Here is a 126,219-nt window from a genome sequence, read left to right on the forward strand (position 1 = left end):
GAGAAGTTTCGCGAGGAGCATTTCGCTTCTTCATGTGCAAAAAGTGACAAACAACCTGATTTTAAATAAATCATAGGATAATTTCAACAACCATATGCAAAAACACCAGTGGCGGTCTTCTTCTAACTTCCTTGTTCCGTTTCATCTCTTCCCATTTCCCAGAAAGAAATACAAGGAAGAAGCCTCACGAGTAAAAACGCACACCCTCTGTGTTTAGTTTAGTTTTGTGCAAACTACAACGCTTGGTTTACATATTTGATCTACATTTATTATTTATTAAAAGGGCAAACACAAATTATTAGTAGACAGACAGACAGACAGACAGACAGACAGACAGACAGACAGATACTTAGTGAGTCAGATAGACAGACAGACAGACAGACAGACAGACAGACAGACAGGCAGGCAGGCAGGCAGGCAGGCAGGCAGGCAGGCAGACAGACAGACAGATACTTAGTGAGACAGACAGACAGACAGATACTTAGTGAGACAGACAGACAGACAGACAGACAGACAGACAGACAGACAGACAGACAGACAGACAGACAGACAGACAGACAGATACTTAGTGAGACAGACAGATACTTAGTGAGACAGACAGACAGACAGACAGACAGACAGACAGACAGACAGACAGACAGACAGACAGACAGACAGACAGACAGACAGACAGACAGACAAGCTGATAGGTCAGAACTCCAAAGTTAAAGCAACAAAGGTCGGACTCACATCGATGCGTCACAGCAGCCGACGTGGACGTGGACAGAGGAAGCTCCCGTCCAGGACGCCGGGTGATTCCCTGACGGGGACCCGGTGGACAACGGGAGGCAGCAGGAAGCCAGCGCTGTCAGCTGGACGCCTGGGAGAGCGGCGCCGAGGCTTCCTGGGTCACTGGGACGCGTGTGCAAGCGCTGCAGGACCAACGCGCGGTGATGCAAGCGAAGCCGCGATGACACCATCACGGTCGCACATTGTCACACACGTTAGGAGGTGCTTTGTGTCGTTTCACACACTGAGACTGGGCACAGTAGCTGCTTTCAGTGAAGCTGGAGCAGGTGAGTTATCTGTATATAGAGGAAGGTCACGGCAGGTCAGGCCATTAGCTTCTGATGCTGTGCACTGGGAAGTAAAGGTTTTATTGGGAAGAAGTTTGGTCAAAAAGTGGGAACTTGTTAATTGAAGACATAATTACCTCATAAAGAACTTCGCATTAGGGGAAGTTGGACAGAGGAGGAAGAACTGAACCCGAAATCCAGCCATTTCGTGTGTGCGCCGCGTTGGCAGCGAGGCATCTCGCTGCACCCGCGCCGCGGCGCTGCGGCACGAGCACCGGGGAAAAAGAGGAAACTCTCCTTCAATGAGGCGAACATGTTTTCACTACACACTTCCCCTCTGTGTGACAACTTCCCCACTCTTCACTACTTACTACGAGAGGCTGCATGAATGAAAAAAGATGCACACACACACACACGCACGCACGCACGCACGCACGCACGCACGCGCACACACACACACACACACACACACACACACACACACACACACACACACACACACACACAGAGGGAGAGAACAAGAACAGAATTGTTTTGCAACTAGAAAGAGGAAGGTGCATGTGTCACTCGCTCTTTTGTGATGCAACACACACTCGGTGAGCACACACACACTCGGGCCTCCTTATCACCGTATCCCTCCTTATCCAGCCTCGTATGCAAAGTGTTATGTATCGCCTGGGCACTGTTTTATTACCAAAACAAAAAAACCTCTTGTTAGCGCCGCAACAACAACACGGGACACAGGCAAGATGGAGCATGTGAGCAGGGATGTTCTACACACACACACACACACACACACACACACACATGCACTCTCCTGACCTTGCCCACCGGGTGCACCTCGTCCTCCTCCTTCTGCAGCCACTTGGCACATTTGCATATCCATTTGCCAGTCAAATGAGACGCATGGGAAAGCAGGGTGACTTTGGAGAGCGACTGACAGAATTCCCCACATTCGGGACAAGTCCTTCCAAACAAACAACTGATCTGCAGGAATCTCGTGTCCTGTTGTTGTTGTTGTTTTTGTTGTTATATTTGTTGTTATGCAAACATACTGTATTTGTTTACATAAAAGTGACAATCACAGCATTCAAACCATTTCGAGTTTTCCTGCGTTGATTATAATATTTAGGAGAAAAAGCCCTGAATTGATCCTTAAGCACCTCGCCCACATTAGCTCCGGGAAGATCCACCGTCCGCTCACAGTTGTGTTTTTTTGTTTGTCTACACCAGGATAAGAGGCGGAGTAAGCCATGGAGAGTCCACTTCATCCCAGAGTTCATCCAAGGCCATGTTAATGGTTATGAATGGAACCATTAACGTTGCTAATTTACACTTATCTTTGTTAGACATTTACATTTACTCTATCATTTGCGCACTCGTTATTTTATTTCATTTTTCCTTTAATTCATCAACAATATTTACCTAACACTTCATTTATTTACCTCGTAGCCAATTCATCGATTACAGATGTATTTGTTGTAGCTGATTTTTGTTTGTCCGTTACTTGAAAGTAACTCATTTACCACTGACGTGCAGCCAATGCTTGTTGCTCAAAAACCAAGCTTCAACCCCACCTTCAAAGCAAAAACAATGCGGCTGCTTCAAATCTAGACTAAATAAACAACGGCAAGCCCGGATTAATCCCGAACCCAGTGCCATGTTTGCAGCAGCAACAATATTGCTGCACCCATATGGGGCTTTAATAACAATATGATTTGACTAATGATGCAGAGCCAGAGGAACCGGCCAAGCCTGTTGGTCTGTGCTTCCAATAACAAGAGGAGGCACGACTTACAGGAAGCTGGCTGCAGCAGGTGTTCCCTCCGTGGGCCTCAGGTGGAATTACACACAGCGGAGAACCGGCTGGTGAGGAAAGGCCGCAGAACCCGGAGAGACTGCTGCTGCACTAATAACACCCGAATACAACTGTTTACCACCTGGAAAAGCAGACGGGAAACACTTTATTAATAGAGAGAAGTCACTCATTCAAACGGTAGAGTTACACATGAAGCTGTGTTTACTCATCAAAGGGAGTCATTAACATCATCAAACCTTAAACTGCTTTTTATTTTAAACAAACTCAACCTTTTTACGTTTGTGACTAACGAAATCTACTCTTCAGTTGCATAATAGGAAATGTTATAATAACCATTATTGACACTTGACCCACATTACTACACAGAGGAGACTGTGACAGTGGTTGCTCTTTAGTTTCATCTCTTTTGTGGATTTTATGGAAATGTGGTAATAAATGACTAAAGTGCTGCTAACTAACAAAAAACACGCGGGTTCTCACGCATGCAGGGATCGTGTCGTTGCTGCTTTGAGCCCCAAAGGGCACAACCACACATTTGTTCATTGCTACCGTTAAGGTCAAAGGTCAATTAAGGGCCATAAGCTCTGACAAAGCAAACAATAATGAAATAAAGGCAGGAAACCAAACTACCCACCTCTGTGTATATCACAGTGAGAAGCACTTTCACCGTATGTGATAATGAGTTAGTCATTACAGGCAGCAGAGATTGTTGTCACACGGTCAAAAGATATTAAAAAAAATCCCGAAATATATCACGTATGTGGTTCCGTGGCGGTAAAAACTCCTGCATCAGCCCACGCGTGCTTGCAGTATGCAAATGGGCGAAAGCAGCCGACAAAATCTGTGAGAGGACGCCGGCTTACACAGAATCACCATCAAAAAAGCTGTGAACACAGATGAGTGCGATCGGACGGACGGATCACGCACGCACGCACACACACACGCACGCACGCACACACACACACACACACACACACACACACACACACACACACACACAGGTGTGCTCCTGCAGAACCTGTGGGTTGTGTACCGCTGGTTCAGGGTTACAGCAGAACGATGGGGGCTCTGGGTCCTGATAAGAGATGGGGGAGGGGGGGGGGGGGGGGGGGGGGGGGGGGGGGGTTAAGGTCGGGCTCCTGGATATCAGCCGCGCACACGCTCGTTCATAGCGCCGGCGGGGGTGTGCGCGCTGCATGACAAATTAACCCTTTATTTCCCCTAAGCGGCATCCAGTCATTCCACGACGCCGCGAGCGGCCTGGAAACCACCTGATGCTCAGAGACGCACGGCGGCAGGGATGGACTGCGTAAACCAACCAGGACGTAGCGCTTCAGCCAGTTTCAACCTATAGTTGTGCACAGTACATGCGCTCACCCAGAGGCGCCGATGCCATCAAACAAATGTTAAGCGCTGGTGGTGGTGCATGCGAGGCTATAGCATGTAGGTCAAGCGTGAAGGATGAGTGGTTTTAGGCTTCAGTACAGTAGTTACAGAAGATTTAGGTGAGAGATATGCTGTGAGGAGGATGCTTTCACTTTGGAGATGAACATCAAGGGATGCAGTTGGTTCTGCTGATAAAGAAGTGATGATGATGCAGACGGACGGCTCCTCCACGTCATAAATAAAGTTCTGGATGTCTCCTCTGCAGGCAAACGTACAGTACGGTACAGTACTGAGTAACAACAGGAGATTAACCCTTTCGGCGCCGAGCACGACGGCCTGTGAGACGAGAGTTTCGTGTTTCGCTTTCAGAACGCGCAGCCAGAGCGCTGCTCGCCTTACAGTAGTGAGGCAGGAGGTTTCAGACGCCGGGTAGTGCTTTCACCAGTGCAACGGAGAGGCGGCGGCGGGACGCGGCCCGTGACGTCCATCGGCCGCGTGTCGCGACACGGGCCTCGTCCGCGCGGACGTCCGAGGGGCGGGACGGCGGCATTTTTACGAAGGGAGTGTCTGCGCGGCTGTCATTTAATGGGCGAGAGGAGGGGGCTCTGTTTGCAGTGTCAATATTTACAGTGACACACGCGGGATGAATAATGAGCGACTGAGGTGGATCCTGTGTGTGTGTTCACATGAGAGGCGGAATGACAGACTATAAAAGGATGGACGGTGGCTGCGGTGCTGTGATGCTGATGAGGCCCCTCTGTGGTCCAGACGAGCCCGGACCGGCCTGAAAAAGCCCCGCGCGGCTAAAAGGCTGCAGATGTAATGAGATTTAATAGGTGACCAATCACAAGGTGTGTGTCGCAATCAGCGCGCCTCATTTGCAATGCAAATCAGAGATATGCAAATGAAGGATTTTTAGGCCGCGTCTGGGCCCCGGCTCCGTTTACGACACTTTATCTGGCTTTATGTTTCCTATCATGTTCCAAAGAGCAGTCTCACTTTCTAAAAACCCCTTCCCCTTCATCTGACCTTCACTTTATAACGCTGTCTTCCTCTAACTCTGCTTTTAAACTATTTATTTTTTTTTAATAAAGCACCAACAGCCTCCCTGTGTAGTTTCTTGAGTCAACAGTGTGACTCACTCCGCTTCTCGAATTCCCTTGTTTGTCCTGTAAACTACAAGCAAACGCAACTTTACGCTGTTTGATTTCAGCCCGTCTTTGCCTCTGTCTCCGCGGCTCTTTGTTCGCATGGGAGCTCGCGGCCCGCAGCTACGCTGACATCACGCGAGTCATGTCAATTCGCAGGCTGACGGGCAGCTTTATTTACTCTGTAAACAAAGCAGCAGGGAGAGGCGCCCACGGTGCCCCCCTCCCCCACCCCTCACCTCCGGCAGGTTCTCCCTGTACACGGAGCCACTGTAATGATGTTGTTGCCACCTAATGGTCAGTCACGCTAACTGAAAAACATTTACTTTATTGTTCACAGTGCTCAGATGTTGGCTGTCACAACATAGAGAAATATACAGTCAAGATGTCAGATGCCACGTCCAAACACTCAGATACAAAGATTCAGATTCAGCTTCACATTGTTTGGATCACATAATAATGTGCAAACATCTTTATTAACTGATCCACTGCTGCATTACTGTTTGAAAGGTGTAATTAAATCTTGTTATTAATGACTGACAAATACTTTCATTAAACACGAGTCAAACTCAGTCCAACTTTAGGACTAAGGGACAACAGGTAGAAGTCTCTCTGGACTGGATGGTGTGATTTCATAGTAAATAGTGATTTGCCCCCCCCCAAGAAAAAACAAAAGATCTACAGAGAAAGTGAATCAAGAGTTCCCCGTAGACGAGAAGGAGATGAGAAAATGGTCATCAGAGAATCCACCGTGGGAGAGACCATGTGAGCCCAAAGCCCAGAGCCGCTGTTAAACGGATCTTGTCCTATTGTTTTGTCAACAGCACGTTAAGCTCCTCAAATAGCGCATCAATCTCAGTTTGTCAGTTCATTTTCACAGCAGACTGATCACAGTAAAACAAGTACATAGGTTTGACAAACAGTGAAACTGATGTTTCACCTAATGTGGATGGATGGTCCCTTAAGGGATTCAAACACGTCTTTTACCAGCGTCCATTCTTTGTTTCATGATGGAAATGACATTGTTGAACACGATGGGCCTTTGAAGGAATTTCAGTTTCACAAGATTGTGTTGATCTTAATAAACAGTGAATCCCTCCAGCTTAAAAACAGAGGTTTGATTAAACCACTATGGCTCAGAGACCCTGCGATAGAGAGGTATTCAGACACTAAGCATCTCAAGGCCCAATGTCTCATTGGGGGTTTACACTATGGCAGCAACATGGGTAACAGACAGGAAAACACTTACAGTAGTTAGCATCAATTCAACTTTTATAAGGTTTTTAGTTTATAGAGTGTTTGACTGTAACTACTGTGTCAGTTGTGAATGTGATTCATCTGTTGCAAGGCTAGACTCCATAGAGATAACAGGGATGGATCAACCAATCAGAGCAGCGTGTACTATACATAGCGTGAGACGTAATCACGCTACAGCAATGATGTATAAATAATTTAGATACTTATTAACAACCTGTATGTACTATACACGATAACAACACTGGCCTTTTGTTAGAACTTGGCCGGTGGCGTGACTTTATTGCCCTGCAACCTGTAGAAAAGGTTTGTGTGACATAAAGCGGCATAGAAACGTGTCATAAAACGAGGGAAGACGGATCTGGGCCTCTGCTAGCACCACGTGAAGTAACCGGCCTCCACCAGCCAGACCTTTATATATACACCATTAGACATGTTTTACTTGGACCAACCAGTAATTACAACGGGCTCATCTGCCTTAATGTAGTAATGTTGGTATTATTGACATGACTCATGCATGACAATGGACTGGACACACCCTTCAACAACAAACACCTTTATAGTCTTGATCCTGTTGGGTATATTTAATTTGACGTATCTGTAATAATTAATTTAATTGGCCAAAGTCTGGTTATAATATAAAGTGTCCACAAAAAGCTGAAAAAAAACAGGAAAATGAGCAGTGATGAAACAAGGTGCTACACTGGCGTGTGTGTGTGTGTGTGTGTGTGTGTGTGTGTGTGTGTGTGTGTGTGTTTTAATATGCTGGTAAGGCTATAGAAAAACAGGGAAACAATCCAATGGCGTAAAGTAGCTTGTACACAAATAAGAATTGTAAAAGATGACTATGAATGGTGCTGTTAAGGCGTTTTTCCGAGCTGTGATTGTGAAGTGAGGTCATCAAATATATAAATGCACCCAGACAGGTATTACAAAGGAACAATACTTCCCAATATCCATACCCAGTAAAAAGATCAACACGTCGCTGAAGGTTTGGCTTTTGGTGACACGCTGAGGTGCGACATCACAATATGCACAGGCTGAACTGAACACTTATTTTAAATGGCTTTCATGTGAGTTCACTACGTTAAGTCAGAAAAAAAAGAACCTGCAGCCGAGTGTGCGTTGTGTGTGTTAGCAACCCAGTTATGCAGTTTACGCCAAGTGACAGTGTAGAGGAGCTTGAAGTACCAACTTAGTGCCCGAGTGAAAAACGCACTTTAGTGAAAAGTACACAAGTGAGATACTTGTGAGAAAGAGCATTCAACAGAGGTGGAAACTGTACAAAAAGAGTTTAACATCATGTAAAGTTTAAAAAGCTTAATATGGTAATAAGATATTTATATACTCCTTTGTCATTGATATATTTTACTCACAGTCCGGCTGATGCTTATAGAATTCTATATGAATTTAGCTTTTCTTTAATGTTCTAGCAGCATTTTACAAACATTAATATTCACAGGTCCCTCTTCCATCATCAGCCACAACCCTTTAAAAACACTCCTGTGACTCAGTCAAGGGTTGAACATCGAGGCATGGCTTTGTCAAGCTGCTATTTATATACTGAGATTATCCATCTGCTTTGCCGTCAGTCTCTCATTTGGGTGCTGCTACACCCCTGTGCTCCGGCAGAGGGAGCCGTTTCTCAGCAATCTTGGCTGAACTTCTATTCTCTGCAACCACTTTCCCAGCCTGTGGTCAACCAGCAGAGAGAGAAGATGCTGGAGGACAAACAAGAAGGATCAATACTCCCCTTCTTCATTCAGACAAGAAGACAAAACAGCCCAGGAAGCATGAGGCGAAGATTAAGGGATGTCCTCCTCGCCTCCCCCTCCTCCCTCGGGCCCAGGCTTCTCAGCAGGGGGGCGCGTCTGCGTTTCTGACGAGTGCGCGTATCGCAGGAGGCTCCAGCGGGCCTTGTTCTTGTGCAGGTGTCCCATCAAGGTCTGACTGAGCACGCTGGGCTCCGTGAAGCGGAGCCACTCCTTGAACAGAGGCTCCACGATGTAGGAAATAAAACCTGAAACGGAGACATGCTCTTCTTGTTTATAATTGGAGCCTTCCTGTACTGTAGTAGTGTACTGTGACTGTGTGTGTGCTCACCTATCTGGATGGCTGGGACAGAGTCGGCCTGCTGGTTACACAGAGGACTGATCTCCAGATCAAACTTTTTCTCTAGATCACCTGTTTGGTGAAAGTCAAGTCAAAGCTAATTTATTGTTTCCAGGTTTATCTAACACACAACCAAATACTCACCCTGCCTGTAGAACTCCTCACACACCCTCTCACTCCACTGTCTGCTCAGCTCCCAAACCCGACATGGGTTACAGATGTCTGCACACTTCAGAGCGATCTGAAGGAGAAGGAGAACGACACACCGGCTGAGGATGTGCAATAGCAAGTCAATTAGAGAATTTGAATGGTGCTGTAAGCACCTATTGTACCTGCAGCATAAAGTGCCTGTGTGAAGCCAGTTGAAGGTCCAGGTCCTGGTTGTCTAGATGTTCTCTGAAGGTCAACAGAAACTCATTCTGCCTGCTGATGTCTGTAGCCAGGATGAGAGAGCCCAGCTGCTGTTCCATGTCCAACCTGAGATGAGGGGGGCGCCACTGAGTTAAAACAACAAAACCACTAATGCCTAACAGTAAATGTTTCTTCTTCATGTTGAACACCCTTAAAAAGTGAGGGCGGTTTAGACTGTGTGTGCTTACGACATGTCAGGAGGCAGGTGGGACAGCAGCCCCGACTCGCGCAACATTCCTACAGTGGATCTCCAGTGGTGACTCTCCAGCACGGACGTGTTCTGCACAGGAGGAGTGACAGGTTTAGCACCAACGGCACCCTGAAACCCTGACACTGAGCTGCGGTGCTGCTAAGAACCTGGTAGAGGGACGCCAGGTGGTGCCTGGTCTTGATGAGGAAGGGCTGGTTGACCCCAGGGTGGTCCACGTCGTGCGCGGCTGCTGCCATCAGACCCAGGAACACGTCTGGAGGACTCAGCTGCTCCGCCAGCTACCACACAGACACAATCACTTCAATGTTTAGGGACAGCTGCATGTAGGGAATTTACTGTTTAGCCTGACACGAGTCCAGAAACCCATTATTTTGTCAGTGTTGCTTTAAGACCCAAAGGGAGTATGAACCTAGTGATGTTTTCCATGTTGTCTACTAAATAAAACACACTGGCCACTGCGCTCTATTAGTTCTCAAGTCCTTTAGGTATTTAGCGGTTTTAATAAAACATGACATAGTGTAAAAGCAACTACAGTGAAGGGAAAGATGTACAGACACTTCAGGGACTTCTTCAGGCGGAGGACTGATGTGGTGCTGACTCTAAGTGAGTGAGATTATCCCCCAGGGAGACATGCTAATAGAATATGTCAAGGAGAAGTTCAGGCCACGTGACCACTGTAGAGTGTGTGTGAGATGAGATGTGAGAAACAGAACGGGCCTGTGAATATAGGGCTGTTCTGTACCTTGGGCTCCTTTAAGTAGCAGTACATGGCTTGAGTGACATCTGCGGCGTGCACAGCATTGTGGTAGGGATTCTGGGAGTGGTAGTCTTCTTGCACCATGCCTGACAAGACAGGGGACCGAGGCAATTGTTTTAAATAAATTATATTTATTCATTTTACAATGAGTGGAAATCACTGCTACTTTAAAGGAGCTTACCCAGAAACCTGTGCAGTTTGACCATGTCCAGCTGGAAATGATGAATGAGACCATAGACATTGAAAAGGTGGCACATCAGAGTCACCAGGCTGTTACCTGAAGTATTCACACAAAATCATAGACAATAAATTGTGTATTTAAAACAGATGACACGCAATGGCACACACACAAAAACAAGGTGGAACACAAATAAAGAGCTGTACCATTTGTAAGACGATCAAAGAGAAATATGTCAAAGTTCCATGTGCCTACTTTTGACAACATATGCTGCAAAAGACAAAAAAAGCTGTTGTCAGAGCTGAATGGGTTTCACACATGATGTATGTGCTTGCTGCGCCGTGTGCACTCACTGCAGCCTGTCCCAGGTAGTCGTCGTCCAGCAGGTGCAGTGAGCCGGGTGTGTGGGGGACCAAGCCCCTCAGCAGCCTGGAGTTGTGACAGTATCTCTGGAAGCTCAGGAGACGCTTGACTTTCCTTTTGGTGCCAGACTCTACCTCCCCCTGCTGGGCGCTGGCTGAAGAGACAAAACACTGAAACTAGTCTCCCAAAAGTCTTATTCACCTCCTTAAGATTGTAAAATTGAAAAACACATGAAGCAGCTGGATGTCTTTTTTGTTAATATTTCATAAAAATAAAAAAGAAACGATGAAAGGTTTTATTCGAATCACTGAGGACTCTTACTTTTCAGGATGTGCAGGTCAATCAGCGGGAATGAGCCTCGTCTCTCAGCCAGCAACACACCAGCATGACCAGTGCTCAGTCTACCATCAGCTACAGAGGCAAAAAAGAAAAGGCATGTGGGACGGCAGTAAAGCAAGCAGGAGGCAGACTGATGAAGAGGTACCAGCCTACAGTGTTTCCTGTGCAGTGAATGCAGCAGCGTCGTCAAAGCACACAGAGATAAACTACAGGCTTCATCAGGTGATCACATCAAGTCAGACACTTCATCCTAAACAAACACTAAGCGTTTCTGCCTACTGCACAGACTCTTTCCACAGGAAATGACTGCACAAACGTCCCACACTTCGCTAGCACTCATCGCAAAAGAGGACGGCACAGTGCCTCCTTAAAAACCAACCGGTGCCTCCGTTTGAAAAGCACAAGGACCGGGTCCCAACACACAAAATTCACACTCGCGTGAACAAAAAACGATGGGAATACTGAATAATTCACACAACACGTGTGAGGAACTGGAGCGTGTTATGTCCCGGAGGTTGCAATCTCCCCATCACCTCTGAGTCCGTCCTACAAGAGCAGCATCTACCTGTTAATGGGGCGGGAGCCACTGTGGCAACAGCCATAAGACTATGGACACAGACTATACAGTGGCTTCATGTTAAACCAGCAAAGGGGCTCAGTGTGTTGAAGGGGCCGCTGGCCTAGTTTGAGCATGAAAAAAAAGGGGGGAAGCCTCTTTGCTGCTGCATCCTGCGTTCTGGCAGGAGAGGCTTCAATCATCTGAAAAAGCATCACAGTGAGACACAGACCACACACAGTCACACGCCTCTCCTGCTTTACTCTGGTGCCCCTTAAACCTTCCCATCATCCCGCTTTCCTCAGCTGAACCATCCCTCGGACTCCCCCGCCGCCGCTCTCCCCGCTCCCCGTCTCTTCCTTTAACTCTCTGTGCGGTAAATAGGTCATTGTCTCCGCGCCGAGCAGAACTGGGTCATTCAGGATGAAAACGTGAATCAGTTGGAGAGCGCGGTTGAAGACGCGGCGGCGTCACGCTGCCGCCGCAGACCGGCGAATGAGGTTAAATCCCGGATTCCAAATGTGAAAACAAGATCGCGCACTTGGCACATCATCATCATCATCACCACCACCACCATCCACGCACAGACACAGAGAGCAATATGTTCACTGAGTCAGTGGGTGTTTACGGCACAGATTGTGCTTTGGGGCATTTTTCTTCCTTCTCAGAAAGACACGCTGGTGCCAAACACAGAGCTGACGCTTGAATACCAACAGCGGCAGAAGATGTTCCCTGCTTCACGGCTACAAAGTGGGACTTGCACTGTGGATGCAGTGTATCCAGCTGTGTCGGCACATCAAGGACAGTTTTCCCCCACAACCATAAGCTATGATTTCATCAATCGCTACATAAATTGTCAGACAAATCAAAATGTTCCCCCCCTCTGACATGATAGTTTTAAATACCAAAATTACTATTTTTAAAAGGGGAATTTACAGATGTTTTGATGCCTGCTATGCTAAATGACACATTATCACCAAGACGAGACATCTCGTGTTGTCTTATATGAAATACTGTGCAGACAGGTTTTTAGTCTCAAATGAATAAACCCGTAAACTGTTAAATGGAAAGTCACAGCGTGCATCTGTCCACTTTTCACCTAATGAGTCAGAATTCACGCAAACGGGCATTTCCCCGCATGATGAATCACCATTATTTTTAAATCAACTTCTATTTAGTTAATGCAAGTCATTTCAGATCTTTGCAGTCAGTCAGGTTTTTAGTCTTAGTATTCATTAATGCTGTCTTTGAGTTAAGTATTGACAAAACCAGTGGGAGCTGGAAATTCAAGTTTTTTTTTTTTTAAAGCAGAAGGCGTAAGACCAGAACAAACACCCTCCCAGCAAACGGAATCAGCATTAAATAAGATCATCATTATAAGAACACGGTTTAAATGTGCCATTAACTTTATTTTAAGTCTGACAATCCATCCCTAAAGTATAAATTAGCACAATATCAACAATGTGTCTGACAAACGGTGACACTCAAGAAGGACAGACTCAATAGATGCCGTCAAATCAGTGTCACACGTCCAGCTGCAGCTCAGCAGATGGTTTCACAGCTTCATTTAATAGACACTGGCTTTAAAGCCCAAATCCCCCCGTCTCCGTCCACCCTGTCCGGCTGCCTGGACTAAACCCTCAACCCACGTCACTTAGAGAACCCACCAACATTAGCATATGGCCAGAGGCAATCTGACACACACACACACACACACACACACACACACACACACACACACACACACACACACACACACACACACACACACACACACACACACACACACACACACACAGTGTGCCAGAGTCAAATTAGAAACAACCCCAAACAACAATTATGTACAAAACCTCAGAAGACAAATGAATCACAATTCATTATAATGTGAAGGAATGTGACCCTGTTGTTGTGATTAACTTTCCTCTATTAAGAAACGTACATCACATGACAGACATTTATCAAAAATATGACCCGTATAAGCCTTTTATTACTCGTAACGCATGTTACGAGCATGTCACCTTCAAGATGTGTGCATCTGTCCTCTAAGTCCCGTTTCAACTCCTTCTTCTCTGTGTCCACCCAAGTGTGTGCCTGATTGCCTTCAGGTCCCTGAGGGCCTCCCCTGGGCGCCCTCCAGGCCGCCCTGAGCTGCCTTATGAGAGCTGGAAGTTCCAGGGCCAGCGACAAGCCCCCGCAGGTGACCGGAGGAGTCCTGAGTGGACCCCACACCGGCGAGCAGGGAGACTCCACACCAAGACCAGAGTCCCGCATCCTGACATCTGGGCCCCAGAGACCCTCCAACACAGGCATGGCCACAGGTGACGGACACGTGTGAGAGAAGACAGATGATGGAGGAACGATGAAGAATTAAAAAAAAAAAGCTGGAGGAGCTGATGCTCACTGTCAAGTACCCATGAGGGAAAAAAAAAGAGGACAGATTAAGACTGTAGCAAGTCCGGATGTAGGACAGCAGAACAAAGACCGCAGAGAAACAGACAGCAGGAATGACAGACGGACAGAAAGATTGACAACAAAGGATGGAACCGTAAGAAAGAAAAGAGAGCGAAAAAATGTACAGCTGGGGATAAAAAACAAGAAAAGAGCCAAGAATCTGTCCGTATCCCGTTTTCCCAGAGTCGGTCAGCCTGCTCCCTCCTTCTGCCGCATTCTCTCTCCTCTCCGGTTCTCCCGCGCCGGCGTTGTTGTGGAGTCTGAAAGCCCCTCCTCCCCCCCACTGAGCCGCTTCACACACTCCCTTACTCTGACTAGACAGAACGCTGCTCCTCCCGCTGCTGTAGCCCAAGCAAACCGGCCAAGTCCTCAGAACAGACGCAAGCTTAGAACGGAGACGCAACCAACTAATAATACACATAATTAGCAAATCAGCGGCCATGTTTGGTTGCACATTTCCACTCATTCCCAATAAACTGAGTTCACATGCTCATTCTCAGAAAATAATAATAATCTGCTTGACAGCATGAGCCGACACACACACACACATTTGTTATGAAATCCACTGTACAGGCAGTAGGATGATTCAATTTACTAACATCCACCAGCGTAAGGACAACTGCACCCAGAACTCGTCATCAGTTCAAGTCTTTATAATGGCTTCTGACAACCTAAACTCAGTGTCACATCTGTATTTTACATAACGGCATGTTTGTAACCCTGGAAACATAAAATCAGTTTGAATCAAGTCAAAGTGATCTGTTCTGGTCTTTATCCAATAGCTTTGAAATCAGTAAAATATTGATTGTTGCAGCTTTAACATCTTCAGATCTTTAGAACAGCACCTATGTGCTGCTATACTATAGCTACTACTATAGCCCCAACTGACTGTGTGGAAACTATCTCCAGGGGAAAAAAAATCCCCTCGAGAAACGGTGACGATCAGCAAAAATTTGTGACAGGCCGAGACAAACGCACAGCCTTGAACATGTCAAAGTCAGCTGCCGGCAGCCAGGAGACTATAGGAGACGATAAAAGATACAGGCTGTGTCGCATTGTGTGAAGATGCATCGTAGAAGGAGAGGTGGAGCCTTTAGCTACCAAGCTCCTCTCCTGTCGAACCAGCTTTGAACCTTCAAATATCTTGATTAATAAACAGTTTGTTATTATTTATTATACACATTCAAATTACAATTTATTGAATAGCTATAAATAAAAGCGTCCTTTATGATTGTTAGGTCTTAGTTGTGTAAGGTAAACACTGTGAAGTGCCTTAAGACGACTTGCCGCTATATAAATAAACTGGAATTGAATTTGTGTGAATAGCATTCAGTTGTAGTGGTGATCAGCAGCTGAGTTTAGTGTGTGTAAATAGGTTTAGTGATTCCACGAAAGTCTTAGCTACAAACAACAGCAGGAACATTTGATTAAACATGTGAGCAGAAACAGTTTGACCATTTCCTGCTTTTAGGCTCCAAACAAACTTCAAGCTTACGGAGAAGCGTTACACAATTTTTTTAAGTAGTAACAACATAGGCGTCCATCAAAAGCTTGTTATATAACCATACAATAAAAATGTCTACACGTAATGCTCGATGTAAAGTCGGTACAGCTTGAGGTGAGTAAACTGTAAAAATGATACTTGTACAATATTTGTAATCAAGCCTATGCTTGTGATTGTATAACTGCCATTACGAATCAGTGTGATAATGGCGTTGGTGAAGCCAAGAATAAAAAAAAAAGTAATAATAAAAGCCCTGGAACTAATTGAACGCATTTTCAGACGTGTGAAAAGAAGTTTTGTGTCTTACTGTGTGTCAAACAAAGATACCGTGTAACTGTGATTGTGGAGCAGAACGAGACACACAGAGATATCAGAGAGTGGACGAGATTGGTAGGAGTCTTGATGATAAACTTGGGAGGCTGCCAGTAGACATCTGACTCCAAATGATTCCTCTCTCCCTTTAAGGTCCAGTCAACATCTCACACACACACACACACACACACACACACACACACACACACACACACACACACACACACACACACACACACACACACACACACACACACACACACACACACACACACACACACACACACACACACACACACACACACACAGCAGTTAATGATGCCATTGGTTACGTTGTGTGGCATCCCGCTGTGCAGACGTGGGTCAGGCAGCAAATGAAACGGTTCGTTTGTGCTGCATCTACATTTCCACTCGCATCGCTCGTACCCTGTATGTGAACATATCTGCCTTGCGGAGGTTCTGTGCGAGCTTCCTTCTTACCTTCTTTAGTCATAAGCTTGAGGTCGCCTCTCGCTTACTCCCCATTAAGAAAGAGCTCTTACACAAGTTTGACATTTGTATGGAAAAAAAACAGCTTTGGCTACGTTTCAAGGTTTGAATCATCAAGGTCTGAAGCAATGATAAACAGCTAGATTTCAATGTCTCCAGTCTAGACACAACTTCAAAAAAAGCCACTGAGGTAAAACTTAACATTTAAACTAGAACGCAGACATGAAAGCTTATTGCAGTGATGAAACCTGCTGTACTGAGCGGCACAAAACACTATTTAAGTGTGAGGTCACACCAGGCCGACGGAAGCAGGGCTACCAAATATCGACGCTGGCTGCATACAGTTTATTATCAGGAATCTGCATTGAGGTATTGGGGTCAGTCGGGGTTCTTACCCAGCATGCGAACCTGTAGGGCATCCTGCTCCAACCTTTTACATGCGACAGCTCCACAAGTCTGTGGCAGAGACAAAGACAGAAGAACAGATTGATGTTACAAGACCACAAGAAACACCCTGCAATAAAACATCAATAATAAACAGGACTTCAGCCTCTTTCTGGCATTGAACCCCCCTTTTCCCCACAAGGCCTCCCAGTCTACCCACTTTAAGCTGTCTGTTATGTTACCAGAAAAAAAAAGGTTACTCATAGTGAGCATCCACTCAGCTGTTACTATGGTGATGTTTAACAATTTATGTTAAGGCATCTCTCTTTGATGTTGTTGGTGCTGTATCCCTAACGGAATCCCACTCTTGGAGCTGGATGAAAAGCAGCAGACGGTTCGTCGGCCTAGCGCGCGAGAGGGAGTAGGTGCATTTAGTGACAGTGACATCTGCTGTTACGCTGGCGACATGTCTCTCCCGGCTGTGAAAAGTGGGTCAGGCAACGAAGTGGCATCAACAATTTGCACATTAATCACACGCCTCCACAAGATCCTGCTCATGGTCAGGGGCGCATCACAGCACAACTCGCTATTGATTCCTGTCATTTTATTGAATGTCCTGTTAAAAAGGATCTCAACAGCCATTATTAAAATTATAAGCTCAGAACTTTATACAGCTTCAGGCGTCAAATTTCCCAAATGGTAAAGTCTAAATAACAAAAGCAAACTACATTTGAGAAAGATGCTTGGACACTTAAAGACTGTTAAATAAACCAATCATTTCACATCACATCACGCATTATTCTTAAGCCACTAATATTTGTAACTTGACTTTCTCATCTCATTCCCATCTGATAATACAATACCTTGGCCATCTTTGGGCAAAACTGATAAATGGCTCTGTTGTAATCTGATCAGAGATGGAATCTTGTGTGAAACTAGCACCCATATTCCTGTACAGTACTGGGGTTGAGGCAGGGCCGGCCTGGTACAGTTCCCATTAGAGGTCATCTATTTATAATAGCTAGTAATGGCTATAATCGTTAGAATGGCTTGACATCTGTGTACAAAGAGGACAAGAGTGAAGGTGCACAGAGTTCACAGTGGTGTTGGTCAATAGAAACATGAAGACACATTAACGCCCCCCCCCAGGGGACGAGTCCCCTGCTCTCACACAGTGTTCGGCGTTACCTCTCTGGAGGAAGACGCTCATAAATGCGTGCGCTCTCCGAGTGGGAGGGTTTACAATTAGCCCGCTGTTGTTTACTGGAGGGCAGGAAATAGGTGGACGGGGACACGCCGGAGGCAACGGCTGCGCACTCATCCAGCCCACGTGGCTGGCGCATACTCTCAGCACAGGACGCCCTCCTGACAGCTTTTTTCCATGATCACGTAGACTCAAAGTTTTCCCATCGTTCGCTCTTGGCCACGACAGTAACTCAACCGAACCACAACAGCTGAAGACACATTGTGTATATGATGGAGGATCAATACGCCTGAGACACTATCACTACACAAGTGTCATCTTCGTGACAACCCAGCAATTTTAAATGAGTTGCCTTAAAAAAAAGCTCCATGGACACAGTTTTAGTTTTCTACATTCAGTTACCAACTGACAAAGACATTTAAGACAACAGGCCCGACTGTTGTCAACGCTGCAGCTTATAGACTACACCTGAAGAAGCCTGCACCAAAACATGACCACTAAACCCCAAGGTCACCAAAAACTCACTAAGTACATTCAAACCACGTCATCTCCAGGACAATAACAACATCCGTTCCTGCATATGTGGATATTTACATGCTTTTATACTAAATATAGGTTATAAATATGTAACTCAGGCCTCATTCACAGGCTACATACCTCGACCGTTAAACAGGACATTTAACCATCGTGGCCGCTCGTGGACGGCGAGTGAACGCGACGGTATCACGCGCGCGCGGAGTGTTTTCATGTCACGGAGGGGAGGCGCAGCGCCGAGCCGCGCGCGGCGGGACGAAGAGGTGACTCCGGCCGGGCCGACACGTCTTCAAACGCCCCAACAGCTCATCCAGCTCCCGCGGCGGGAGTCTGACCTCCCTCGTCCTTTGGGAGTAGTTTGAAGGGGCTTGAGTTTTCGCTCCCCCGCCGCCGCCGCGTGCAGTGTGTTTGACTTGGTTGTGAGCCGCAGAGAGGGGAGAGGGGAGGGGCTGGTTGTAGCATCCAAGGGGCGGGACATGTGGGGAGTGGACCAATCAGCGCCGGCGACTCATACTGACTGAAGTACAATTGGTGGTCCTCAATTAAGTAGTGTTTTAATTCGTAATATTTTACTACAGGGCTGTGTGTGATTTTCTACTGTGGCCCTTAGAGCTCATACAAAAAAAATATACATTTAGGCAGAAAATACACTAAACACAACTAATTACCTGGAACAGGATATTAACGTTCTAAACTTACATTGACTTAATTTCAGGGCACTAATGAGTCACCAACATAACAAGAAGCATCCACTTCATCACTTCAGGTCCCTGGAAACAGTTATGCCACCGTCAGCACTATTTGCAGTCTTTCTGTATTTGTTGTCTGCTTCTCTCTTTCCTCTATTTCAGTTTCTGTCTGCAGTGCCAGTTCAACCCCTACTTAAACAATCTCAGTTGGTTTAAGACCAGGTGATGTTCGAAGCCATGTCACCTGACCTTCTTGGACAAATAGCTTTTCCAACATCTGGAGGTGTGTGTGCCTGGGGGTCTTTGAATCGTTGGAAAACACATGACAATCCCACTAAGTGTAAACCATGAGGAAAATCAAGGGCATCAAGGTTAGAACCAGAACACTTACAATCGGACTCCTTACACCACTCGTTTTTCAATGGGCTTATATAATTTCCTTGACTTTATTGCTACCCTACAGTTCAGTATAATAATTTTAGGTAAATGTTGTATGATTTACTTTAATACTGTCGCCTCAACAGGATGTTTGCAACAAGTATAACCACATTAGGCTCTTTCATATCCTGTAGAGGATGTAGGAGCTTTTCTACATACAACCCGCAGAATTTGCTCAGACATGTGTTCCACATGCTCTATTTAGTTTGTTTTATTACTGAAAACGTCATAATTACTCATGTTCCATATACTATAGGCACTTTAATATTCACATACTCATCTACATCTTCGATGCTATTCAAACATGAGGTCTACAGTGGGTTCTGACTCAACATTCTAACAAAGCAAATCTTTAATCTACATCTATTTACATCTATAAAATAAATATGTGACAGTTTTCCAGTTATAATTTATGTAAAGCTCAGATTAAACAGATACAAACTGTTAAAAACATGGATATCAAGTCATTCTCATCTAGTAAAATGTGTTATGTGGGTTGTTGCACCTCCCATTATTGCAGTGTAAGACAGTTTCAGGTGTCTCGGGTGCAAAACACCAGATCAACTGTGGTACATAGCAGTCTGACTACATCTCTTTTCGTGGTAATGACTGGGGAAGAGTTAGCTTCTACTTGGTGTGTGAAACGGGTTTACAATTCTAAGGCCTCTCCAACTTGAATACGAGAAATATCATGGACCAAAATGACTGGAGAGGAAAACATGAATAATCCACAATCTACAAAAAGGTACGTTTTCAGAGAATGTGAGTTTTATGAATTTTAATAGAAAGCACACACAAGATAGTGTCATCAATGTCCAGTGAAGACCAACTTTCAAACGTGTTTTAGTTAAAAATGAAAACTCTGAAACCGAACTCTGTAAAATGAAACAAACTTACAATTAACAGTTCACCTGAAACAATCCATAGACCATCTTCTTTAAGAAAACATTCAAATAGACTTTTGACATGATCAAGATTACATGAACATGAATTGTTGAGTATAGCACATACGTCATTCTCTAACACGGATGCGCTACATAATATTCCGGGTGTCATCAGTTGCAAAGCTACATGGGTGCCAACGAATCATCAGACCGAGTAAGTTTAATTAAGGCTGAACTGAACATACCTCTTTTAGTGAAAGTATGTAGACATACTGTAGTTTTGGGGTGATGCTATATATTTTTGGATGTAGACTTTACAAACGAGTGAATCATCAAGTGTTTTTGTTGCAACCTTAGCATTGTTAGCATGCAAAATGCTATGTGCATTGCGTTGAGTTTGGTTTTGTATTTAGACCATAATAACTTTTTTTCCTTAATAAAGTTCATTATTGGTTTTCTCCCAGTCAAAAAATATACAATTATGATGACTGCGGAGCCTAAATTGTCCATAGGGAAGTGGTTGTCTTTGTGTATATGTGGCCCTGCGATGAATTGGCGACATGTCCAGGCCAAACCCTCCCTCACGCTCCAGTGTCGGCTAACACAGGTTCCTGCATCCCGCTAAGAGCTTTAGTGAGTCCATTGTTGGTAACATTTCAGGTCTCGGTCCAGTGTGTGGATAACGCTGATGGATTTCCTGGTGTGGTCGTCTGGGAAAAGAGTACCTTCCCGCGTTCTTCAACACAAGTACAATTCAAACGCTTTAGTTTCAACCACGATTTGTATCAGATTTTTTAACCAGAGACTTTCTTGAAATAGTATGTTTACTGTAGTGCATGATGTGTTTCATTTTCTCATAGGATGCTATTGAAGAGACGTCTTCTGGAGAAGTATGGGGCTCCAGGTAAATGTAATCTACAGTCTCAGTAGCCTGAAAACAGCAGTTTTGAATCACTCCATTGGCAACTAGCACGTCTACTGTATGTGTGGATTTTTTTATTTATTTCATTTTCTATAGTTCTGTTAGACCTTTCCAGAGGCCACATTATGATACTGAGGCAAATTCTATGGATCAACAGAGGCTTTAAGCAAATCACTACCAGGTAAAAAAGAAGATTATAATTTATAATGCTGCTCTTTATATCATTTAAATATTCTGAATGTACTGGTTGTTTTGTTGCCTTTATTATTGTATATTCACTATTAAGTAGTGATTTTTCACAGGATTCACAGGTTTAGCAGAGGTTACTTAATTATGCAAATATTTAGCAAACATATTGGTAAATCTCTAAAGTGGGAACCTACTGTAGAAATTTGGGAAAACATAATTTTCACTATTATATTTAATTTGTGACACCTTTTACTGAATATATAATATATATAATAATGTAATAGCAGTGATTACAGATTAGTAATAGACACTCACCCTTAACTTTTGTCTTCCAGTTTGAGAAGGATGAACAGAAGCGCAGAGTATAGACTGGAAACCCCAAAGTCAAAGTGGGAAACACCTCCCAAGGTGGTAGAGAACGAGCGAGCCAAGATCCTGTGGGACTTCCAGATACAGACAGACAGAATGGTAATGGCGAACCAACCAGACATTGTGGTGGTGGACAAAGAGCAGAGTAAAGTCGTAGTGGTGGATGTGGCAATACCAAGCGATGGCAACATCAGGAAAAAGGAACATGAGAAACTAGAGAAATACCAAGGGCTCAGAGAAGAACTGGAGAAGGCTTGGAAGGTGAAGGCCACAGTGGTGGTGATTGGAGCACTGGGGGTTGTGACCCCCAATCTGGAGGAGTGGCTACGACATCCCTGGAAAAACATTCGACATCTCAGTCCAGAAAAGTGCAGTCCTAGGAACAGCAAGGATACTGCGCAGAACCCTCAAGCTCCCTGGCCTCTGGTAGAGGACCCGAGCTTGGAAAGTGGATGAGACCACCCGCGGAGGGTGAGAATAGAGTGTGTGTGTGTGTATATATATATATATATATATATTTTTTTTTAAATTTTATTAGCTTTGACTTTTGAGTTCTATATATTTAGAAATTTCTAGTATTATTATACTTAAACTCAAATTAATTTATTTTATCAAAATGTTACCAACTTTTACTTCTATATATTTCGGAATCTCTAGCGTTTCCTTTATGTTTGAAGACTGTCCGTTGACAGATGACTTTTTAAAGCTTTAATGTATCTTCTCAGTAATTTTTTTTTTAGCCTTTGGTAGGGGGGGGGGTATCTGTAAAGCATCGATTGATTGATTAAAGGCCATATGCCTGTCTGGTGCAATCACTAAGTGAAAACTAACTGTTCAACAGTTGAACACATTTATTTCACAGAATGCATAAGTTGAAGCTATTTTATTTTATTTAAATAAAAAAAAATTCTGCATTTCAGTTTAAAACTTGTTGACAGGGTAAAGAGAATGTTGGGTAGGAAATCATCAGGTCATAAACATAATGACCTCAAAACTGAAATAAAGTCTAAAAAGATGAAAAGCACTTCAGCCCACAACAGTGTCACATTCCATCTGTTCACACTCTGGTGCAGGGTAAACATTGTTTATCTAATGCTACACACGGTGACAAAGTGAACGGTTAGTAAAAATTAAAAAGACAATTGATCAGTGAACTTTAACAGTTTAATAACAAAACATCACTTGCATAGAAAAAAAGTTGTGTAAATCTCCAAATTCCTACTCTTTGACTCGTTAGAGAATTTAGTGCACAGTGATTTTTAGAAACATAGCAAACAGATTTGTAGATCTTTAGCAGAAAGCTGCAGTGCACACCTGCTTGAATAGAAAATACAGATAAAGTATAAAGAAGCTCTGCAAACAGAGGTCTCACGATGGCTAACACTTGAAACAAAAACACTGCAATGTAAAAATAAAAAAAATCAAAGACTGTACTAAAACCAACGTTTCCAGCAATTAATCCACACAAAAATACATTCATACCTCCCTGAATGATGACAACCATTTATGACATTGTGAGACGAACCCTTCTAAAAAAGCAACAGGCCAAGACAAACAAACATGAATCAGTAGCTGAAGAAGAAATCTGTGCTGTGGTTTGTTGATGGGATGTCTGACTTTCAGCCTTCTGGCCTCAAACGTTAGGCTTTAATGAGCCAACAGGTGGCGGCGTCCCTGACTGCGTCTGGTGTGCTGAGGAACCTGGAACACAAGCACAAGGATCAGGAGACCTGCAGGCAGTTCGGTGTCTGCATGTGAGGCTGTTTTGGATTATTAGATGAACGGGTCAAAAAAGGTGCAACATAGTGTGTATGTTACACAGTGATTATCATAAAAGTCAAACACAAGTCAAAACAAGGACATTGTGGAATATAAGTGTGGACAATTTTTTTTCCCCTTTCGTAATTTTTTCAACCAACTGACCAATAAATGCACTTAAAATAAACAGAGGTTGGTAAAGCAGTGTTGTTTCAGTAGAAAACATACCTTAGGAGTTTCGGGACTGCCGAATGGGGAGCGTTCTATTGAATTCTCCTTGTCTGAAGAAATGTTGTGGCGATGATGGGCAAACTTTTTCTTCAGAGCTTCAGCAATTAGAGCAGCAGGGTCATTGAGCAACGCTGCAGGTCCCTTACTGCGCCTCCTTGTGACTGGCGTGCCCCCCGGTGATCTGGAGGGAAATGAATAAAAGATAATGAAACAGAGAGAGGAGAGACTGCTACATTAAAACAGAAAACATGTATTATATCTAAATGTTATACATCTATACTACTACTGCATACCTCTTCACTGAGCGTAATTTAACTTGGTTTAAGTCCTTGAGAACATCCAGCATGGATGGGATTCCTTTATCTCCTGAGTCCTGGCGATTGAGCGGACCCTTATCACCATTTTTGGTGTTCTTCCTACGCTGGTGGATCAGCTCTACTACATTTAAAACCTCAGTTGAAGAGTTATGACAGGGAGGTGGTGGAGGGGGTGGAGGGGGTGGCGGTGGTGGAAGAGCGTTGTGAGGTGTGGAGGTGTGCACTGGTGGACGAAGAGAAGATGTCACAGGTGAGCCTGGGGTGCCTTGAGAGTCTGGCAGACCTAAACAAGGTTGACAGAGAAAAATGACTTCACGTAACAAAAGGGTTTGCGTATGTGTTGAGGCAAGGCAGCGTCTGTACCTGAGTCTGGAGCAGCAGTGACAATCAGGGCTATCTGAGCTCGTAGTTTGAGCAGCTCGTTCTCCAGCGCTGTGATCTTCTTCAGAGCGTCTGGATTAGCTGCATGTCTTATAGAGCGAGCTCCTCTCTCATTTTGAGCGGGGCCTGGTCTCACCACATCCCTATTTGTAATACTTTGCTTCTTGGGAGCCAAATGGTTCCTATAGACAACAGTTTCAAGTGTATGTCAGAGCTATGTTCATTCACTTTTGTATGTGGTTATAGTCACTTTATGCAGATGAATATGCAGCTTTGCATTCTCTTTCTGGCATGTGACCCATTTACATAAATCACACAAGTATTACCTAACAGAAACTTGAATTTAAAAGTTGTCTAATGCAAAGTTGTTCCTCTTGTTACAAGCGGTTTAAGACCAACTATATCTGTGCTTTTTTTCCACCTAAAGAAGCCAAAAACCTGACACTGTCTCAAGGGTTTGTAGTACAGTAGAGTGTGCTCTTGCCTTGTTTTGGCAAAGCTGTCCCCTTCATCCTCAAACACCCACAGGATGTCAGCAAATGATGGGATGGCACGGGTGTCCACAGTGACATCAACACAAGCACTGGGCCTGTAGGTGAGCAGCGGGACCTAGGAAACATAGAGGAGGAGGAGATAACACATTATATTAAAACATTGTAATGGTAAACCTTCAGTTGTGTCAAACATTAGTCTGGTTTATGATAACAAATATTACATAAAACAACATAGATCATGTTGTTCATTCTATACATAAGCAAATATACAATTACAGTGGGTATAAACACACAGATCTACTGTACATACAACAACATACAAACAATATAAAACAATCAATATTAAGAAATGTCAGAGTTTTGATCTGATTGAGGAAACTGTCAGAAGGTCGCACAGTACCTGAAAGTGGACACGAGGTGTCGGAGTCAGTGGGAGATTGGACCCAATCATCCGCACAATGCTGCGATACTGACCACACAGCTCACTGTCCCACACTGGAATTAACTGTGGTGCAGGAAAGACAGTCAAACAGTGCATCCTCTGGTCCCAGTTTGACAAATCACAACAGGAGAATGTGCGTGCACTCACCATCTCTGGAGGAACTCCAAAGTACTCCAGCACAAAGCGCATCGCGCACAGAAAATCCTCTACTAAAGACATTGGAAGGAGTTTTTCCCCCCTGCAACCAGACGATAACTGCAAAGTTTCTATTTCTGCTGGCTGACTGGGCGAAAGGCCGACACGGAAATGCTGCCACCAAGTCACATACTTCACGTCTGAAACAAAACAAACCATGGAAATCATTGAGCTACTGCACGGGAGAGGGAACATTGGAAGTCACTCACTCCGTTAAATGACCGTGAATAAGTTGAGACGTGTTAAAATGATCGTTGGTCTCTCAATGTCACGTGGCAGCATCACACAATGATCCTCAGAATAACAGCTAGCTCCTAATGGCAGTAGGTTCCTACTGGACACAGTCGTGGATGATGCGCTTCCCTTCCGGTCAGTGCAGGTAACGTTAGTCCCGCACAGGAACCGCAGTGTAGAAGCTGCGTGGCTCATCAAAAGCAAGGCATGCGGAGTAAGGAGAAGCGTGTGCGCACTTACCGTACAGTCGTCTTCTTTTAAAGCGAACATCAGTCGCTACGTTTATCCGCAATCTTCGCCACAGCAAACAACTTTAAAACGCAGATAAATATTAGAAATTCACACCTTCCGTGCCAGCTCACGCGTTCAGACTCAAAGTAAGAGAAGTCAAATAAAGCCGCAGCAGCAAGCCCCACTCCGATTGGCTGTGGAATCAAAGCTAGTGCCAACAGCCAATAGGAGTCGGTGGTAGTGTTACGTCTAAAGCGGCTGGTTGTCCAATTGCGTGTCGCGAAATAGTATGCACCAATTTTGTATTTTTGTCCTCGAGCGTCTTGTTTTCTCGGTAAGTAAACGTCGCTAAAATGCAAACTTTCTCAATGCAATAAGCTTTTATAGTTAAATTTCCAGGCGTTGTAACATATGAATTACATACTGAAGTTGTTTTATTTCAAATAGTTCAATACTTTAAACCGAATAGTTAGTCAGCTTATACTCGTGTCGTAGCATGTTTAGCTAGCCACAACCATTAGCACTGGTGTTCGAGAGGCTTCACATAACGTCACGATCTTTCTAGTTTTGAAATGTCCATATTAAGCTAATGTATCTACATATAAAACACCAACTTTGCTAGTAATTAGATGTGAGTGGGTGTAGATGTGTTAGCATTCTTATTTTTAATCTCCCTACCTTCTTGTGTGTACCTGTGACAGTGGTCAAAGTGTGCAAAATAATTTCCCTCCTAGATTAATAAAGTTTTTTTCTAATCTTGAATCACTAATTTCTCCTTTTTGTTTCAGGCCTGGTAACTCTTAACAAAGATGACGGACGCCCTGTCAGTGGTGAGTCAGCTGCGGGACTTGGCCTCGGAACCACAGAATCGAGAGGCGATAGTCCAGGACCAGGGCTGTCTCCCAGGCCTGGTCCTTTTCCTGGACCACAAGAACCCGGAAGTTCTCTTCGCAACTCTGCAGGTGGGTGAAAAAAAAGTTCTTACATGACGTGTCTGAAAATGTATATTTATATTATTTTAATGCATATGGTTTAACAGGATTTTTTTTAAAGCTAACATGAAACCCTGTATATTATATTCCCTCCTGTCATTCTTAGACATTGCGTTATTTGGCTGAGTTCTCTCCCAACATTCCCAACATGAAGAATGAACTGGGTATGATGGTGAGCCTAGAGAATCTAATGGAGAGGTGAGAACATAATAGTAACTATATATGCGATATTGCAATGCAATATTTTCAACTTCAAACGTTTTGCTGCCATTATATTATGTGAACAATTATATTATTTTTCTCAGTAAGGGCATGTCTGTTGACATCACAAACTTGGCCCAGGAAGTGTATGAAATTCTGAGCGCAAGAGCAAATCCAATCCCCCGTACAGCTCAGCAGGAGCGCAGAAAGAAATCCCAGTTTTTCATCAACTCCTCCAACAACAAGGCAAAGTCCGTCACACTGCACATCCAAGGACTGGACAGCACTGTGAGTGGACTGGTCAGTGTTTTAAAAGAATTATGACATTGTTGAAATATAAAGAAGATAACTTATACAGTCTTTCTGCTGTCAAGACCCAGCGAGGTTTGTGTGAGGAAGCTCTTCTGAAAGTCAAGGGGGTGATCAGCTTCACATTTCAAATGGCCTCCAGGAGATGCACAGTTCGCATCCGATCAGACCTGCCCACAGAGGTAACCACAAACTGGCCAATTTCAAATTATGTGTTTAAAGTCCCACTGACCTGTTTTTTGCATTGAGAAAGCTACTGAGAAATGTTTGCTGCAGTGTGCTATCTGTTTATCCATTAACTCTGCCATTCTTCCTAATCTATCTTTATTTGTAGAGTCTTGCATCAGCCATCGCTGCCACTAAGGTGTTATCAGCCCAACAGGTTGTGAAGAATGAGTCGGGAGAAGAGGTGAGGGAATTTCAAGTCCACTGATGACAAAACGTCAGAATGGTGGTAGTTAATGTTGAAATTTTAAACATTTTCTTTTCTTGCCTTGCTCAGGTTTTAATTCCCCTGAATCCATGTGGAGTGAAGGTGCAGGAAAACTCTGCTCTGCCAGACTACCTTCCAGAGGAGGAGAGCCCAGAGAGGGGGGTAGACAGAGCAATATCCCGCACCACAGCTAAGGAAGATTCCAGCGGGAGCTGGCTCAATTCTGCAGCTAGTTTCCTCTCAAAAACCTTCTACTGGTAAAGTAGAAGTTTCACTCCCAGTGTCACAGAGCTGTACTTAAAGGCTCCTCATGGTGTATGCAATAGAATGAACTACAGTATTGTGAACACATTCACAGGACTGCATTGTTGTTTTATTAACTTCACCAAATTAGCGATTTGACAGCCGAAGTATTTTGAGCATTTAAGCATCTAACTCGTTTCTACGAGTTGAGACAAGTGTAAATATTTTTATTGTTTCTTTTTACTTTATTTCCAACCTGTCAGTTTCACTGTGTGAAAACAAAACACTTCTAGTTTTTCTGTATGTCCTGCTGTTTATTTTGATGGTTGTGCTTGTTTATGCTCAAATAAACATACACGCGTCTGCACTTTTCTTTAATATTTTTGCCATTTGGTGTCAAGAGCAGTATGACATTTTTTCAAGAGGAACTAGAATGTCAGTCAAAATGTATTACTCACTTCCCCCTTTCTTGTTTTATTAGATAAAAGCTGTTTAAGTGACCAATTGACATTCAACCATCTGTAACTGACAAACAGATCCAGCATATAATCATCCTTTTTTCATAATTTGACATATGAAAAGAAACGCAGTTGAGTCTGAATGCACGGCCAGAATGTGAAACCTCAACCTGGGAATGCATGTTTTCATCTCAGTGAGAATGAGTACAGTCAATTTATCTCATTCTACAATGCAATAAGGCAAAGAAACATTAGAATTAGCAGCACTTCTCCTTCAATCCAAACAAATCATATTTCAAAATTAACATCACCAGTAAATTATTTTAATCAATATGATACTTGGGCAAAACAAAGGTCAATCTGCTACATGAGACTGCTGAGCCACAGTGAGCTCCTCCAGTGTGACAGGACGTAGGATGTAGCTTTGATAGGTAAACGAGCGAAAGCAATCCATTTGAGCAAAGAACAAAAAAATCATTTTATCTGTACAGCAATTAAATAAAACTAAGCAAAAGATCAGTAGTTTACAGTATCAGATGAGAGTATTTGTTATTACTTAACTTAGACTCCATAATACATCACCCATTAATAACCTCTAGTCTTAAGCACAGTAGACACTTCAAAATATGTTACATTAAACTTTGCTGTAGTTTTAATACAACTTCATGTACTTACATCATTCCTACAGCCCACCTCTTCAACAGAAACGATGAATATGAGAATTATAAAGTTAAACACATTTTAAAGAAACTTCGTAATTCTGAGCCTGGTGTGACGTTGCATTGCTGATATTGCAGCCAATACGACAACATGATCTACAGAGAAGACTTCAAGTATCACAACTGATTTCAGTTTACATAATTATTAGTCTCGCATTCACACTCACCACACAAGCAAGCGATGACGGGCCAATCAAAGCCTCTCCTGTGACGTCAGGGCATTTACCTTCAGTATTTTTTGGGTGAGGCTGTGCACAGAACATAATGACCAAGTGTAAACATGGACAGGAACTGAGAGACCACCTGCAGAGAGTCTGTTGAGGGGAAAGTAACTTCGCTCTGGAGATGCTTTTAGGAAAATCTTTGGAGACACCATCTTTGGGAAAGCTGATGCGCTGCTTGTGTTTCCTTTGATTCAGTCATATAGCTCGTTTCTCCACCTTTCTCTGACCACTTCTTTTCCTGCGTCTCTGTGTGTGGACTCATTTTGGCCTGACAGCACTTCAAGCAACATCTAAAAAGCAAAAGCAACAGAGATTAATATTAGAGATTAATATTAGCGTCCATGGCACATGATCACAAGTTTTCAAAGGCCCATTTTTTGTGGATACTACCAAGTTTGCAGGCTTCTGTGTACATACAATCCTCTGGTAAATCTAGCTCTAAATACTATATGTGCCACACCTATGCTTCTATGATACTGTAGCCTGACATTGTCTTTCATTCAAAGTAGGTCAATGGTTTTCCAATAATACTGAGTAGCAGCACAAACATTATTAAAATACATATGTACACAATACAATACATATAGAATATGGACCTGCTCCCTGCTGTGCTGATATGTCTTCTATTCCACTCAGAGGCTTCAGGAGACCGTTCTCCCTAAAGGCTATGACAGGGAGCCTCTCCTCCTGCTGCTGCCGCTCCTCCTCTCCCTCTGGAGGAGACAGCCTGGAATGTGAAGGCAGTTCAATAACCTCTTCAAACTCCCCGTTCTCTCTATAAAATCAGAGACACAGATACAAAGAAGAATATTTAAATACAACAGTTCTTTTCTCGCTTGACAACAACGCTTTTTCTGGTCATCCTCTTCACCTCTGGTCAGGGTGGCTCAGTGCTGCAGTGCTGGGGATCGTGATGGGGTCAGGCTGGCGACCGCTACCATTACTGTTGTGTGTTGGTGACGCATTCACTGCAGAAGGAGCAGGAGATGCAGAGGTCCCTGAATATGATGAAATACAGAAGCAATTAAGGTTAAAACTGGAAAATATGAATTCTAAAACCAAATATTTAGATATGCAAGGGAAGTATACATCCCCTTACCTGCACCATCACCATTTTTGCTAGGAATAACTTTCTAAAGATGGAGAAAAATACAACATGTTTAGGTCACAGTTGCATGTGTTTGACATTGTATGAGCTGCATTTCATAGGGTTTTACCTTCTCTGCTGTGTCTGAACGTCTCGTTCTCTTCATGATCTCCTCCAGCCGCTGATTATGAGAAAATAAATGCTGTAGTAGTTTTCTGTACATTTAAAACAGGAAATATTATTTGTTTTTACCTTTTTTCTCTCCAGGCGTTCAGCCTCCTCTTTCTGGAAATGTTTCTCTCTCTCCTTTCTGAGTCTCTCGTTCTCTTGTCTTTGTTTGGTCTCCTCTTCTTCTTTCTAAGCCACACATATACACACCAACAGAGTTCTATTGTGTTTTTCTTGGATGGGCCTGCTGAATTTAATATTTAGCTCAAACATCTCGTGTTCCATTGAATGTTTTCTCTGACCTGCTTTTGGAGTCTCTCTGTCTCCTCTCTTTCCTTCTGCAGTCTCTCTTCCTCTGCTTTCCTCTCCTCCTCCTCCTCCTTCCTTCTCCTTTCCTCTGCCTGCCGCTGAGCCTCCTCCTCTCTCTTTGCCCGCTCCTCTGCCTTTCGTCGAGCCATCTCTTCCTTTGCTAACCTGTGGAACAGAAATCATTCACAGTTACTTACACCGTTTTAGCCGTCATCCACACTCTCGCTCGATACCACACATACCTTGCCTGCTCCTCCTGTTGTCTGCGTTCCTCCTCCTCTCTCTCCCTCTGCTCGCGGGCCAGGCGACGGTTCTCAGCCAGTATACGACTTGCTTCCTCTGGATCTGTAGTGCCAGTGGAGGGCTTGTGGGCTGGAGGACTGCTTACACTTTCTAAAATATATTAGAAATAGGATTTTGACTAATAACAAATGCAAACTTAATGGAAGAGTTAAGTTTAAGAGGAAGTGGTTTACTAACCAGTGGCTGCTGTAGGTGCTGCTGGTGTCTGGTCTGTTGAGGCCTTGTTCTGACCTAGCGGCTGGGGTCGAGGCTGAGGTGGACTGAGGACCTGCTCTTCCTCCTCTTGGGCTTTGAAGGGTGTCAGGCTCACAGGGCTCTCAGGTGTAATCCTGACTGGACGAAGGTTTCCAGGGTCTTCAGCTCCTGGAGATTTCAGCAGCTTGGGCGTTGGAGGGCGCCCTGCTGGCTTCTGGGGAGGCCTGTGAGCAGTAGGAAATGTAAATAAATGCAAATGTGCGAACATATGATTTATAACTCAAGTCTATTTCAAATTTAACATTTAATTTGCCAGAGTGACAAACATTTTCCTACCTGCCAGGAGAGGGTGCTGTGTGCTTGGTGCTCTTCTTGGCTGGAGAAGAGGAATGTCTGCTGGGTGGCAAAGTCAGAATGGGAACCAATGGGAGTGACAGGTTGCTCCATGACTTCCTGACACCGTCTCGCTCTTTCTTCTGTTGTAGGAGTCAAATAATCAAACTCATCATTTAAAATCTGTATTTTTGTTATTTTCTCCAACTTAATCTGGACCCGAGTGAGACAGCACCGTCACCAAAGCTCTTAAATAATTTACTTAACAACAGGCTAATCAGCTGGTTCAGACAGTGCCCAGACCTAGGTGTCCTACAGGCAGCAGTAGAAGATGATCAGTAACAGGATTAGACTCAGACAGACATCCTGTGATCCTGCATAACCCCCTGGCACCAAGCTGCAGAAGCCACAACCAATAGGTATTTATTCATTTGTCATGTAGTTGTAAATCAGTAAAAGAAGCTTTATAGCAAAACAATTACCCATACAAGGGATGTGCAGATACATTGACCGGTTTTATGTAATATATCACTAGTTTGCTGGATTGATAGTTGATTATTATGATTGTTTGGGCACATTTCTGGTATCTGCATGTCTCTAGGTTAGTGTGTAGTGTATACAGTGGAGGAGTTGCCCTTCTAAGACTTTAATGGCATAAGCTGTGACACTGCAGCAGACAGATGGACGGTGCATCCAGTAAAGAGTGTGTGTGTGTGTGTGTGTGTGTGAGAGAGAGAGAGAGAGAGAGAGCCGGCAGCAGATATTCCGTAATATGTGTCTGCCTGATTTGGGGCACAAAAAAGAAAAAAAATGGACAAGGAAATATGTAGCTAAATCTAACTAATAAAAATCAAACCAGAATTGGAGAGGAGATAAACATTTGAGCCCAATGTTACGCATTATTCTTTGACCTGTGTGGTTCCAGTGGTCCTCCTGCGTGGGACTGTGGAGGAGGAAGAGGCCGTCTCCCTGCTGAGGCTCCTCTCCTGGCTGCGGCAGTGAGGGAGCGGCTGAGCCTGCAGGGTCTTGAAGGACATGGAGCCCATGGGGTGGCAAGACACTGAGCGAGGACACACAGGCATGGCTACAGTGATGCACGAGGTGGGAGTTTGGAGCGTCATGAGGAGTATTTGGGTAAACGGAAGCATTAAGCAAAGGTTTAGGGAGAGGAACAAATGATAAGGATGTCAGATGGGTGATAAGGAGAAGCCATGGGTGGGGAAGACCAGACGAGAAGTGAGAGAGATGAATGTTTGGTGAAGAAAAAGAAGACAGAAGAAGCTGTTAGTGCTACTCATTGGCAGAATGGCTGCTGTTATAATGCAACCATCACTTGGGAACTATGGGCTGAAAACATTAGTTCATGATCTGCTTTTCACTTGGCTGATTAACTGTGTTAGAAAGGAAAGAAAATGCAAATTCATTTTGTTTCATCTGGCACTTTTCTATTTTTAAGTATTTACTGAATCCAGGATTGATTAAAACCATTTCCTACTGTTGTGTTGCCACTAAGTCAGAAGTAAACAGTCATGTTAGACCCAACACCACATACAGAAACCAAGCAATGAGCAACCAGCGCGAAGGGCATGCAATAGGTGCACATTTACTAGAGACAATGTACAACAGTACAGATGTGCAGAGTGTGTGTGTGTGTGTGTGTGTGTGTGTGTTTTGCTAAAGTTTTGCTAAACAAAGTTACTGTTGGTTACCATGGTAACATCAAAGACAGGGAATTATGTCAGTGGGCCAACACTTCCTGAACAGCTTAGTCCTTAGACCTGTGTGTGTTTGTGTGCGAGAGCTTTGAGAGCCCGATACAGACTGATGGAGGACACTTTAGACGTGTACATGTAATGCTCTAAGTCTGGATAAATCTGATTAACTGTTTTGGACAAAGGACCAAAACATAAATGGCAAAAACACATGTAGGGCTGTTTCTGCTTACGTACGGCACAGTCTGACTGCACTGACGATGGAACGAGTGTTGCTACCTGTTTGCTCTCCAGACAGACTCATGGCACTGCGGCTACGGGCCAGGTAGGAGTGTGTTGGCTGCTGCAGACGGTTCACAATATTGCTTTCCCACGGTGTCAATGGAAGACGGCGCAGACCTATACACACACACAAAGACAGTTTAATAACAACTAAAACTATTAACCGCCCACTGACCATTTAAAGCAGGATAGAATTGATGCACAATCCCCGTGTATTCCACATTCCCTTCCCCACACTCCAGTGATGCAGGAGAGAGGTAAGTGAAGTTGCAACCATGCACAGGCTGTTACACCTACACCTGCATACACCCGACTTAATTATGTGGTGGAGCAAACAGCTCGAAGTCAAGCACAAACCCAAAGCACACACAGGGAGGAGTGTGTTCCCATAAACAGCACAGAGCAAAGCACATATTATATTATGCATTACAAGACAAATGTCTTGCGTGCTTTGAGACAGAGTATCTAATAAGTTCAGCATATCATGCAGTATATAAGTATATAAGATAGTAACTTACCCAAACACCACAATTTCAGTGTTTTTATCACTTTTAACAAAAATCTAATTAAACACCTAAAAGAGAGCAAATCATGCAGAGTGGAGTGTTGCAGGTCTTAGAATGTGAAGCCAAGATACAACCAGGCTAGAAAATGTACAGAATGTTCACCCTTTAATTTGAGTGGCTATGTCATGGAGTAATGTACTGCATGTTGAGTTACACTCAAACAGCGTGTGAACTCTCTCGCAGCATCTGTCAGTGTTTGACTTGGCACATGACTGCATTTTGCCTATTGTTAAACACATGTGTGACTGCTGAAATGTGGGTGTCGCTGCATGTGGCCGGAGCACAGTATTCCCACAAAAACAAAAGGATTATCCTACAGAGGATTAGAGAAAGGGGTCACGCTAGAAGGAGGAAATATCTTGATCCCTCTGATGAAACAAACACATGCATATATGCAGTACATTCTGAGTGTGGACATTTTATTATATAACCACACTGGAGTCTTCAAAATCACAATAAATGTTCGATATTAAATCGCTACCTTTGTGCATTGTTTTATTGAAGCGATACTGAGCAGTCACAGTTTCTGCCTGTCTGAAATTCTGCAGCATTTTCCAGCCCAGGATCTTCTGCTTTGCAACAGTGCGTAAAAAGCAGGAGAAATCACACTCCATACAAAAACCCAGAAGAGACCTGTTTTGTGTTGGCTGGTCTTTCCCTGGGGTAGCTGGGATTTGGACTGAGCTTTGTTAATGACAGGGGAAGATGCGGTTCTTATCTGTAAACCTGTCGGCAACATACGAACAATACACTTACATTAGTTTGAAATTTTGGGGAATGCTTATTGGCTTTTCTGCTGATGCTCACACAAGAACATCATGTGAGCTTGTTAAATATAAAGCTGAACCAGGACAAAACTGCTTCATCCAACAGCATCCATCATGTCTAAAAGTTTACTTATTAAAACATGAGTCTTTACTCATTATTCTTCACATGATGAGCCTAGCAGAAAATAGACATTAAAATAAGATGAAAGATTGACAACAAACTGAATAGTAATAGTAAAAGTAATTCATAATTAATAATGGCGATTTCATTACCTCGGTCTGGTGAGTGTAGCAGTGTGGCGGAGGAAGCAGAGAGGCGCTTGGTAATGACAGGGTCTGTATGTTTGGATAGATTCATCGTGGACACTGACCTCCTGTCAGCATCTATTAAGAAGCAGCAGAATAAACCAAATCAGTGGCGCATTATAGAGAAAGACGCTCACTGAAGGGTTAAACTAGACTAGGAGTTATTTCAGATTAGACATGGAAGATCTACCTATTTATTACTGAAGGGGAAATACTACAACATGAATTAGTGTGGCATGGGGTCTAGATTGGTTTAACTAAATGACCCTGTGTATTAAAATCCAAAAGCCATACATGACTGCTACGCCTGAACGAAACAAGAACCACTAACCCAGCTATTCCCACTGGCCTACAGTCACTAATACAGACTAATGCAAGGCCGCTAACTGACACAGTGCTATAATATTCACATTGGGAGGTCATTCCGTATCTGTGGTAGAGACTGAAAGCACCCTGCATGTGCTCCAGTCCAGCAAGGTCGAGTGGATAGAGGAAAGCCGACTCAACAAAACCTGGACCAGGAAGGCAAGAGGACAATTGCAGAGAAACAAAAAGCAGAGAGGGGGCAGAGGGACGTCCCAGAGGCGAGGTAAGAGAGAGAGTGTGAGCGACAGAAAGGTTGAGTGTAAGAATAAAGGGGGGAGAGAGAGAGAGAGAGAGAGAGAGAGAGAGAGAGAGAGAGGGGGAGGGGCAGAGCAGGGTGTGAGTCAGCAGTAACATTAGAGGGCAGCGAATCTCAAAAGTTCATATATAAACATTGGAGAATAACAATGAAATGCGGAGACGGGCCGTCATATTTACACAGGACATGTGAGACATCCCATAGTATTTAGTGAGCCTCAAGCGAGTGTGTGACCTTGTAGAGGGAGTGTGTGAGGTGCTGAAGTACCAGCGGGCGTGCTGGGCGTGTTGGTGTGCAGCGCTCCACCCCATGACCAGCGGTTGGGCTTCGGTCGAGTTCTCTGGCTCCTTTCCGTCGTCCGACGAATCACCGCCTCGTGACGAACCTTCAATCCCAGAAAACCAACACGGTCACGTATTAGGAAACTTGGCTGTCCAGCGGATTCAACAGACGCGCGGCACCTTGTCCTCCTCCTGCTTCTGACGCCGCTTCTCCTCCACGGCAGCTCGCCGCCGGTCCTCCTTCAACCTCTGCTCCTCCAGCTTCTTCTTCCTCTCCTCCAGGTGCTTCTCATAGTGCTGCTTCGCCCGCTCCTCGCGTGCCTGCCACTGGGCCTCTCTGACGGCTGAGGACAGACACACACACACACACACACACACACACACACACACACACACACACACACACACACACACACACACACACACACACACACACACACACACACACACACACACACACACACACACACACACACACACACACACACACACACACACACACACACACACACACACACACACGGTTAATGTGCGCATTAGAGAGTTCACTTAGAAGAAATAGAATTCATAATCAAAAGTGCCCGTAATCCTGTGCTCGAACACACATAAACACACATCACAGGCTTACAGCATCAGTGGAAGGGGTCAGAACACCACGTGACTAGGGATTTAGCAGCCCCTCAGCCGGGGCCAGAGGTCTGACCAGCCTACAATAACACCAACAAACACCACACAGCAGCACAAACACAAACAGACTCTAAAAATGGGTCACTTTGTCAGTCACACACCAAAACACGCTATCAAACCATCAGCCTTTGGAAACCTGTCCCAGGCCTGATGCAGGACGACCCCTTACATAACATGGGCGCTATAGCAACAGAGGCGCCCGGCTTTGGCCCAGACTTTACGCAACGACCGGAGGAACGGCCACCTCACCACGACGACCAGCTACATTCAGTCATGACATGTTGGAGGAAAGATGATAAAGACAGCGAGGCCCCGGCGCTACACACCGTTCTGCCTCTCCTGCTCCTCTCGGCGCTCACGGGCAAGCCTCTGCCTCTCATCCAACTTGTTGAAGACCAGCGAGTCTACAGCACAGAGAATTCAACAGAATAAACTCAGAAAGACTCATGGAGGCGATTTCCTTTTACTACGAGAGAAATATTTGTGACTGTATGTGACTTGCCTGTTTTGGTGGCGGCGACGTTGCCGGGGCTGTTGCTGGTGGTGGTGTGGCTGAAGGTTGGGGTCGGGGTGGGAGTCGGGGTCAGGGTGGGGGTGTAGGTCTGTCCAGAGCCAGAGGAGCTCGGGCGAGTGGCAGAAGACTCTCTGCCATCCTGTGAGAAGGAAGCTGGAAGGACAGAAAAAGAAAAAGGACAACGATGTGAACAGAATAGACTGGAGAGAAGCATGAAACACATAAGTAAGAAAAGGGAATCGCAGGTCAATCAAGATGCCGATTCATAATGTGACATGAATGGATGTGCTCTCTCTCTACTGCAGTGGAGCCTGGCAGGAGGCGAAACGGAGATGATGATATGTCGGCTCCCGGAGTGTTCCCAGAGCGTTGCAGTGTCTCCTCTCAGCCTGGAGTCAGTCTATTGATTAATGGTTCTATCAGGCTCAGGGTGACTCAGCGCTTTCAGGTAAAGCTCAGAGCTCAACGTCAGGCTCCATGCAGAAACAGATGAACCTGCTGCGAAATGTGCCCAACTCCAAATATGCTCTAAGGTTATTAGTTATTCTAAAATACAACAGTGGATATAATAAGAGTGGAACTATTAATGGTCACCAAGACACTGTCCACAGAGACCATCTGTCCCAGAAAGACCCAATTTACCCAGTCCTGCTTTTCCAGACTGAAATAACACAAGACACAAGCCCTGGTCGACACCTGTTCACCTCTCATCATACGGTCTTTATCTTTTCATGTCAAGGCCACGTCACCTCAGTGGGACAATTAATGATGACTGGGGGGGGGAGAGTAAAGTATTATTGTATGATTGTATTGATTTTTATAGATATCAAAATTAAGAATTTAGAATAATCACGTTCATCATTCAGCTGTGAATGGAAATAAATGGCAAAACTGAGGTCATGGCTGAACATAGTGCATCTACAGGTGTGTACACCAGCGTTTCCACGTCTGTTCTACCTCCGGTGTCCTGGTCTCCATGATTTTATACAGACTATTGTTACAACAGGAAGGGTTAGGCAGGGTCCGGTTACAATGATTTCTATTCAACATATTTGCTTCCTTATATTTACTGTCATTAAACAAAAGAGGAGCTCAGTGAAACCAGCTGCAGCCAAACACTAACAGGGACATTTCTGAATAGCTTCAGACCATAATGGTAAAATCAACTTACGGAGAAGTCGTGTGACCACGACATTTGGTCAAACGATCTAAATAAAGTGCACTGTGAAAGTCCGGGGCACGGTGAACTGGGACTTCTCACAAGCCAAGGGGCAAATTACACGACAAGGCAGTGGCAGAAACACAATCTTGAACTCAAGAGCTCAGGTCGTGGCACTTGGCCACACAAATCAAAGAGAACAAAGCAGCCTTCCTTTAAACGTCTGGCAGAAAACCTCAGGTGCTGAGGGGAACAAGACAAGGTGAGACAGAATGGCTCTACACTGACAGGTGAATAACGATGCATGACAACCAGGATGCATCGCATGATTAAAGGTCAACTTGCTCCCTATGGCTCCAGTCTGGGTGTTGGTATAATCACAATACATCTCTGTACAAACTGGGTGTAAACGACTCTTGTGGGAAACTTTGCTCGTTGTCACTGTAAGATGTCATACGATACATCATGAGAAAAAAAATTATAGGTGTGTTTATTAAAACATAACACACACACACACAAATATATTTACAGTACTATACGTGCAGTTTGTGTAACAGACAGTCCTATCAGGAATTATTTACAGTATGACAATATATTGTAATCCACCACTGATGGGAGAACGCAAGGGTGGATACAGCAGCACTCCCAAGAAATGTGAAAATATTCCACATATACTGGAGGGGATTTGAGGTTAAAGGACCCAGAGTTACAGATGGTGCACATCAGCAAAGCTTTGGATATATGACCTGTATTATTGCTGTATCAAGTTAATGACTTTAAGAAATAAACCCTTAGTAATGGGGGATGAGGAGAATGAACATGCTGATGAACGCCCAGACACAAAATTAGACCAGGAGTGATGCCTGCCACACCCTGAATGAAGGTGATTTTTCTACGTCGCCATTTTTTGTGTTTACACAGTGGAACAGAGCCATCAGGGCTGTCAGGGCTCAATAGCGTCATGTGATAGGCTTATATCCTCTGCAGATATGTTCTCCCACTGTAGCTCACAGGCCCATCCATCTGTTGTTGCTGAGTATATTTGCTTGTGTGCACTCAATAGCTTAATAACCCCTGCAAACACAGAGTGACTTCAGTTTGGTGTCCAGTGCTCGCTCCTAGTAATACGTGTTGACCTGAGCCACCTTTACAAATTGTTGTTTCACCACATTTCACGAATCCACACAACACAACAAACGTCACTATAAAATGTTCTGTTATGCCAAAAACAAGTCTTCAATAATTAAGAGATAGACATATGTTTCAAATTTGGCTCTAATCAAAATGAATGAAGTTACAGAAAAGTGTTCAGAGCCATATTTTGTATTGAATGTAGGACAAAAGCAAAAGAATCCCTGTCTTTGTTGCCGTTCTCCCTGTTTCCACGTCCACGTGACAAGTCTTTACCTTGATTCTGCTTCATGATTTCGGGGTTGTCGGTCCAAGGCAGAACCTGGTGAACCCCCTGCTAGTGTCCCACTCTGACTAGTCGGCCTGAAGGCCCCCGATCGACATTCCCACTTCCTGAAAACATCCTACACACCGCGAGATTAGCTCAAATCCAAAGTCCATGCTGCGGCGAGAGGGAAAGGCCAAGAAAAAAGCAAACGGAAGTAATTCCAAACGACTTGAAGAGAGGCCAAAATGCAACAGTTTTCAGAGTGTGGAGGTCAAGAAGAGAAGGAGCGAGACAGAGTCAGGGGTCAGCGGCAGTTAGCGGCATCGCTGGTGACAACCCAATGAATGTGGGGCAGGTTGTGGCGATGATCCAACCCCCATCCTTCGCCAGCGCGGGTGTAAATGTGTGTATAAGAGGCGAAGAGTGAGACACAGGGAGAGTGTAACTGCTTAATCTGTCCCTCCCTCCCCGGGTGCTCACGCTTGTGTGCGTGAGTCTGTACTCCCCACCCCCAATCTATCTGCACCCGCTGGCAGCCAGATTAAACGGTCAGAGTTAGCGATTAGCGCCGCGCTCCCTGGGCCAGTGGGCGAGCGTGCCGCGCGGCTCCTGCTCCCTGCGCTGCCCGAGAAGCAGATTAGCCGCGGCTAATGCTAAGCTAAACGCTAAGCTCTGGTCAGCAGAGAGGCGAAGGGGGGCAGGGGTAGGAGTCCCCCCTTCCAGCTGCAGGACAGTCATCCAGGCCTGGACCACATGTGGACGGTGGCTGCAGTTACTGCACAGGTAAACAGCAACTCAGCAAAAGTTATTCTGTTGAGGAAATAAATGAATCAATAGGGGATTATATAGTACAGAATTGAGGGGCCAAAAGTTCCCAGCCTTCCTTTCACAGACGTCTCGGGCTTGTTGACTGACTGCTCTGCTTACTGATGCATTGCAACCACATGCACTTGAGAAACAGGCTGCACCTCCACGCTCATCCGCTGCCCTCGTGTCAATCCCGTTTTGCCTCGTCAGCGGGTTCTCCCACACAAACTTAAAAAGGACCCATCGCCCGTCGCTTCTGTCAGGATAGACAGAATGTGGCTGAGCTTAGACGGTTAGCGGATTTTCAGCCGCAAGATAATATAATAAGGCTTGCGGACAATCCAATACACTAATGCTTCAATATCTCATTGGTTCCCGTAGCCTCGCTGTCCCAGATATCATAAGATGCACCCGCTAATAACAATTATTTATCCAGCTCAAACAGAACACGGTATCAGGTCATGCAAATGAAGTGTGCTCCTCCCTTTAAGTCTCACTATTTCCTGTTTAGCCATACCTTTTTTCTTTTTCTTACGAACATCCCTCCGTCTCTGTCCCTCCTCTTCCTCAGTGATGGTGAACAGTGCCGGGACGGCTGCACGGCTTCCTCCCTTCTTAAGTTTCCACTTGCTACATGAGCACCCGCCTCCGCCTCTTCCTCGTCCATGCCCTTTACTCTCTGGCATTGCTTGCCCTGTTGCTTACCCTCAGACCCCTGGCGTACTCACCCACACCCGGCCCATCCCTCCCTGCAGCGGTGGGTGGTGCCTGCACGGTGATGGATCAAGAGGATAGCGATAGACAGGGTCAACCTAAAAGCCTTCCTCCTAGGCAAGACGTCGCTGGCTAACAGCTAACGCTAGCACATCATTTCTTCCGCTCTGGGCTCAAGACGGCCGTTAGAAAACGGAGAAGGAAAAAAGAGGAGTGTGGACATTAAAGAGCTGTAGGAACAAGAAAAATGAGATGTAGATAACGAGAAAAAGAAAGATGATAGTAAGGAATAAAGTGCAGTGCAGTCCTGGGAGAGTATGAAAAACAGAAACACAGCAGATCACTGTGCCAGGTCCAGATCGCCTGCGATGGCAGTGTCAGAAAGGAAGAGTGTCACAGAGAGTGCGACAGAGTCTGAGGATGAGCTCCTGCAGTCGGGCTTAGAAAAGAAGAGTTAATCCAAAAGACTGGCTGGGTCCAGAGCTGGAAGCACTCGCTTGACTGCCTCACTCCTCAAGAGATGCTGTTCCACTGTTACTGCAGCCCCCCTCCTCCTCGGTTAGGCCTTCTCTGCAAATGCAAACTTGTCAGAAGAAGCAAATCGCACAGGCTCCGGCTCACGCACACGCACACACACACACACACAGCCCTAGAGAAACACGACTAACGGAGGCCAGCGGGGTTGTTAAAATATTAAGTGCAAATCCAGCGGTGGAAGGTGAGCCAGTAGCAGTAAAGGGTTTCCCTGACAACAGCAGCACATGGACCGGACGCAGTGGGAGAGTGGGAGGGACCGAGCAGAGGACAAGTGCACTTCAATCTAACGCATTACACACACACCCAACCAAACAGGGGAGAACTCTGTGGAAGGGGTGTGTTCACAGGACACATGGTACATCCCTCCGGCCCACTTCCCACTTAAAGAGCCATCAGCTGTTTGCTTGCCATTCATGTCTGATTGGCTCTTTAGTGGGACAGGGTGACATGTTTAACAGACACGAGGCAGAAGCTACGACTATTTCTGTGCAGCATCACAGCAGATGCAGAGTTTTGCTGAAAAGAGTTGATTATTCACACCAAATGCAGCCGGTCCACTACATGCTTCTAAAATGTTTGTTCTAAGTTGAACTTAATCTTTAGACTAAAATTCAAGATGCACATTTTTTGTTATTACTGGGAAATGATGAACAAAATTAATTACTCAAAGATTTAAGACACACAGGTGTCATAAAGAGTCACAGTCCTTACTGGAGTGGCTCCTGCACTTATCTATCAATGCAAACACATGAAGATTAAACCACCAGCTTATCAGCACCTACTCTTGACTTGAAGGTAAAAAGAAACAGAATTATTAAAGAGCCGCCACTGGCAGCCATCTTGACCCATCTCTATTACAGGTGCAGCCGTGTAGCTGGAGCTATAGTGTCCTCACCTGCTCAAAAGCATTTGCAAAACAAATCCAATTTACAACTTTCTCACTGATATTTAATATATGGAGGAATTTAGGACATGACTTGCTGTCTCATCCCTCTAGGGAGCAGATGCTGTACAAAAAACATACAGTATATTCATGAAAGAGCAATCTGATCCATGTCCCTGCAGGATTGAGTAATGCTGTAACCCTACACGCAGACTTTAACCGGATAGGCTGTGCTCCACACCCTTCTCACACCTATTGAATGTGCATCTAAAACACAGCAAGACATTGTTAGGCTTCAGGCTACTGATACAGCAATGGTAATGCAATTACAATCAACTTTATTTCAAATTTAAGTATTAATTTGTATGTTGAGGTTTTGGTAATGTTTACTATTTTTATCTGATTCAATGCATGAGATATTCAATATACAGCAAATATTGAACCCTAGTTTAAGCAACAGTGATTTCCTCAGTGTCATTACCTTGTGTCATCCTGCAGCCTAAGAAAAAGCAAACACGGGGGAAACACCACCACATCACCAGAGCAACTACAGAGAGTCAAGAAAACTGCATGTCCTGCACAGATTAGAAAACATCAGCACAACACAACGGGAAAGAAAGGCTGCAGTCAAAGCTGTGTTTCTTTTTAACCAGAGCCTTCGTGGATAGAAATACTCATACAGTGAAAAACACCACTTGCACCTATCACCACATTTCCAGGGGTTTATTAAAGACATTTGCGTCAGAGGTGGCGAAATCTGAGGCGTGAAAAAAGATGTAAGATGCATTTTATGCAGGCATGTTGCAAGGCGAGTACTTGATGTGACAGAATCCAGTAATCCAGCAATATCCCGTAGCACACAGTGATATAATCCTGTGGGATACAGTGATCACAGCATCAGAAGCAGCGTCACTGCATGCCACGAAGCTGGAGTGCAGTGGATTGTGTTTGAAAATAGATGGAGGGGTGTTTAGCAAGCTAGCAGTGTCATGCTAGGCCCATGTTACGGAATACACTTTGAAGTAGGGTCAGAGAATGAAGGTAGTAAACATTCATATTATAGTAGTAAACATTATAATTACTAGATCAAAGGTTTGCCATAAAGTTATTTGTGTTGTATTTTGCCGTTAAAAGCTGATTGAAAACACCTGCAGTGACGTCATCCACAGGTGTGGCCAGAGATGAAACGTAGACATTTCTCGAAAGCCTGAAGAGATTCGAGGTTGATTTTTTTCTTTTTGAAACAGGTTCATCGCTTTATGTTTCGCCAATTGTGCCAACGCCACTGTCGGTGGGAGGTCAGTTTAATATGTTACACCACCCTGCAAATAATTAGGCTGCTAGCTCCCACACTACTAAAGTAATATTAGTTTGCGTTCAGCGATTAAATGAGAGATTAAGTAGTAATAAAGTGACAACCCGGTCCAAACTGTGTTCCGACTGAAAACCAGTGCAGCCTGAAGACACGTTAAAACACTAGCAAACCCTGAGGTCCGTAAATCAGCTCTCCGCTCACGTCCATTAAGTCACCTGTCATGTCTACTTCACGGACATTACGACAAGTTGACAAAATGTCAGCAACAGGTGTGTGTCAGCGCTGAAGCAGCTCAAAACGTCAAACTACGACTACAACGGGGGTGAAACTACAAATAATGGAGTAGTTTATTCAGCAGGTAGAGTTTAAAAGACGTAGCAACCGGTTGGGTGAGTCGAGTTGAGCGTTAATCCCGCTCCCGTGACCGACCCGGCTCCAAGCAACAGTTTCCCTTGAATTCAGCGCAACTAGTCAGACAACGTCCCACAAAGTCCCTCCGCTCCGCGGTCCCGATTAACGGCCAGCAATCGCCCGCAAAAAACTTCCCGCGAGCAAAGTTCCCCGTCGGTTGGAACTCACCTTGGGACTCGGGAGGAGATGCGTCGCTGCCATCCAGGTCCGCCATTTCTCGTGACGTCAGCAGAGAGGATCAGCGGCAGGAACCCGAGGGAGCTGCGGGACGGATCCTGAGCTGAACCGAGCCGAGCCGAGCCGAACTCATGGAATCATCTGCTACTGTGAACGCTACTAACTTTTGAAACTATTTTAGTCCACGTCCTTTTGCCGATACATGTTTTTGCACGTTAAATTTGAAATATTATAAATAGAATTAATAAAAATATAGTTGGATCAAACCCTAAAAGGAAATCATTACTGCTGTGCAACCTGTGTGGTGAATGAGTGAAACCGTGTCCTGTTAAAAGTGTGGTGCTGACACCTGCTGGCAGCGGCACTTTAGAGGAATCGTTGCTGTGGGTAGTTGACCTCAAGACAAGTTCACTGTCACGTCAGTTCATGTCCGTCTGCTTTAATTAGGTAGATTATTACACGCAGGTGAAGAATCTGCGTCACCCAGTTATCAGGAAGCTTGGTTTGAAGCTACTTGAAGAAGAACACGGTCCAGTTGCCATGACTCAACTTCCACATATGCTCATCTGGATGGCTGAGAATCTTCACAGAATATAAATATAAACACCAGTATATGTCAACAAATACGGTAGATTTAATTAGACACCCAGCTCGACACACCATAGTCATATTCACCATGTTGCTATAACCGTATATGACCAGCAGGGGGCGCACTCCTCTAAGATTTTAAATCCTTGACTCATCAAAACCAGTCATTCTTTGGTTTCAACACCTTTTCTAAAATATGTCAAAATATGTTTAGATAATAGGATCCAGCTAAATAAAAACCTATTACAAATATGTATTTACATACAACATCCAATATGTAGATTTACAAGTCAAGTCACCAATTATAATCAAACGCCAAACTCTGATGTCAAATACATAAAAAAATAGGAACATTGAGCTTCTTTAACGCTAACCACAAACAAAGGAGCGTTTCAATTAGACACACTAGGACACGTGAGCTAAAAACACTGTTATTTGAGCAAACGCTGCAATATTTGAGCAAGGATTTACTGTTCTTGGATAAATGTGTGCTAATCCCCCCCACCACATATCACTGCTATTTGCTAGACTGTGCAAGCTTAACCAGCCTCCCACCTCCCTCCACCCCTCCCTCTGGACTGCAGTAAAATGGCTGGTGATTGGTGCGAGGAGCACCGCAGCCATGGCAACCAGCTGTTTGGCAAATCTGCCGATGGAGGAGGTGAGCAGAGGAGATAGTGGCCTGCAGGTAGCCAGGCAGACAGACAGACAGACAGACGGACGGACTGCTGGGCACCTGAGATGCAGAGACCCACAAAAGATGATGGCGAAGTGGAGGCTTCACACTTTCAGCTGTTTTTCCCGCTTTATATTTGCTCACACCAGGCATCATCAACGTCATCATCCCCCTCTGTAGTGGCTCTTTTCATTGTTGTGCTTGGTGACTGAAGCCTTGAAGGTTACTGAAGAGGTGCTACTGTGTTGTGGTGAAGCCTGGGATGAGGTTCAGGGTCGTGTGTGTTGGAGCACATGTTGTCATGTGCACCATGAAAGATTACCCACAATATAATTGGCTCCCAAAGGAATATGGTTCAGAGATGCTGCCTGCACAGACACAGCATTCTGATGGCTCATCAATAAATACACAGAAGGAAACACACTGTATGAGGACAAATCATTTACCTACTGACTTTTAATGAGTAAAGACACATGAATGTGTGTTGCTTACATTTAACGTTTGCTGTGAAAGTCACATCATTCACTTCAAGATGCTGATCTGCTGTTGATTAATGCCTAGGGCTCTTCATGAAGCACTATAATCATCTGAGAATGAGGGGGGTGGGGGCGACGAATAAGCAGATTGAGGAACTGATTGATTTTGAGGACAAGCCACCGCTTTGCCCTTCAAGGATTCATTTGGATTCCTTCGCGTACTTGTACACGACCCAGCGAATGGACCAGTAAACGTCTCAGTGGAGGTCAGAGAGGGCTCTGGGAGCCCGTGTGGCTCCGTGGTTCCGTGAGGCGATGAGGTAAGCGCTGCAGACTGTGAACCAGCACGCGGGGACACGTTGCCGTGTTGACAATAGTAACACGTCGCCACCTACAAAACAGCTGATGGATGTGTTACTTTAGCCGCGGATATTCACAGCTCTGCCGAGGAGCTGATTCACAGAACTGTGGGCTTCCACTTGAACTTGAAACAATGTCCATGATTTTCATTCCTTAATTCCTCTACAGTGATATATTTTATTATTTACAAATGCAGATCATAGGACAGTGTGTTTTATTCCTCAATGGCCTCCTTAAATATCTCTGTCCACACAGTTCACTAGAAGCAGATGGCATGATGGAGAATGATCAGAACTCACCCCCTACAGATAGATCCCTGACTTGGACCCCCCGTGTTGTCTAAACAGACATGCAGAGCCTCAGCACACACTTACGGGCTCTAAACCCTCTGCTGTATATTGACTCACAGTCTTCTGGGTCTGTGCACAAATGGCCGACCACAACAATGGAAATAACTCTCACAAACAAGTAGTTCAAACAGGCCACAGCACATATGGCTGCAGGGCCAAGTAAATAGTGCTATTAATTCTAAATCCCTGCAATTAATCCCCCGGGCGGACGCTGCGGTATTGTCTGCAGTGTTTACTGTCTGTGTTGGGCTGAACCAAAAAGCATCAGATCCACAGCAGAGGCCCCACAGAACCCCCACTACTGGTCCACCTCTCTGTAAGTGATGTGAAAAACTAAACACACACTCATGAGCTCTGTCAAAGCCTCCCTTTACGTTTGACCTCATTGTTACATACAAGACGCTATTGCAAATTCAGAATGTTATTTGGGTTATTTTTAGAGGTTGCACAATATGTAACAGAACCTCTTAGACAGTTTAGTCCACGTGGCATAATAATATTTACTGTCTAAGAGGTCAACATAGCCATTATTTGACAAAAAACCCAACATGAAAGCTGAACTGAGAGATTACGCACATGAAATATTAACGACAGCTGTAGCCCAAATGACAGTGTTTTTATGCTTGAAGTTGTAACACTAAATCCAGTGCTGCGTAAGTAGATCATGTACATAATATAGTATTTATAAAGTGAAGGAAAGAGGTAGTTCCCAGTGTAGCAGTGGAATAAAATATTCATTTCATAGTTTTTCTGGAACTTCTGACCCACTTAGTATCACAGGTTATTTATGTTTATCAGTCTGGTTAATGGACGGTGTTTTTACCCACAATGCAGCAGGGCAGAAGCCAGCTCCGCATCACGGCGGTGCTTCTTTCTTCCTGCTTCATGAGTGATGCTGTGTCTGGCTGCGTTGCCTGTCGCGTGCGTGAATGAGTGAAGTGCAACAGCGTGACACGCTCCTCCAGATGAAGGCATTGGTGGTGTGGTCTCTCTCTTCTCTTCTTTATATTCCCTTCTCTTTTTTTCCCTTTCTACTTCTTTTGTCTCATTTCCACAATGAGGAGAATAAAATGAGGAGGGGGACACATTATAGGAGCATATCCTGCTGTAGACTGCTGCTCCTTTAAGCCCTATTTCATTCAGACAGTCACGCATCTGCCTTCCATTCACATCTGTTTCATCATCACCAACAGCTAGTCGACTGTGCTGGCGCGACATTTGCTGGTGCGCAGCCATCTGACTGAACCGGGCGACGCTAACTGGCGGCGAGAGAGGGAGAGAGAGAGAGAGAGAGAGAGAGAGGCTCCCGTTTACAAGTGTTCTCCTCAAATTCACCTTGCAGTCCCGATTATTCAAGGCGGCGTGCGCGAGCCCCGCCAGCCAGCCCCAGCTGTGAAAAGTGGGTCATGAAATTTAAAGGCGCACGCGAGCGCGTGGTCCGTTCCCCGCAGTGCGATGCACGCGGCTGTTCGGGAATCGCGAGGCTCCTGTTATCGCTCGCTCGCCAAGCGTGGACGGTCGTCACATTTTGAATAAAAAAACACGAGCTTCAGTTCCTCTCTGTCGGATCCGCTACTGTAGTTGCGACATTCGGGCGTGATTGGGATGAGGAATGGTTTTCTACCTAGCAACAGCGTACAGTAGGCCAGTGGGTTAGTCCATACGGGCCAAACATGCCGCGAGGAAAGGCCACTCATGCAAACACTGAGCAATAATGTCATAGCCTGATGAGTGCTTTACAGAACCAGACAGAAGCGTCCCACTAAACTACTGGCTCCAATATGACACACACTGCAGCAACACAATCTGCCACACAGCTTTAAAATGACACATCACGCTTTGCAGCTTTTCACCCCGGATCCTGTGATTGTATATGAATATGAAGGCTGTACATCTTGATCTTGATGGTGTCATTTTGAGTCAGCTGTGAGATTTCCCATTGTTGTAAGAAATAGCTGATTCTCGTTTGAACAGTAAAGAATCACTCAGCATTTTTTTTTTTTTATTATCAGCAAAAACAAACCAAGACAACCACATTACAGTCTAAAAACGAGAAAGCCTAGTGTGGATGTAGAGAAAAACAAACCAGCTGCTGAAAAACTCAACATTTTCATTGTAATAAATGGGTAAAAGGTATAAAAATGTAAGTGTTTCATCTAGTGAAATAAAAACGTCCGGGCCAAGAAAATCCTACTCGCCTCAACATGCTGCTTTAAAAATACATGCAAACGTAAAGCTTTCTAACATGGACGCTGTCAAAATACTCTTCACATGAAATCCCATAAATTATAAAATATCAGCCTATAGTGCCCCTGAACTTTTTCTTGACAGAGAAAATCCTAAAAAGTACCTCAACACGAACGGGTGCATCCTTCTTGATCTATAACGGCCTCCTCCTCCTCACAGTGACCCGTCCTCTGGAACACACTCCACCTTTTCAACACAAGCAACCATTGCTACTGTAGCTGGGCTTTCTCAACCTCTCCCAGTTTCCACGGGAGGGAAGGAAATGCAAAGAACTCCATCTACTCTATAAAGACACGCTTCTTCCAGACACATTTCTCTTTCTCGCACATCAGTTGACAGTGAAAATGTCTTTTATACAACCAAAACCTGGGAAGAACATCAAAAACAGCACCATTTTTTTAAAGTAATTTCCTGGATTCCCTCCAACGTGACAGTCACGTTGACTCAACACAAAAAGTTCTACAAAGTCATACGTGGTAGCGAAGTCAAAAAAGTATTTTTTGCTTGATTACGAGTTCATAATATTTCTACTCTTTATTGTTTCCTCTGCTGTTTGCATGCAAGGCCGGTGCTTTGCGAGTGTTGCGCCAAAAACCGAACGAGGCCCTGCTTTTGTCTTTGGCGGCCGAGGGTGTGAAGTCTACGCGTCACGCGGCAGGTTCCGGTCCACTCCGGTCCGATCGGTTCGCGACTGCTCGGAAGGGAGAGATTAATGGTACCGGAGCTCACAGCGTGTTACAGCAACAACAATAAGTTACTCAAACTAGCTCCTGCACCTGGGATTCTGCAGTTCAGTCTTAGAATGACACGTCTACTAGATGATCAATAAAGTTAAAGCTAATAGCTAATAGCTAAAGCTAAAGGAATACTTCCAGGTTTGGCACACCTTCCCTTGACAGGTGGAGGGGTCAAAGTAGGCTGCCAGGAGTTAAGGTCAAGTGTAAATGCGAACTGATCCTGAAAGTCTTTGAAGGCAACACTAACCCACTAATCGAGGGACGCGTTAACAGAATCAGTGAGAGAAACAACTGCAGTGTTCGGGTTTTGTGCTTAAACCTAAACAACCAACTGATATGTATTCTGACGAGGAACACTGCATAACGTGACGAGTGCTAATCATACAGGTTTTGCAGTCTCCCGATGAGGAGAACGGCAACTCCCATCATGCATTGCTAAAGAAAAAAAAAAAAAAAAAACGTGAGCGCTAAAACAGCCGCGCGACGTTAGCCCGTTTGGCTAAAGCGCCTCCTCATTTTGAGTTTGAGCTGATGCGCGAACACCTTGTGCTTGAACTAAAACAGGAGCTCCCTTATATTCGAGGATGAGGCGGCAGACTTTACAAAACAAGAGAAACGCCGCAGAGCCACGTTTCACCCACATGATAGTAATGGCAACATACAGTACATTTAAAAAAAAGGAAGTAACAGCAAAAACACCTCAGTAGAAATGAGTAAATCATGAAGCACTGTTTACATAGTGCTACAGCTAGTTTCACACCTACAGCAGTACATACATTATCTCACCGCGTCTTTTCTTGGGATTTGATGGTGTTTTAGTCTCTATGGCCGCTGGCTTTACAGCGTCAGCTCAAAAAGTGTTAGCATGGCTCCAGAATGCGGATCGGGTGGGGACGGCGTTAAAGCAGAGCGGTGGCACGTTGCAGGGCCTGACACTTAATTGTGGCTGTATTCTACCCACACAGAGTGGCTCGGTTTGGCCTACGTGCCCTTCAACAGTCAAATATTATAATATACGTTATTCTTCTATGTGTTTGTAATGAGCGTATGGGTGGATCTGATGGCGCAAAGCGGTTACTAATGTTTCTCATGACAGTCCATGTTGGGTGGGTTGGGTCGGCGGAGCGGAGATGGCGGCGGTCGTGTCACGGCCATTATAGGCTCTTCTTCGTTGGTGCGCTGAGTTTCGTCATTCCTCTTATCCTGCCCAGCAACTCACGGACAAAGTCCTGCGAAGAGGAGACGCAAGGGTCCGGTCATTCCCCAACACATCAATCAACGTGCAATGCAGTTAGATGGATCTTAAGGCCTTAAGACTGTGATGAATCACAAAGCGGTGAGAAAGGTGAAACCACAGCTCAGCTTTGAACAGGAGGTTGACTAAAGGTCAGCGATGGTGTCACTGCTTCTCCTTCCCTCTGTGTCTAACTATCACATGCATCCATGTCTTCTTTCTTGTCATCTCCTCGGCTGTTCTACGCATCCGTCGTCCACCCCGCGTTGCTTCTTCACATTCTGCTTCATCACTTTTTGTCTTTCTGCTTCTCTCTCTCTCATTTGATGCAGTGTTTTTATAAAATGGCATCTGTGCTACTCAGGGGATTACAGTGTGTTGGCGAGTGTTTGAGTGGCTGTGTGTACAGTAGGTGTGACACACACACACACACACACACACACACACACACACACACACACACACACACACACACACACACACACACACACACAATGTAGAGGTAATGTGATTGGTCTGTACCACCCTTAATCCCCCAAAAAGCTTCCACCCGAGCATTTAACGCAACAATAACAACAAACAAGGCCGGCCACAGTAAACACACTCTCACCTCTGTTGGTTTGTAGCAGTCTATTAGGGATTCCTGTGGAAAGACCACAGTGAGAGATGTTATACTAGAATAATAATAATAATAATAATAATAATAATAATAATAATAATAATAATAATAATAATAATAATAATAATAATAATAGATACTGTGATCCAGGTATAGAACAACAGAATATTTTCCATAAACAAACATGGACTGTAGGTAAAAAGACCCAGTCACAGGGTTATACCTGCAGTTTGCTGGCTCTCTCATCATCACTGTTAATCTCCAGCAGGTCATCGATGTCTATCTCTACCTCGGGCATCTCCTCCTCCTGGAACACAAACACGCGTGGTAAGTGATTGGCCGACAGTCGGGAGGAGCAGAGGAGGCAAACAGGAAATTAAACTAGACAATAAAACAGGACTCTGTTGTATAATAATGAGAATAAGTCCACTTCATGGGAGAGAGGCCGCGCAGAATGATGTCTGGTCTCAGGATGCGACACAACTAAAGCCGCGTAGTTTTATCAGCGAGTTGTGAGTTTGTTTGTGTTGCAGCGACTCCGAGGACTCCTGTGTGCTTTAGCCTGGGGCATATTCCGCATCCAGACACGGGAGCAGGGGTTGATTTTAGCTCACAGCATAAAAGCCTCTAACAGCCGCTGTGATTTCAGCTTTGCGTGGGCGGGTCGATGTGCAGACAATGGAATTGGGCCTCGATTGCACCTTTACATTCATCACAGCAAATGTACGACGAGTTGCAGGGGGCAGAAATGGTGCGGCACATGTTCTTTCATTTCGGAGCCTACAGTCTCCGGCTTCTTTTTACTAAATTGTCTATGAGGAGCAAATAGTAAAAAAAAAAAGTATGCAGGATAAAATATTCATATTTGGGTCCCAGATGTTCAGCAGGATGAGCCACAGTGAATCAGTGAATCAAGGTCAGCTTGTTTACACCTTAAAGCTACTCTTAAGAAACATGAATATATGGAGATCATGGCCTCATCTGTTATAAATGCTACAAGCTAGAAATAGGATATATAAAAACAACACCGAGCAGTGTTCAGTGACCCGCCAGCGCCAGTCAGGGCTTTGCCTTCGTGTGCCGCGTGAGACAGTGACTACAGTAAGTACACGGGAGGTTGTTGTTGTCCGTTTGGTGATTCAGAGTTTAAAATAGCCGAGGGTCACACCCTCGGCCTTGGGGGAAATTATTTTCCATGTCAGCCAGGGTGAACGTGTGAACATGACACACAGTGACACAAAGAGCGTGATCTGGTTTGGGAAGATCACAGGTAAAGTCTGAACAGGTGGAGCAAGTTGAAATCATTCATGAAGAAACCGCCCCATTGGCCCAAATCAGGAGAGAGTGAGTGTGTTGAAGACACAACAACAAGGAGCCAGCAGCTGTCGCACGCACGCTGCATTCTGAGTGGAGAGAAACAAGGACCAGCGTGAGCTACAGACAGAGAATCACAATGTTGGGGAATTAATGTCATCCAGAAATACAGCCTGTGTGTGTGTGTGTGTGTGTGTGTGTGTGTGTCTGTCAAACGTGTTTTCACTGACAGCTTCGCAGCCGCCAGCGTTTCCAGTCTGGTTTGTCTGTGAGGAAGGTGAATCAAAGCTAACATGAGGCCGGACCCTGTGACTCACCAGACGATTCGCACTATTCAAATTTCACACTCCATTCAACAGGGAGTCGCTTCACGTGATTATTCCTCTTCACAGTTGTGTGACCGTACACGAGCGAGCGCTTCCAGCTGTACTGAGGACCCCACCGAGCTATAATTGGTAACGGGAAGGTGCTGTGGTCATGGAAAGATATTTATACCCATGCGAACCCAACCCAAACTATAAGAACTGGATGCAGAACGCTAAGCATTAGTCAGGAGGAGTCAAAATGTGCAGAAACCCACACTTTAATCTGGTATTAGTGATAAGTTATGCAGTTAATAAGATAATAACACCCACATGTTTTTAATTACAGTGCAGCTCTGTATGCAAATGATAGGGACCAAAACAATAAACACTGGCTGCTTTGCCTATAGAGAAAACACGGAAACATCATTTGAGTGTGGTAGAAATGAGACAAGGAAGAGGAAATGTAATAAGGAAAACAATGAGGGGCCACGTAGAGATAATAAAAGCAGAGCCTGTAAAACAACTGCACAACAGAAGTGAGGAGAAGTGATGAGAGGTGCGTAATTAAAATACATGAGAGGAGGAAGGGGGGGGGGGGGGGGGGGGGGGGGGGGGGGGTAAGTGGGTCACTGCGATGAAGAGGCAGAGAGAAAGGAAGAGGAGGGTTGCGCAACATCAGAAAAGCTCACAGCTCAGCGGGAGGTGGGATGGAGCGATCCTGAGAGACCGAGATGAGGGAGCGACTGCGAAGGGGCCGGGACGGAGACGCGACCGGCCGGCTCCCACGCCGACTCAGCGGTTCTCTGGAGGACGTGGCTCGAGGAGAGGAGGGGGGCGACCCCTCGGAGGACGGTAGCAGCCAAAGAACTAAAAGGACCTGCAAGTGCATTCTGGGTAATGCCGTTCATTTGCACTGTAGTCAATTCACTTCAATCAGCGTGGGCGCGTGAAAAGGCCACGCCGCTCTCGAACGCGCCGAGGAACGGCCGGACAGAAACTTTTCAACAGCTGCTCGCTGAAAGTCCTCGGCGTCGACGCCTCTGATTTGTTTAGCGTCATTTGTGTGTGCGTTTCATGTGCGAACGCGATAAACGGGAATCTATTTCTATTCTATTTCCGTCTGTGTGATTTCAGTGGCGAATAGAGACAGTATCTTAGAGTTTGATTCATAAACCAAAGGCTTGTGTAACTGTAACACACACACACACACACACACACACACACACACACACACACACACACACACACACACACACACACACACACACACACACACACACACACACACACACACACACACACAGCTGAGTGGAGCTTCAGAAGCGCAGCCGTGGAAAAGTAGGACATTACAGCGGCCGTCTTCTCTTCGTCTCAGGCTTCATTGATTGATCCCAGACACACTCATCATCGCGTCGACACGTTCCGCCTTTTAATCGCATGAGACTTGACCTCATCATTAAACTGCACTCTGGCCGACAGATACACTGACTGTCTGTCACACTGGAACCAAGCCTTACTGGATTTACAACTGCATGCAAAGAAGTGAATGAAGACGATCCCACAACAAAATGAAAGACAAGTAAAAATATATATATATATATCATTCATTTAAGTGTTATAATCATTTAGGTTTATTAGAGGCTGTACTTGCTTGTGGTCTTTTCTATGAGGTGATGAGACTTTATGATATTACTATTTATTATTATAGGATCCAACCAAGACTCTCCCTCTCTCTCTCTCTTCCCCTCTCTCTCTCTCCCTCTCTCTCTTTCCGGGCTATAGGATAACAGGAGGTGAGGCCTGATAGATAGCAGATAGGTCCCCCTGTGTTCTCCTGGGATGTGTTGCCTCTGTTCATTTCACTGTTCAAAGGACAGAGAGGAGGAAGGAGAAACGGGGGAGAGCAGAGGACGCTTGCTCCTCTTAACTCTGTAGAGTCTAACAATGTTCTTTCATTATGTTGCTCTCAAAGAAAAAAAAATGTTCGTGCACTTGTTTCTACTTCTAACACTTTTCCTTTCTCCACCCAACTTTCAACAACATCACCATGACCCCGACACAAACACAGCCTGTCACGATCCCTGATATCGGGTTTTCATTATGACATCGATACAGCTGCTGACCTTTAAGCCAGAACAACACATTCCCCCAATCACACACTCTTACAGTCAGTATACAGTGGTTTGACCGCTCTTTCATGCTATTTGCTGTGTTAAAGACGTCCTAACAGAAGGTGTCATGCTGTTGGGAACATCCTCGCCAAAATCTGGGCTCGAGGGGCCGAATTGTTAAATTGATGTTAAAGCAAAACATGGAGAGTTAAGTATTTTAAGAGCAGAGCTATAAAAAAGATATGAAGGATTGCTGTTTGTCCATAAATCAGGACCAGGGATGTGTTTTTGACTGTTGGTCTAAGTTCATTTGCATGATCCAAATGGTGGCATGAAACACAAAACCCCATTGGAAAACCTCCATCGGGAGAGAAAGGCAAATGCGGAGTGGTCGAGCGGAGACCGGATCGATGTGCACTTTAGGCCTCGATGAGCAAAAAAAAGACCCCATCAAAAAGATGCGTGCACGCACCATATGATTCACAGATGAAGGACACCTGCAGCTGATGGACTGACGCGCAGCCGACAGCCTTTGAAATGTAAACCGGGTCCGAGTCGGGCGGCCTCTCCAGCTCAGTGGCCATAAAGAGAGGAGGATGCTGGGAAAACCTGCAGCCGAGGGTCGGTCGGCGTCAAGAATCGACCTCTCCGTCGACAAACACGTGGAGGAAGCACGGCGGCTGCATGAAAATACTATTTGCCTGCAGAATGGGGAAGACATATTTGCATTGGGCTGCTCGGCGAGCGGAGGGACACACACAATTAGGCTGCAGTGTTGACAGTCCGGCTCTGATTTATGCTGATGTCGCCCTCCTGCAGTCCAGAAACCAGAGGGCATCCCCTCCTGCAGCCCAACACACACACACACACACGCGGGAGCTGCACATTCACATGGCTCGTCTCACCCCCGATTGGCTGAGCCTGAGGTGTCAGACGTACAGTATATGCATGTGGTGTGTGTGTGTGTGTGTGTGTGTGTGTGTGTGTGTGTGTGTGTGTGTGTGTGTGTGTGTGTGTGTGGACCCTCTGCTCGGAGGGAAGTGGGCCAGAGCCAGAGGAGCAGTCACAGCATCAGCACATCCTTAACCCACTGCCCTTCTTTCCTCTCCTCCAGTCAATCCACCTCCCCCCACTCGGAGCTGGCAGCATACTGCGTGCGGCAGCGGACGCGCTCTCCGCTCGTTCGCAACCCCCCATCTCCTTCTGTCTCTGCACGGCACCATCACAGACCCCGTGGCGCTTCGCTTCACTGTTTAAATGCTAAGGAATGCGACTGGAGAGTGTGCGGGCGCATAATAACGGAGCCGTCGATATCGTCTGGCGACACATCGGCTCTCGGAAGGTAAAGGGTTAAAAAGGTCAGAAATTTGCCACAGTGATGATGAAGGAATTAGGTCGAATGGATGAATAGCGTCCACGGTACATTTCAGTTCAGGAAATCCACCCCGTTTACACAAACACAGATTTTCGAATAAACGCAGCACGCGACCGATGCGTAAAAGGCGCAACCGTGCGGTTTCTCTCGACCTCCTTATTATCCACCTCTTGGAGAACGAGCAGGTATCGCCGCTGCAGCCGACAGTGGAGGTGTGATCAGTAACACGGCCCGTTCGGGAGGACAGAGGGGCGGGTGGTGGGCATCGCTAATGAATTCCAGCTGATCAGGCATCTATGGGCATGCAGCAACTTTGGAGCGGGCCGAACCAAGCGGGACTCGGATCGAGTGCATGTCAATTTGCTTTAATTTTATATTTGAGTCATAGTTTCACACAATTCTCCAAATGGTGGAGCCGTCTTTTCCTATAAGGTGCCTCATTGTTCACCTGTTATGCGTTCGAAGGTGTCGATGACAAGCGCGCACGTTCCGGACCGCCGCTCCACTCACCTCGCAGTCGTACAAGTCGCTGAGCTGCTCGATGATCCACTCCTCGAGGATCAGTCTTTTCCGCAGCTCCTTCCTGTCGTACTTGACCGTCACTTTCCCCTGTTTCTTCTGGACCGGATCGACCCCGGTGATGGGGCCGGAGCCCACGGAGCCCACGCAGCCCACGCCGGGGGCGCCCTGGAAGAAGACGCGGCTGCCGGCGCTGGGCAGCGAGGCACTAGTTTCGGTGCTGGCGGCCGACATTGCGGGGACGACGTCAATATTAGAGGAATCGGTGAATGAGTGAGAGGTCGAGGCTGTGCGTGGAGCTGCGTGCTGCGCGGCAGACAGGGGGGAATGGTGAGGCGCTTTTAAACAGCTGCTATTTAAAGCGCAGCGCCGGAGACTGCCGAGAAGGCGGAGCGAACACTGCAAGAAATGAGGGTTTAAAAAAAGAATAGACGGCAAGCAGAAATAATATGTTCAAATACAGAAAAGGCTTCGTAATGAATAAAACTGAAACGTGAAACGTTCTTAAACTGTTATATCAAAAAGAGGATTTCATTTTTTTAATAAAGATATGCCATTAAATTATTTAATAGTTTCCCTTTTTGCATTTTTTGCAGCGCGTCTGCCAAATTCCCTCAATGGTGCATGTGCTGGTCGGATGCAGCTGCAGGTCTTTCCCAGTCCAACCTGCGGTCTTCAGTTAGTATATGTTTACTGGGCTGTATTTATCTATGACTTCTTACCATACACAGATGTTTTTAAAAAGTCGGCGGTTTTATGTGATAACATATGTAAACACAGCGGTCAGGCAATTAAGGAGTTCGTTGCGTCACCTGGCGTTCACATGCAGTTATAACATTTTGCTTGAAGTTATAATATGTTGATATGGATGTTTTAAAGTGGATTAACTGATTTAGTATTTCATTGTGCATATAATGAAACACAAATTATGCAATTTGGTATTTGATCAGCCAACATTTCTCTAAAATGATTATGTTTAATGATTATGTTTAATGATTATACTGCAAGTGTCCAAAGGTCAAGCGTTGCCCACCTGGTTCTGGCTCGGACCAATCAGCAGCAGCGGATTCCACTTCGCACCAAAGATTGTTCAGCTAAAATAAAAAAGAGTAAAGGTCACTAAACCATAAGTCAGCAAAATATTGGAAAGTTATAAATACATAAAAACGTTTGTTCTGAATGAGACACTGAAGGTTAAGCAGCTTTTACTGGGATGAAGGCCTGGTTACATATCTAGTCTACAAATGCTATGTTGCTGCTTCCATGTTATGAAGCAACTGCAGGCAGTCACAGAGGGAGGGGGCAGTCCTCACAAACACGCCCCCACAGACCCACCCCACACAGACACAGCGTTTCATAACAGCCTGAATCTGTGCGCTCGCCGGTCATGGCCCTGATGTCCGTCCTCACGCCCGCTCTGGCCGCGGTCCTGTGCCTGGTGATCGGCTTCATCCTGCTGAAGTCTCGAGAACCGGAGACCCAGACGAGCTCCACAAAGGCGCCCGGGAAGGACTTTAGGCCGTGGGTGGACCAGGACTTACAAGACGACACCGAGACCACAGCAAGGGAAGACGGTCAGAGTTGGCACATTTTAGAACTTTTTATACATTAATACAGCTAAAATAAGAGCTCTCGCCCAGAAAAGGGCTCATAAAAGAAACCCTTTATTAAAAATAACAGTGCTTTTTGCTTTTAGAGGACGATGGCTGGGTGGACAGCGGCGAGGAGGATCTTCCACATGTGCCGTACACGCCACGGCGTTACCCACAGGAGACAATGCTGCAGAGATCCCACGAGTTCTACGCTCTGATGAACCAGCGGAGGTCGGTGCGGTTCCTCAGCCCAGAGCCAGTTCCGCGGGAAGTCATCGAGAACGTCATCCGCACCGCAGGCGAGAAGCGATGAATCGTTATCAACATTATCATTATCATTAGTTGTGTGTGTGTTCACCTATTCTGCTTCCTGTCCTCTGCAGGCACAGCCCCCAGTGGAGCACACACAGAGCCGTGGACGTTTGTCCTGGTGTCTGATACAGAGACAAAACACCAAATCAGACTGATAGTGGAGGAGGAGGAGGAGGTTAACTACCGTCAGAGGATGGGAGACAAGTGGGTCCATGATTTAGCCAAATTAAGGTGCGGATTCCTGACATTCGTATGAATGTTACAGACATACTGCTCAGATTTTAGCTGATCATGACAGCAATTAGATGCAACGCTCATTCTGTGTCTTCACGTTTGCTCACAATTTCCTTGTTCATGCAGGACAAACTGGATTAAGGAGTACTTGGATGTGGCACCGTACTTGGTCCTCATCTTCAAACAGACCCACGGGCTTCTATCGAATGGCAAGAAAAAGACCCACTACTACAATGAAATCAGTGTCTCCATCGCGTGTGGGATCCTGCTGGCTGCCTTACAGGTAACAAGCAGGGTGGTTGTTGAGCTTTTTGTGGCGATGAGGCATCTCAGAGCTAACGTGCTCGCTCGCTTACCAGAACGCAGGTCTTGTTACCGTGACGACGACGCCCCTTAACTGTGGACCTCAGCTCAGGCTGCTCCTCAAACGGCCGGTTAACGAGAAGCTGCTGATGCTGCTTCCTGTGGGCTACCCCGCCTCTGACGCCACCGTGCCCGACCTGAAACGCAAGCCCCTGGACGACATCATGGTGCACATATGAGAGCACTGATCCACAGAGGAAACACGCGTGTGCATATGAAACATAAAAGAATAAAGACATACTGCATGATTTTAGGTGTGTTATTTGTTTGTGGCCCAACAAGCATAGTTAAACACAATATCTTTTATTTTAAAGGAAAGTTGTTTAATGCTCAATTATTAACACCTAATTACCTATATTAATATTTTTAACATGCGTGATACTATGAAAATCCATCTAGAAACTACTTTGCTAACCCTTTTATGTCTCTACACACTCAAAACGTTTGCACTAAGCTAAGTGCTGTTAGAATTCCATCCTGCCTTTTTACCCACTCTCACCAGCTCCTCTCTGCCAAGCGTCACACTCTCTTGACTGCTCAAAAAGCCTGGCCACAGTCTGCGCCTCCGTCGATTCCCATCGCCGCCTCTGGGGGTCAGTGGCGTCCACGGGAGGCGCCGAATCGACCGACGAAGAAGAAGTTCCACATTGCGCACGCGTACACCACGTACACCGATGATCGGGCTGGATGCTAGCTAGTTAGCGCTCGGTCTGTCAAGTAGCACACATTGGGCTTGAAGGGGGAAGCGCAGCGGCGGAGAAGAAGGGCGACCCACGCGCCGCTACGAAATGGCCGGACAACAGTTCCAGTATGACGACAACGGCAATACGTTTTTCTACTTCCTAACGTCCTTCGTCGGACTCATTGTGATCCCCGCCACATACTACCTCTGGCCCCGGGATCAGAATGCTGGTAAGGCCCGATGTCTGGCTCAGAGCGGAGTTAGCGGAGTTAGCTTGGGCTAGCTAAAGCCAACTAGCCAACTAGAAGTGTTGAAACAGCGTCCCGGCAGTCTGTTGAGTCTGTCTGCTCATGAGCTCGTCGACTGTAACGTAAATGAAGCTTCGTTCACGTCTTGATCATAGCTCGGTGCTTGGTTGCTGCCAGTGGCACCACAGTTACCTCTGGGGCTTGACTAACCACCAAGCCACTGGCCATAGGTCTTAACGTGTCCACCCAGCACTGCTGCATCTTCACACATGAAGCCACTGTCAGTCTCGCAGCGAGTAGAACTGGCCTGTCCGGATTATTGATCTCCTTTGCGTGGGTCCCGTTCATAGGAAGGCGAACGTGGCTGTCAACAACACAGTGCGACTGCCACGACTAGTGGAGCTTAGGCTAACCAACGTAACCCAGCAGCTGTGTTGATGTCACGGTATAATAAATGCTGTAAGGAACATTGTAGGTGAACCATGACACCATCAGACCAGTAAATACATTTTACAGTGACGGGATGTGGAATCAATAAGTGATATTGATTCCACTAGAACAGCTGCGGGAATGTTGTTATTGTGGCTATTTGATAAGTTCTCAGAGGACATTTGTACGCACAATTAATCATACTTGCCTCATTGCGACATTATCAGTACTAATGGATTTAGTATAGGTATTGTTGTGGCGTCACTAATCATCTCATGTCCATTCTTGTTCCAGAGCAACTGCGGCTGAAGAGCCTGAGGAGGGTACATGGCCGGTGTCTGTGGTACCGGCTCAGGCTGATGAAGTCACAGCAGAGCATTGTTCCAACACTAAAGTGAGTAAAATTGTTTGGTTTCTAGTTTGTGGATTTTGTTGCAAATAAGAAAAACACAATGCATTTAAATGTAGGGAGGTTAAATGCTTGTTCACAGGTTGTAGAGGATAAAGAAGGCTTTCTTTGATAAGACGTTGTTCTGTAGCACCTTAAACCGTCTTGCTTAAGCTTCAGACACCTGATTTTTTGTTTGCCTTTGTGCTTTGCATTACAAGGAGATTTGTAATGACCGACCTTCAGTTTCGGCTGAATCATTCTAATACAAGTATCTTGATACATTTTATTTTGTGGTACAGTAGGACGTTTGCTTCCCCATCTTTTGTTACCAAAGGTCATATGTGCTTGGTTTTGGGGTGTGACTTGCCTGAGCTGTTTCGTCTGAGCCCTGGAGCGTCTCCGGATGATTTACCGCTTCACTCACTGAGTTTCTAGCTGGTCACAGACATTGTGACTGTGCCGTAAAGATGAGACCATGCTATTTCACTGTAAACAGACTCAAGGTTATTTTTTCAACACGCGTGATTATGCTTGTTTTGGCTACTTTTGGGCACATGTTTTGCCCATGTTGTTGTTGTTACGTGTCCTGGGTTTGTGTATTTTTGGCGTAAACATACGGTTTGATCTTTTCCTCTATCTGTTTAGTAATTCGCTGTATTGGGGGAGGGATGGAAAGATTGGTGTTGCCTCATCTACCTCGTTATTGCCTTCCTCTCTGAGTATTTGTTCTGTCTCAGCTGTTTGTCATCATACATTCATTTTCTACTTCTGTTCTGTGATCTACATTCTGCTGTTCTCTCGCTGTTGCTGTCTGTTCTGTAGCAATCCAACATGGTTATTCAGCAGCTTTCCTCTTTCATCTGTGGCCTTTCGTTTCGAAATCTCCAGATCTCTTTCCCTTTTGCAACTCATTCTGATACTGATGATGTTTATTATAGGAATCCGTCATGTATTTTTAATCTTTTTTTGTTGAGCTACTCAGACAACTCTCAGACTAGTGAGCGGTAGTCATGGCAACAGATGCTGCAGAGCAGGCCTTTGGGTTTTGCCATTGTCATGGAAACAAGTATAACTTCCATGCATAAATACCAAACAACAACAATGTCAGAACCCTCCCTGCCCTTCTGCTTGTGTGCAGTACATCAAAATAGGCTTTCTTTTGTATTTAAAATTTTAAATCTCACTGTTTGAAGTCTTAAAATGAAGGTAGATTAAGATTTTAACTTCAAACAAAAAATAAGACAGAATTGTTTTAATTTTTTTTTCTTCGGACAACAAAGGGCTTTCTTTTTAATTTCTTTTCCTATTTCAGGAAAGCAGTCTTGTTATTTGGATGGGCTGTGTTTCTGCTGCTAGCCTACAAGGTCTCCAAGCTGGATAGAGAGTATCAGGAATATAATCCATATGAAGTCCTCAACTTGGACCCGGTAAACACCATCAACTGGATTCTTCAGTGACATTTAAGCATTTCTATCTGTTGGTTTGGAGTTGTTCTAATTATATGTCTGTTTTAAGGGTGCATCTTCATCAGAAATCAAGAAGCAATACCGCGTACTTTCACTCAAGCATCACCCCGACAAAGGTGGAGACGAGGCCACGTTCATGAGAATTGCCAAAGCTTATGCTGCGTAAGTCCGATTCAGTTCTTGTAACAGCAAGGCTGCATCAGTAACTCTCATGTTGTAGTTCCTCAATTGCTCTAGCGTCGATTTATTAATTCTCCTTTTCCTTTCCTGCAGCCTGACCAATGAAGAGTCGAGGAAAAACTGGGAAATGTTTGGTAACCCAGATGGTCCAGGAGGTGAGTTAGTTTTTTTCTGTACTGATGAGCAAGTCATTAAAATGTTCCATAGTAGAGGGTGTATTGGAACATGGCAGCCTATTCATTTCAAGGATGAGCTCGCCCCCAGGGCTGATAATAATAAAAAAAAGGCTTTTACACATGCAGAATAATCACTCAGTACTGCGGAATGTAAACAGGGGATTTCATTCAATGCGTTTTATGTCTCCCTGTTTAGCAACGAGCTTTGGTATTGCTCTGCCTGCCTGGATTGTTGACCAAAAGAACTCAATGCTGGTAAATCTTCGTTAAGTGTCAGTTTAGACTTTATCCATTCAGATTTGTCAAACTTCACTAAACAGCTTTTGACTGTAGGTGCTGTTGGTGTATGGCCTGGCCTTTATGGTCATTCTTCCTGTTGTTGTGGTAAGTTTCAGTCAATAGTTCACATGAAGCCGTTGCTGTCACCTTTTCATGTTTTTTCCTCACTACTATTCTTTGTGTGCTGCAGGGTACATGGTGGTACCGCTCAATCCGTTATAGTGGGGACCAAATCCTCATCAACACTACACAGCTCTTTATGCACTTCATGTACAAGACGCCTAATATGAACATGAAGCGTGAGTTTCCCTTCACATCGTCACACAAGATGCAGAGAGAGAGAGAGTCTGTGTTGTCGTATAGTAGTAATGTTTTTTTTTGATGGGGGACGGTTATGACGGTGGCTGTAGAGGGAAAGCAGCTTCCACTCGGTACAGACTTAATAATCTTTTTTTCATTCGTTTAATCTGACCTGCAGGCTTAGCCATGGTGTTGACGGCAGCGTTCGAGTTTGATCCTCGCAGCAATAAAGAAGCCACCATACGGCCAACGGACAACATTGAAGTGCCGCAGGTAATAACAGATATTGTGGGCTAAGGAGAGGCGCCTCAGTTCAGATTGAACTTGCAGATTTGTGCCGGTGGGAAGGAAAGAGATGAATATCCCAGGATTAACTTCAAGTGTGTTTCCTAACAAAACTTTCTTGCTTTCTCTCAGTTGATCCGCGAGTTGGGTAACATCAACGTGAAGAAGAAGGAGCCTCCGTTCTGTTATCCTTACAGTTTGAAGGCCAGGGTTTTGGTGCTTGCACATCTGGCGCGCATGGATATATCAGAGGAGTTAGAGGAAGGTGAGCTGACACAACAGCTGTAAAAGCTGTTTAGATTTGAGGGGACAAGTCATAATGAATCATAATGAATACACAAACTATTTGTGTTTACACTCATTTGTGCAGAAGTGAAGCACAGCTCATGTAGCACGTCTGGAGGACCTGGATTTATAAACACCTATGACCTGCATTACCTTACACGCTTTAATATATTAGCAGTAGAGAATTAGAACGGACAGAGCAGACTTTCTGCTGGGTACAGCTCTGAATCATTTTAATGGGCTTCAACTTGGCACTTGTCTGTGTTTCTGCTCACAGATCAGAGGTTTGTGGTGAGGAAGAGTCCGTCTCTGCTCCAAGAAATGATTAACGTGGGCTGTCAGCTTACAATGATGGCAAACAGCCGAGGAGGTAAGCTCACACACAGTAAACAACAACACGACGAGATTAAAAGGTTAAATGACTAATAATTGCGCCGTTTTGAGAATGATCTCTGGTTTTACATGATGTAAATTATGCTTCTGTCCAGGGTTCCATGCTCCTCGACTGGTAACTATAGAGAACTGCATGAAGTTGACTCAGATGATAGTGCAGGGCCTGCAGGAGTCAAAGTCACCACTGCTGCAGCTTCCCCACTTTGAGGAGGATCACCTCCGCTACTGCATCTCCAAGAAGGTATCTGCCACACAAATGCACGCCCACATGCACCACATTCAGCCCTTGCTTGACTGTGTGTGTCCCTCTGTCTAGTACAAGGTGCGAAGCCTTCAGGACCTGGTGAGTCTCAAAGACTCGGACAGACGCAGCATGTTGCGCTTTTTGGGGGAGGAGAAGTACGATGAAGTCATGGCTGTGTTGGGCAGTTTCCCTCACATCACCATGGATACCAAACTGCAGGGTTAGTCCCAAAGCACACTCGCACAAACCCATTTTGGCCCATGACTGCAGTTCCCTTAAACAGCTTTCCTCTTACTCTTCATTGAACATAAAGGTCCTATATGAACTCACAGACTTTTACTTTAATACTGCATTTTTTACACCATGAATATCAGGCATTGTAAACGTCTTTCCCCTCTTGCCCGTCTCTGCAGTCCTTGACGATGAGGACAGTAACAACATCACAGCAGGCTCCATTGTCACAGTCACCGTCACCTTAAACAGAAAACGCATGGCGGTAAGAGATTATTGCTCTGGCATCATTCGAGAGCGAATTACTGGAAAGCGACCTGTTTTGTTCGTGCACTTTTGTGAGCGACCACTAGAGTGTCCTATTGGCTGTGACTGAAGAGGCTGAATACTAAGCTCTGTGTACTCTGTGTGTAGGACATGTTTGAAAAAGAGCAGGAGTCAACGCCATGTCCAGGAGAGGAGGCTGCCAATACAGAGGAAGCAGTAAGCAACACATACGTTGGGAGAAGTTCAGGAAATCTTGTAGTATTTATTTAACATTTGGTGTGTGTGTGTGTGTGTGTGTGTGTGTGTGTGTGTCTGTCTGTCTGTGTGTGTTCAGCAAGCAGACGCGAATAAAGCCAAAACCAAAGTTTGGCAGAACAAGAGCAAAGGGGCGAAGAAGACGGCCAAGTCCAAGAAGAAGAAACTAACCAAGAAGAAGGCGGCTCCTCCGCCAGCCAAAGTCAAGCAGGCCAATGGAAATGTGGCAGGAAACGTGCGTGTCCAGTCACCGTCTGTCAGAACCTGAGGCAGTTAGTGCTCACGTCATGATTGTTCTTATGCTGGTGTCACAGGAGGTTGCAGCGGCAGCAGCGGCAGCAGCAGCAGTGACGGCGGCAAAGGAGGACGAGGACGAGGCTTCAGACAAAGGCAGCGAGTCAGACGAGGGCGAGGCCAACAAGGACTCTCCCAGCGAGAGGGACGAGGACAGCGACAAGCAGAGCGACACGGAGGCGGACGAGATGGGCGGCGACGACGAGGAGGTGAGAGGAGTCCAGAGGCGCCGGGTCGTAGAACAGTCTGTGTGAATGCGTCTTCCGTGACATCTCCCCCTCTGCACACGCCTTCACGCCCTTCCAGGAATGGGAAGCTCTGCAGCAAAGCATCCAGCGGCGCGAGCGAGCTCTGCTGGAAACCAAGTCCAAGGTGACGCACCCCGTCTACAGCCTCTACTTCCCAGAGGAGAAGCAGGAGTGGTGGTGGCTGTACATCGCCGACCGCCGAGACCAGACCCTGGTGTCGATGCCCTACCACGTCTGCACACTGAAAGACACCGAGGAGGTGAGCTAGTGGCAATCAGCTGATTTCATACACACTGTTGCTTCATTGTTGGTTGGTAGTTGATTGATGGGGAGGTAGCAGCTTGACGATTCCTGTGTATGTTTGATGTTGACCAGGTGGAGCTGAAGTTTCCAGCCCCGTCCAAAACGGGCAACTACCAGTACTCTGTCATCCTTCGTTCTGATTCCTACATGGGACTGGACCTGATCAAACCACTAAAGGTGACGAGACAGTTCATTCAAACCACATCACTGTAAATTACCCAGTCCTGCAAAAACAGCTGGCACAGAGCAGCCAACGAGCAGCCGAAGCTCCCTGAGCAATGGGAATGATGCGTGCTCCTAACAGTGCGTGTGCTTTGTGTTTGCTCCAGCTGGAGGTCCACGAGGCCAAGGCCATGCTGGACAACCACCCGCAGTGGGACATCCCCGACACGGAGGAGGAGGACGAGGAGCAGGAGGACAGCGACGGCATCGAGGAGAGCGAGGACGACGACGAGGACAACGACTGAACGCGGACGCAGCCACGCACACGCACACGCTCAAGCTCCACCCCTTCCTCCCCGACGGCCCGGCCGACCACACCCACTCCCGACCCCACAGCAGCGCTGGAGGGAGCGGCTCCGGTTTCCTCCGCGCACGGACACACACAGAACCACCGGGGGCAGTTTGTGCACACGGAGCCCCGGCTCCGCTTCCATTTCCCCCCGACAGTAACGCGAACTGTGACCCCCGGCCCCTCGGTCGCCCCTTTTCTACAGAGACTCCTTCATTTACTTTCCGGCGCTTGTGGAAAGGAAAATGTGTGAATAATTATACAGGCCCGTGTGAATGCGTGGGAGTGCGTCTGTACATGCTGTGTGTTTGTAACCTCGTATGTGTTTGTACAGGTATGAGAGATGGAAACACTGTGGACTGGAGGACCTATTATCTGGGCTCTTTTTTGTTTTTTTCTTGAGAGGTCGCGTGACCTCCTTGTGGGAATCGCAGCATCGCTCTTGCTCCTAATTCCTTTTGAAATCACGTTGAACAGATGTTTTCCACACCAATGATACTTTCTATTGTACACGCAAAAAGCAGAAGCGCGACCTCGGCCCGTGTTCGCCAGCGATCGTACCTGATTTGCTCCTCTCACACAGCTGAGTCTCATCTTCTATCTTTTCTTTTTTTTTAATTTCCACTGTCACACCAGTCGAGAAGAGTACGTCCTTGTATTTACTGAATGTTGAAGACGGCGTGTACAGATAGATACTGGCTCTAGACGGATCCGGTATTTATCTTTTCACGTCACCGAAATAATTACCTATGAAAATGAGCTGTGACCTTACGTGCAGTGTGGGAATTCATAAAACGTGCAGTGTTACAACTCACTTCTCCATCATGTACCACCTAAGGCATCCTTTTATTTTGTAGCACATTCCAGTGTAAAATCATTGTCCAAACAGGAATACAAGAGAAATACCACCACACAAGAAGCGTCTGCACTTCTCGCAGACTCGAGCAGTTATTTGTTTGTGTTTGTAAAATGCTTCCGTGTTTTTCTTTTGATTCTGTTTAGCGTTAGCCTCCTCATAGTAGCGTGTAGCTCCACAGTGGCGGCGTGCAGTGCATATCACGGATCCAGCGGCGCATAGGTTTGAGGCTGAGCAGCAAATCGTGCACCAAACGTGTTCTGGAAGACGAACCGTCTGCTCTCCAGCGCCTCGATGAATCAGAACAAGCTTAGTTTGGTAATTACTGCCATTTTCCCCTGCTAATGTAAAGAAAAGTGATTGCTTTTCTAGCTGCGAACAAACCGGATCCCCTCTCATTTAGATGTTTCGTCTTAGTTGAGCTTTAGTTGTAACAAACCTAACACACATTGTTTGGGTGGATTCTAACCTTTTTGCTTTTACGACTGTTGGATTCATGACAGGGAAAGAAACGAAAGCCCGAGCCTTTGCAGCTCTGAGCGCTCAACTTGACAGATTAGACTTTTTAGGACGTGACTTATTTCACAATCAATATTTCCAGCAGTTAATTATTTACGTTGACAGCATTTCTTAGTGGGTCACGTTAGCGTTGGAGAGACAAAGGCCTAAATATCTTCCGGCATGTTTTCCCAGTGCCACCGACTCGCACCACCCCCTCCTGTAACTGTTCCCAGCAGGTGTATGCTAACAGGTTATATCATACCCTGAGTATTTATCGCTCTGCAATAGAATGTAGCATCAGTGATTTGCGCTGTGTGGGGAAACGAACTGCAGTGAGTTGAGACACACGAACGCCTCCTACGACAGACCTTGTCCAGGCGACGGGCGAGCGAGTCGCCTCGCGTTGGGACAGACTTTCCATTGACTATCTGCCACTTTTGTTTACAAAGGAACTGTCATTGTAAATGGAAAAAAATATATATATTATTTGTATTTAAAATCATTTCAAATAAAAACTTTTAAATGAGATAGTTTAATGCGCTTCATTGTGAGTTCATTTCCTCGTGCATTGTAAGGAACCGTTATTGCTGCAACATGAACCGTGGAGATGTCAGTTACTTTTGCAAATTTGAAGTCAGATAACGTCGTATGGAGTCTAATGACCTTCTCCAGACAATAGCTCTGTATTTTGCGCACAACGTGTAATTTTCATCCAGCGAACATAACGACACAATGATAAAAATCAGAATTTGCATATGAGCCAATAGAAACGAAGCGGAACGACCCACAGACCTGTGCCTTGGTTTTAGTTGCGCTTCTTTAAATCCATTATTCATTAAACCAGATGATGCTTATTAATTAGATGCATTTGTCTACAAATGTAAAAAAAATGCATGTCTCTGCTTGGCCTGCAGCCTGTTTTCCATCTTGCTCACCCTTTCCCACCCCTTCCGTTTGTGTCTGAAAACAAACAGTGTCTAAATCATTTTACAGGCCTGGAGCACAAGCAGTGTCCTTATCAAACTCTAACCTTTAGGCGTTGAGCTGATATTGTTTTCTGCCACTGGACTTAATAACTTCATTTCCTTCTAGAGGCCAACTTCTGTTTTTATGTAGCCCAGCTGGAGCTGCGGGTCCTTTGGTTTTATTCCTCTCTGGTCAGAACTGTGAGCTTCACCGACATAACTCTGTCAAGATTTCTCTCTCAAAGTTGTTAAAGTCATTTTGGCCGCCGAATGATCTTGGACGTAATTTCAAAACTTTCAAAAGCGCAATGTTGGCTGGAAGTGCATCACTGAAACTGCGTTTTATTGTGCGGATGGCGTGTGCGTAAATGCGCACAGAAACGTTTGGAGATGTGTAATTATCTGGTTTATGGATCAGTAACATGTAAAGCGTATAATGACCGGTCAAAATACAAAACGTTTGACGTTTAATTCAGATAATCCTATTATATAACGTTTAATATTGTGAAAAAGGGGGCTGAACCTCTCAGTTTCCTCGCTCGCGTTTTTTTCCATTCGCCGCGCTGTCACTCCTTCTCCGTTTGCTGAACAGACGGGCTGCTCCTTTAAACGACGGCGATTCCCCTCCAACCTGCGGCCCGGAGGACTCCGGACCGGCCCACGTCCCCCGGGCTGCTGCACCCGCTCGCCCGCTTTGGAACCCGGACCCATCACGTGCGCGGCGTCCGCTCCGCGCAGCGTGGAGGCTGCGGAGACATGGATTCCCGACTCGTCACCGACTCCCAGACAGGTAACTGTTGGGGAAAAGAACTTGGAGGTAATGATACTGTAAGATTCCACTCACTTGTAGAAATAGAAGTAGAATAGATTATACGCCAACATGTGTCATTGATTTGAACCCTATGTGATATAATACTATTTTTGTCGCGGTTTAATATTAAGTAAAGATTTATTCTGATTTGTTTGAATGATAAAAGACATTGGTGTCTGTCCGGTCCGTTTATCTCTCCCATCTTTGCTGGAAACATAATACAACCAAATATATCCTCTTCCTCTGACCTAATCGCATCTGATTATTATTGCAATAAGTGTTGGAATAACTGATGAACGGCTTGAAATGCAAATACTACAGCAGCCATCGGGTCTTTCGGGTCTTTGTCTTTGGGCTGGAAACCAGGTCAGCAGGGCTTCACTCAATTCAAAATGTCCTTACGGAGGATAAAGGTTTAAGAAGTGGCTTCTAAGAGCGCGTGCGGAGGAAGGACAGACATTATTTATAACGAGGCAGGAGGAAGAGTTACTTCTGTGCAGTCCAATTTATTTCCTTTTATCAACATGTGGCCTGAGGTCAGAATCACCGCGGCAGCTGAAACATCAGCGCTATAAAGACCCGAGAGCAGCGTTAACGTTACCGCCGGTGTTTTTAATTCGCCCGTTCGCTCATTTCTAACGAAGCGCCGCGTGCGGAGAGACGAGAGCTGCACAGCGGCCCACGGGTTCTGAGCTGCAGAGGGAAGTGGTTGCGGGCTGGTGCCTGTCTGCTGCTGTCACCGAGGCTTCTTAAAAACCCGAGGCTTTCATCGCAGCACAAGCTGCTCACTGACGAAGGCCAGTGTTCACAGCGAAGCGAGCCGCGTTTAATAATTCTGTGAAGACTTGCGAGCTGACTCCCAAAGTTTAGTTTGAATAATCTATTCTTTGAAAAAGTCCTACTCTACAGTGATAATATGATAATAAAAAGTTGACCTTTGACCTATATTTGCTCAACGGATCTTCAATGTGAGAACAGAAATGTTCCTTATGTGGAACTGGAGCAGAACTTTGAATGCAGACGTCACTGTGTGTGTGTGTGTGTGTGTGTGTGTGTGTGTGTGTGTGTGTGTGTGTGTGTGTGTGTGTGGATGTGTTGCATTCAGTTTCATCAAATCAAGCGGTTGTTTTTTCTCCTCCTCTTCTCTCAGAGCTACAAATATTGGCTTTTCATGTATTTTTTCACATCCCTGTTTGATGTTTATGTTTTTTGGGGGGAAATGTGAAATATTGAAGTTAAGGGCAAATTTTTTCCTCTTTGACCTAATTGCAGATGCGGGTTCAGCCAATGACATATCTGCTCTTTAAGTGTTTCCTTTGTTCTGTTTTACACATTGCGCTTGATGTTTTATTCGCTTGTGCATTTCTTTCCCACTGATAAAACACCCAGAAGAGAATTTCATCTCACATTCATGGTGAAATCAGTGGATCTATGGACAGTCACACAGCATCACAGTAACACATGCTAAAGCAATGAAACTAGAATCATGCAATCTTTAATTTATAGAAATATATTTGCATTACAACATTAACAAAACCATTAATAATCCTGTTTTGTTGCAACTTCTCAGTATCTGTCATAATATGAAATTATTTGCAAATCATTTAATCAAGTGTGGCCTAAATCATTCAATAGCAATTATTAATCTGGCCCTGAGCGAAATGAAGCCGTGGATGGAAGTGTGAGTAGAAATGACCGCAGACCTATTAACCAGCAAACGGGAAAGAAGCTGCCTCCATAAAAGCATAATAGGCTGATAATACGAACACTTTCACCTCTCACCCGCTTTGTTCCGTCCAGCGCAGGGGAGACGTTAGTTAACGTTGTAATCAGTACATTGAGCCTCCCAGAGGGCAAATTGCATTCACGTTACAGCACAATAGACGCATTGTCCCCAATGCTTTCATCATTAGCGGAGCCATATTCTTCCATTAGCCTCCAGTTTATGTCTGTGACCTCTGAACAAACACCCTCCCAGCTTCTGTTTGTGGTTCCACGCTCCCTCCGCTCTCTGTCAGTTCCTTTTGGTCTGCTTTAAACCATTTAAAATGTCATTATAACTTTGAAAGGACTGGAATTAATTCCTCACAGATGTGATTAATGTGTAATAATGAAGTACTTTGTAGTAGCTGATTGAGGAATCTCCTGCTCAGGGCCCATTTGTTCTTCGTGGCCTTTACTGTACGGGTCTATGCCCCTCACATGTAAATGTACATTATCAGGTGCATACGTTGTGGGTAACAGCTTCTTCTGCCCGCCCGCTCAGCGTTCTATGCTGCCCTCCCCTGGTGGGCTGCGAGGGCATGAGACTGAGAGGGGGGCGGGACTCCAACCCTGATTCTCACCCGGACCCGCTGCCTCCACGGCCTCCCGTCGCCTGGCTACCTGGGGTCCGGCTGCGTCTGCGCCTGGAGCGCCATGACGACCGGGGGCGGGGCTGCTGGCACCTCGTGGATTTGGAGGCGGAGTCTGAGCCACTTAACACCTGTACACAGAGTAAGATCTAAATACTACAATCGCTACTGAATCACAGTGGAATATTGACTGCATCATGTGCAGTGAAAACGAAGCACAGCCGCTTTGTTCTGTGTGTCAGTGTGTTTCCATGCCTGTTCCAGCCTGTTTAATACACACATTATTGTTTATGTCTTTATTTATTCCCACCTTATCGCATGTCTCTGGCAGAGCATCTGATTTCACTGTCTGTTACCATGACGACACCCAGCCTGAGCTGTAAATAAATTCAGGGGGGGTTTGTTACAGTGTAACCCCACACACACACACACACACACACACACACACACACACACACACACACACACAAATCTCGTAGTTCCTAGTTAAAATGCAATTATTTTCCGCATTCATCTGGGCGTGCGAGTTGAGGCTACTTGGCTCCGCTGTGTGTGTAGGTGTGCAGTTTACTGAGGCATTATATTAGCATAACTCACTTCAGTGCGGCTTCTCCTCTGCATAAGTGAAAACAGATACAAATCTCCATCCCCTGCAGCCAGCGATTAAGTTATGCTAATCATTGCTGATCATTCTGTGGCTGTCACGTCGAGCTCCACCAGCGTTCCTCTAACACGGGGCTTCCAAGAGGAGACAATGCCCCATAGTATGAAGGAAAACCGGGCTCAGGCCTCCACTGATTGCTTAATTGCTTAATTAGCCATAAACAAATGAGGCTTTGGTCCCACATGCATTGTGCTAGAGTGCTGTGCAGCGGTGCAAAAGTGTTGTCTCATATTGTCAGTCAGCGATAATGCTCTCCCCTCCTCATAACCCATTCTTTTAAAGCAAAAGATGATTATCTCCACCGTGCACTCTCAGCCGGTCTCTGTCTGTAATGCGATGCGGCGTAATGGGACAGGACTCATTGGGGAGGGACATCAGGATTAATTTAACTGTGTAATTACTTTTATGATTTATGGGCTCCTTCCTTCATACAACACAGGCCCCCTGCCATCGCAGTCAGCGCAGATTAGGCGTGTGAACGTGTGCCAGCACTTAATACCGTCGCTTCTGCCCTGACCTTGCTGTTTGTTGTCCCTTTTCATTAACACGCGCGAGCTCAAAGAAATGAAACACCCCGATTTGTCCTCGTTGACGCCGACGTGGCAACTGGTGAGCCGCGCCACTGACGCTCCACGCCGCGGCCGCGCGCGAGGGCGCGTCGGCCTTTGATCCTCCCTTTGAAAGGTTAACCCGATTTTGATCGAGTGCTAAAAAACACGCACAAGTGGGAAGCGGCCTGACTGGAACCAATCGATGCGTGGCGGTGAAGGGGAGCGCCCCGGTTCTGCTCGACGCGCGTTGCCTTCAGGAGCAAATAAGCTCCGTGAAACCCGGCTCCTCGCGTTTACTACCTGCGCGTCAGCTGGGGATACGCGCGCAGCCTTTGCCTTTGGCTGCTCCTTTTTCTTTTCCGTGTGTGTGTGTGTTTTTCCATTATAGATGAAACAAACGCTGCACACTGTGGCTGACACGCCGCCAGAGCTGCTCTATAAATAAGAGGAAGGCAGTGCGCTTTGACAGCAACGTGATCCTCCACCATAAACAAAAGCAGCAGAGCGTTCACGAGAGACTTGTGCTTGGTCCTCAATAATATATTGAACATATTCTAATTATAATAATATATTGAACATATTCTAATTATAATAATATATTGAACATATTCTAATTATTTCTATTTCCTAATTTACAGAAATAGAATCCTTCAGACATAATTCGAGTACAGATTAGTTTGTAACCCAAACGCTCGCAGCACAAAACGCTGCACAGCTTTAATCCCTTGTCACCTTCCCTAAGCTTTTTTTCTGAAGACGCACGAGAAAAAACCCCGAGCTGCAGCAACTGTAATTACATTACAGCCTCGCGCAGACACACACGCACACACACACACACACACACACACACACACACACACACACACACACACACACACACACACACACACACACACACACACACACACACGCACAGACACTGCTTTGAGCCCAGCACGTCTGCCGGCTGCCGCGGGATGTTAGAGGCGTGTTGCCATGACGACCGCGAGGGGACACGGAGGAAGGGGGTTAGGCTGGGAGGAAGGGGGAGGAGGGGCCGATTCGGAGGAAGGTGCTCGGAGACTGAGGAAGAGAAAGAGGCAGAAGCATGCAGAGCCGCCGGTGTCTTGACAGCGAGCAGCAGCAGCAGAGAACAGTGGAGGCAGACGCGCTCGCGGGTCCATCAGGGGAATATCCAGAAAGCCGCCGTCGGAGCGCAGCGTCACGCAGACAGTGATCGCCCCGGAGCTGTGTGCATGGTAGGCGACGCTCACAATGACACCATCTTACCCGAGCAGCGTCTGATGCGTTCACGGCGCAACACGGGGCGACGGAGGAGGACGGGGGGCTTCGCGCATATTCACGTGCTCGGGCTGTGACAAATTATTCGTCATCGCGGTGGAGAAAACGCGCTTCTCGCCTTAGTTGCCTGTGCAACTGTGCTGCACAGACGCAAAGCCGGCGCGTTTTTACCGGGGTTCAATAGAAGAATTAATATGTAGCAGCTTCAATATTAAAGACCAGGTCGAGGAAGGAGGAAAGGGGAAGGATGTGTTGTGAAAGTAGAGGCCATGTGTTTCATTGGTGCTGCGTGTGTGTATGTGTGAGTGTGTGTGTGTGTGTGTGTGTGTGTGTGTGTGTGTGTGTGTGTGTGTGTGTGTGTGCGTGCGCGCGGGTGCACTTGATTGATTGATTGTTCAGTTGTGTGGGTGTTGTGTGTTCATGTGCTGGGCTTTCACTTCTTCTGTGTGTGTGTGTGTGTGAGTGTGTGTGGCTTTGTCTCGCTGTGCAGTGATGATATTTATTGCAATCTTTGCAGCTGGAGAGGGGGAGGGGTGTGGTGTAGTACAAAGGTTTTTGTGGCTTGGTTTCTACTATTTTGTGTAGTTTGAGTGTGCATGCGTGTAAGGATGAGGGTGTGTGTGTGTGTGTGTGTGTGTGTGTGTGTGTGTGTGTGTGTGCGCGCAGGGGGGGGGGGGGGGGTCTCATGTCTACATCGAAATTTCCGTTTGTGTTTAGGGCCCAGGCAGTGATGCATGCAGTTTAAAGCTGCCACTTCCTGTTAATAATCCTTCTGTGTGTCAGGTCTGATGAGTGCCCCGTCTGTCGGCGCAGACATGCAGACTCCCACCGTTGGCCTCCAGTTCATAGCCGGGCCCCAGGGTAAGATACCTGGCAGAAAGAGAGGGCGGCCTCCCATCCGTAAGCTGGAGTTCCAGACCCACTATGTGGAGGCTTTGTCTCCCCTCAAGGTCCCGAAGAAAAGAGGCAGGAAGCCCGGCTTTAAGGTCAGTCACAGCAAAAGATGTTTTTATAGACACAAGCAAATGTTCTCATTATGTTTGAAATCTAATCTTTCTACGGGTTTATGTTTATACATGACGCTTGCCTCCGCACAGAGATGTTTATAGAGCCGGCAGTGCTTTATGATATACAATAAAAACGACAACTTTAATGGCTGCTCGCCCTCTTGTATCCTGTCTGTTAGAGTTTTATAATGCATCAGTGGTCTGTGCGTGTGTGCGTGTGTGTGTGTGTGTGCGTGTGTGTGTGTGTGCAGCTGAAGCCCAGGATGGTGATGTCTCCACTGGCCAACTCTCCTCCCAGCAGCACACCAGAACCTGAGCTGGGCTCCATCCCACAGGACGCTGCTATAGTCCCTCACTCCGCCACCCCACAGGTCCTCACAGGTAACAAATCTCACAGGATGCAGCAGTTTTAATGTGAATCATCAAGACAGCGTTTGGTTTTCTGCTGTCGACTAATCAACGTGTGGCGATTTATTGTATTAGATATAATAAATCTAGAGCACCCACCTTTTCTGTCCTCCTTTTTTTCTGGCTTTGATTTGAGCGGCACTGCTCTCAGAGGGCAAATAATTCAAGATTGTCTTGAGGTGAGAATGGAAATCCCACATGTCAAAGACGAAGACTTTGCCCATTGTTCTTGCCAAAATACAGAAAGCGTTTGATGTCCCACAGCAGACGCCGAGTGAAGCACATGCCACAGCAGCCAGACACAGATATGGAAATGGCCTCTGTGGTGAAATGGAGACGTGTTTCACTGACAGACTCCATTTTTAAGGGATATTTTGGAGCTACTGTACATTTGTTAAAAGAAAATGCATTTTTGCACTATGCATTCACTAGAAGCACATGCTTTTACAATAACAGTGTGAATCACGCTTCTGAAATCATGCGGCTGATCTTATCGCTTAATTGAATTTTCAGAGTGTGATGGAAAAAAACCAAAACATTTGACCTCTGCAGGTGCATAGTATGTAAAGGTAATTCAGAATGAAGTGAAGTAGTGAGGTAATGCCATCTTATAACTGTCATCTGATTAACCCATAACCTACTAATAGCTGTTCATTTCAAATATAACAGATGTTCAACATTAAATTGGCCTGAAAGCTAAAATTTGCAGTTTCCTTTTTGAACTCTCATACTGAATGATCAGCTATGTGTGAAATTAACGCATCACTATATGTAAGTGCTAGCACTACTATTATTATGACTAATTGTGCGTCGCTCCCCAGCTGAGACGCCAATGCCCGACGACTTCCTGTGCGACCCGCCGGTCGACTCCAAGCGCTACGCCGTGGACCCCAGCGACTCCGCCTTCAACGTCATGGCCTCCCAGTACCCGGCCAAGCACGCGTACGGCTACCGCGGCAGCAGCTGCTCCACCTCGGCGGGCGCGTGCAGGCAGGCGTCCAGTCCGGGCGGCTTCCAGGACGGACACAGAAACGGTGAGGCGAATGAAATCAGGCCGCGAGTGAGCTGCGCCGAAGCAGATACTGGCATCCACGGTTGCCTGGCAACCACCTTTAACACCCCGTAAAAGCACTAATTGTCATTTTTACACTTTTGATACAGATTAAACAAACAAGATAAATGTGTTAATTAGTGAGATGTTGAGATATATGTGACAAACTCTCTAAAGAGGAGCTTCTTTCCTCTGTAGCACCTTTTGTGCTGAGCCAATTAAGCTGCTGGCTTAAAACTGGAAACATTAATTAACAGGCCGACATCACAGCGTTCCTTGATATTAGCCGTTGAGCGACGACTTGTCATCTCCCCCCGTCCGCTTGCGCTGCGCAGGTTATGGCTCGATGCCGGACTCCGGCGAGTGCAAGCGTCCCGCCGACAAGGACCCGTCCAGCTGGGGGGTGGAGGAGGTGGTGTGGTTCATCAAGGACGCGGACCCCCAGGCCCTCGGGCCCCACGCCGAGGCCTTCAGGAAGCACGTGAGTCTGGGCGACCTCTGACCTCTGACCCCCGACCTCGGCGCTCGCCGGTAACGGTTTCCGCTGTGTTTCAGGAGATCGACGGAGACGCTCTGCTCCTGCTGAAGAGCGAGATGATGATGAAGTATCTGGGGCTGAAGCTGGGGCCCGCGCTCAAGCTCTGCTACCACATCGACAGGCTCCGGCAGAACCGCTTGTGATGCGTCAACACCCTTTGGACTTCCTCCGCCGTCAGCAATAGGTCATTACTGCCTTTGGATCAAGACGTGTACTTAAGTGTTTTTTTTCCCAGCATCTGTACACTCTGAGACTATTCACAACTCAAGCTATTACTATTTTCATCCAACCTGAGGCTTTAGGTTCGGTGTCATTCCACTCGGCAGCTGCTCCACATTGAATGGTGCAAATCTTGAAGGCCTGTAAGGATCTTTACAAACTTTTATGATGCTTTACCTCACTGTATTTAAACTTACAGAGTTCCTATTGCTGCTGTCTTGTAAGATAATCAGTTTTGTTTCAGACTACAGTATATCATGTTGATCCAGTGCTCATCATCTTCACTAAGCTGATCAGCAAGCTACTGACCATCTAAAGAAAATCCTGACGTACAGTATGAATCATTCAACCAGCGATCCTCAGACCTTGATATTTTATTTCACTTTGATAATGAAGCATGTGGAACTATTAGAAATAACGTTCACACGCAGAAAACAGAAAGAAAGCGATTTTTTAAGCAGTTTTACCACAAACCACAGCTCACAGCTCAGTGCTGAGAGAATAAATAGTGAGGAAGACGAGTGTAAATCACAAAGCCCGTGTTATCACAACAGGAAGAAAAGGCGACAGCAGCAGACGCTCGGGGGTTTTCATCGTTTTCTCCTGAGCTGTTTACCATCTGCCGCTTTTAAAATGACAAACCTATGGCGCCGCCTCGCTGGTTAAGTGTTGGATCGTTGCAAAATGGCGTGAGAGAAAGCAGCTTGTAGCAAAGTCATACACCTTGGTGCTCATTTAAACCTTTACTGCCACTACAGCCGCAACACTTACTGACACCGTGCACTGTCTCTGTGCAGCGGTTTACATTTGTCCCATGCAAAACAGTACCTCTACTGTGACTACTCTACTGAGTCATGCTTTGTTCTGCGAAATGGCAACATAGTATTTTCTCTTTCAAATTGTAAAAAGGATCAAACTATTAATTAAGTATGTACTGAGCATTAATAGCATTTTTGTGATATAAACCTGTACAGCCAGCGACATATTAATGATCCGCCTCCAACTGTATGTGACACATTTGTACATTTCTGGTTAAAGAAATGTTTTTTTTTAATTGTACAACACTTGTTACTCTAATGTTTGTGTTGCCTCAAATTTAAATTTGTATGCCAAAAACCAGTGTGATGAACAGCATGTGTGTCTGTATGTGTCTCTGTCGCTTTACTGATTTGAAGTGAACACACTGGAAGAGTTCTGATATGAATTTTCCAGATACTGTATTTTCCACAAACTGTAATACTTCTAGACCATAATAAATGAATTTTTGCTCTCTGACTCGAGCTTTCATACAATTATTTTAATGTCTTATCCGCTCTGATCAGCATTGTATCAGTTTGACTTTAGTAACTTTATTTTGAAGTCCGCGAGATTACCACGTGACCGCGGTTAACTCACTTCCTGTTCGGAGGACTCCGAGTGACGCACGCGAGCGTGGCGCGTGCGCCGGGCGGAGGTGAACATGGCAGACTTCTCCGAGAGGACGGTGCAGTTCGCCCTCGCGCTGTCGTTCGCCGCCGGCTTCCTGGCGGGGTGGCAGGCGAACCGGACGAGGAGGAAGTACCTGGACTGGAAGAAGAAGCGGCTCCAGGACAAACTGTCCGAGACGCAGAAGAAGCTGGACCTGTCGTGACGGTAGCGTCCGGCCGCCGTGCGTTGGGTTCGGGCCCGTTTGGGGGTGTGTTTCTCGCTGAACGCTCTAAACTGCGTGTTCCTTGTCTTTAGACGGGAACGTCTCAGGCCTTGATGAGCGCTGACCCTGTGGCTTCTGTCATGAGGGTCGATCTACCTGCATCAAACCAGGATTTTCTACATTATATGACTCATCTTCCAAGTCTAAACACACTAATATGGACATTTGCATTTTGCATTTTCCTGTTTCTGTAATTGTGGTGTTTTTATTCGTTGGAAAAGCTACTGTCCCATCTCAGCGTGATCTCGTTTGGTTCCATCATTGTTGCATCTTCTTCTAAAATTGCACAACTTGTTAATAAATCGTTTTTTTACTCTCCAGAACGTCGTTTAGACGTGTATCCATGCAGCCAGGTGCATTTATATTCCATTGTTTTACATCATGCCATCAGTAATAATGAATCTTGAACCTGATTATCTACTAATTGCTAGTGATTTGTGTAACTGTGTGAGTGCGCCCTCTGCTGGATTAACATGGGCATTACAGCTTAAATGCTTGCTTTTGTCACACACCAAGGTTACTGCAGCTATCAAACATCAGTATATGAGAATTTAAACCATTCTCGCGTGTTTACATCCGAATACGCAGCACTCCAGGGAAAACACGCACGGAAATGTATTAAATCGACAAAGGTGAAGAAAAAAATATAAAAAAAATCTGACGTCGCATAACTTCAGTGGTTATTTCACAAAATAAGCTTATCTTAGAAAAACACAATCGCTTCATCTCGCAGAGATGCTGTTGCAGATCATTTCAGATATAGAGGCGTCTGTATAGGTTTATTGTTTGGATGTTTATTCTCATCACTTGTCTTAAAGTTGCACCAATACACAACCTGCCGGTAGATGGCGCTAATGCACTTTGATATGTTGTGCACGCTAAAAACAAGTTATTTGCCCACAGCGTGGTGGTCATTCTGAAATTAGATGCTGTGAATAGATCTCAAACAGGCCTAATAGCTCTGAACAAGACTTGGCGATTCTGATGGAGAGTGATCAGGAGGTGACACATCAACAACACAGTCCCCCCGGTTGAAAGGCACAGAAAGCTGTGGATTCACATGTTGGTGCATCAATCAGGATCTGATTCAAATGTGATAGTTTAGACTTCAGTATATGTACAGTATGCTATCATTATATCATTTGATGATATCGGATCAGAGCCGCCTTGTTTTGAGTTCCCTCCATGAAAATGATCCTCACATACACTTTAGGACATGAAAGCGTCATTACGCTACGTTACAAAGTGAAGTGACAGCGCATTATCATAACAAAAGGTTCCCCAGGTATTTTTAAGTTTCATTGCCTGGGATGTCAGTGTAGTAGGTGCTTCAGGACTGTGAGTGCGCTCCCATGTGGGGCTGCGGGCGTCATGGGAGGAGGAATGTGTTATTGTCCTCAGTGTCCAGCGCCGGGGCTCCATTGTGATGAATGGCTCGCCAGAAACGGGCCGCTGTCTACTCCCTGTTTACTTTGTAACAAGCCGTGCGTGATGGCGTGTCGAGCGGCCGAGGAGCCTGTTCTGAAGGAGCTCACGCCGGCGCCCGTGATTGATCTGATTTTCCTAATTGGCACGTGGGTCTCGGAGCCCGCGCCCTTCGCCGGCATCGGGTGTCATGTTTAATAAGCTTCCTGATTGGCTTTCTGGCTGTGTGATTGGGCCCTCTGGCTGTTGGGAGACTGCGAAATGGGGCGCGAAAGGGAAAGTGGTGGGAAGATTCACAAACAAGGTGGAACAAGGTGAACAGAGGAAGTATAGAAGGCCTTTTTTTCGCCAGAAAATAAAGTTATAGTTTCCATATTCATATACACTACAGTGAAGTATTTGGTTGCTCCATGATGCTCTGGGCCTTAAATTTGCTTCTTCTGACAATTTAGCAACCGAACACAAGAAAAACTGTACGTCTCTGAAGGAGGATGTGAATACGGACCATTGTGCTTTGATGCAGTTTGAGTCCCGGCGCTGAGCACGAAGCCTCGTTTCGTCACGGGCTGCAACCTTGGTGTAATTACCTCAGGCCCCAAAATTAACCTCCTAATGTGAGCAATGCGTGTGGAAGCTTGTTTACACACACACACACACACACACACACACACACACACACACACACACACACACACAGCAAGGGCAGCGGGCCGACACAAAGTCAACTCATCGGTGGAAACTGCTTATTCCAGCTGACGGACTGTATAATTCCAACATTGGAATAATAACGACGGCATTGTAATTCAGATGGATAGAGCAGAAATTAGATTCTGGGCTCTTTTGCATATTTTTATTATTGAGTTCTGCAACAGTGTCGCCGGCGTGACAGTGGAACGAATGGAGCGATGGGACGGCTGTACATCGGCAGCGCTGAAGTGCCCACGAGTCTCAAGCACTCTGTGGGTCTAAAGTGCATCTTAATCACCCCCCCCCCCCCTTTAGTGTTGGTGTGTAACCTGAACTAAATGGCTGCAATCACATTAAACACCCCAGCAATTACGCTCGGAACAAACAGCGTTTCTATACGGCATTCCTCATTACGCCGCCTCACGCTGAGCCCTGATTGGGCCGAACAGCTAATCACGGAGGCCTCTCCTCTCCTCCATATTTGCGGATCAGCCGATATGAGTTTTACAGGACGTAGAAGCCTGTGATGAAGTCGGGAGCCTCCCTCCTCCTCTCGTTCTTGCCACGGTTTAGTCGGGCCAGTGGTGCCTATAGACGGGGAAAATAGAACTAATGAAGCTCTGGGTAAATAAATAGATTCTGCCCCCTCTTCCTTCTCTCTGTTCCACCACAGCACCGACAGTTTAATCAGTTCTTCATTTAATGATTTAATCAACCTTTGAAGAGGCCGTTTCCCTCCTGCACCGTTCCACGTGGTAACTCTTCTGATGAGACTGAAGCAAAGCCCTCAGTTCAAAGCGGGGCCGAGCGAGAGCCCGTCCCGGTCTAGACTTAAAGACGAGCACCCGCGGGACTCTGAATGGCGTTATGATGCAAAATGGCCGACGGCTGCCACCGACGCCGCGCCGGGAAGCGCCGAAGCCTCAAGTCGACGGCGCGGCGCTGAAACCCGCTCATTTCCCCCTTTCATCCGCGCTCCTTTGCTTCCCGTTTACCTTTGATCTTCCATTTCTGACTCCGCGACCCGGTCGCACCTGTAGACAAAGGGGGGGGGGGGGGGGGGGGGGAGGCGTCGGGCCTTTTAGCGGCAGGAAACCGTGGACGCGGGGCCAGCGGTGCATCTCCGGCGGAACATCTGCTCGCCGTCAAATGCGGCATCAAAGGCCGCTCGTTCCTCGGATCGCATCAGCCTCTCGACGCTTCGCCTTTGATACGCTGCCGCGCGACTTCAGCACAAGACACGTCCTCCGCGCGTGTCCCCGACAATGCAAGCGTCTTTCTGGCCGCGTGGATAATGAAATGAAGACAGATTACACGCCAGAACTCCTGCAAACATCGTCTCTCAGGAAAACTCCCTAAAGTTGAAGCTGAATTACCGGGCTTAATATCGCAGACTGTTACAGTTTGTCCTGATTCTTCATAAGGGAGGAGGTGAGCTTAGACACGCTTATCAATACTGTCACTTGAGCAGGAGACAGTTTGTTTGTCTCCTCACTCAAGCAGCTTAAAGGTGTTTGAGTGAGATAAGTGGAGCAGCTTTATTTTTCTTGGGGGAATATCGCAGCGTTCCTCTTCATGTTCAGCCCATCAGTAATCTGCTGTTGTTCCGCGCCCGTCGCCATTATCTAAATTAATTTGGCGCTTATATATTTTACATGAAATGCGTTAGCGATGCCACCTCCTTCGGTGCGTCCAGTACACAGAGCTGCTGGTGTGCACGCACGTGTGCCGGGACGGGCTCTAATGTTATTCTCCAAGGAAAATGTGTCTTCATGTTTTTAAATTATGATCAAAGTGGCAAAAACCGCAAAGAGCGAGTAAATATAGATGTATATATATAAATTAAGAAGTTCGCCAGACTTTCAGCTCGTCGAGTATCGTAGGACATTTCCACGGGTGAAACCGCTTTAATGTCCTTAATTCTGGTAAGTGGGCCATAACTTTAATGGGAAAAACTAGAAAGCATCTTCATCACACACTTCTGATCTCCATCATAAAATTCTGTATTTAACATAGTCATGCACATTAATTTATGTAATGCAATCAATATGAGAGCTAGTTGGCTGGTCCCTGAAGCCTAAACGTTCCCGTAAATGATTTATTAAAACCTTAGGTGGGTTCAGTTCGTATCCATGACAACCCCATCCGCTCTGACAACATATAGCCTCACTCTTACGTTTCTATTTTCAATATTGACCAGCTCATATGGGTTGTCTGCCAGAGTTGGACTGATTTGCTCTGACGCCGACACGCTGTGATTAGCAGGATGTCTTCACTCGCATTCTATCAGCTCTGTTTGCTCCGTCGCTGCTGCACGAAAAGTCATGATGGGTGGAAATAAGGAGACATTTGGGTCTATGGTGACCAATTCTAGTTGGAATTTTGAATGTATAATGGAAATACGTGGCAAAAAGTTTCTAAATTATAAAATTATTCAGTAAATGGTTTTCATTTTCCACCATGAGACACTTCCTAACGACAGTTTTACGGCTTAAACTTCTCGTATTCCACTGTTTAAAATAGTCGGTATTTCAATGGGCTCTTTTCTACTTCCCACAAACAAAGTGCACTGATGAAGCAGAACAAAATATTCCAACACACTGCAGACTATTCTCCTCCCTGGAGGTGGGGGTTGACTCCTGCAACATCAAGCACTGGAGCAGCAACCAAAAAAGGGGGGGGGGGAGACAAAAGCAAAAATGATGAATGCAGCACAGAAATGGAGGTCTAAAATCCCCAGCATGCACTTTGTTTGCCTAATTAATTTGCTTTAGTTCAGGCACTTTGCCCGAATGTAGTTAGATAGACACAGTAGAGGGAATGAGAGAGAGAGAGAGAGAGAGAGAGAGAGAGAGGCTACAATGTTCGGGCATGTTTGTGCGTGACTGCATTTATACTTTGGCAACTCCTCTGGGTTTTTCTTTTTCTCTCTGCTCCAATAATTCACTGACAATAAAATACACGGATCCATTGATAAGTCATTTTGCAGACTTTGGTCCAGAACTTAATTAGTTTTATTAAATAAAACACAGGCTACGCCTCGACGGCTGCTCCGTCTGGATTCGCGGCGTTTGATTGTTTGTGAGAACGTGTCGCTGAAAGAGTGTCGAAATCTGATTTCAGTTTAAACAAAATAATCACGGTTTTAAAAAAAAACACAGAGATGAAACAAAATTAGAACCAAATTATACCAACAAAAAACAACTGACGCCTTAAAATGACACTTTTCATTTAATTTAGGGGTTTAGTCATAATCGTAGCCCTGGATGTGAATGAATGTTGAATTAACACGGTTTTAGTATGTGAATGTTGGACCCAAAGCCCCCAATTTGAAGCTTCATATTAATGGCTTCATGTTAAGACGTGACGTGGTTAAGTGTTTTGGCAGATTAGGACGTGCGGAGGCAGCTGACATCACACGTGGATGAATCAGATTGCTATTTAGCCACCGATGCAAAACGCCGAAGCGGAGAGAAACACACGGATGATCCTGAAATCTTTCAGCATCAAAGACTATTATTATTTTATACACCAGCGCAAGTAAACACCAGTAGAAGGAGTACGAGTGATTCAAGTCAGCAGCTGCTGGAAGAGTCAAGGTCAAAAGGTCAAAAGCTGGAAAGTGTTTGGCTCAAGCATAAAATAAACAGCACTTGAATGTTTTCCTCACTCCCCCCGTGTGTTTCTTTAACAACACCTTGTGTTAAATCCCATTTATCCACCTCTCTCCTCTCGTTGCCCCTCTCCTTTCCCTCCTAGTGAATTGAGCCGGCTATCGATTCTCCCGCAGGGGATGATTAGCCCTAACCTGTGTCAGAGCGCCGAGTCGGGCCGGCGATAACGCCTTCACTCAATGCACAATAACAACTCGGGTGCCCCCAGGAGCAGGCGCCAGCGGCTCCGCGCGCTAGCATGCTAATTCGCAGCGACCCGTGATGAATGCGCCGCTGTCATCCGAGCGGCCTCCTCTCGGCCGCCGCTACGGGCCCGATCTGGCTACGCATCACATGCACCACATCAAACACATAGCATCACACACAACACCTCAACAGGTATAATCAGAGTTGATGTGAGAAGAGGAGGTTACCCACAATTCCACGGGTGGCGGCGAGGGGGAAACACAGATCGCCCTCCACTTGATTCTCAGAATCTATGACAAACTGGCACCGATTGCAAAGCGGCGTAAAAAACACAGTTTCATTACTTATTGAATCCAGACAAAACGCCGTACATGCTGTGTATTGAAGTGGCAGCGTAATGGGCAGAAGCGTCGGCACAAAGACGTGCAGCACAAAGCGAATCGGCTGGCGTCAGAACGGAAGGAGGGAGAAGGATGTGTGATCGGCGAAAACACAGAGACGACTACTGTACGTGTAGAAGAGCTTTGTTTGCTCCAGCTGAACGCCGCAAACACACACACACACACACACGCACACACACACACACACACACACACACACACACACACACACACACACACACACACACACACACACACACACACACACACACACACACACACACACACACGGCCCATGTATCATAGTCTCTCTTGCTGTTTGTGCCACGAGCACGTTCACGGGCTGCTGATAATCAGCGATCCCCTCTTGGAAAGGCCCACGCATCTGAAATGAGACAAAGAGGAAGAGGAGGATGAGGAGGAGGAGAGAGGGGGGGCATAAAAGCAGATTTACAAGGCCTGCTCCAGCAGCAGTCAGCAACTTCATTCTCTCCAGCCTCAGTGATGCTCTACAGCAGCGACAGACACACACACACACACACACACACACACACACACACACACACACACACACACACACACACACACACACACACACACACACACACACACACACACACACACACACTCAGGCGGAATAAAACCCAGTGATTTCCTGATGCTCAGTTATTATTCAGATGGGCCGCGTGAGGCTGAAAATGCACCGTGAGCACAGATTGGTTGAAACAGCCGCCGCAACAATTACATCTTTTGATCCATGACAAACCAGTTTGTAGATTATATCGGCATATTGACCTTTCACCACTCCACTGGCAGCGCCAAACAGCAGAAATGTGTTTTTAATTCCCTGCATTGCAGAGAGTTTTGCAGATACAATGAAAGAGGACTTCAGCGTGTCTCATAATTCAGACTCTTCACATGTGATGTGTGGAGCTACAGTAGGTGTGTTCCTCCACCCAAAACCTCAACCGCTGCTCATTCATCTTACACACACGCAAAACTGATAAATAAAAATTGCTTTTATCCCCCGTACGAGTCTCATATCTGAGCTGGAGCGCGTGCTGCCGTCTGATCTTCGCAGCTCTCGCACACATGGAGATCGGATGGTTTGATTTTTCTCCCTTTCTTTTTTCTTTTTTTTTGTCCGAGGTTCACTTCGGTTTCCAGTGTTGGGAGTAGCAGTCTCTTTTGAAATGAAAAATTCAATCACTTTCTTTGAAATGTTTGCGTTGCACTTTCTTAAAAGGATCAAGGCCCGTTTCAGGAGACATTAATGAATAAATAATCAATGTTTAATGTGGCACTGCTGTGCAGTATTTGCATATGAGACATGCTCCTAATCAAAATAAGCCTTAACCTGTAAAAGGCCTTCACCCAGTAAACAGGTAACTGTCACCAGTCACATGTAGCAAAATACAAATAGGCTAAAAGAAACTGAGACTAAATACTGAGTGTTTTGTCTTGGCTTCACTGGACTCGAACACGGATCACAAGGATCATAAAGTGTGCAGCTGTATTTAGCAACACATTACGGTAATGACCGCGTTACTCTCATTTTATAAGCATAAATGCTTGCAAGCAGCTATAAGGCTACTGTACAACTACCACAGATGATGCATCTTCCAAACACACAAATCAAAGCTTCACAAAAACAGGGGGAGAGTTTAACACAGCGTGAGTGGTGTAGATTAATGGTTTCAAATTGAACACAGACAAAGACTAAACTTTAACACCGGAAACTTTTCTATCCTGATCTAAATATACAGAAAACACACACGTGTAAACATTTGTTCATCTTGCATCAGTTTATGCAGCTCAGAGTTAATAAAGCTCTGACACCCCCCCCCCCCCCCCCCCCCCCCTCCAGCTGATCTGGCCTGGCGGCGGGCGTTGAGCGAATAGACGCCCGCCTCGTCAATAAAGCAATCATTAGAAGCAGATTGAGTTTGCGCTCGCGTACTGACAGCTCATTGGTTGGCGCGAGTGGAGGAGGAGAGGGAGAGAGAGAGAAGGTGCCGACGGGGAGATTCAATACTTTGATGCGTGTCGGCTGAATGTGTCTCAGCCAATTTAAGTGACGGAAAGTGGGACTCATATTGTCTGTTTTTGCTTTTAAACACACACCTGACGGAGCTGACGTTTCCCATTTGGAAGTAAACGCACCTGCTTGTGTATGACGGTGCCTCCTCTCCAGGCTCCTCCGTCGTCCCTTCAACCCCACGTCCGCAACCTGCTTCCCCCAGATCTGACTCCCACCTCTCAGGAAGCCGCTGTTTGGCTCATGGCGCTTTGCTTTCAACATTGTCTCCCCCATTAAGACCTCGCCTCCAATAAAAGTGTTTGGCGAATGACTAAAATGTAAATTTAATGTAAATCTACTCATGTCAAATCAAATCAACAGCGCGGGCGACAATGGACACTGAACGCATCGCTGCTCCGCTGCCTTACTCTGGATTTAACCTTGTTCAGGTCACATAACGAGTCCCAGCGATTCATCAGAGCAGGTGAAGCAGCCTTAAGAGGAAAGTTGTAATAGCTGTGATGTATTATTCATGGCCATACATAATAAAAAGTTGTGCCGGGAAATGTCTCATAGTGGAGACGGCTGTATTTCTTACAAATGATCGTCCCCCTTTCGGTGCATCTGCCACGTTAAATCACGGAAAGTGAGCGAACGCGACAGTGAGTGGTAAATTCTGCTTGACTTTAATTGAGTCCCTCAGGTTGACTTCCTGTTTCATCCTCCAGCCTTCAAACAAATTACAGTTTACACAGCCGTGAGTGCATTTGCGTGTTTCCAGTTGTGGCGGCGCCTCAGTCCATCAGTCTCAGGATTCTGGACCACGTGTGGTTCTGTTTATTCCCTGTCGGTTCAGAACCTGGGTCTGATGCCTTGTTATTGCGGGCGCCACTTGCCGTCCAGTCTTAAAACACTGGCTGAAAGTTTGCATTTGTCAGTGTTTTTTTTTTTTTTAATCAAGCGTGCTTCGCTAATACATCACAGAGATGCACCCATGACACAAACAGCCACGTAACCACATTCACCCCCCACCCCCACCAACACTACACAATATAGCTTGTTCACACAAAACTCAATAATTTCTAAAGTCACCATTGGTCTCGACAACGGGCTAATTGGATAGCTGACCTTGCTGATTGAAAAGGCCGACTCAGCAGTTTGAGAAACAAATTCAGGAAGCGTGAACTTAAACGAGAGCTGTCGACTTAAAGGAGACGCCGCTAACGCAGACGCCGCTAACGCAGACGCCGCTAACGCAGACGCCGCTAACGCAGACGCCGCTAACGCAGACGCCGCTAACGCAGACGCTTGGCTCTTCTGCAAAGGCAAGTCGACTGTTGTCTGTAGGCGAACCACATCCACGGCATCGTCGCGCTCATCACTCTCTGCAGTTGCTCTCTGGCCTTTTGGCCGCGTCCTCTGAATCGCGGGCGTTTCTCAACCCTCTGTCTCAGCGGGAGGTTTTCATTTAGATTCATGGCTAAGTGTACTTCTGTGACCATGCCACGGCCACATCTACATGCAGCTGCTCCTCACGGCAGATAACATCATTTGCTTTCCCGCGTCGCCCGCCATGTTGCTTCCTACCCACAATTCCTCAGGTCATGCGGTGACCTTGTTTTGCTTGGCGCACCCTGCTGTTTCCCTGCACCTGCTGATCCCTCCTCACCGTGCGGGTTTATCCTCCATAGATTTTCCCGACTCCGTCCAGCGCGCCGTATGCAGAGCCTTAAGCCTTCTCACACTTTATTGCATCTGTCCTGCAATATTCCCGCGCCCGACTGTGCCAACGCGCTTCCCTCCACACTCCGGTAAGCTTCCAGATCGTATCGGCTCGTATTTCAAAGACACAGCGTACTCACGTAAGCTCCTTTTTCTTCACGATGTTACCGCAGGATTTGTTTTCTCGTCGCTGGAAAACTTCCCTGCCCGAAAAGCTCAGTGTGACATTCGCCGTAGCCAAAACGAGGTCATTACATCGTTAGGTTTCCTCACTAAGTACCTTATTAAAGATGCACCAGTCGTCACATTGTGGGCCCGTTTTGAAGCGCCGCTGTCGCCGCGGGCCCTCTCCTCCCACGCCGCCGTCAAATCGCTTTCATAGCCTAATGATTACTTCTAGTATCATGGAGACGGCGGAGCGAGGATTTCCTGCACCCTGCGTTGATTCCTATTACACTCGGTTGTAGCGCAGCACATTTAATTATGCTAAACTCATCCTCTGACCACATTTGTTTATGATGTTTCAAACTTGAAAAGCCTCCAACGAACGTTATTTAGAGTCGCGCCGAACGCGTAAGCTGGGTTCAAAAACACTTTATTCCCACTGGGCTAAATAATACTGTTGTAGTCTAAGCAGCAGGAGGGAAATACACTATATCTTTGCTGCTTTGTCCCAATTAATTTATATCCTTGTGCTATAAACACTCTCGACATTAGACTAAACCTCGTGAAAATAAGGATTTTACAGACAATCTGCAAACAAATTGTCTTTCTGGTTTTTAATATTTCATTCCCTTACATCCATGCTGCTGTTTAACGAAGCTCCCGTCACGTCTAGGTATTTCAGCACAGCCGCTTCATCAACTGTAGTGGAATGTGACTCGCTGCAGCGTGACACATTCCTCCAACAAGCTCTCCAAATAAAGTGAACTCTGAAAGTTTCACACGAACCGCGTCCCATTTCGTATTCGTTTGCAGGAGGGTTGTGTGTTTATCAGCGTTTCCTCGAGCGGCGGGGGATTTTCCGGCACCTGGCATGAGCTGGGCCGCACACACACACACACACACACACACACACACACACACACACACACACACACACACACACACACACACACACACACACGCGCCAGACAAAGTGGGGTTGGGTTGGATCCATAGCAGCTGCCAGACTGACACTTACCCCCAACAGAGAGATCACCGACACGCCGAGCGCTGCTGCTCCCGGCCTCCTCCCAGTCACACGCTGCTCCAAACCTTTCCTACAGCCTCTAACACGCTCCACTGATCTCTGAGAACCGGCACTGAGAAACGCTGATGAGACACTTTTGCCTCTCTCCATATGTTGAAGATGAGCTCAGTATTTCCTCGGATGCTTTCCGACTGTCCGTCTCCATTATTCCATTTGACCAAGACTGTGTCCATCATTAATAACACACAACCTCTAATGAGCATCCATTTGACTTCATCTCCATTAATTGGCTTGGCCTCATTTCTGTCTGATCCCTGCTTCAACCACTTCAATTTCTTCCCTCATTCCCGTCTTTGTCCGTCTCGCTCCGCCAGTCGCCGGGGTCGATAGGCTGCGTCTTTCCTCGAGGCCCCGACACGCTCATATCAATCCAGATATTAATAACAGAGGAGATAGAGATGTGCTCCGAGGAGAAATTGATTATTCTCTCGCTCTCTTATGTCTCCCGCTCGCTGATGAACCAACAGAGGCGTAACAGAGCAGTCTGGGAGCGCTGCAGATGGAAACAAACACACACTGGACTCTTTACGTATGCATGCATCATGTTCTTTGACTTTTACAAGGTTATAATTCTTAGTTTTAACCAACGCCGACATCAAATATGTTCTCCTGGAACACTCGACACTGCAGGAGCATCACTTCGATGTTGGAGCTCTAGGTTCCAGTGAATCTGTGCCAAACGGCTTAATTCCAACATTCTGGATGACCCACAGACTATTTTTCACTCTGGAAGTGACACCTTCACTGGAACAGCTGATCTTTACTTAACGTTAGACCTGAACCTTGCGTAGAACCTCTGGTCCATGCTGAAGCTGGGAGATCACTGTAAGCGATTTCAGGGGCCACACCCCCAAAATCACTGTGTGTGTGTGTGTGTGTGTGTGTGTGTGTGTGTGTGTGTGTGTGTGTGTGTGTGTGTGTGTGTGTGTGTGTGTGTGTGTGTGTGTGTGTGTGTGTGTTTCGGTGCCTCTAAGCCCCCGTGGCGGCTGCACTAATCCCACCACTGCTTCCCTCAGCTTTTCTCATGGGCCGCGGACGGGGCGGGAATCGGCGATGAACTCCCGGCGTGGAAAACGTTCGGAAAAACGCGATTAAAAAAAAAAAAAGCCACGCGCCCGAAGAGCGATTTCGCCCGGCAATTCCCGAGATTAGATAGGTTCGCGCGGTTCAGCGAGGCCGCGTGTGACAGTGGAATTCCGGGTTTTCCGCGGGCTTCTGCGTCTATTTGAAATGTTCCGCCTGCGACCAGTGGTGAGAGACACAGACAGGGGAGAGGAGAGCGGCTGCACTGGTGCGTGGCAGGCGGGTTATTGCAATAATGAGGATGGATGTGTTTATCATCAGTTGTATACCCCTCCCTCCATCCTTTTTCCCGTCCTCGGCTCACTTGAGCAGCTCCGTCTGGGTCCTCGGTCCTCGCCTGCTGCAGCTCGTCCTAGGAGGGGCCGTCCGTCCGCCTTCCTGGCTGAGGCCAGGTGCTGCTGTGGGGGTTAATGAGGTGTGGCAAAAGTGCCACTCCACAATTCCTCTGGTCTCTTTCCATTCTCCCGCTCTCATCTTTCTTGTTGTTTTTTTTTTTTTTTTTGCCTCCCGCGTCCAAGAGGCCGAGGCGAGAGAAATCCAATTTTCGGGGGCATCTCCTTTCACGCATCCTTGTGCACATCCATCCATCTGTCCATCCACTTTCAGGGCCCGGATCCTCTGCAGGTCATCGCATCCACCGAGGATTAGGGCATTTGAGTGACAATAACGCATTCAGAAATTGCTCTTGTAAATGATGGGAGCTGTTAAAGGGGTGTCAGACCTGGAGAGTGTATTGAAGCTTTCTCTCCGAGGGGAAACAGCGAAGTGACAAGAGGAAATCTGAAACTAGTAATTTAAAAAGTTCCAAAACACATCTTGTGAAAGGCGGCTTCTGACAAAGTATCAAACTTTCATTTGCTTTCACTTCATGAGATCGAACCATTCAATCTTCCAGGATTTGGAGTCAGAGTTGCTCTGATTCTGCCCTGGATGCACCGCGCGCATGTAACGCATTTAAAGGCCCGCTTGTTTTGAAAAAGGCCGGCGGAACTGACTGGAGCGAGTGCGACTGGGACCCGAGCAGCGGCGACGTTCCCAGATTAAATCACGGAGTCGGTCCCCGTGGCAGACGGTCCCTCGCATCCCCTCCAGCTCCTCCTTCACGTTCGCTCACAGATCAATCCATTCGGCTTCATTGGCTCCAAAATAAACCTTTTGCTTAATGGCACACAAATAAGAGGCAGTTCTCTAATGAGTCATTGATCTTCACGTTGCTCCTCTTTTCTTTGACCCCGTCGTCCTCGCTCTCACTACAGACGCCATCCTATAGTTATACTGCTCTGACAACGCGCAATCAGTGTGACCGATGGTGCTCAGCGTCATAAAACACGATAAAACTCCGCTTTCTGCTTTTTCCTTAGCGTCTCGCAACTCAGCGTGACAGGTGACGCGCGCGCGATTGGCTTTGGGTTATTAGTTACAGAACAAGGGAAAAGCCCCGCGTTCTTAACGAGCTACGGACTGAGTGGCTTGAGATATGAGGTATGCGCTCGTGTGGGGAAATAATCCACATTTATCCATGAGGAAAAGACAGAAAAGTCAAGCAAAGTGACCACAAATAGATAAAACATGAAGCAAAAATATAAACACACACACACACACACACACACACACACACACACACACACACACACACACACACACACACACACACACATACACACACACTATAGCTGCCTTCAGCTAACAAGTGGTGCCACTCAGGGTGTTTTGCTGTCACGCCATGATGCACCATATAATCTTCCCCATGGACTATTTGACTTTTCTTGTGATGTTCGGGTGTCACAGCTGACAGAGAAGGTTGCCGCCCCCGGGGCCGTGACAGCTAATGTGAAGCGAGGCGGCGGCGGGCCCCGACAGCCACCCATCACTCACATGCGCACGCTTTGTTTCACGGAGGCCTCGCGGCTTGTTAATGATAGCGATGAGGGGAAAAAACAACAACAAATACATGAGACGGCCACTGAAAACGTTCCTGATTCAACCTAATAGGATTAAGAATAGAGACGTATTGATCAGAACGCTGGCTGTAAAACCTCGGCGCATTCCTCTTCCATCTTTCTTCCTCCTCATCGTGTGTGTGTGTATGTGTGTGTGTGTGTGTGTGTGTGTGTGTGTGTGTGTGTGTGTGTGTGTGTGTGTGTGTGTGTGTGTATGTGTGTGTGTGTGTGTGTGTGTGTGTGTGTGTGTGTGTGTGTGTGTGTGTGTGTAGGTTTTCCCATCTCGGGCTGAAGCTGGATATTGCTAGCGAGGAGACGCGCTCATTTCATTCCGGATCATTTGAGGCAGGTGTCTGGCACAGCGCATTCCTGAGGCCCCCGGTCGATGGCACAGTATTTTGGGAGGGAAATTGATTTATACATTTTTAACCAGACAGTGATGAAAAAACATTATGTATCCGATTGTGCAGGGCGAGGACACCCGCCGAGGCGCCCCCGTCATTACCCGCGCCGGCGCGTGCGTGCGTGCTGCGGGTAATGGAGAGTAATAGCACGCCCTGTGGAGAACTGCCCTCGCTGTCGCAGGATGATGACAGATGAGGCTTCGCGTCCCCTGATGATGATGATGATGATGACACTAATGCATTCACAGTCCGTTTCACCCGGCACTGATCTCTGCATGGCGGAGCGGAGGGCAGGGGACAGTGTGTGTGTGTGTGTGTGTGTGTGTGTGTGTGTGTGTGTGTGTGTGTGTGTGTGTGTGTGTGTGTGTGTGTGTGTGTGTGTGTGTGTGTGTGTGTGTGGCTGCAACTGAAGGCAGAGAGAGGGAAGAAGCACGAGCAGAGACAGAGAGGTCAATAACAAGCAAACATTAGAATATTAATACCCGCCTCTAGTTATGTTCTCTCCCCTCTACTTTCCCTGCTTCCCTGACTTTCAATCCATCTTTGTTTACATTTCAGATCCGAGCTTTCTCCACCCAACTTCCTCGCTCTCCCCCTCGCTCTCTCGCTTACTTTTTCCTCAGTAGGGAGGGATTAGTGGTCATTAGCTGGGGACTCTTATATAATGAGGCTCATCTTCTCCCACATGAAGGACAGTTTAATAGAGAGTGAGAGCTGCTTCGCCCGCCCAGGGGTGAACACATTAACCCCGACACTCACACACACACACACACACACACACACACACACACACACACACACACACACACACACACACACACACACACACACACACACACACACACACACACACACACACACACAGAGTTTGCATGTTGCAGAGGAAATTATGCGAACACCATATCTGGAGGTCATGCTGATGGAGAATGCATTCACGGTGCAAGGAAATGCAGAACGATGAGACAATGTTGAAGCAAGATCTCACATGTCCAAACAGATGTCACGGCACACGCATGTTACACACACACACACACACACACACACACACACACACACACACACACACACACACACACACACACACACACACACACACACACACACACACACACGCACACACACACTCCTCCACCTACGACTGTGAAATTTGTTTCTGGGCATTTCCACCGCATCCCCCCTTTGGTTCATTCTCTGTCTGAGCCAGGGCTGTAGGTGTGTGTCAGAAGTCTTTTGAGCGGCGCCCATGCTTCCGACTGAGAGCTCTATCTCCTGTGAGAGCTACCTCTCTGAACATGACAGATAAGGCCTCCCCGGTGCCATAGCCTCCAACACAAGCCAGCAAACACACACCAACCCGAACACGGGCCTGCACAACATCCACGTGAGTATTCTGAGCACGCGGGGAGCGACTGGCGACATGCACAGCTGGATGTGCAGACTGTATAAACATGAGCCCATCACACACACACACACACACACACACACACACACACACACACACACACACACACACACACACACACACACACACATACACATTTAAAGCATTAACTCCTACCGCTGTGCTCCCAGCGTGAGCATTTACGGCCTTATCCCACGGCAAACGCTTTGTAGGTGTCACTCATGCGCTCTGGAACCCGGTGGGCGGGTGTGAGAGGAACCAGAAATACCAGATTGCCACGACGCGCGTTTGTGCAAATGCGCCCGACTTTGAAGTGTAAACGGCGCGAGTGGATGCGCCGACAGGTGTGCTGATGGAGTGCATGGAGGGGGGATGGGGGGGGTGGGGGGGGTTTAGCCATGCGAGCCACTGCAGCGAGTCTCGGACGAATGTTTGCCGTCGGTTGAGACCTGGCGGCTGTGGATTAAAGGCGCATGGTAAACAGCCGGGGGGCCGAGTGTTGACTGCCAGGGCGCCTCTCGGACCCGGCGACGGAGCGCGAGCGCTGGTGGAGGCTCGATATGAGCCGAGGGGATAGAAACATCCGGCCCTGTATTACTGCGGGGATTGAATCACCCGGCATCCATCAGCGCAGCAGTGGAGATGGGGTCGGCTGAAAACAAAGGCAGTGGGGACCTGGAACCCTGCTCTCACATAAACACTCCTGTTCAAGTGTCTTAATCCTCATTTGAAATGGTCAGCGTGAAGATTCACCAGCTTCTAATCATCAGCTCCAATAAACAAGAAGCTATGATCCATAAGCAAAACATTAATTAAACGCAAACTGCTGACTCATCCGTGTGGGGATGTCTGGTCTGTGGTCTGTTCTGGAGATGGAATCACAATGACTTCAAACTGCTGGACGTGAGTCAGTCAGCTGCTCCGTCATCCTTGCAGATGTTAATATATGATTCACATACAGCATGTGAGCGTCTTTGCAGCTCCAGCGAATCTTTTTCATGTTGCTTTCACGGTCTGACGTTCAAATTACCCTGCGGCGCGGCCTCACACTGTAAATACGCCGGTTCGGAGGAGGCTTCGCGGAAAAGAAGCTGCTCAACGCGTCGACTGGAAGATCCGCGCGAAAAACTCTGAGAGATCGGCTGAGTGCGCGTCCAGAGATGGCGCCGAGGATAAAATCCTGGCCCGAGGTCCCGTACGGCGTCTTATCTCGTCTTCTGCAGTCGGGAATTAGTTTCACGGCGCAATAAAACTCCATTTTACTGCGACGGTTACACAGCTTTACAGGTCATTAAGTCCCATATTCAACCTACAAATCTATCTTTCTTTCCAAATCTTGAAACGCTCTGGCACCGGAATGAGATGATCCCTCATGTTCTCACGGTGGATGAACGTTTAAGAAGCATCATAAAACAACACAGAGCAAAAAAATAAATTAAAAAATTCTATTTATTGGCGTCTTGATGAGAGAGTATACTTGAAGAACCAACATGAAAGAGCCTCATTTGCTGTTGAAATGAACTTTTAAGTTTTATTGGGTTTTTCTCCTGTTAAGGAAAAACTATGTCATTTTGAGATAAAATAACTTTTCAAGCCCATGAAACAGATAACGCTCTGTTTCCAAACAGAAGCACAAGCGGTTACTGCAGATTATCTTCATCAAAGTGTGAAACACGCGCTCTCCATCTTTCCATAGATTTGTTGTGTAGACAAATCTAGCAACAAATGTCCCAGTGATGTGCTTTGATTTTTCCGTTTAGGGTCAGTGAACATCACATACGCACACATTGATTTTAATACATATCTGACAACAGCGCTGAAAACTGTGAACACACCTCTGTTGTTTATTGGCAGTAAATGGTTCTGACCCAATAAAGGGAGGCTGAATTGATATTCAGCCCCACAATCCTTCCTCTCCTCTCCGCTCCCTAAATAGGTTACCTCTCAGGCATTCACACACAGGGGAACACTCACTTCCCCCGTGAGTGTTTCCTCCTCGCTACTTAACTTGCATCTGCAAAGAGGAACCAGTGTCTGTGTGTGTGTGTGTTGGGGGGGGGGCTCGACGGGACTGGATGAGGTATTGTTTAGAAGTAGGTCAAAATGGCTGGAGCTGCAACTGGTCTGGCCGCGGACCCGGGCAGAGGGGACCGACCAAGGGATGGACTGGACCGAGGGCTGGGACATGAAAGAGGGACCCAGATGAAGTGGGTCTCTAAAAAAATGTGTTGCCACTTATGGCACATCTGTGGCCACTGATGCGATAATAGAGATGTAGAAAGTAAGTAGGTCAGTCGTCCCATGGGAGAGACAGAAAGGAGGATGACCGGTCAGAGGATTAGACGTATTTCAATACATTTCCCCACTTTTCATTTCGCATTCAGCGGAATCTTCAGCTGATATAAGCCGTTTCCCTGTGTTTTCCGTCCCTTCAGAGAGCGCTGATGCTGACGGGGGTCTCACAGACACAAAAACCCTCCCGTCTGAAGCCGTCCTGCTGCTGTGGCCGCGGATAAGAGCCACGACGGAGGTTTAAAAAGACCGCGTGTTGATGGAGGGGAGGAACATTCTCCCCACGTTTATTTGATGTATTCGTACCAAAGCTCAGTGTTTCCATCCCACCTGCATTCACTTTACGAAAACGGCCCTGCTTCTTTTATTGTCTGATTGGTAACGCTTTTTCAAAACCCCACTGAAAAATTTAAATATTAAACAACAGGCCACACGATGAATATACATTATGTAATTCATATTTCTTCCCACCTTTCCATTAATTACTCTGCAGCCCGAGCCCGTTTGGAGAATCGTGACACATTGGCAGCAAATAACTGGAGAGGCTTCAAACTAGGTCCACATCAATCAGCCGCAATAAAAATATACCCACACGCTGATTAATAATCATGCTAAATTATACAGTACATCAGTCACAGGTGACACATTTCTGCAGGAGAGCTTTTATTATCAACTGGAGGGTTTTTTTTACCTTCGGCCACTGGGGGCAGCAGAGACAAGCTGCAGGTAAAAGCAGCAACATGTGATCAGATTTGGTTTTTAAGAGTCCCCTGCTCTCATTAGCTGCTAAACGCTGCGTTCTCATAAGATCCGGGCGATCGGAGACCTCGGAATTCTCCTAACAACAACTCAGCAGGGAATTTAGTTATGTTAACGTGCAGCTGGAGTCATGAACCAATTAATATGTGAGTCTGGACAGAGATGCTGATGTCACAGCAGTAAAGTAGTGGGTGATAAACCAAAACATGAAAGACGCTGCAATGATAATTTATTTAAATTAGATAATTTATGTGTTCACCCTGTTGACATTAGCCGAACCGCTTGATTGATGGATTTCCTTGTGGTGATATTTGTGCTCCTTAAATAAAAGATGAGGGAACGTTCCCTTCACTGTGCCTGGGCGAAGTGAGACACACACTTAACACGCGGAGAGGTCACTTTTTCCTCCAACAAACTGAATCTGCAGAATGCAAAGCGGCCGGGAGCCGCCGCGTTCCATATTCAACAGCCAGGGAATAAAACAAACGGCGCCGGCGCACAATATAGAACCCGGCGAAATTCATCTCGGCGCCGGGAATCTAATCTGCCTTTAATATCAACCTTCCTTCCAGAAGCTCTCGTGTAGATGTTGGTGTTGCAGATACTTAGCGTTCACCTGAGTTCAGCGGGGGAAAACGGTGAGCCTCCTCCCCCGGCGTGACTCGCTCGGCCCGGAGGAGCCCCGTAATGGGGCAGAGGGGCCGTTTGTGTGGGCTGACGGCGCCGCTCCTCCACTCGCGGGGTCCGCGGGGGCACGGACACACTTTACTCAGCCGCTGATTAGTGGAGTGTTCTCCAGGCATGAAAGCGCGGCGGGATAATGCATGCCGCCCAGAAGAACTCGGCCTGAATTGGAATTATTTCGAATTAGACCCCAAAACCTTGGGCGCGCTGCGAGATTGCGGGCTGCCCTCTCCGCCTGGTAATTTTCCCGCATTGTTCCACCGGTGGAGTGTCTCCGCCGCGGGGAGTGATTGTTTCTCGGCAAAAGCAATCAGGTCGCGCGGGCGCGCGTGCGGCCGCGTCCGAGTGGATATGTGTCCATTTATCATCTACAAACATCCTAATCAAGTTGCGACAAAGTGGCCGGGGACTCTGATTGCTCTGACCGTCCCCCTGATTACGGCGAGGGCGTTTCCGTGGGATATAAAGAGTTATCTACAGTAGATGGAGACTCATGACTCACACGTGGAGGCCAAAGGTTCACGCCCGCGCAGCCGCTCTCGCCCCTCGTTTCTCCCCCATTCCAGATATTCAGATATTGCACTGCTTTAAGGCTCCGCAAGCGCAATACGGTGCAGATGCTCGACCAAACATATGCACGCGCACACCCAAGTGTGGCTTCAAAAAAAGCAATCTCAGCACATCCCGTGTTTAGAAGAAGACGTTGGTCTTCCTCCCCGCGTCCCTGCAGGTTAATTGAGCTGCCTGTCCATCACTCATCTGCTTTTAGCAAATCCCCCACTATGTGTAAAGGTTGAAGCGAGGACGGGCGCAACGCAGCGTACATGCAAACACGAATCGCACACGTGGCTGAGACTTTGATGGCCAAAGGCAGGGGACGTGTCACTTCCCATATGCGTGAGTTGGACAAAGAAGAGAAGAAACGAGGAGAGAAGCAGCCAGTGGATGTCTTCTGGCTGTAAGAGAGAGAGAGAGAGAGAGGAGGTAGAGCGAGAGATGGAGACAGGAGGCTCCAAGTTGTAGCTAATTAAGGCTCTGTAATGAAAAAAAGAAAAGCCCTGGACACAGCACTGAGGAAGATGTTATTAAATCATAGCCAGTGGTGAGAGAGAGCATAAAAACATTAGTGTGCACGTTCAAAGCGCTGCCCGGGGCCTATTGGCTAGAGTTAGATTTAAAAAGTAACTAATATGAAAAATTAATTAGGGCTCACGCATTGTTGGGGGTGTCTCACTCTGTCTCGGTGAGAAAGGAAACCCAGAGCAGGCCTCCAGGTGACACATGGAGAGGGCCCAGAAATAATGGGCTGGCTCATTGCTGGATTTAATACCTGTGACCTGCCCAGACAAACAGAAGAGCTACTGTACGCTTCACCGATACTGTTCCTGGATGAGCAGCTGAAGATGTGTAGGAAAACGTAATCCGGGGTTCAAGTCCAGGACAAAAAAAGTTACAGTTTGTTTGGTGCATCAATAGAAGGATTTTATGATATTTAATATGATGTATTAGGTTGTTGAAGAAACAGCAGCTGTTAAAGAATTATCAGGAAATAAATCTTTTTTCCATCAAATGAAGGCTTATGATACAGGACCATGAAACAGATGTGCGGAATTAAAAATTCATGCCGCATTTGCTGCTTTCGTCGTGGTTTTAAATCAAACACGTTCAATGTCTGGTTGAAAACCGGCGCAGTCATTTCTGTTCGCACTTCCGCTTCACATTCAAAGTACCTTCACGCGCGCAGGAAGAGCAGGCGTGAATGCGCCGCAGGTCACGGGGTCGAGTGTCCGGGGAGCTCGACTCTGGTCCTCGGCGGATAGAAGCGCATGTAACAACAGACTGCGTGAGGTAAATGCAGGAGCGGAGACAGGATCAGTCACAGGCAGCAAAAATAAAGAAAATGGCCGCCACTTTTCGCTTCAGGCCGTTTCTTGGACTTCAATCATCCGAATAAACACTCCATCATTTATTCCCCTCATCCCGTGACTGTTGAGTGCACACGGGCTCCTTTAGGACGACCACAAAGAACGATATGTGATCAGGTGAAAGTCATATCAGACAGACTTTTTAAATTATTTAATACAAGAGCACATCATGATTTATTGAAGGTTTTATGACGGAGGAGCTGGAGTGAAAGGAAAATCCTGGGTTTAAAAACCCATGACCTACATTCACATTCGCGGCATTAATGATTACCTTCGTTTAAAATATTATAATAGAATCAAGTATATTAATCTAAAGTCGATTTCTGCAGCTTCAAAAGTTTAGAGCAAAATACTGTTTCGGCTTTTGAGTCTTGTTTAAGACATTAAGTTTATGAGTCAGTAGGTGTCAAAGGAGCAGACGTGGGATCCATTAGTGTTTGCTGTTCAGCCAACAAAAGAACAAAGCGCAGCGGGAATAATAGCTTTGTGTTGTGCTGGAAAAAAAAGGGGGGGGGGGGGGGGAGAAAAAGCCAAGTCCTTCCACCGCCTCTCTCATCTCCAGGTCTTAGCACCGCGGAGGCCCGTGATCCACAGAGCTGCTCCGGTATGCCGGGATAAGCCGCGCCACTCGGATCCGTCGCCGTAGCACCGGAGCGGGCGGGGGGAAAGGGGGGGCAGACCGACGGGGGAGAGAGAGAGAGCAACAGCGCAATAACAACAGGTCTGGCGCTCAGAAATCACACCTTCCCCGGCAGGAAGCCCGCACACGCCACCATGCGCGCCCCGTCGCCGGCTGATGATTTACTCCCAGCAGGAGCTTCGGGGAGTGTGAAAATAGAAAATGTCTCACATCTGCAAAAGTGTTTCCTATTATCGCCCTTTCTCTCTTTTAATAACAGGGACTTCCTGCTTTTCTACTCCTCCAGGATGTCTCCCACTGGCCTGCTAACGAAAGTTTAGCTGAAAGGCTCGTCGCGCTGTTCTGGGTAGAGCACTGCTTGGTGAAATACAATATCGAAGTCACAGCCTAACTATGAAATGAGCGACGATGACAGTTCCAGGGCTGGATGAGTTCATGTTCAGACGAAATACTGGTCCTTGCTCCACGTCCGCTACAATCGCGACTAAACGCCTTGAACCTTGAACTGACCTCAACTAAAATGTATGAATGCATTAATATTTGCATTCTGGCTCATTATTGTCAACATGTAAGACTCAGACATGGGCTCTGCTGCGCGCACGTAGAACCATTTGCAAGAAACGAGGTATAAAATATTAAAACCGGCCCCACGCGACTGGGCCTCTGATCTGATCACGCAGCCTAAAGGAAAATCTGGAAGCCAAATCGGTTACTCAGAAAACCAACATCTCCCTCCATCGCGGAGCAGTGAAGAACCAGTGGCTTCCTAATCACCACCTGTACGGTGATATCAGACGGCCGGCTCTGAGGAAACTTCCCCCGACACAGGCTGGATGCACGCCTCCCGTCCCTTCTCTGGCTCTTCTCATTAGGAAATCACACCACGTCGGAGTAGGACGCTAATAAGAGCTGATGATCGATCCTAATTGGTCTCTTCAGAGCGCCCGTTTGAGAATGTGACCACTAGCCGTCGCCGCGGCGCCCTAACGAACCGTTCATCCAGTGTGAGCGCCCAAAGGTCAGCCTCCGCACAGCACACGCGTGACGACGGAGGAGTCAACAGCTCACGCATTAGGACGGTAACACGGGGTCGGGGAGGGCATCGCCTTCTGGATGAAACGCAGCCAGGGCCGCGTTTCATGTGTAAATAGCAAACGAGCGCTCCGGTAAGAGCTGCAGCAAATTGGGACAAGACCCGTCGCCTCCTTCACGCGGAGAGAGAGCGCTATCTGGAATAATAGTGACAGTTAGGGATGTTCACAGATAAGATAAAAGAGACGAGTCAGAAAAGGTGGGCAGCATGCGCGCGCACACACACACACACACACACACACACACACACACACACACACACACACACACACACACACACACACACACACACACACACACACACACACACACTACAAATCCAGACATCTGTTGTTCTCACTGACCAACTGTTTGCTGCATGTGAACATTAACTGGTTAACGTGGGCGGAAAATGCTAATTAGGGCGGCGAAATGCTAATCTTCGTCTTCGTCAACACACACGAACACACACACACACACACACACACACACACACACACACACACGGTTTGGCCGGAGCTGTGGGCAGTCATGTGAGAGAGGCCACATCAAAGATGGAGTCAGCTGATAAAGATGGGGACACACTTGTGTGTGTGCGTGTGTGTGTGTGTGTGTGTGCGTGTGTGTGTGTGTGTGTGTGTGTGTGTGTGTGTGTGTGTGTGTGTGTCGCAGGCACCCGACGACTATAAGTCTGCAGTTCCATTTCCACTCGGATGGTTAGAATAAGGATTTGGTTTAAGGGTAAGCTGTTCCCAGATCTGTGTCCATGAAGGAGGAAATCCTCTGTCTGACTTCACCCCCCCTCCCCTGCTCCCCCTCCCTCCTCCCTCCATGAAGCTGCTCACACACACAAACACAAAGAGAGCCCTCAGTTAATGTAATGCCTTGGTAGGATGAGCGTCAGGCGCTAAGGGCATGACCGGCAAACAGGCTGCATGCCGCAGACGAGGGAGGGGGAGCGAGAGGAAGAATTATTACTTGACACAGGGAGGAGGAAGGTGGGGACGTTCATGTGACACCGCTCCCCCTCTCACTCGGTCTCTCTGACCCGGCCGTCTTCCTAATTCTCATTTTAATTCTCATCTTCCTGGATATAACAGCCCCCTCAACCTCCCCATGTTTTTCCTCCCTTTATATCCGTCTCCCTCCCTATCTCGGCACCCCAGCCTTTATTATGTGTTTGAAGTTACAGTAATCAATAGCAAATGCCTCGCGACATGCAGAGCAAACACGCAGCCACGCGACAAGGTCAGAGGAAAGATAGCGATTTTATTTTGATTTATATGTGCAGCCATGCTCAGGAGTATGCACTCGAGCTCCCGGCGAAGCCCTGCTGCAAACACACATCCTCAGGCGCCTCTCCTGTTTTTTATTTTCCTGTTCATCGATACCAACAGCCGAGCGCGGTCGCGCTTTCCCATCGTTCAACCGCTCTTCATTAATACTATACGTTCACTTGCAGCTCAGTCCTTTTGTCCTCCGTTACGACGACCGGCCTTTCCTAAAGGGGCGAATCAGCGCCCAGAATTCATAAAAGACACATTCTCCCCGTCGAGCGCCGGGGCTTTTGTGTGTGGGACGACAACAAGCCGACACGAGTCGAATCCGGGGGAATTGATTTTGAATTACTGCCGAGTGAATTGCTTTGCAGCTCGAGTGAACGGGCGAAGGGGAAGGAAACCATAACGCCGCCATGGAAACGTGGACGCGGTGAAGTGATGGGAGCGCGTGATGAGAGTCCATCACAGCATCACATCTGCCTTTAACATGCATTAACGGCCGGGCCTCCCCCAGGACCTGCAGGCTGCCGCCCCCCCCAGCGCCTTTAATTGCCTCCTTCATCCCAGCTGGTCATTTCATGGATCTTGTTATATCCCGCCACGTTGTTTCATGCTGTCAATTAGCTTCTGCAGTTTTGTCTTTGCTTGTCTTCTCGAATTTCACTCTCGTCTCGTTTGTTTTGAGAGGAGCTGTTTTCCAAGGCCTCCAGAGATTATCACCCCCCCCCCTCCACTTCTTGTGCATCGCATGCACATGTTATTGATCTCCTGCTTTTGCTTTTCATCACAGTGTATCACAGGGGGATTGTTTGTCACACGCTGTAAATATGAATGCACAGCTTACAGTGATGCTAAAGGTCCCTGCTTGGCTTTGTTCTCAGCCTTTTCCTACCTCGGAGTCGTCTTTCTTCAAGTGTGGGGAGCACAAACAGGAGCGCACTTCAGCTTTTACATGACATGAGAATGCATTTTTACATGACCATGGGTCGGTGTAGCTGGGGCGGCCTCCCTCCTCGTCCTCACCCCCTCCCTCCCTCCCTCCCTCCCGCCCCCCGCGCTCTGCTGTTTGTGCTCCTTGGTGTGTAACAAATGAACGCACCCTTTGCCTGCTCACTCATAATTACTCCTAATAGCTGTGGCATGCGATGCCCCAGTGTGCCTCGCTTGTGTGCGAACGCTGGTGTGAGGACGAAAAAAAAAAAGGAAAAGGCCCCTGTTTGTGCCTGTCTGACATAAATAAAAGCCTTTACTGTGGAGTCCAAGGTAAAACGTCTATCATCCGCTGGTTATGAGGAGGTATTGGTGCCTGTGTGTGTCTCTGAGTGCAAACCCTGAAGCATATCAGCCCTTGATCCTTAAGCTTTCAGAAAGCCTTCATAAATGAAACCAAGACTCTATTTACATGAGGAAATGGGAAGATGTGCTATCAGCGCTGCTGCCGCTGTGGGCAAGCAAACACATCCACAAAAAACACGTGCGCAGACAGGATGTACACACAAACACCTGCAGAGAAAGCCCCTAAATGACCCGACAGTCCCCAGGTGAGGGATGATGGACCGCAGACAGCTCAACGAACTCCAGTCAATTATACAATACAATGAAAACGATTTATACGGCTGATGATACTTTGTACAGTGGAGGGCAAAGAATCCAATGAATGTACACCAGAGCGTTTTTGTTCTCTGTGCGTGCGCATAATTGGGTTTTGATTGAAACCCCTCCAAGCCAAACAAAACGGGTCACGGCTTGAGAAGCAATAGGCGACGATCGGCGGCGGCAGGTTGTTAATTTTGAGGGCGATGCCACGTTGAGCGGATGCAACATTGACCCGCATGACGTTTACAACAGGGCCGAGATGCAAAGAGTCGTTAGCGGTGGAAACAGGGATGAAATGGGCTGAGACCCCGGCGGCACCAAGGATAACCAAAGCCTCGATCTGTCCCATTAGCTTATGTCTGATGTCAAAACAGGAGGATTCAGGAGCAAAATTAGCCAAACGTGGGGGCGGTGATGCACCGTTATTGACCAGCGGTAACTAATTAACAAGTGCAGGTTGTTCCTTTTGGCTGGAGCCAAACCAACTGAAGCACTCGAGACAAAGGGTTTGCATGATGATCAGGTCAGGTGGAGGTTTTTGGGGTGTGGATTTATTAGAATGCAGCACAGGGAGAAGACGGAGTGTTTGGAGCTCAATTATTCCACGTTGGTCGTAGAAGCCAATGGAATGACTAAGAAGGAACCTCTAAGTTTGTTGGCGTGGCCGTTTGCCGATGCTGCTGACGCCGCGTTGTGCGTGTCACGATCCACTCTGCAATTTGCCCGCTCGAAATGACAGGACACTTAAAATGAGTCCTCTTCACCGCACGCCGGTGACCTAGACTGAAAAGAAAAGGCCAAACAGATACTTGTAACTTTGCGTAATTACTGCCAACCCGTTTGATGTAGCGGGGCCTCGCCGCTGAGGAGGTCAAGCGCATTGAAATGCAAATGGACGCTGCCAACAAGTATAAGTTTCAAGTTTAATTTCACCTTTTGCCTCGGCTGTCTGACGAGTGACATCGTGTCTGATTATGGAGAAATTAGGACTGTCCCTCTCTAAGTCCTTTCTTTGTTCCCCTGTCAGTCACACGTCCGTCACGCCGCAGCCTAATGGGCGAAAACTGGCTCAAATTATGCTTCAAACCTGAATATTTACTCTCAGCGCTGTGCATGGAGCCCTTCTGAGTGCAGGGGAAGCATTAGGGTCTCAGCCTAGGCAGCCAACTGGTCTTTGATATGTACAATACATGTTCACATCACGCACACATAAGTATTCTGCACCAGGAGGATTCACATCGGACACACAAGACACAATCTCCCGGGATATTAGAAAGCAGCCGAGGGCCATGCGGCGCTGAACCGACTGTCAGTCAGGAGCATCAGTAATGAAATTACATATGCATACAGTAGCAACAGGCCACAGAGCGGCTGAACTAACCGCACAGCAGCAAAACAAATGACAGGCGAGGAAATATCACGGCGAGAGGAAAATAGGCAACACACAAAAAAGAGGAAGGCGCGACAGAAGAGATGTAGGAGGCTGAGAAGCAGCGAGGAAATGCAACCAGATGCATCTAATCTCATGCAGGTAGAGCCAGAGCTAAACGAAACGGCACGGTGCCAGACGGCCAACATGACAGATGCAACCGGGCTCATGCAATTCCTTACATGTGCACACTCAACTGTAAACACAAACATACAAACACACACACACACACCCAAGGATCCACCTTGGGCTTGCATAAAGAATTCATATGAACCAACCTGAAAGGTGAACAGAGAACAGTGGCGCAGCATTCATCACTAGCTTTCACTGCACATGACATGTTGCGTGTGATGTGGAGCCTGCTGGCAGAGACCACGGTGCGAGTGTGTGCACACAACAAATAAAAGAACACCTGTCTGAATTTTTCAGCAGCTTTGCATGGCTACTGGATCAAGACGAAGCAAAAAGGAGACGCAGGAACGAAGAGTGATTTATCAAAATCACCACGGGTCGACTCCGACCTCCTCCCGGTGAACTTCGACTGTAGCACGTCTGTTGTCACATGCCACCGAACCTGAAACGACGTTATTGTGCGGGAGGACATCTCAAATAATCATCCTGACGTTCGTGTCAATGGGGAAAATCCAGAATAGCAGGAGTGGGAACATCCTGTTCGCTGCAGCAGAAAGTGGATAATCCAAAACACTTTCATGTCATCGCTAACGGCTAATGTTTGCGAAGCAGGATGTCTAATGTTTGCACAGCGAAGGTCTGCAACACCATGGCTGCAAACCTATAGCCACAGAGCTCACACTCACCTCTGAGCCTCCATTTTTTCTTTTTTTTGGAGTGAATTCTTATTCTGCCTAGTTCTCTCTCGGCTCCTTTCACACATTTCACAAAGGCTCCTTCACACCAAGAAGGGGAATTGAAGGAAAAGTACAGAGAGAAATGAAGGATAATGCATGAAGTGGGGGGGTGGGAGGGTGATTTGTGAGGAAATGGACAGGTAGTGGAGAAAAAGGGATAATGCAAGAGTCAGACCAAGGCACTGCAAGCTGCAGAAAATGGCAGACCTTTTTAGATTCTAAACACATAGTATATCCTGAGATTATTGAGTAGAAATGTCAGCTGGGGGAGAGAAAGCATCCACGAGCTCGAAGCCGGCAGAGGAAGAAAAAAAAAGAAAAGAGTGGGAAGGCGATGAAAAAATAAAAGGAGAGATGTGAAATAGTGTGTGTAAAAGATGTGGATGGAGGCTAACGAAGAGAAAAAGGTTAGGATGGAGAGAGGAAAAGCAGCTCGGCGAGTGCGGAAAGGTCAAGAGAGAGGTGGAGTGGGCTGTGCTTAAAGGTGACACGGGGCGCGAGCGAGCAGGAAAACATTTGTTTTAAGGTTTAAAGGGACAGAGCGGCCGAGGGCGCCGGGTGAACGGGAGGAAACCCGCCAAGAGTGAACGCGGGAGCCGCTTTGACCGGCCCGGAGACAATTAGCATCTAGCATTAGCATCATCGCAACGATGCAACGATGAAGCAGTGGCATCAATAAACAGCATGCAGGCTGATTTATTACTTTCCTTTTGCAAAGGACACGTTTATTACAACACCAACAGCAGCGAGGTAGGAAACAATAAGCGTGAAATAGCTCTTTGACCTTAATGCTGCAGCGAGGCCTATTCAGGCCCCTCAACAGGATGTTTCACTTTACCCACGTCTGCTGACCTTTACTCTACATGACACGGTGTTCTCCGCTACAAAAGGAAAGACAACAACGGCGCGTTTAAAGTTCATCTCGAAGGAGAGCGTCGCGCGCACGTCCGCAGATATCGCTTCAGCTTAACGACGACTTGGGAAATCAGACGAGGCACTGAGCGTACGCCCTGAAGCCCGAGGGGGGGAGCGGGACTTTCAAGCACCGCTGCCCTGCGTCTGGAATAGAAAACTCTATTCAGGCGATCGGCGTCTGACCTTCAGCTGACTCAGCAGCCATTTTTACCCCGAGGTCCGCGACACGGGGCCGCGTGTCTGGCCCGCGACTCAGTACGGAGCAGCGCGCTGTCACTCTGAATCATTCATGACGCGTCGTAAAGGTGACTGTGGAGGATTTACAGAGCAGCTTTCACCCTGAAACGCAGCACGCTTGTGCTCCTGCTCGCTTCAGTGGTTGTCCGTCCATCCATTATCCTAAGCACCCGCTCCCGGGGAGCCGCACTGCCGCCGGCGCTAGCCGCCGGCGCTAGCTGCCGGCGCTAGCTGCCTAGCTTCCGCGGTCCGAGAGGCGGGAGGCGCGGCTCAACCCGGACAGGTTTCCGGTCCATCGCGGGGCTCAGAGGCAGACGAGCGCTCACACTCGCCTTCGCGCCGGTGGGCAATTTACAGCAACTCTAACTGATAAAAACACGCTGGTATAAAGAGAAGGCTGCACAGCAGGCACCCAGTCTGTGCAGTGAAACAACAAGATATCACAACCTATTGTCTGAGGTCAACAGTGATATAGACAGATTATAGTGATGTCATCACCCATAAAAAGGCAGTAACAGAGGAAATATGCGGCTATTCAGTATGACTGATGATTTTGTTCGTGAATAAGAGGGAAGGTTGTGTTGTTGAAGGACCGCGGAGCCTCCAGAGGCTGACAAAGCAGGGAGCTCCCCTCAAGGATAGCTGTGGTCCGGGCTGCTGTTTGTTTGTGGGGCGAGAGGAAGAAGAAAGGGCCAAAGACAAAAGCAAAGAGGATGTGAACACAGTCATTATCTGAGGATGAGCTTGAAGCTATTGAGTTTATGCCGGAGCCAAGCTGGAACCAACAAAAACCCTCCCACAGACGTCAACGGCAATCCGAGCAGCTCAGAGCAGCGTCAAAGGGCACAAAGGAGCCAACACAAAGGCGGCTCCCGCCTCGATGTCCCAGGAATAGAACCCTCGACTGCTGGACAGCTCAATATGGCCCCCTCCCACTGTTTATCAGTCATATATAGTCATATAAAAGCAAAATAATCCTTTTACGTTTTACCTGTGCTGAAACGTGAAGATAGGGTGATGTTTTCATTTACACAAGAGCCTCAAATTAGCAGCGAACCTGAATCCACGTCCATGATCCAACGCTTGGATCTCAGAGCATATTCAGAAGCATTGATTTGTGTTTAGACACGTGCGGCTGATCGATCGTCAAGTCAAGTCAAACAGTCGCCTACTTCTCCTGCAGTTACCGGGCAAGTAAATCCCTTGTTCCAGCTACTTACACAGTAAACACTGCACATACTGCCAGTAAATTAAAGTGTCCACTATACCCCCACCCCCCACCCCCCACCCCCCGTTCCAGGTACTTTTATAGTAAGTGTTACAAATGCGGGCTGTAAATCACGGCCGGCACTTAGAGGCAGACGGGTATAGATGGGAAGATCAAGTGTCTTCAGCTTCAACGGCACAAAAAATGAAGAACAAAGACAGAACAATCCAGAAGGAAGTGGGCTGAGCCGGTAGTCGAATGCACGATGATGCTTGAGTGGGAGGATCAGGGATTACTAAGACTACAGTTAGTTATGCTGTGCCAGCGGAGACGCACCAGACAGGGCCGACGTGTTCATAATGAACGGCAAAAGAGACGACAAACCGAGGAGCTAAGTGGCTAAGTGTATCGGAAAGAAAACATCTGTTCTATTATTCAAGAGCCAGAACACTGAGCGACGTGGAAGCGGAGCCCAGTGATCCATGACTGGAACGTTCTTACCTTGTCTGCGGCTCGAAGCCCCTGCATCACGTCGGCTAGCTCCCGCTCAGACACGCTAATCTGGGCTGAGCGGCCATTGTAAAAGGCAAAGGTTGTTTGATGGCGGATTAGGCGGGAACATCGGAGCAAGGGGGGGTGGGTCACATGCCGAAGCCACACACATGCAAGCGAACGCAGCACAAGCCTCTAAGGGCAGCGTTGGTCACAAATCAAACGGATCCACGTTGCAAATAATAGAAAAAACGAGTAAGACGTAAGCTGCGTTCGGTCCACAGGCACATCTGCAGCACAGCCTGTGAGTGGGCTGGAATTTGGGGGAATTCGTTATCGGGAAGTTTGGCAGCAGCTGGCATCAGTCATGACCAATCTTATCAGCGCCACCTTTCCTCGTGCAAAAGCTGAGCACTCTGCATCTCCTGATTAGAGCAGTCGCCGGCACAGCTGCCTCCAAAGCCGCTCCCGAGGGGAACTCGGTGTCCCCGCGCAGGAGATGCGGAATATGCAGAACAAACACGCGGCTGTGGAATTAAATTAACGCGGGAGCAGATAACGGCTTTTCTTACGGTGGCGTGGTCCAGGAACAGGGGTAATTATGGGACCGCCGGTGCCGGTTAGAGCCCACCGCCGCGCCGAGGGCCGTCGGCGCCTCGCGGACTCGTCGCAAGTACGTGACATTTTGCAAAAAAGCACCGCCTCGGTTGGATCCGCGAGGCTCCTCGCCGGCTCGTTAACGCGCTTTGCTCAGGTGCACGTGGCGATAACGGCGGCGTGCCTGATAATAACGGACGGCCCCCTGCTGAACCCGTCTGACCGTCAAACCCACAGAAAGTCAATGGAAAAGCGACGTATCATCCAGCTATCGACAGCGGGTATTTGAATTCATGAACGTTAATTCCTCCGCTGTGCTCTGAGGCGCTCGCTGACTATGACCTTTGACCCTTTCAAGCCATTTACCCACTAAAACTCATTTGAATGCATGATTGAGGCTTGTTGTGGATTCAGCTCGATCATGATAATTGCTGTCTCATATGAGGTGGAATTTGTTTATATTTATGCAGACGCACTCTCTCCATTCACATATTACCAATGATGAATATTTATAACGTGGAGGGCTTCTGAGTGTTCACATTTCCATCTTTGATTCCTTCCACTGCGGCTTCTTTTCATTGTCGTTACGGATGCTCACGACCCCTCGGCTAACGGTTAGCGCCGTAGTAATAGAACGAGAGCGGCGGATTTGAGCATCACTCCACGGATGCGACTATTACCCAGCATCTGGAGGAGCCATCAGCCGGTCAACAGCTAAAATCAAACAACTTTATGGGCAGAGAAGGACGTGATGGACGTTCTCAGGTTAAACCAGCACACGGTGATAATTACAATAAAGGCGGCTGAGCTCACAGCGCTAATTGTTTTAACCTTTATTTAATTGGGTGGAGTTTACTTAAACGCATCGACCGGGGAGCCAAACCTTCAGCTCTGCTCAAAGCAGAGGGCTGGACGGTCGGGCGCCGTGCTCAGGGGCACGTCGGCAGGCAGGTTTCGGCTTCAAACGCCGGGGTTTTCACTTTTCACGTCGCTGCTCGCGCTAAAGAAAAACAAACAAGCTGCGCTCAGTCATCGGGATGTAGATTTCACCATCGTTGCATCAGGCCAGCGCAAATTGGGTCAGCGTGTGTAAAAACAACATCCGGTGGATATAACATGTGTCTGTGGAGGGAACAATTCCTCCTCACAATCAATCCACTCAATCAATTGAGTGAGACTGAAGCAGGACGCCTGCAGAATCTGAAAAGCTAACGGCTAACGGAGTCCTGATCATATTGCACAGGCAACGCCTCATCCGTGTAATGCTTGTGTCCAAGGAAATGACCTCTGCCTGACCTTTTTATTCCTCTGTCTCTGTCACACACACACACACACACACACACACACACACACACACACACACACACACACACACACACACACACACACGGCCTGCTGGTGTTGCTGATGCTGGCACATTTGCGCTCCGGGACAAGAGTTGCTTCATTGGCACTGATTACCGCTTTATCCTGCGCGTGCGAACGCCAGCCAGCACCACCCCTGCATACCAACACGCTGGAAACACCAAGGGGAGATAAAACGGGCCGAGCAGCGGGTTTCAGAATGGGAAACGAAGGGAGACAGGATGAAAAAAGAGACCAGGACGTCACAGCAGCAGTCCTTCTGTAATCGCAGTCCATGAATCACAATTCAAATCACTTAATATTTCTGGCAAGCTTGAAGTTTCCTTCTAAATTAAAAGGGACCATATGGTTCTGTCTCAACTAACTAAAACATATATTGATGCTGTGTTTTTGTGATTTGACAAATGCGTCTGCTGAAGCGTGTGTGGTTCTTCACGACTGCTTTTCACTTCGCCCCAAGGCGCCAACAACGCTAAGACACATTTGTAAAACTGTGAGCATCATCACGAAGTTGCTCAGATAGCGAACGTTGGGTAAATGCTGTCACTACAATGGACCTCATGAAATCACACAAGCAACTTTTTTTCCCTTACATCTATTTCTATGGGAGAATATTCCTAATATGAATATCAGTGACTCACCCTCTCTCGCTACCACGATAAATTGGCTGTGGAGCCGAGTAGGGGGTCGATCCACCAGCATCGATGGAGGACGCGTTCACTGACAGTGCGGTCGCGGCCTCCACCTGACCGCTCTGGGACTAAAGGTCAGCTGAGTCGCTAGCTGTGAAACGACCAGCCCTGCGTCTTCATATAAATTAGACGAAGAGACTAATTGTCAGCGTCGGGCATTGAGGTGAGCAGACTCCGGCGTTGTCAGGGCGCCACTGCACAGTTCAGCGAGCTCCAACCTCCTGGCAGCACTCTGGACACTCACACTGTGATTTTTGTTAACTACGTCAGATCACAGGGCTGTAATTCAGTGCTCCCTTCAGTGCAGGAAGCGGGACCCGGCGTGTGGGAGCGGCATCAGGACGGAGACGGAGACGGGGGCGAGGCCGGGTCTGCAGAGGTCAACATTCACGGCCGCGTGGACGGGTTCGTGACGCTTCAGACGGGATGAGTCACAGTCCGCAGTCTGAGGAGAGCAGATAAGACCTGACGGAGGACCCGCTTCTGAGCGGGAGACAGACGGACTTGAAGCAAGACACACCACACACACACACACACACACATACTCTACACACACCTGTCCACGCACACTCAGACACTTCAATTACTGATGTGCACTCAATGCTTCTCAACATCTGGAAATCCATCCACACACACAGTTAAACACAGCGGACGGAGCGGCTGTGCATCACAATAGGAGGACTGGCTGTATCTGGAGCAGCACGGATGGAGACTCCTGGAAGCCGTGTCACACAGAGACACTTTTGCCAATTCAATCCCTCCCACTGGCAAAAGAGACACTTCGTGACCAGAACTATTCCAATTCCTTCCCCTGTTGAAATACAAGATGTCTTTGGAAAGCTCGGTGCCATATGCGACAGCCTGGACGCGCACCAGGGTCTTTAAGCTGGTAAAAGCCTCCACTGTTTGGACATTAGCGGAGATCTCTAATAAAGCTCAGCCGAGAGAACAGCAGACCCGCTTGGCCGGTCTCCACCCCGCCCCGCCCAGCACCAGAACCAAGCCCTTGCCTTTGTCATCTATAACAACATCTGCCACGTCTTTTGTCCTCGTTCTTGGAAATACTGATGTCATGGCAAACGTCTCCCCATCGATTTCCAGTAAGATTCCCATCATTTGTCCGACGCTTGACGTGGCCCGTGTTCAATATCTCGTGAAAACCAACATGAAGGGAACTTAGGAAGAGACAGTGAGAAAAGACAGAGGAGGAATAAAGACGTCAGCCTCGTCCGTCTGACTCCTCGAATCCGAGAAGCACGACAGAAGCCGCACTTTCGAGGACATTTGTTCAGGTTTTTTTTAATTTATTTATTTTCCAATCCATCACAACTGAAACGACTCTGGGGTTCTGCCACTGCTGTGATTACGTTGGCAAAGTTTGATTCCAGCGTTATACCCACCGGGGATGAACAAATTACAATAACAGCCGTGGCATATAAACACAAACACACACACACACAGACGCACACACACGAGGCGCTGGTGTAAATAATTGTCATCCAATATTTACATACGCGTCATTATGTGCCGTGACACACAGACAGAGGAAGTAATTGCGGAGTAATCGTTGACGCAGCTGCGACCTTTGACACAGGGTTCGGCTTTGCTGCTGCCACTTTAGTAAACACCTCACAAAAGCACGGGAGTGACTAATGCTGGCGTTGCGTTCACTGACTGCCACCGACTTCGCGAACAAAAGGCAGACGGCCCAGGAGCGCGGGTCACGTGCCGCTCCGCCGCACCTCTGGGCTGGAGCTGCGCGCGTATCATCACCCCGTCGTTTCTTTACAACAGGCCACTGAGTCGCGCCTGATAATAAAGCTCCGGCTGACCCGGCGCTCTGACCCCGCCGGGCGGGGACGCGCGAGCGAGAAAGATTACTTTCCCCGCGGGGATCAATAGAGCATCATAAAAAAAAGCTTACGCCGTATTCTCGGCGGGCTTCGATTTTATCCAAGCAAAAAGAAAAAAAGAGCAAATAAGTTGTTTAATCATTTGGTGACGTTTGAGCGACAGCGCGTGCATGTACCTGTTACATAGACGTCAACGGCCTGACGTGACGTTGTGTGCGCTGACATCAGCTGGAACAGGAAACATCACCGCTGCACGCGCGAACCTGGAGACGTCTCCTCGCTCCTTCCTCCTCTCGCTCCAGCTGCTCCAGCGCCTCCGGGGTTTACGGCTGCTCCTTCTCCCGACACGCACGCGCAGGGAGACAGGGAAAGACGGGAAAAGACGGGGCTGTCACGGATTGTTGTACCTACAGAACACAGTGTGGCCGCTCTATTGCATCCGCATGCTACGGCACCGCAGTGTATATGATTTAGCTAGCAATTAGGGAATAGAGACATATCCAATTATTGAGGTTGTGAAATATCGCCCTGTCTCAGTAGTTATTCCAGTACTGTCTGCACTCTGCCTTATTATTACACCAGCTGCATATATAATGAGGCGTGTGCCAGTGTAAAAGAGAGCACGAGCAGGAGAGGAGGCAGAGAGAGAAACACTTAAGAGTCCACGCGTGGAAAGCCGCTTTCTGCTCGTCCTCGATTACAGGTGGCAGGAGCACATGTCTGTAGGAGCTGCAGCCAAAGGCACCGTGACAGGCTAGTGCGTGTGTGTGTGCGCGTGTGTGTGTGTGTGTGTGTGTGTGCGCGTGTGTGTGCGCGCGCGCGCGCGCGTGTGTGTGTGTGTGTGTGTGTGTGTGTGTGTGTGTGTGTGTGTGTGTGTGTGTGTGTGTGTGTGTGGACACAACCAACCATCTGGACACTTAAAAGGTGTTTTCTACATGTTTTAGGGGAGAAAATGACAAGTAGAAGGAATATTCACTCTGTGCTTGGTTCAAACTGGGAGATGTGCTCTGGAGTGGAGGTGGCACAGGTGCACTCCCTCATTTATCTCGCAAACACAATATGCAGGTATGAAATACATTATGCATGCACGGGCTGAAATTGGATGTGCATTTGATTTGAGTCATGCTTCGTTCCTAGACGCAGCATCAAGACAAAGTAAAACGTCACACCGTTTGTATTAATCCCCCTTTGTTTTGCTTCCGTCACTCGCACAAGCGCACACCTGCCTCGCCTCTGGCCCCTCCCTTCCGCGCACGCGAGCGCGCGCTGACGCGCGCGAAGGAGAGCGGTAGGGGGGGGGGGGCGCGGCGGCGAAGTTGGCGAAGCGTGTGGGAATAATTTGCGAGTCGCACACGGGGGACTGAAGGATGGAGCTGCTCCTGTATTCGGGGAAGCTGGAAAACACATTTGTCATGTCCTGCAGCGACAATGTGCATATACGATAAGGGCGCCGTTTCGGAGCATTTATGAGATAGTAGAAGTGTTTATAGCACATCAGAGCGCAATAAAAACTTGAGCTTCCCTCATATGTTCGTCTTGAGATATGCAGCCTCTTATCACTGGTGACTGTTGCCTTGAACTTGCCTATTCAAACTGATCACGCTGAGAATTCCACCGCTCTCTGACAACAAAACCCATGCCACGGTAACAGCCGTCTACCGCCGCAAGCCGCCCAGCGCGCGCCCGATTGGCTGCGCCGTCTGACTGACAGGACCCTCCGCGCCTCCCATTGGCCCATTGCTAATGAAGCAGCGCGAGCGCCCCAGTGAGGCCGGCTGAAGGCGGGGCGCTGCGGGCCGGGCGGAGCTCGCCTCGGTACTTAAACGGAGCCGCGGCGGAGCGAGGTGAGGTACCAGTGCGCGCGACGAGCGGAGCGGAGCGGCCGGTCCGCGGTGCGACGAGTGAGCGACACGAGTAAGACGAGGGACGAGGAGAGACGGGGCGCCGGGGACCGCAGAGCCCGCTGTTCCGATGGACCACGCGGATATTTAACAATTAGCCCGGGCAGCGCTCAGGTATTAGCTTGTTCTTCAGTTTCTCCCCCCTTTGCGCCGTGCGTAAAGACGCGAGACCGGCCTTCCTCTTCCCCACTTTTCAAAGCCACCCGCCAGCCTCGCGCTGCGACCCGTTCGCTTCGGAAGCCGCGCGCCCTTTGGAACCCACTGGAATTAACGCTTGACTAATGGGCGGGCGGGGAGCACGAGGGAGCGGGTGATCGATCGCGTTAGGGCACTCTTTCGGTTCAATAACACAGGAGAGCGCGTTTCTCCTGTGGGAAGTGTTGCACGCGGTCTCAGCCTGCACTCATATCTATTTACCAGACGGTCTGAAACACAATGCCTCATAATGTTGTGTGAAACTTGGTTGACGCTCCATTCCGCGCTGTTCACTCCCCTCTCCGCATCTCTAACCCCCCCTCTCTCTGTCCCTCCCAGACACCGCAGTCCATGCCTCTGCCTTGCCAGGTCATTGATGGGAAATCAACTGGATCGGATCACCCACCTCAACTACAGCGAGCTGCCCACGGGGGATCCGTCCGGGCTGGAGAAGGACGAGCTTCGGGTCGGCGTCGCCTATTTCTTCTCTGACGAAGAGGAGGAGGTGGACGACCGCACTCCGTCCGACTGCGGCTTCACCAAGGACCACGGCACGGCCGAGGACGAGCCGTTCTCGGTCAGCGAGGTGGAGTACTCCGCGTTCTGCTCCCACGAATGCATCTTCTCCAAGCTGCGCGAGAATGAGGACCTGAACGTGTACTCGGTCAAAACTTTGCTCACTATGTGCAAACCGGGGGACCTGCTCGAGCTGGTGGCCACGGCGCAAGCCCCCCACTGGGCCATCTACGAGCAGGACGACCGCGTCATCCACCTGTACAAGGACGAGATCCGCAAGGATAGTCTGCTGGAGGTCAGCAACGGGCGCCACGGGAGGATAGTCAACAACCGGTACCGGTACCGGCCGCTTCCCCCGGACCTGGTGATGCAGAACGCGGCGGGGCACCTTGGCCTGAGCACCGAGGAAATATGCTGGACCAACTCGGAAAGTTTCGCAGCCTGGTGCCGCTTCGGCAAACGGGAGTTCAAAGCCGGCGGAGAGGCGCACTCGGCGGAGCAGCAGTATTTCCTCAAAGTGCATCTGTCCGGCAGCGGGGTGCACACGCTCGTCTTTCGCAGCCTGGAGGACATGATACGGGAGCGGCGGCGGGTGGACGCCAGTGGAATTCTCAAGGAGCTGTCTTTGGTTAACGGGGGCAAAGAGTGATCGGGGATTCCGTTTGATACCCCCCCCCCCCTCGGCCATTCTCCCCCATCAGCCGCCTCCTCTCGCCAGCGCGCACGGACGCACCATTTGGCGCACACGCAAACGCACCGGAGCGCACACGCACGGACCTGTTGGTTTCGGGCTGCCTGTTTGCCACGGCTGGACCCCGGGCCGCGTCTGGACCAGACACTTTTGTGGATTTCCGATCAGATTGCAGAGTGTTGAAAAGCGGCCAAATAAACAGACAACGCCCCTTCAGTTTAGATTTCGTGCTGCGCGAGGCGCACGATTTCTTCTGATGCCATTGCCCCGAACGACGACATTTTCGCACATGGACTGCACATCGCGCACACGGCTCGGTTTGGTTTTCTGTTTAATTTCTCGGGATAATGGAAACGAAGTCTGCATCGGGCGCGTGCTGCGGCAGACCAGACGGTGAGACTGGGAGAGGGACAGTGCGCGTGTGGGGGGGGGGGGGGTGAAAGATAGGACCTGGGAAGGCTCTCGAAAAGTCTCCCATTTATTTTTTTACTGTTAGCTTTAAGACCGAGACTGACCATAACACAGATCCAAGCCACTAATTCCTCTGACAGTCAGACGGCTGCGCAGTTGCCTAAACAAAGCATTTTGGCTCGTCCAAGCGCCCCCTTTGCCATAACAGAAGTGTTGTCATTTTCACAATGCTGTCATCCTGCTCCACGGCACTGGATGTGTGTGTAAATTGTATTCATATCCTGGTTTCAATTTGAGTCCTTATTTTTGTATTTCAGTTTAGTGGATTTCAAACCTGATCGCTCTCTTTTTTCGATTCAAATAAATGGAGATTGAAATATGAAAACAACCACTTGGTCGCAAGCAAGTGTGTGTTTGGTCGCACAAACGCTCTTTGTCAGCCTCACACTCTCTCTTTCTCTCTCTCTCACACACACACACACAAGGATGAGTGATGCATTATTGATGCCACGGCGCAGGCTGACCTGCTGCAAGCCAAACAGGCAGGATGTATCTCAATAGTGTCTGGAGGCGGTCGAACGGTCATCTGCATCACAGCCATAAAGTCTTTATGACAAACCAATATGGGCTCTGTATAAAGGCAACAGTTGGGAAGGCATCGTCTTTGGCCACAGGCTGAATATCCTGCTGGTACTTACCCATCAGCTGATTTATTGACCTCCTGGGTGCACGTTCTCCTTCATAACAGCAGCATTAAAGTTACGCAGGCTTCTCAACCCATATTTTACATCCCTGTGAACAAGATGTCCTCCGTATAAAAGCTTATCGTGAAAATACACCCAGTGTTATTACAGCACCTGTATTGTATCCGCCTGCAGTGGCTTTATCTGATGTTATTGATGTTATTGCTGCTCTGGTTGATGCTCAGCCGGAGCCTTTTGTCTTTTGCTGTGGTATCGGGAACAAACGGCCCGAAAGTTTAAAGTCACGTTTTTTTAATTATTATTTTTATTTTTGCCTTGGCTTAATTGAGTGTGAACGAGGAGCCGGCGGATTCGCCGAGCGGCCGTGCTGCAGGTGTTCGCGTCTTTGTTCCCGCCGCCGGCTGAGTCGTGGCTGCACACGTTCGCTGCAGCACAAAGTTAGCAAAATGCAACGCAGACAAAGGCTTCGTGTGAGAGCGTGAAGGAGGCGCCGCACGCTGGGATTTAACATGTGCGTTTATCTGTGTTTGTTGTTTGTTGTGTTGACGGCCTCAATAAGAGTTCCATCGGCTGCTATTCATGCATTATTTCAGCGGCTTTACTACTAAATCTCACAGACTATAGGCAGCAACATTCAAAATGAGCATTTGAGTCAGCATTTAAACTCTCCACTGATCCAGACACGTGTCTGCTGCCAGGGAACAGGCGTTCCAGTTCCACATGGATTCAGATAAACATCCTTCCACTGTTGCGCGGTCCTTCTGCTCTACCTGCTGATGAGTGGCAGTGAGTTCTCCACAGCCTCAGCACTGAGCCGAGGTTGCCCCGGGTGGGTGATTGTGTGATTGCGTCAGACCCCCAGTGGGTTCAGCAAATCAGGATAGTGGGGCAGCTGGTGTTGGAGTTTGTGTGTCTGTTTGTGGTGTGTGACTAATAGGCCTCCTATAACGATTCACTACAGTGTGTGTGTGTGTGTGTGTGTGTATGTGTGTTGCATTGTTAGCTCCCACCTGACATGACATTGTGTATGTGCTCAACAGTTTCAGCTCTAGGTGCCAGAAATGTGTGTGCGTGTGTGTGTGTGTGTGTGTGTGTGTGTGTGTGTGTGTGTGTGTGTGTGTGTGTGTTAGACCTACCTGCCAGAGCGCTGTGTGTACAGTATATGAGCCATATGTTGTGTGCATGTATATTCATGAAGGTCTGCTTCCTCGCACGCATCAGATCAGACAGTGTGGAAGTAAAGGCTGTTACTAGGGAAACTCCAGCCGCCGTTGTACCGCGAGGGCTCGTGTCTGCACGAGCGCGTGCGTGAGAGCGCAAACCCTTCACGGCGCTCAGCTCCATAGTTTACGCGCGTACGACAAACACGTGATAACCAAATCTCACACATGCACAGAAACTCACCGGGGAGCGGCTATTGTTCCTTTGTGCAGCTGGATGGATGCGTTCCGCTTGTCGTCAGTCGGCGCGTGCGTGTGTGCGTGCGAGCGAGCGAGCGCGTGCGCGTCCGGACAAAGCGGATCCCCGCTCGCCCGCTGCCAGCGAAATCAGCGGTCTCGGCGGAGATGTTCCGGGGGAGGAGGGAACAAGACGGAGTATCCTGTCGGCACGACGCCTTTAAGAGGATCTCCCTCTAATCTAGACACCGTCAACTCCCAGTAGATTCCAACGTCTTGTTTTTCATCTCGCGCCAGTCTGGGGACGCGCACGTGCGCGCTTCACTCAACACAGCTGGTCACGTAAATGAGCCGGTGCCGACGCAAATGGGTCACGCGCCGTTAATTCAGCCGTTTCCCGCCGACGTCCCGTCCAGGACGGCGGACGACACCGGCGTCTAGGACGGACCTGAGTCACGTTCAGCCCGTGACACTTCCGGAGACTTCCAGAAGTCTCGCGGCTGTTCTGTCAACTAGTTCCACGGTCCAGCGAAGCCGCAGTCTCCCCACAATGAACGTTTCCTCCCGTTGACTAATACCTGCTAAAAACTGCAGAGCTCAGCTATTTTAGGAGATTACGCAGCCTCGTTTCAAAGTGAAGGTGTACGTATATGACCTGCTTTCACACATTTACTAGGGAGTTATTAGGCTGCAAAAAGTTTTCCAGGGTGGACTCACACACTTTTACCTGTGCTCTGATTTTTCCCGTCGAGGCAGTTGCTCGCTCGTTTGTTTGCCTTCGAGCCGAACGCCATCGGAACCGCATCAACCTGTTATTCCAGCCGGCTTCCGCGCGCTCCGGGTGCGGCTTTTGTTCGAGCGCGAGCGCCGCCCTGGCCGGACGTAACGCGCGAGGCCCAACTGCCATGCAAAGCGAACGGCTGCGCTCCAACGTCCAACGGACGCTGGAAGCGGAAGTGGCTGCTGTCGGAGTCAGATCATTATGGCGCTGGAATAGGAGCTGCGGCTTAAAGCTGATCGGGACTTGAATTCAGGGTTTATTTAACTTGTTTTTATACCAAACTTTGATCTCTGCTTTCAGTCTCATTGAGACTTGGGGCTTTTTTTGTGGAATCAGACTTGACTTGTTTTGGTCCAAGTCTGTAATTGGGGTGAATGGACTTACTCCACTTCATATGATAATGTGCTCGGTTTCAGGGACTGTGTTTGGTTTCATGTCCCTTCCTCCGGTTTTGGGTTCAACAGGGTCTCATCACGTTCCTCTGAGAGGAGCTCACGGCAGAACGTCCACAAACCGGTTTGTAACGAGCCCGCGGAACGACGGGCCTCAGGCTGCGGCCCCGGCGCCGCCTGGGGGTCGATTAATGCGTCGGACCCGTCCTCCGGCCCCGGCGGTTTTAACCCTGCTTCAAAAAGTCACCGGCAAAGGTTACAGTAAATGTCATTATGAGCGCTTCGCGCGCTGCCCGGCCCAATAACCCGCTGCAAAATGTCACTCACCGAGCTTTTCTCCGCGTAATACTCCTGAGTGTTTCCTCACTAAAGGTTTATGGTTTACTCTTTCACAACCTCACTCTTTACACCAGGATATTTCACTCACGTCTCTCACGGTTGCGCGGGGTTGAATAATACCCGCAGCCGATTCATTTTTAACAGGAAGCGCCTGAACTCAGATTTTCCTCACCGTCTCGCAGCCTCGCGCCACAAAAACCTACTGTGTGAGGGGAACTCACACAGTGTCACACGCTGCGGTCCGACAATGCTCCTTATGAGATCCAGGCTCGTTCTGACCTCGATACATCAAAAGGTGGGTCGAAAAAAAGTCCAAATGTGATATTTTTAAACCTTTTGATGATGCAGAGCCGAGTATTAATTTGCTCTCACTGCTGACCGTCTGCGTTTTCAAGCTAAGCAGCGTTTAACGTGGCGTGTGTGTCATTTATTACAGTGTAATAATTAACTGGAGGTTAAATTATCCAAACCAGGCTTTGACTTAATGTAAGTGGAACAGCAAAGTAAGAAAACTAGTTTAGTCCAACTGAAACTATGGAAATTTCAAATACTCTAATACTATAAAACATCTGAAAAGCCAATATTCTGAGTATTTCTCCTATAAAATGACTACATAGGTGCAGAAAGTGATGCAGCTGCTCTGATTGAATGTGTGAACTCACAGCGGGCGGCTTTCGCCTTTCACAGACTCTCATGACTCATCGCGACGCTGCCTTTAGGGCCGAGCGGCTAATTTGGTCTGACAAAGAGCGTGGAGGAAGAAGTTGAGCTTCTTTGTCAATATATTAATCCATTAATCAGATTCAGAGAGTAGAATAGGTGTCCCTCACCCAAACTGCCTCCTGATTTTGGACCCGGGTGCATTTCGTGCTGGAGACATAATAATATAATAAAGTCACTAAAATGCTGCTGCCTTTTTTCGTCCAAGTCCGTTTCAACGCCGTCCATCACTTTCTGGTCTCTTCCTTCTCTTCAGTCTCACACGCTCACCTGTCAGTGACCCATGTGGAGTTTCCATTATCGCCCACCATCACACCAGGCCGCGCTGTCTGTGGCTCCCAGCTTTCTTTCTGTGCCTCCAAATGAGGTCCCTTTTGAAGTAGATTCTTGAAACCTTTAAATTATACTTAAAGGAACCACTTAATAAAACCAGTGGACGGGGAAAAGAGGACCTGGCAACAAACTCAATGCAAAAACACATGTTTATTGCACAAGAAAAATAATCCTGGAGCAGTTCTAGTGTTAAGTTAGCAAATGCATGGGACTATGGGACGTGGAGGGCGATCGCAGATGTTCAGAACCTATAAGCATCAAAACTGACAATACAGTAAAAATCTCCAACCTAACGACCCGAGGCCTCAAAAGGTCCCACATGATCCATGAATGTCCAGGGTCGCATTTAATTAACTCGGCAAAAGGGCAGATGAGCCTCCATGGAAACACGTTCGCTGGTGCCTGAACGCAGCACAATGGAGGCGTTGGACCGATACAAGCAGGAGTGTTATTTACAGCACAGGTTAAATCAGTGACCACCTGTAACTGGTTCACAGACACTGTGTTTGCTGTATCACCTCACAGAGAAGACATTATGAACATCTACAACTTTTCACAGGGTTCGTGCCGAGAAAACAGGGTTTTTGTATGTCAAATTTGTTGAATACAAAGCTCATTGAACGTGCGACTCGA

At 47.2% G+C, this 126,219-nt stretch overlaps 11 protein-coding genes across 29 annotated transcripts; 7 read left to right on the top strand and 4 right to left on the bottom strand.

Annotated features, from left to right (window-relative positions):
* Window positions 1-5,720: 5,720 nt before the first annotated feature.
* On the bottom strand, window positions 5,721-18,889 carry LOC114849784 (cAMP-specific 3',5'-cyclic phosphodiesterase 7B-like). 2 transcript variants are annotated; one of them, XM_029141508.2, is made up of 13 exons: window positions 18,591-18,889; window positions 16,741-16,801; window positions 11,016-11,105; window positions 10,685-10,848; window positions 10,538-10,601; window positions 10,335-10,430; window positions 10,139-10,239; window positions 9,543-9,674; window positions 9,374-9,465; window positions 9,107-9,251; window positions 8,919-9,015; window positions 8,766-8,846; window positions 5,721-8,682 (listed from the first exon to the last, which is right to left on the bottom strand). In XM_029141508.2, the coding sequence occupies exons 1-13, from the start codon at window positions 18,609-18,611 to the stop codon at window positions 8,468-8,470; spliced, it is 1,359 nt and encodes a 452-aa protein (XP_028997341.1). In that variant the 5' UTR covers window positions 18,612-18,889; the 3' UTR covers window positions 5,721-8,467. The 2 variants fall into 2 exon arrangements, with proteins under 2 accessions (XP_028997341.1, XP_028997340.1); XM_029141507.3 differs by lacking the exons at window positions 16,741-16,801; window positions 18,591-18,889 and adding an exon at window positions 13,608-14,892.
* A 1,239-nt stretch (window positions 18,890-20,128) lies between these two features.
* Window positions 20,129-22,982, top strand: LOC129603668 (uncharacterized). Its single transcript, XM_055506167.1, has 5 exons — window positions 20,129-20,339; window positions 21,139-21,225; window positions 21,339-21,382; window positions 21,497-21,581; window positions 21,925-22,982. Exons 1-5 carry the CDS (start codon window positions 20,296-20,298, stop codon window positions 22,412-22,414), a joined length of 750 nt encoding a protein of 249 aa, XP_055362142.1. The 5' UTR covers window positions 20,129-20,295; the 3' UTR covers window positions 22,415-22,982.
* A 126-nt stretch (window positions 22,983-23,108) lies between these two features.
* Window positions 23,109-27,059, bottom strand: mtfr2 (mitochondrial fission regulator 2). 4 transcript variants are annotated; one of them, XM_055506165.1, is made up of 8 exons: window positions 26,920-27,059; window positions 25,729-25,916; window positions 25,540-25,644; window positions 25,130-25,254; window positions 24,628-24,827; window positions 24,241-24,547; window positions 23,945-24,128; window positions 23,109-23,659 (listed from the first exon to the last, which is right to left on the bottom strand). In XM_055506165.1, the coding sequence occupies exons 2-8, from the start codon at window positions 25,798-25,800 to the stop codon at window positions 23,606-23,608; spliced, it is 1,047 nt and encodes a 348-aa protein (XP_055362140.1). In that variant the 5' UTR covers window positions 25,801-25,916; window positions 26,920-27,059; the 3' UTR covers window positions 23,109-23,605. The 4 variants fall into 4 exon arrangements, with proteins under 4 accessions (XP_055362140.1, XP_055362141.1, XP_028997082.1 ...); XM_055506166.1 differs by lacking the exon at window positions 26,920-27,059 and adding an exon at window positions 26,251-26,408 and having other exon boundaries at window positions 24,241-24,487; XM_029141249.3 differs by lacking the exon at window positions 26,920-27,059 and adding an exon at window positions 26,251-26,407.
* Window positions 27,051-28,786, top strand: armc1l (armadillo repeat containing 1, like). Its single transcript, XM_029141252.3, has 6 exons — window positions 27,051-27,203; window positions 27,340-27,431; window positions 27,539-27,722; window positions 27,809-27,925; window positions 28,078-28,152; window positions 28,246-28,786. The coding sequence occupies exons 1-6, from the start codon at window positions 27,051-27,053 to the stop codon at window positions 28,435-28,437; spliced, it is 813 nt and encodes a 270-aa protein (XP_028997085.1). The 3' UTR covers window positions 28,438-28,786.
* On the bottom strand, window positions 28,781-45,679 carry map7b (microtubule-associated protein 7b). 12 transcript variants are annotated; one of them, XM_055506160.1, is made up of 20 exons: window positions 45,346-45,679; window positions 37,941-38,105; window positions 37,765-37,842; window positions 36,932-37,095; window positions 36,738-36,855; window positions 36,259-36,360; window positions 35,816-35,926; window positions 35,409-35,501; window positions 34,207-34,326; window positions 33,127-33,299; window positions 32,219-32,358; window positions 31,865-32,106; window positions 31,627-31,777; window positions 31,378-31,549; window positions 31,160-31,264; window positions 31,038-31,088; window positions 30,920-30,953; window positions 30,692-30,818; window positions 30,417-30,595; window positions 28,781-30,110 (listed from the first exon to the last, which is right to left on the bottom strand). In XM_055506160.1, the coding sequence occupies exons 1-20, from the start codon at window positions 45,389-45,391 to the stop codon at window positions 30,100-30,102; spliced, it is 2,382 nt and encodes a 793-aa protein (XP_055362135.1). In that variant the 5' UTR covers window positions 45,392-45,679; the 3' UTR covers window positions 28,781-30,099. The 12 variants fall into 12 exon arrangements, with proteins under 12 accessions (XP_055362135.1, XP_055362129.1, XP_028997081.1 ...); XM_055506154.1 differs by lacking the exon at window positions 45,346-45,679 and adding an exon at window positions 41,835-42,886 and having other exon boundaries at window positions 36,932-37,092; XM_029141248.3 differs by lacking the exon at window positions 45,346-45,679 and adding an exon at window positions 41,835-42,883.
* A 4,090-nt stretch (window positions 45,680-49,769) lies between these two features.
* On the bottom strand, window positions 49,770-59,443 carry ppp1r14c (protein phosphatase 1, regulatory (inhibitor) subunit 14C). The gene is made up of 5 exons (XM_029141483.3): window positions 59,299-59,443; window positions 58,257-58,664; window positions 52,865-52,948; window positions 52,633-52,665; window positions 49,770-52,017 (listed from the first exon to the last, which is right to left on the bottom strand). The coding sequence occupies exons 2-5, from the start codon at window positions 58,497-58,499 to the stop codon at window positions 51,943-51,945; spliced, it is 435 nt and encodes a 144-aa protein (XP_028997316.1). The 5' UTR covers window positions 58,500-58,664; window positions 59,299-59,443; the 3' UTR covers window positions 49,770-51,942.
* A 29-nt stretch (window positions 59,444-59,472) lies between these two features.
* Window positions 59,473-61,014, top strand: iyd (iodotyrosine deiodinase). Its single transcript, XM_029141482.3, has 5 exons — window positions 59,473-59,839; window positions 59,962-60,156; window positions 60,241-60,400; window positions 60,530-60,686; window positions 60,763-61,014. The coding sequence occupies exons 1-5, from the start codon at window positions 59,653-59,655 to the stop codon at window positions 60,943-60,945; spliced, it is 882 nt and encodes a 293-aa protein (XP_028997315.1). The 5' UTR covers window positions 59,473-59,652; the 3' UTR covers window positions 60,946-61,014.
* Window positions 61,015-61,414: 400 nt separating this feature from the next.
* sec63 (SEC63 homolog, protein translocation regulator) lies at window positions 61,415-70,118 on the top strand. Its single transcript, XM_029141485.3, has 20 exons — window positions 61,415-61,678; window positions 62,420-62,519; window positions 63,829-63,943; window positions 64,032-64,144; window positions 64,256-64,317; window positions 64,535-64,593; window positions 64,672-64,722; window positions 64,808-64,916; window positions 65,096-65,190; window positions 65,335-65,467; window positions 65,765-65,857; window positions 65,976-66,121; window positions 66,197-66,344; window positions 66,538-66,620; window positions 66,770-66,838; window positions 66,957-67,112; window positions 67,192-67,380; window positions 67,478-67,678; window positions 67,795-67,899; window positions 68,052-70,118. The coding sequence occupies exons 1-20, from the start codon at window positions 61,555-61,557 to the stop codon at window positions 68,187-68,189; spliced, it is 2,289 nt and encodes a 762-aa protein (XP_028997318.1). The 5' UTR covers window positions 61,415-61,554; the 3' UTR covers window positions 68,190-70,118.
* Window positions 70,119-71,140: 1,022 nt separating this feature from the next.
* Window positions 71,141-80,714, top strand: scml4 (Scm polycomb group protein like 4). 3 transcript variants are annotated; one of them, XM_055506499.1, is made up of 7 exons: window positions 71,141-71,372; window positions 73,633-73,862; window positions 77,000-77,202; window positions 77,475-77,604; window positions 78,453-78,665; window positions 79,018-79,163; window positions 79,238-80,714. In XM_055506499.1, exons 2-7 carry the CDS (start codon window positions 73,670-73,672, stop codon window positions 79,361-79,363), a joined length of 1,011 nt encoding a protein of 336 aa, XP_055362474.1. In that variant the 5' UTR covers window positions 71,141-71,372; window positions 73,633-73,669; the 3' UTR covers window positions 79,364-80,714. The 3 variants fall into 3 exon arrangements, with proteins under 3 accessions (XP_055362474.1, XP_055362475.1, XP_028997811.1); XM_055506500.1 differs by having other exon boundaries at window positions 71,141-71,345; XM_029141978.2 differs by lacking the exons at window positions 71,141-71,372; window positions 73,633-73,862 and adding an exon at window positions 75,970-76,173.
* Window positions 80,715-80,817: 103 nt separating this feature from the next.
* LOC121202019 (mitoregulin-like) lies at window positions 80,818-81,452 on the top strand. 2 transcript variants are annotated; one of them, XM_041069578.2, is made up of 2 exons: window positions 80,818-81,087; window positions 81,162-81,452. In XM_041069578.2, the coding sequence occupies exon 1, from the start codon at window positions 80,899-80,901 to the stop codon at window positions 81,067-81,069; it is 171 nt and encodes a 56-aa protein (XP_040925512.1). In that variant the 5' UTR covers window positions 80,818-80,898; the 3' UTR covers window positions 81,070-81,087; window positions 81,162-81,452. The 2 variants fall into 2 exon arrangements, with proteins under 2 accessions (XP_040925512.1, XP_040925511.1); XM_041069577.2 differs by having other exon boundaries at window positions 80,826-81,071.
* Window positions 81,453-119,043: 37,591 nt separating this feature from the next.
* Window positions 119,044-121,308, top strand: lratd1 (LRAT domain containing 1). The gene is made up of 2 exons (XM_029141479.2): window positions 119,044-119,221; window positions 119,642-121,308. Exon 2 carries the CDS (start codon window positions 119,679-119,681, stop codon window positions 120,465-120,467), a length of 789 nt encoding a protein of 262 aa, XP_028997312.1. The 5' UTR covers window positions 119,044-119,221; window positions 119,642-119,678; the 3' UTR covers window positions 120,468-121,308.
* The last annotated feature ends 4,911 nt before the right edge of the window (window positions 121,309-126,219 follow it).

The sequence above is a fragment of the Betta splendens genome, chromosome 24, assembly GCF_900634795.4.
Source record: "Betta splendens chromosome 24, fBetSpl5.4, whole genome shotgun sequence".
NCBI classification, from domain to species: Eukaryota; Metazoa; Chordata; class Actinopteri; order Anabantiformes; family Osphronemidae; genus Betta; species Betta splendens.

Excerpts from the sequence above, each read along its gene's own strand:
- LOC114849784 (XM_029141507.3), bottom strand. The coding sequence starts at position 13,899 with ATGCCTGTGTTGGAGGGTCTCTGGGGCCCAGATGTCAGGATGCGGGAC. Across the intron at positions 10,602-10,684 it reads ACTACCTGGGACAGGCTGCA|CATATGTTGTCAAAAGTAGG; the intron begins GTGAGTGCACAC and ends TGTCTTTTGCAG. Across the intron at positions 9,252-9,373 it reads CACCTGCCTCCTGACATGTC|GTTGGACATGGAACAGCAGC; the intron begins GTAAGCACACAC and ends CCCTCATCTCAG.
- LOC129603668 (XM_055506167.1), top strand. The coding sequence starts at position 20,296 with ATGACTGGAGAGGAAAACATGAATAATCCACAATCTACAAAAAG. Across the intron at positions 21,383-21,496 it reads GGAGAAGTATGGGGCTCCAG|TTCTGTTAGACCTTTCCAGA; the intron begins GTAAATGTAATC and ends CATTTTCTATAG. Across the intron at positions 21,582-21,924 it reads TTTAAGCAAATCACTACCAG|TTTGAGAAGGATGAACAGAA; the intron begins GTAAAAAAGAAG and ends TTTGTCTTCCAG.
- mtfr2 (XM_055506165.1), bottom strand. The coding sequence starts at position 25,800 with ATGTCTTTAGTAGAGGATTTTCTGTGCGCGATGCGCTTTGTGCTGGAG. Across the intron at positions 24,828-25,129 it reads GACAGCTTTGCCAAAACAAG|GAACCATTTGGCTCCCAAGA; the intron begins GCAAGAGCACAC and ends TGTTGTCTATAG. Across the intron at positions 23,660-23,944 it reads GCAGTCCCGAAACTCCTAAG|GTTCCTCAGCACACCAGACG; the intron begins GTATGTTTTCTA and ends CTTGTGTTCCAG.
- armc1l (XM_029141252.3), top strand. The coding sequence starts at position 27,051 with ATGACGGACGCCCTGTCAGTGGTGAGTCAGCTGCGGGACTTGGCCTCG. Across the intron at positions 27,926-28,077 it reads GATCAGACCTGCCCACAGAG|AGTCTTGCATCAGCCATCGC; the intron begins GTAACCACAAAC and ends CTTTATTTGTAG. Across the intron at positions 28,153-28,245 it reads AGAATGAGTCGGGAGAAGAG|GTTTTAATTCCCCTGAATCC; the intron begins GTGAGGGAATTT and ends TGCCTTGCTCAG.
- map7b (XM_029141248.3), bottom strand. The coding sequence starts at position 42,003 with ATGCCAGAGAGTAAAGGGCATGGACGAGGAAGAGGCGGAGGCGGGTGC. Across the intron at positions 34,327-35,408 it reads GACCAGCCAACACAAAACAG|GTCTGCGCCGTCTTCCATTG; the intron begins GTCTCTTCTGGG and ends GTGTGTGTATAG. Across the intron at positions 31,089-31,159 it reads AACGCCTGGAGAGAAAAAAG|CGGCTGGAGGAGATCATGAA; the intron begins GTAAAAACAAAT and ends TCTCATAATCAG.
- ppp1r14c (XM_029141483.3), bottom strand. The coding sequence starts at position 58,499 with ATGTCGGCCGCCAGCACCGAAACTAGTGCCTCGCTGCCCAGCGCCGGC. Across the intron at positions 52,666-52,864 it reads AGAGAGCCAGCAAACTGCAG|GAATCCCTAATAGACTGCTA; the intron begins GTATAACCCTGT and ends GTCTTTCCACAG. Across the intron at positions 52,018-52,632 it reads ACTGCTACAAACCAACAGAG|GACTTTGTCCGTGAGTTGCT; the intron begins GTGAGAGTGTGT and ends TCCTCTTCGCAG.
- iyd (XM_029141482.3), top strand. The coding sequence starts at position 59,653 with ATGGCCCTGATGTCCGTCCTCACGCCCGCTCTGGCCGCGGTCCTGTGC. Across the intron at positions 59,840-59,961 it reads GACCACAGCAAGGGAAGACG|AGGACGATGGCTGGGTGGAC; the intron begins GTCAGAGTTGGC and ends TTTTGCTTTTAG. Across the intron at positions 60,687-60,762 it reads TCCTGCTGGCTGCCTTACAG|AACGCAGGTCTTGTTACCGT; the intron begins GTAACAAGCAGG and ends CTCGCTTACCAG.
- sec63 (XM_029141485.3), top strand. The coding sequence starts at position 61,555 with ATGGCCGGACAACAGTTCCAGTATGACGACAACGGCAATACGTTTTTC. Across the intron at positions 65,191-65,334 it reads ACAACATTGAAGTGCCGCAG|TTGATCCGCGAGTTGGGTAA; the intron begins GTAATAACAGAT and ends GCTTTCTCTCAG. Across the intron at positions 66,345-66,537 it reads CATGGATACCAAACTGCAGG|TCCTTGACGATGAGGACAGT; the intron begins GTTAGTCCCAAA and ends CCGTCTCTGCAG.
- scml4 (XM_055506499.1), top strand. The coding sequence starts at position 73,670 with ATGAGACTGAGAGGGGGGCGGGACTCCAACCCTGATTCTCACCCGGAC. Across the intron at positions 73,863-76,999 it reads ACTTAACACCTGTACACAGA|GTCTGATGAGTGCCCCGTCT; the intron begins GTAAGATCTAAA and ends TCTGTGTGTCAG. Across the intron at positions 78,666-79,017 it reads CCAGGACGGACACAGAAACG|GTTATGGCTCGATGCCGGAC; the intron begins GTGAGGCGAATG and ends TGCGCTGCGCAG.
- LOC121202019 (XM_041069578.2), top strand. The coding sequence starts at position 80,899 with ATGGCAGACTTCTCCGAGAGGACGGTGCAGTTCGCCCTCGCGCTGTCG.
- lratd1 (XM_029141479.2), top strand. The coding sequence starts at position 119,679 with ATGGGAAATCAACTGGATCGGATCACCCACCTCAACTACAGCGAGCTG.